Raw genomic sequence first — 144,179 nt, forward strand, 5'->3', positions numbered from 1 at the left:
TGATCACTAGGCTACACCCTCTCCTTAAGTGACCATAGATACACATATGTATTCTCCTCAGGGGTGGCCTTATAATAGGCAAACTGAGGTGGCGGCCTCAGGCAGCATTTCTGAGGGAGTGGCCTTTTGCTACTGGCCGGCCTACTTGTCTTCCGTCCCTTTCCCCAGCATCTCTCCTTCCATCCCCTCCCCTCCTCCCCAGGCCAACATCTCTCCCTCCTTTCCCCAAGTCTACTTTTATTTGCTTGCAAAAATCGCCAACAGCAGCTGTGATTCACATATGCTGTCTGGCCGCTGGCATCTTCTCTCTACTGTGGCTCGCCTACTCTGATGTAACTTCTTGCTCCTCAGGGGCAGGCCGAAGTACAGAGAAGACGCCAAGGCCAGCAGCCAGCAGCCAGGCAACGGCTGTGAATTGTGCCGCCAAAAGCAAATAAAGGTAGACAAGGGGAAGGGGGTTGAGGAAGGAAGGGGGAGATGGGAGTGGGGACAGAGTGTGAGTGAGTGATGCCACAGCTGGACAACAGGAGGCAGAAGGGAGAGATGCTGAACTCAGGGGGGGATAGAAGGGAGGGAGAAATGTCATACTCAGGGGAGGGTGGAACGGAGTGAGGGAGAGATCAGATTCGGGGTAGGGAGTGTTGGGAGAAAGATATGTCAGATTCAAGGAAGGGACATGAGAGGGAGAGATGGACCACTGTAAAGCGCTCTGAAAGCTATCTTAAGGGTGGTATATCAAACACCTATTGAAGTTGAAACTTGAAATAAGGAAAGATGGGGAGGACAAAGGAGGGTGGAAAAGGGAGAGATGAACTCGGGGAAGGGAAGAAGAGGGAGATAAACACATGGACTTACGGGACAGCAGGGGGGGGCAGAAGAGGAACAGACAAACTCAGGGGACAGCAGAAAGGGATCAGAAGGGGGAAAAGGAGAGATAGACAGGGAGGGCAAAGGGGCCAAAGGAGGAGAGGGAGAAATACCAGACTCAAGGGAGGGCAGATCAGAGGTGGAAGTGGCCAGAGAAATGCAATACTCGGGGGGAGGAAAGGAGAGGGAGAGAGATCAGGCTTCAAGCATTTTAGGAGGTGGGAGAGAGGGAGGAGATGCTGGGTTATACAAGGGTGGATTGAAGGATTGGGAGGGGAGAATTTAGGAGTGATGGATCCATGTAAGAGAGACAACAAAAGAACAGAAGGAACGGTCCTCACACGTCACACAAACAGAAATAAAAGTCACAGTGAAGATGACAACAAAATCAGTGCAGTAAGTGATGCTGCTGTTAAAACTTTAATAAAATAAGGCATGATTTGATACGGACCTTTCTGTTCCCCAAGAACCAGAGACCTTCACTATAGTTTGACTAGTGACTTTATTTACACAAGCAGTTTTTATTTATTTGGAGACTGGCAGCGTTTATTGTGTACATTTGTTGCTCCCAGATGCAGCAATTGAGTCCTGATGCAGGCCAGTTGGCCAAAACACAGGCCCGTGCCAAGTTGTTTCTTATTTTATTGAAGTTTTAACAGCACACATTTTGTTGTCATCTTCACTGTGACTATTTCTCCATGTAGGAGAGGCCATGGGAAGGTTGTCAAGGAGATGAGTGAGAAGAAAATAGTGAATACAGAAGGTAAAAATGTGGTAATGGGGAGCAGACGAAAGATAAAAGGGAACAACAGGAGGCTGGAAACAGGAGAGGAAATGTGAGAGCTAGGGGACGAGAGGAGATAGAAAGTTGATAAGTAGATGAAAATTTAAAAGGAGTAGAGCAAGAGGGTGAAATCTGAGTGGATAGAGAGACAGAAAAGAAAAAAAAAGAGGAGAGAGGTTTGAGAGAAAGAGCAATATGTCAGAGACAGGTGTAGTGAAGGAATGAGCATAAAAACAAGCAAAAAAACTCTGCACATAAAAAGTAACCAAAACAAAACAGAAATAGTACAGAGAAGGCAAAACCACAAGTCCAGTCACAAAAGGTTTATTAAAGAAATTACCTGACTCTGCCAAGTTTCAGCACTCATGCCTTCATCAGGGGTCTGCAAATATACATAAAACAGTACAAAGTTTAAAACAGACATATGAAATTAAAAAATAAAAATAAATTTAAAAATGTGTTAAAACATCACCAATTCATTACCAAAGACACAATTCTTCATTAACATATGAAAAGAACAAATAAACAGAATAAAAATATTTATAAAAATCAATGCCACTGCAGTATACAAATAATAATTTTAAAAAACACATAGGATGCTATTCAACATATATCAATGTATAATGATGAACTGTCAATAAATCATATTAACTGGATGATATAAAGGAAATCCAAGTGTATAAAACATAAAAAATGACCAGAGCAAAAAGTCAAAAATGGTCTAAGAACACGACCAAGGCTGTTGCCAAAAAAAAAAAGAGCAACTATATGGATCTAAAAAATCTTTAAAAAAATGCCATAAAAACTGCTAAAAATCAGAAAATAGAAAACATTGCTTCCATCTTAAATGATGGCTAATTAGTGTACCAAAAGAGCAACACTACTGCTTCAAAATACTATAGTATCCTAAATGAGGCAATATAGAAAAACTTTCCAAAGAGAGAATGTCAAATTAATTAATCAAGTAAAGCATCATGCCAATAATGCAATATTTAAAAAAGATGATGCCTCATTCCCTCCATAGCGATATTAAAAGCAAGCATAGCCATGTAATTAACAACATTTACACCAACTGCACATAATGTACTGCTAAACTTAAAAAGTGCATATCAGCTCAAACACATCTACTATAATAAAACTCACCCTCAATGTTCTGAAGACAATGTTCTGAAATCACTCAAGCACTCCCTGAAGGGTTCGTGGATTCATGGTGGTGAAGCCACTCCACTGACCCATGCCCTGCCCACGCGTCAAACGTCAGAACGTTGTCTTCAGAACAGTAAACTAAAGGAAGGGAATGGGGATCGCAACCAAGCCTAGGAAACGCAGCCTACCAACCTCCCAACCCACCCGCGGAAAAAATCTGGAGGGAAACCAACTCCAAACCCCCCCCCCAAGCCACCCACCAAAGCTGCAGTTGAAAAGAAGCCCCGCCCACAGAATGCAGGAGGTGCAACACCCCCCAACACCTCCCCCAACAAAACACCCCCCCAAGCCACTCACCGTCGCGTTGCTTTGCCGTCGGGGGACCCGAAACCCCGCCAGCAGAAGTCTTGTGTTGTCTGCTGAGTCTCACTCCAGCGATCTTCAGCGTTGCTAGCCTGTGCAGGCAGGGCTTCTGTGCGTCTGACGTCCTGCACGTCCAGGACGTCAGACGCACAGAACCCCGCCTTGCAAAGGCTAGCAAGCAACGCCGAAGATCGCTGGAGTCAGCCGAACTGCAAATGCTGCTAGAGGAGGAAACCCCCGCCGGCAAGGGGGTGCTCATAGAAAGCTACCAAAACTTGAGCTGTGTCGCTGACTATTGTGAGAACAACTATGTGCAGGTAGGGAGGAAATGAGGGGTGGTAGGGAGTGCTGGTGGTTTAGAGAAGGCGGAGGTGCTAGGCCCGGTACAGCACGGGGTGGTGGTTGTGTAGGCAATCCTGCCTAGCCCCGTTGGCATGGGCTGTAAGCCGGGGGCTGCTCGGAGAGGGTGTGTCTCTTATATCCTGACTCAGAGCGCCTATAGAGCTCCCTAAGGTCAGCTGAGTGCTATGTTTTTAATTAAGGGTTGGGGAACGTGCAGTGATCTGTCTGCAGCTATCATTTTTCTTCATTTTGCCTTTAATAGTTTTAGATTTCCGGATTGTTCCTCTTTTTTTGTGTGTGTGTCAAGGAGGAAGCTCTTGACATGAGTCCTTGGCAGCTCTGAAGGCTGTGATGTAATCCTTTTTCTTCCTGATCTTGGGTGCATTACAATTTTTTTGGGTAGATATTCTTTATTTATATATCTACTATAATAAAACTCACACTCTCTCGCACACACACACACTCTCACACTGTGTCTCACATACGTACTTGCACACACTCTCATTCTCACACATACACTCTGACAGACACACTCACACCCAGACTCACTCTCTCTCTCTCACACACACACACTCACACTTTCACTCTCTCGCTCACACACAGACACTCTCACATACACTCTCCCAAACATACACATTCCGAGGAAAACCTTGCATTTGTGTCAGAAACGGGCCTTTTTTACTAGTATATGATAAATGCCACAAATATCAAAGGCACTAGACATAATACAATATACTACTAATTAAAACTCAATGCGCTCTCCCTTAAAGAACCAAACATGAATGGGAGCAATACAAAACACATAGGTGGAAGTGATTAAAAATAACTGTATAACTTAGTATACCCGCATAATATATTAAGAGAGCCGCCTTCAAGAAACATATAGTTCTAAAAATTGAATAATAAAAGCAAAGCGCATCATGCATCACAGCGATACAAAAAGAAAATGCTAAATGAGCATACATTAAAAGTGGAACTGCGATTCTTAAAGGACAATCACTTCAAATCAATAGAAGCACTGCTAGCAGTAAAACATCTTACACATAAAAGGCAAATTGTCCTAAAAAACAAAACAAAAAAAAACACTCAAGATGTTAGTAAGCTTAGTAACATGGAAGAATTGCAGCCTCCTCTTGGGAGGCTGCTGGGAAGGATGCTGGATTATAACTTGAAGTTACAACCTTTGAGATAAGACTCATTTCCTCGACTTGTGGACCCTGAAGCAGCGTCGCTCATATCAGTGGAAGCGAAACATTGCTAACATTGGCCCTGAGGAAAGCTTGGAGCAGCATTATGCAAAGTTAAGTTTTTTTCATTCTTAAGCTTTGGATTGAGTATGTGGTTGAATATATGTGAATACAACATAGTATCTGCCTTCTGAAGTTATTAGGGAGTGACTTTGCATGTTTTTCAATATTTTTTTGAAGCACAACTTTGGACAACAAAGGGAGGTTTTTTTCAGCTGATGATGAGGAACTGATCCTATGGACCACTTGATTGGTCATTTTGATTGCTAAGCAGCTCTTTAGACTTGTTAGTTGTGAGCTCCTTGAGGCTTTTTCCTTCCTTCAGTCGTGAAGTGCTTTATTCATACGCATACTTGTTCATACGTATAGTGGGTCATTTTTGATCCTATTAACTACACATCCACTTTGTTGTTGATATAGAGAATTGCAGTTATGCCAGTAGTGTCACAATAGGATTTGAACAAATCCACTCAAGGTGAGTATGTAAACACGAGTCATACATATTAAAATGGAGTGGAGGAGTGGCCTAGTGGTTAGGGTGGTGGACTTTGGTCCTGGGGAACTCAGGAACTGAGTTCAATTCCCACTTCAGGCACAGGCAGCTCCTTGTGACTCTGGGCAAATCACTTAACCCTCCATTGCCCCATGTAAGCCGCATTGAGCCTGCCATGAGTGGGAAAGTGCAGGGTACAAATGTAACAAAATAAATACATAAAATAGAAAGCATGATGCTGGCAGATGTCACATTAACAAAAACATATGTAAATAAACCCAGCATCATCTCTTTTAAATATTGCATTATTGACACAATGCTTTTACTTGGTTAATTAGCTTAACATTCTCTCTTTGGAAAGCTTTTCTATATTGCCACTTTTATGAGGACTTCTGGCTTTTCGCCTTCTCTGGACTATCTCTGCTTTGTTTTGGTTACTGTAGTGAAGGAATGAAACAAGACAGGAACGGAGAGTAAAAATAACAAATGGACAGCGGCCACTGGAAACAGAATTAGCAGAAGACAGGAAAGCAGAAAAGATAAACTGGGACCAATGTGATTGAAAAATAAAATGCCCAGACACACTAAGGTAACAAAAAAAGTGATTTTGAATATATAAATTAGAATATATGTGTGTCGCAAATGTCTTTATATTGAGTTCATTACAAAAGGAAATGCATTTGCTCTTGTTTCTCCACTGTTGCAGTATATGCTGAGCTTTACTTCTTGGTGTTCCTAGTTCAATTTTTGTCTTCATATTTCTACCTTTATGTTTCAACAATTTTTTATTCTTGATGAGGTCACATGGTATACATTTCCATCTCAGTCAATATAAATCGTATAACAGCGAAGTCTAGTACACATTACTAAACCTGAAACGTCCATCATCAATGTTTTCCAAACTTTTCTCCCCATCCTTTCCTTCTTGTCTTCTCCTATATTTATAATGTGTACATGTATAATTACTGTGCAGTTGCATAACTATTAACAATAAACTTTTATATGAAACTCCAATATTTATAACTCGTGTTTTACTCAGTGTATTATCCCAACAGTATTTACTGGTGGGTCCTCTTAATGTGCTCCTTCAAAGGATTGTTCTCCTATCTAATACACATGTCCCTCTATTATGCATTGAACATTACCCTTCCTATTCCTATACCCCCCTCCCCCCAAATATTTCTACCTTTAATTGGGGACTCCTTGTTCTGTATTTGTTAAGGGTCTGACTGTGTTTTGTGTGTGACCAAGTTGTGATATTTGTTTGCTATTGTTTCTGTGTTGAGATCTGTAGCAGATCCACTTCTTCTGTTTTACTTGGAGTAGGTATTTTGGTGTTTTAAGATTTAGTATAATATTTGTAGTGCTGCCTATTCATAGTTTACTCCTTGGAGAATTCTGCACCACTGCACAATGTAGAATTTGTGCAGAATTCTGTACAGGGAACAGAAGGCAGAAAATTTGTCAGGTTTCTGATCCCCCTCCCCTTGAGGCATACACCCACAGACTGCTCATATAAATCCTCCTCCCCACCTGGTTTACCCTGTCCTCCCAGATCATATGGCATAAGGAAGAAACAATTGGCTGCACATCAGACCACTTCCTACTACTACTACTACTACTTATCATTTCGATAGCGCTACTAGACGTACGCAGCGCTGTACACTTGAACATGAAGAGACAGTCCCTGCTTGACAGAGCTTGCAATCTAATTAGGACAGACAAACAGGACAAACAAGAGATAAGGGAATATTAAAGTGAGGATGATAAAATAAGGGTTCTGAACAAGTGAATAAGGGTTAGGAGTTAAAAGCAGCATGTACTATTCCTCCTCTGCTAGCCTGGGCCCAACTGCTATACAGAGTTCCACATGGTTCAAATAAGTAGTGGCCCCTCAACCCCCTCCCACCTTGACAAAGGAGGAGGTACGGAGTCTTAGTCCCTGCTTCTACTGGACGCCATCAAAATGGCTGTGCCCTGCCCGGTGCATCATGGGATGCACTTCTCCCTTCTATGGTAATACATCAACAACAGAGAAAGCTACAAATAATTACATTTTTAAACTTTGCTGTAAATTGCAGTGACATTAAAAAAGGAAAACACCTTGTTGCTCAAGATACAAAATGCAAGTTATATTCACACATCTCCACGTTTTATAGTTGTGGGGTGAAAAGAGTATTTTAAGCAACTGAAACTTGGTAGAGGATACTTTACTTCCCAACATCTGAATTTCTGTAAGTGAAGGATGGGCCAAACAGTTTGATCAGAAATTTGCTTGTAAAAGTACTGCTCACGTGTACTTAGAAAACAGAGAAAAGAAGCTGTTGAAACAGAGATCTACTTATAGTTTTAAAATATGCAAGATAACATGATTTCAATTTTTACTTTTAGCTAATCTTTTCTACTGGGCATGGTTATTTGAACTCTCAAAGTGCTCCAGTTGGAGCACACTAATGTAGGAAAATTCTCATGCTTTTCCACCCCTGATACCATCAGAAAAAAAGGCTGCCATGGAGGCATCATCTCTACAAAAAGGTCATCAGGCTTGAGGAAGGACGAGTGAAGTCTGGCAGCATGCCAATGGTATAGCGTCAATCATCCTATTCCTGAGAGATGGATGTTGTGTTTGGACTCATGGGACAGGAGCTATAAAAAAATGGATCATGTAAACTGGTCTAATAAAGCAGTAATAAAAACTGTGCATTAAAATTTTACACATCATCTTTACTGCATTAAAAAAGAAAATTACTACTGACGCAATAAGCTAATTATATTCAATTTGCTCAGCATTAAAAAGTGCCCTGCACAACCAAGTGCACTTAAAGCAGTAATAAATTTTAAAAAGTACACACATTTTACTGCCATTCTTAAGTGTTGTGGTTAGAGATAGAAGTTAAGTTTAACTTACACCTCTAACCACTGAAATAATTGAATTAGAAATATAATTGGAGGCTTTTCGATTCAGACCTTTATCTCTGAGCTAGATGGGCTGTGTCCTGGCCCAAGTTACAGAGCAACCATTACTTAGGGGGAATAAAATGACAAGTTGGCCTGGGGTCTAATATGTACTTCTCCCCTCCATCCAGTGCTCTAATTTCTGCTCTCCCCACCCCCCAAACATTTATGGTTCAACATTTTTTATTGATGACACTACATAAGATACACATTCACTTTCTGAACATACAGAAACTCATATTTGAAAATGCACTATGGTTATCCAGATTACTCCAGTCCGTCATCAACTTTTTTTCAGTTAATCCCCACCCCACCCTCCCTTTTTATGTTCCCATCTGTTGGTTATCAAAATAGAAGAAGAAGATATATTCAAATACTTGCAATATTAAGAACAGAACAATATCATCCACATTTTCTCTGCCACGACCAATAAAATTACTTTACGTTCCCTTTTATCCCCACCCTTCTCCCCTCCCCTTTGATCCCCCTTATTTTCCTTTGTATCCATCAAACAAAAACAACCTTATATGAACTATTTATACTTCTCCAAACTAGGTGCCTTTAGATTCAGAATCAACTCCCCAAACATTTAATACTGTAACCTCCTCCCTATTCTGTGCTCTAAACCCTCTTGCTCCCCCCCCATGCTAATATCTTTCCCTCAAGTGCTCTCACCTTTTTCTAACCCTATACTTCCCCCCCCCCCCTACCTTTCACTCGCAGAAGAATTTGATGCAACCCAAAATTAACTTTTTGCCTGCAGAAAAACAAAAAGCCAACTCCAGGAACCACTGAAACAGAATTTAGAAGCAGGCATGTGGACTGCTTGAAGAGTAAGCTTGAGTGAATGTGGCACTTGAAAAAGCCAGCTCCACAGAAGAATCAGATTTTGCAATGGGTGAGGAGAGAGAGAGAGGAAATGGTATAGTGCTAATTCAGCACTTGCACCTTCTCCTTTGTTATCATTGTTATACTGTCCAATTACAGAGAAGTCATTCACAAAGTTGAAGTCATTGTGGTTGTTCTATTTTTTGTCTGATAGGAAACTCTGAATATCTTCAAGAACTGATGCAAGAATGTCATACGTACGGAAACTCTTCAGTCTTAAGGCCAGACAAGCAGACTATCAATCCAGTGGACCGTCACACCAATGTAAACTTTTTCATGGGATGTCCAGCAGTCATTGTGATAGACATATGTCTGCTCACCAAGAACTGCAACCAGCTTCAATGTGACCAAATTCATCACTGTTCTGTTTGGCTGGAGACTAGTAACCAGTTCAACAAGCAAAGGCAACTCTACTGTTCTCATAGGCTGTATTTCCTGAATACCAAAATTTAAAATGAGATGATCCACTGTTTGTGTGATGAGGTTTGCAATTGCTAAATCCTGTTCCAGGTTTTGCTGTTTCATTTGGTTTACTGAGGAATCAACATTTAGGTCTCTCTGCCACTTTTACTTTTTACTTTTAACTGCAAGCATCAGAAGTAACTAGGTAAAAACAAAAGTAACAAGTTTTCCTGTACTTCTTTACAAGTAAAACAAAACTTTACTAAAGTACAGTAACTAGTTACATTTTCTTGGCTATTATACAACATTGATTGGGGGGGGGGGGGGAGTGGAAGGGAAAAGCCAGACTATGCCACTCTTCCTGCTTACTCCTTCTCAGAGGAAGGGGTGCCTTCTATGTGAGCCAGCTCTCATGAAGGGACCCCACTGAAATTGCTCCCATGTATCGCCATCCTTGCCCAAGACCACTGAGCAGAGGGACTATGCCCTAGGACAAAAGAATCTTGCCCCTACCTACTTTACTTATTGTTCTGTACAATGGCTTCTCTTGTCAACCTCACAGGCCATTTTTAAAATGTCAGTAAATCAGCTATCTTGCTGACTTCAACTGAACCACTACCATTTAACAAAAGGCTATCAAGCAAAAAGGCAGAACCATGCTTAGGAAAGGTAAATTATAGGGGGGGCATATAGGGAGGGCCTGTAGAGTGAGTAGCGGTGGAGTTAGTGGCTAGGTGGAGTGGTGTGTACAACAAATGTGATTTCCAGGTGCATTGATCCCAGCACTGGGATTCCTGGACTGCAGTCTGGAAACTCTTTCTGCAATTTGGTGAAAGACTAACCTTTTTAATAAACCAAAACTTCAGGTCGGCAAGTCTCTCCTCGTACGGGTTGCAACGCAAATCCCATACCATTTTCGTAGTTTTTCTTCGCACCGCTTCCAGTCTTTTTACATCTTTAGCCGGATACAGCCTCCAAAACTGAACACAATACTCCAAGTGGGGCCTCACCAATGACTTGTAGAGGGGCATCAAAACCTCCTTTCTTCTGCTGGTTATACTCCTCTCTATGCAGCCTAGAATCCTTCTAGCCACGGTCATCGTCTTGTCACATTGTTTCTTCACCTTCATATCATCTGACACCAACACCCCAAGGTCTCTCTCCTGGGTCGAGCTTGCTAATCTCTCCCCTGCTGTTCGGTATCTCTCTTTTGGGTTTCTACACCCCAACTGCAGCACTCTGCACTTCTTGGCATTAAATTTTAACTACAATTTACCATAGGGTACTCCAATAGATACTTCTGATAAGCATAAACACTTTTATTGTTACCTATATATGTACATATATTATCAGCAAAATCCCTCAGTTTTCATGGGACTCACTTCCGCAACCCTTTCACAGCATCATCCACAACGTCAAAGCGTACTCATACATTACCAACCACATATTATATCACACTAAGATTACATTGCAATATCTTCCCTTGAATTTTGATGATATTTCAAAATGTTCCTTCCACACACTTGAATCAGCAAGTTCCAAGGTAGATAACACAAGCCGCTTTTACATTGCAGCCCACGTTGTTGTAATCCCAGAGTCACTGTTGTTCCTAATAAATAGGACTCCAAATGTATAGCATGATGAGAAGCCTCACTTGTATCTCCCACAACTGAGTATCATACTTGACTGCTTGCGTAGCAACACTGCGCGGCAGCTAGAAGGCTTCCATGAACAACCGTTAACAAGGTCAATTTAATGACATAACTTTAGTTCCTCACTGCGAGACCGCATTTCGTGGTTTACTTCATCAGGATGAACCACTCCCTGTGACCTGTAACAATTCAATAACCCATGCCCATACCAAATCATCTCAATATCTCAAAAACCTGTCTGAAAATAGTGTGATCTGACTGTTTCATTCTGCTCTGCTGTTTCATTTGATTTGATTTGATGTGATTTGATTGTTGTTTCTAACTGGTTTATTGATATCTGTAAATCTGAAAAGGAGATTTCAGATTTTAAAACTGCTAGCAAGTATTAGAACTTTTTTCCTTTCCTGGAGATAGGTTTTAAAACAAACACATTCCACAGGTTTTAAACTTTAAGCCCCCCCCCCCCCCACCCTGCCCCTCAACCCACCCACCCCAAGACTGACACTTCCTAAATAAATTTCCTAACTATTCTACTTATTACAAATTAACTCCACCCAAATTACAACTGCCTCTGGTTGCCTATGTATGGCTGAGGAGTAAAGTTAATCTTGCACAGTATTAACCCCATCATAGCATACCTGTTCATTCCCATTCCAACAAACAGGATGACTTTTATTCTCTGTAATAATTGTGGTGTTTCAGTTTCAAGGCCAATTATCTGGAGACTTAAGGCTTGTCCTGTCTGTCATCAGCTTGCTAGTTTAAAACAGGAGCTCAGTAAGGTAAAACAGGAATTAGATGCACTTAAAGCAGCTTCTAAGAATACACAAAACCATGCAGCACAGAATCGAGCCAAATTCACACCACTGCCTCCAAGGATAAAACCACCTAGGAATAGATGGTTCACAGTAGGCTCAGGCAGACTTCGCTGTGTGCACCAGAGGCATCCGCCCTCATAAGTGTTGCCCCTACAGAATTCTTTTGCTCCATTACAGCATGGTGATGATCCTGAAAATAGAACTGAGGCAGAAGAGAAAGAAATGAAGTTGGAACAAAAGGATATGAAGGTACCCAAAGAGAAAAGACAACCCCAAATCACAAATGTTGAAGCACATACCAGGAAATGTACATGGAAAGCGATGGCCACAAATGCTCGCAGTCTAAGCAATAAAGTTCATGACCTTCAAGACCTCATTTTGGAGGCAGACTTAGACATTGTTGCAATCACGGAGACGTGGCTAAATGGTTCCCATGAATGGGATGCAAACATACCAGGCTATAATCTATTTAGGAAGGATAGAGAGGGTCGTAAGGGTGGAGGAGTAGCTCTATATGTGAGAAATGATATCACAGCAACCGAAATGACAGGGACCTGGGGAAAGGAAGAAGCAATATGGATCACCTTAAAAAGAGAGGATAGAACCTCTATACACGTGGGTGTTGTCTACAAACCTCCGAAACAATTGGAGGAATTAGATAAAGACCTGATCGCAGATATTCAAAAGTTGGGAAACAAGAGAGAGGTGCTGTTGCTGGGAGATTTCAATCTGCCAGATGTAGATTGGAAGGTTCCATCTGCGGAATCGGAAAGAAGTAGAGAGATCGTGGATGCTTTACAAAGCGGTTTGCTCAGACAAATGGTGATGGAACCCACGAGGGAGGGAGCGACACTGGATCTGGTGCTCACAAATATGACTGGATAGCGTGTCAAATATCCGAGTGGGTGCCCACCTGGGCAGCAGTGACCATCAAACAGTTTGGTTTGATATTACAGCTAAAGTGGAGAGCGGCCACTCAAAACTCAAAGTTCTGGATTTCAAGCGTGCTGACTTTAGTAAAATGGGGGAATACCTGAGGAAGGAGATGATGGGCTGGGAGGAAATACGAGAAGTGGAAGGACAGTGGTCCAGGCTGAAAGAAGCTATAAATAGGGCCACGAACCTTTATGTAAGGAAAGTAAATAAAAGCAAGAGAAAAAGGAAACCGATATGGTTCTCCAAGCAAGTGGCTGAGAAAATAAAGGCTAAAGAGTTGGCGTTCCAGAAATACACAAAAACTCAAGAAAAGGAACACGAGGAGGAATACAGGATGAACCTGAAAGAAGCCAAGAGAGAGATATGTCTGGCAAAAGCACAAGCGGAAGAACAAATGGCTAGAAATGTAAGGAGGGGTGACAAAAATTTCTTCAGGTATATAAGTGAAAGGAGAATGGCTAAAAAGGGAATTGTGAGACTAAAAGATACTGCGACCCGCTATGTGGATAATGATGAAGAAAAAGCAAATTTGCTAAATAGATACTTTTGTTCTGTTTTCACAGAAGAAAATCCTGGAGAAGGACCACGATGGACTGTAAAAAGTACAAATGAGATTGAAGTGGACAGAGCACCGTTCACGGAAGAGAGTGTGTATGAACAGCTTGAAAAGCTAAAGGTGGACAAAGCCATGGGACCGGATGGGATCCACCCCAGGATATTGAGGGAGCTCAGAGAGGTTCTGACAAGTCCTCTTAAAGATTTGTTTAATATATCCTTGCAGACGGGAGAGGTTCCGAGGGATTGGAGAACGGCGGAGGTGGTCCCTCTTCACAAGAGTGGTGATAGGGAAGAAGCTGGAAATTACAGGCCGGTAAGCCTCACTTCGATTATTGGAAAAGTAATGGAAGCGATGCTGAAGGAAAGGATAGTGAATTTCCTGGAAGCCAATAAGTTGCAAGATCCGAGACAACATGGTTTTACCAAAGGGAAATCGTGCCAAACAAATCTCATTGAGTTCTTTGATTGGGTGACAGGAGAATTGAATCAGGAACAAGCTATGGACGTAATCTACTTAGATTTCAGCAAAGCTTTTGACACGGTTCCCCACAGGAGGCTCTTAAATAAACTGGATGGGCTGAAGATAGGACCCGAAGTGGTGAACTGGATTAGGAACTGGTTGACGGACAGAAGCCAGAGGGTGGTGGTGAATGGAATTTGCTCGGAGGAGGGAAAGGTGAGTAGTGGTGTGCCTCAAGGATCGGTGCTGGGACCGATTCTGTTTAATATATTTGTGAGTGACATTGCCGAAGGGTTAGAAGGTAAAGTTTGCCTATTTGCGGATGATACTAAGATCTGTAACAGAGTGGACACCCGGGAGGGAGTGGAAAACATGAAAAAGGATCTGAAAAACCTAGAAGAATGGTCTAAGGTTTGGCAATTAAAATTCAATGCGAAGAAATGCAAAGTGATGCACTTAGGGAATAGAAATCCTCGGGAGATGTATGTGTTAGGCGGGGAGAATCTGATAGGTACAGACGGGGAGAGGGATCTTGGGGTGATAGTATCTGAGGATCTGAAGGCGACAAAACAGTGTGACAAGGCGGTTGCCGTAGCTAGAAGGTTGTTAGGCTGTATAGAGAGAGGTGTGACCAGCAGAAGAAAGGAGGTGTTGATGCCCCTGTATAACTCGTTGGTGAGGCCCCACCTAGAGTATTGTGTTCAGTTTTGGAGGCCATACCTTGCGAAGGATGTAAAAAGAATTGAAGCGGTGCAAAGAAAAGCTACGAGAATGATAAGGGATTTGCATTACAAGACGTATGAGCAGAGACTTGATGACCTGAACATGTATACTCTGGAAGAAAGAAGAAACAGGGGTGATATGATACAGACGTTCAAATATTTGAAAAGTATTAATCCGCAAACGAACCTTTTCCGGAGGTGCGAAGGCGGTAGAACGAGAGGACATGAAATGAGATTGAAGGGGGGCAGACTCAAGAAAAATGTCAGGAAGTATTTTTTCACAGAGAGAGTAGTGGATGCTTGGAATGCCCTCCCGCGGGAGGTGGTGGAAATGAAAACGGTAACAGAATTCAAACACGCGTGGGATAAACATAAAGGAATCCTGTTCAGAAGGAATGGATCCTAAGGAGCTTAGCCGAGATTGGGTGGCAGAGCTGGTGGTGGGAGGCGGGGATAGTGCTGGGCAGACTTACATGGTCTGTGCCCTGAAAAGGACAGGTACAAATCAAAGTAAGGTATACACAAAAAGTAGCACATATGAGTTTATCTTGTAGGGCAGACTGGATGGACCATGCAGGTCTTTTTCTGCCGTCATTTACTATGTTACTATGAATTTTAACCTTATAACATTATTATTAATACGCTTAATGGCTGCTTACCACCAGGACTGCTGTCTAGGCAGGGAATCCAGAGTTCCGCCCCCAAACTTCACAACCGTATCTTCCTCTTCTGGGGATTAAATACCCCCATTTGAAATGCCCCTCAGTAACAATTACCAAGGATTAGAAGCATTCTACTTCCAGATTAAGACCCTTGGGGGCCACCGTATTCCATGCAAAAAAAAAAGTTGACCATTGAGAATTTCCTAAAGGCCTTGGACTATCCACATGTGGATAAAAAGACAACTACAGTGTCTGAACAGGTTGACATCTGGAATACACACTTAGCCAAGACCTTAGAGAAAATGGCATCACTAAAGAAGGTCTTATGCCCCACTCACAAATGCTCACCTTAGTTTTTTCCAGAACTTCGGATCCTTAAACGTGAAGGACGGAAACTGGAAAAGAGATGATGTAAATCTCACCTGGATGAAGACAGGCTAAACTGTAGGAAGCATATGACAAAGTACCGCCAAGCCTTAACAGCAACCAAAAAAAACAGTATTTCCCTCAATGCATTGCACAGGCTGCCAATTCAACCAAGCAGTTGTTTACTATAGTAAACAGCCTACTGCAACCCCCACAACTGACCCAGTCTGCCCAGTCTAAACTGAACTGCAATGATTTTGCTGCATACTTTGCCAACAAAATTTAAAGTCTCTGCCAGGATTCACAGGCAATCCCACCCAGTCTCCAATCAGTTAACCAGGAGTGCACAAACTCACCCCCTCCTGACAGAGACAGATGGGACACTTTTTACCCAATGACAGAGGAGAGCCTTGACAAAATCCTAAGAGACCTTCTACCAACTACCTGCTCCCTTGACCCCTGCCCATCAAAAATAGTGCAGCAGGCAAGTATAGGCCTCATAGAAGGTACCACAAAAATTGTGAATGCCTCTCTTTCTAATGGGCAACTACCAACAGCATTAAAAGGGGGCAGTGGTTCACACTTTGCTAAAGAAAAACAACCTTGACCAAGACAAACTTGAACGTCATCAGCTAGTATCCAACATCCCATTTCTAGGGAAACTCATAAAACAGTCTGTGTTCAATTTAATGATTCATTAGAAGAGAGAAACTGGTTAGATCCATGTCAATCTGGATTCAGACCCGGTTATGGAACAGAAATGGTCCTCGTATCCCTACTAGTTGATCTTCACAGAAACCGAGACAGGGGATTCGCTTTGGTGTTAGTACTGCTAAATTTCTCAGCAGCTTTTGACACTATGGATCATGATATCATGCTAGCACGACTGACAGAAACAGGTATCAATGGAACAGTACTTGCCTGGTTCAGATCCTATCTATCAGACAGGCAACAATTCGTAATGTTTGGCAGCAACTCATTGCCACCATGGGCACTGACCTGCGGGCTACCACATGGATCGATACTGTCACCTATTCTGTTCAATATCTACCTCAAGCCACTAGCTGAGCTAATTTGGTCACTGGACACTCAGTTCTACAGCTATGCAGATGATGTGCAGCTACTCATACCCATTAAACATGACTTACCTACAGCCATCAATAAACTGATTACCTAATATCAATTCAAGAATGGGCTAAACACAACAACCTTTGCCTGAACCCAAGTAAAACTGAGCTTCTCTGAGTCCCTAGCACAAGTGGATACATACCCAACATCAAAATCTCTTTTGGGAAGTATGAACTCCCTCTCAAATCACAAGTGAGGAACCTTGGAATACAGTTAAGATTAAACACTTACTCCGATTCCCCAAATCCAAGCAACCTTCAAGAGCTGCTTCTACTATTTGCGACAGCTACACTGCCTCTCTCCTTACTTCAAGAAGGTAAATCTTATCCCAGTTGTGCATGCCATGAGAACATCAAGACTGGATTACTGCATGCACTATACAACGGTCTGACTACAAAGGGCCTGCACCAGCTCCAATTGATTCAGAATACTGCAGCAAGACTCAAAGAATGTTGCAAGCGATGTGACCACATCACACCATTTTTACAAAAACTTCATTGGCTACCAATACAATACAGGGTAAAATTTTAAACTCTGTCTGATCTTCAAGGCCCTTAAAGGAAATGAGTACTTGAAGAATAGGATGATCCTCTACACACTGCCAAGGACACCAAGGTCCTCTCAAGGACCACACCCTCTCCAAAAGACATTACATGATGTGATACCCGCAAGGGAGCCTTCTCCTGAGTTGCCCCCAAATTCTGGAATGCATTACCTGAAAGGCACCGCTTAACACAAGACTAATTATATCTAATTCAGGAAGCAGGTGAAAGCTTGGCTTTTCAACCAGGCCTTTAATGGAAGAAGTAACTAACTTGTTAGTCTCACACACAAGGAGTGACACAGGCTACACATACTGCAGCAGGACGTTTATCCACTTCTACCCTAGCTGAGATAATATTTAACCATCTCTCTGACCTCATGTGCACCTTTCATTAAATTAGTCATCTTATTTTCTAACTCCTCCTACTCTCTTACCTATCTATATGTTCCATCTTTGCTTATACCCTATATTGTCAATTAAAATGTTTTATTACATATTGTGTTGACATTGTACTTTGAGGCATATTTTCAAAGCACTTAGCCTCCCAAAGTTCCATAGAAACCTATGGAACTTAGCCTCCCAAAGTGCTTTGAAAATATGCCTCATAGTATACCATGCAATACTTTGTATTATTTGAATATTTTTACTGCTGTAACTGCCTATTACTCATGTTTGATTTATTCTTAATGTACATTGCCTTGAATGAATTTCTTCAAAATGGTGGTAAATAAATCTTAATAAATAAATAACTGCAGAAAACTTCTGCAAACCTGGGTAGCTATGGAAACTACTGGAGATTAAAAACAAACAGAGAACAAGACAAATTAGTAGCATCATCTGGTTGGGGGCCATAACCCAATCATCTGTGTTCATAGGAGCCAATGGAATGCACTCCTACCTGGATAAAATCAAGCAGTTTGTTCAATACTGAGAGTGCTCAAGCACTACAGCGCTGGTATCTATGTCTGGGCAAGTCTTGCAAAATAAGGAAATTGTTATGTAATCTGCAGAGGATCAAAGCAGCATTAACAATAGACAAGTTCCACTCACCCTTCCCTCTTCATATAGTTCCAATCCCTTCTCAGACCCATAAACAGGGCCGGTCTTAGGCCGAGGCGACCGATGCGACCGCATAGGGCCTCACGCTCAAAGGGGCTCCGTGGCACGCCTCAACTCCGCCTCCTCCCATCCTGCTCCGGAGCATATAGGACTCCCCAGCCCAACTGTGATCTTCCCCTGGCTGCTGCCACCCCCCAAGCGCAGCGCTGCTGCCCAGGCAACTCTCCGACGGTCCCACCTTCCTTCCCGCCCTCAGATCCCTGACCGGCAGCCCTCCTCCTCTCCGTTCCTTCCTCCTCCCCCCCGCCCCCGTGTGAGTGTGTTTAACCCTTTTACTTTCTGTGGCAGCGACGTCAGTGACAAAGAAGGCACTGCGGTCTCGCCTCTAGGCTCCAGCTTCTCTCTTCCCTCTTCACACAGTCCCGCCTTCTGCGATGATGCATTTCCTGTTTCTGCGAGGGCGGGACACTGTGTGAAGGGGAATGGGAGAAGCTGAAGGTGAGCCTGCAGTTCCTTCTTCATCATTGACGTTGCTGCCATGGAGAGTAAAAGGGTTAAACGCGTGGGATGGGGCAGGAAGGAACAGAGAGGAGGGCTGTCGGGGATCTGAGGGAGGGCAGGGAGAATTGCTGGACATGGATGGGAGGGGAGGGCAGGGGTACAGAACAGCGCTGGACATGGAGAGGAGAGGAGGGGAGGGCAGGGGGAGAGAAGAGATCGCTGGACATGGAGAGAAGGGGAGGGCAGGGGGAGAGAAGAGATCGCTGGACAGGAGAGGAGGGGAGGGCAGGGGAGAGAGGAGAATTGCTGGAGATGGATGGAGGGCATGGGAGAATGGAGAGTTGCTGGACATGGATGGATGGAGTGGAGGACAGGGGAGAGAGGAGAATTGCTGGACATTAATGGAGGGGGCAGGGGAGAGAGAAAATTTGCTGGAGATGGATGGAGGAGAGGGCAGGGGAGAATGGAGAGTTCCTGGACATGGATGGATGGAGCGGAGTACAGGGGAGAGAGAAGAATTGCTGGACATTAATGGAGGGGGCAGGGGAGAGAGAAAATTTGCTGGAGATGGATGGAGGAGAGGGCAGGGGAGAATGGAGAGTTCCTGGACATGGATGGAGGGAGCAGGGGAGAGAGGAAATTTGCTGGAGATGGATGGAGGAGAGGGCAGGGGAGAATGGAGAGTTCCTGGACATGGATGGATGGAGCGGAGGACAGGAGAGAGAGGAGAATTGCTGGACATTAATGGAGGGGGCAGGGGAGAGAGAAAATGTGCTGGATGGAGGAGAGGGCAGGGGAGAATGGAGAGTTCCTGGACATGGATGAAGGGAAGGGCAGGGGAGAGAGGAGAATTGCTGGACATGGATGGATGGATGGAGGGGATAGGGAAGAGAGGAAATTTGCTGGATATGGATGGATGGAGGAGAGGGCAAGGGAGAATGGAGAGTTATTGGACATGGATGGATGGAGGGGAGAGAAGTCAGGAATGAGATGCACATGGATAGAGGGGAGGGAAGAGAGGAGAAATGTTGGACATGGATGGCATGGAGGGCAGGGAAGAGAGGAGAAATGTTGGACAAGGATGAAGGGAAGGAAAGAAACGGAAGGAGATGCACATGGATGGAGTGGAAGGGAGAGATGAGAAATGCTGGACATGGATGGAGGGGAGGGGACTGAGGAGAAATGCTGGACATGGATGGAGGGAAAATTGCTGAATTTAAGGGCTGGATCAGAACACTTTGAGGGCAGATGTTGAAACTGGAGAAAGGATAGGGGCAGGGCTACAGATGGTAGACAGGACGCATAAGGACACAGGAGGATGGTGGACATGGTGAGAGAAAAAATATCAAATGGAAAGAAGACACTGCATAAAACAGAAGACACTGAAACCAAAGCTAATAGAAAAACTAAATGCTCAGACAGCAAAGGTAGAAAACATTTTTTTTCAGAATTTATGAATTGGAATATGTCAGCTTTTGGGAATGTGCATCTGTGATATTTTGCATGTAAGTTTCAATTTTTCTAGTATTGCTGCATGCTGAGTCTGACTTCTTGAGGTAACTTTCCAGTTCAGCATTTTGCTTTCATATCTGTTGTGTCATGTGTTTTTCATGTGTGATCAAGGTGCAGTATTCTGCTAGTGTGTAGTATTTGCAGCCCTTTTGGGTTTTTTTTTTTTTGATTAGGTAGTGTGTATTGGTGTTTTAGAGCCCAGTGTAATTATAGTGCTGCCTTTCCACGCATAAGGTTGTAGCTCATCCTGTCCTTGGAATTAGTGCTGTTATGGTTTGGTAAGGTTATGACTGTGTTTGCACAAGTTTGTGTATAGTGTTTTGCAGTGGAGAGATTGTGTTGGCCTTACTGAGGTGGCACCAAAACATCAGAAAGGGTGTAGAGCCTAAATCATGACACACTACCTTTTGAAGGATCTACATATGGTTGTTAATAAAAGCTCATTTGTTGCTTGTATCATATATTTTAAAACAATTTTAATACCTTGGGGTGGAGCCCCACCAAGTTGGTCTGCACAGGGCCCCACACTTGCTAAGACCAGCCCAACCCATGAAGCCATATCTTCCCTCCCTCCCTACCTTTACTCAGACTATGTCTTAAAACTCATTTCTCCAAAGCTGAAGCTCAGGCAAATGGAAGGTCCTGGATCTCGAGTATAGCAACAAGTTGTAATTGCAAGGACTAATGAACCATTGAAAGCTAGTTCTGTGGATGCTGAGCCTCCCCCCCCCCCCCCCCCCCCGAAAATATTGCTCCCATTTACCGCCAGAGAAGGGTAAGTTGTATTGTATTTGGCACCCCCAATTTTTTTTTTTTTTAAGATGTTGTTTCCCTACAAAATTCACACACACTCTGGAAGTCTGAATGGTGGTTTCTCTTTTGATCTGGAATGAGGCCTCCTTTGTTCTAGAATAAGGACTTTGAGCACTTAGACCTAATTATCTTTCCAAATCTAAGATCAAGATACTCGAAAATCAGGTACAGGTATATAATCTAAACTTTTACACAAGATAATGGAGGATAAAAATGATCTGCCCAAGGTCCTAGGAGTATTGCGTGAAGCAGTATATTGGTTCATAAAGCGAATTTTTGCTCTTCCTGTTTCAGAATGTTTCAGTTTTTTTCTAGTAACCAATTGGGTTTCGCCTGGCGGCTGATTGCCTGATCTTGCCCAATCAGAAAGTTCTTCCAAGGAGCGAGCGACTGATCTTCCTTTGAATGTTTAACTGATTTGTCCAATTTGCGCTCGCTCAGCTGAAGAACCGGAAATAAATTGTATTGTTAAGGGGTGTTGTCAAATAGAACTCCCAACTAAAATTTGGTTGAAAGGCATAGATTAAGGTGTAAAGAATTAAAAGATAAAATAAGGTTGTAGAAGAGGTAATTAAATAAAGTGTTTTGTATTATGAGAATAAGTGAATGCAAAGTTTATCGTTTCTTTAACGTTTTCAAAGTGTTGAGGTGAGAAAACTTTATTTGACGTTTATGCAGTTTGTTTTTTTTAATTAAAACCTAGCGAACGTTTGGTGTTTGAAACCTACTCTAAGTTCTGGGGAATACAATGTAAGCTGGGCGGTTGTACAGCCCAGTTTGAAATTGGGGGACGGGGGACACTCGGTGTTACCTAGCAGGTTGGGGCGGCAAGTGCTGTTGTGCTATGGTACGTAGCTCAATTTGCCAGTGTAGCTAGCACAGCTTGCTCTACCTAACAAAAAATGCAGAATGTTACCAATCCTCCATATCCTGGCCTCCCGCTGTACAACCAGAAAAAGATGTGATGCTGAATGGTGGTAGAATGGAAGAGAAATCAAAAGAAAACAATGCTTCACATGTGCAATCGCTGTGTTTATTTGGATTTTGTCAGTTTGTACTGACATGGCAGTGGGGATGCTATAACTATTACACGGAGTACAATGATATGGAGGTTACTGGATCGTTGGTAAAGCGAACGGTATACTGTGAACCAATGAGGATAACTGAAACAAGCATGACCATTGCCCATTTGTGAAGGTAAAGCAGAATGGATGAAACTTGGTGCTACCTTGGAACAACAGTTGTAGAGCAGAATTCAAAATTCCTTAGGTTCACTTGCCTTATTCAGAAGTGTAAACTGTAGATGGTTCATCTTACACCCCTTATTTACTGCGTTCATAATTCAGTTGTGCAGGTGAATGTGCTGCTGAAGCAGGACAGATAAACAAAAAGATACAATTTTTGCAGTGCCTAACCAATCTAATTCCCCCTTTTTATAAAGCTAGTGTGGCTTTGTAAAAAGTGGTGGGGGGGATACAAGAGCATATACAAGTTTTTCTGTTACTTGACTATTCAACTGAATTAACAAAGGTGCTACAGCCAGCTCAGGGTTGTTTGCTGATGTATTTATTACAATTTCTACATGCTATCTAGTTATGCTTTATAAGCTATTTCCATAGCGTCCCACAGATCAATCCAGAGACTTGTGGGTTATGTCCCTCCACCAGCAGATGGAGATAGAGAACTTCAGAGATAGCTGTATGTCTTGTGCAGCCACCTCTTCAGAATCCTCTCTAGTTAGCAGGTAGAGGGTCATAACTAACATAGTAACATAGTAGATGACGGCAGAAAAAGACCTGCACGGTCCATCCAGTCTGCCCAAGAAGATAAATTCATATGTGCTACTTTTTTATTTGTACTGTCCTCTTCAGGGCACAGACCGTATAAGTCTGGCCAGCCCTATCCCCGCCTCCCACCACCAGCTCTGGCACAGACTGTATAAGTCTGCCCAGCACTATCCTCGCCTCCCAACTACCAGTCCCGCCAACCACCAGCTCTACCACCCATTCTAGGCTAAGCTCCTGAGGATCCCTTCCTTCTGCACAGGATTCCTTTATGTTTATCCCACGCATGTTTGAATTCCGTTACCGTTTTCATCTCCACCACCTCCCGCGGGAGGGCATTCCAAGCATCCACCACCCTCTCCGTGAAAAAATACTTCCTGACATTCTTCTTGAGTCTGCCCCCCTTCAATCTCATTTCATGCCCTCTTGTTCTACCGCCTTCCCATCTCCGGAAAAGGTTTGTTTGTGGATTAATACCTTTCAAATATTTGAACGTCTGTATCATATCACCCTTGTTCCTCCTTTCCTCCAGGGTATACATGTTCAGGTCTGCAAGTCTCTCCTCATACATCTTGTAACGCAAATCCCATACCATCCTCGTAGCTTTTCTTTGCACCGCTTCAATTCTTTTTACATCCTTAGCAATATACGGCCTCCAAAACTGAACACAATACTCCAGGTGGCGCCTCACCAACGACTTGTACAGGAGCATCAATACCTCTTTTCTTCTGCTGGTCACACCTCTCTCTATACAGCCTAGTAACCTTCTAGCTACAGCCACCGCCTTGTCACACTGTTTCATCGCCTTCAGATCCTCAGATACTATCACCCCAAGATCCTTCTCCCCATCCGTACCTAGCAGACTCTCACCGCCTAACACATACGCCTCTCTTGGATTTCTACTCCCTAAGTGCATTACTTTGCATTTCTTCGCATTGAATTTTAATTGCCAAACCTTAGACCATTCTTCTAGGTTTTTCAGATCCTTTTTCATGTTTTCCACTCCCTCCGGGGTGTCCACTGTGTTACAAATCTTAGTATCATCCGCAAATAGGCAAACTTTACCTTCTAACCCTTCGGCAATGTCACTCACAAATATATTGAACAGAATCGGCCCAGCACCGATCCCTGAGGCACTCCACTACTCACCTTTCCCTCCTCCGAGCGAACTCCATTCACCACCACCCTCTAGCGCCTGTCCGTCAACCAGTTCCTAATCCAGTTCACCACTTTGGGTCCTCTCTTCAGCCCATCCAGTTTATTTACAAGCCTCCTGTGGGGAACTGTGTCAAAAGCCTTGCTGAAATCTAAGTAGATTACATCTATAGCACGTCGATGATTCAATTCTCCAGTTACCCAATCAAAGAATTCAATGAGATTCGTTTGGCACGATTTCCCTCTGGTAAAACCATGTTGTCTCGGATCTTGCAACTTGTTGGCTTCTAGGAAATTCACTATCCTTTCCTTCAGCATCGCTTCCATTACTTTTCCAATAATCGAAGTGAGGCTTACCGGTCTGTAGTTTCCAGCTTCTTCCCTATCACCACTTTTGTGAAGAGGGACCACCTCCGCCGTTCTCCAATCCCTCGGAACCTCTCCCATTTCTAAGGATTTATTAAACAAATATTTAAGAGGACCCGCCAGAACCTCTCTGAGCTCCCTCAATATCCTGGGGTGGATCCCATCCGGTCCCATGGCTTTGTCCACCTTTAGTTTTTCTAGTTGTTGATACATACTCTCTTCCATGAATGGTGCTATATCCACTCCATTCTCAAATGAACTTTTGCCAGTCCATCGTGGTCCTTCTCCAGGATTTTCTTCAGTAAAAACAGAACAAAAGTATCTATTTAGCAAATTTGCCTTTTCTTCATCATTATCTACATAGCGGTTTGCAGTATCTTTTAGTCTCACAATTCCCTTTTTAGTCATTCTCCTTTCACTAATATACCTGAAGAAATTTTTGTCACCCCTCCTTACCTTTCTAACCATTTGTTCTTCTGTTTGCGCTTTCGCCAGACGTACCTCTCTCTTGGCTTCTTTAAGTTTCCTCCGGTATTCCTCCCCGTGTTCCTCGTCTTGAGTTTTTCTGTATTTCTGGAACGCCAACTCTTTAGCCTTTATTTTCTCAGCCACTTGCTTGGAGAACCATAGCGGTTTCCTTTTTCTCTTGCTTTTATTTACTTTCCTTATATAAAGGTTTGTGGCCCTATTTATAGCATCTCTGTACTGATCCGGCTCCTAGCCCTTGCCAAGGGCCTTGTTGAGCCTGGATCACGGTTGAGGTCCTGACTTGTGGAATTTTTTGGGAGGGTATACCTGGTGGTGCCAGGTCCTACCCCCCCAACAGCTCCTTCGTGTTCCCGAGATTCTGTACCCTGATTGTCTGGCCGTGGCTGTTCTCTCCTGCTTCCTACTAAAAGAAGGGGGGGGGGGGGGAAGGTGGCACAACGTAAGGTAAGAGCTGCAAGTGCAGCATTGACAAAATAATTTCAAGGGAAGGGACCTGGACAGAGGAGCGCCTCACAGAGCGGGAGGCTCTGTCGAGAGGGGGCCACGCTGCGTTTGCTTGGAGCTTCTGATGTTGGCATCTAAATTTGCAAAGCGCTGCTCGTGGTGTAGAAACCGGAGAGTGGCGGCTGGCGGTTGCGATATATGCATGCGGCAAAGCATGCCAGAGGCAAGACTGTCGGGAACAGGGAGCCCCATTTTGTGTCTCATCGCAGAGGAGCTGCTTCGTGTTTTGGCGGGAACCTCAGGCCTGGTGCTGACATTCCCTGATGTGGGCACTATTTTTTCCACCTTGCTGCATCCTGCACCACTCGTGGCTGCAGGAAAATCTCACTCTGACCAGGTTTGGGTAAGACCAGGTTCTGAGGGCACTGAGATCCATTCGCAGTCTCAGGAGAGAGAGAGAGCGTCTCTTTTTCACCAGAATTTGTGCTACTCATGCATACGGCATTGTTATTAAAGCAGGCTGGGGGAACTCAGGGCCAGGATACCTTCTCTCCTCCATGATCTTGCTCTTTGCAGCCACTACTGCCTAAGCGTCCCAGGTTGATGCCTTTGATTTAGATGCAGGCTCCACTGAGTCGGACCCCGACGATGCCCTCCTTTCAGGGTACTCCCCTGGAGTCCTGGACCTCCTGGAGGAGGGAGAGGTGCTGACGCAAGAGGGGGATGAACCCACAGCATCATGTTTGTTTAGAAAGGAAGAGCTTCCGGCCTTGATCATTAGGGCACTCGAAATCCTAAATATTTCTTCTCTGAAAGCCACTTTCGGGGCTCTGATAGCTCCCTCTATTTTGTCTGGGACAAAAAGTCCCACCAAATCTTTTCACATACATGAGGCGATGAGGGTCCTGATATCAGCTCAATGGAAGACGCCGGACATTGGTCTATGGGTGGCGCAGGCGATGGCACGCCTCTGTTCCCTGCCAGCATCGGATTTGGAGTCCCTTAAGCTCTCTACAGTGGACTCCTTAATCACGGCAGTCACAAAGAAGACCACCTTGCCGGTTGAGGGCAGCATGGCCCTCAACGACCCTCAGGACTGTAAGCTGGAGGTGTCTATTAAGCTTTCTTTCAAGGTGGCTGCACTTAGTCTGCAGGCAACCATGTGTGGCTCTTATGTGGCCTGAGATGCCTTTCATGGGTACAAAAAGCCTCCTCTGTGGAGGATCTCATTCAGGATCTACCGGCCCTGGAGTGTGGCCTAGGCTATTTGGCGGACTTACTTTATGTCCTGTTGTGGGCGTCAGCCAAGTAAGTCTTTCTGGCCATCACGGTATGTTGCTGGATTTGACTCTAACATTGGGTTGTGGATGTGGCCTCTAAGTCGCAACTGGCAAAGTTGCCTTTCAGAGGGAAACTTCTGTTCAGGGAGGATATAGAGAAGATCGTTAAAGCGTTGGGTTACTCTAAAGGTCAGCGCTTACCCGAAGATAGATTGAAGGTGGGATCCTGCTCGGGAGCACCCTACTCTCGCTTCCGAGAGGCTAGGCACTACTGCTCAGGATGGACACAGACATTTCAGCAGAAATCGTAGTCCTTTCGGGGTGAACATCGTTCCTCGGCTTCTGCCTTTAGAACGCAGCCTCCTGAGAGAGGCCTGCAACAGCCTCCTGAGAGAGGCCTGCAATGATGGGACCCTGGCCCATGCCCTACTGGTTGTTGGGGGATAGCTGTCCTGCTTTCTGGGGGAGTGGGCAAGGGTAACTTCCGACGAATAGGTCTTGGAGGTCATCCGAGATGGATACAAGTTCAAGTTCACCTGGCCCTTGTCAGACTTCTTCCTGGAATCTCCTTGCAAAGTTGAGGCCAAGAGAGCGGCAGTGCAAGAGACTCTTGCCACTTTATAGGTCTCGGTGTGTTATGTCCCGTCCCACCGGAGGAGGTTAGTCTCGTTCGGTACGCCATTTGCTTTGTGGTACCCAAGAAGGGCGGATCTTTCCGTCCTGTGTTGGACCTCAAAACTGTAAACAAGGCCTTACAGGCTCAGCACTTCAGAATGGAAACCTTGTGCTCAGTCATTGCAGCAGTGCAACCAGGAGAATTCTTGACAGCCCTCGACCTAAAAGTGGCATATCTGCATATCCCCCTCGACCTAAAAGGGGCATATCTGCACATCCTCATTTGGCCTCCTCAGCATGTCCTGTGGTTTGCGATGCTCGGTCAGCACTTCCAGTTTCAGACAATGCCCTTCAGGCTCGCAACAGCACCACGGACCTTTTCAAACATCATGGTGGTCGTCGCAACAGACAGGGTGATCACTCACTCTTCTGCGGTCTCTGGGCTGGGTTTTCCAAAGTGCCATCTCTCACAGGCACAGTTACTGGAGTACCTGGGTATGATCTTCAGCTAGCGGGCCGGGACAGAATCCCTGCTGGCAGCGAGCAGACTACGGCTCCAGGATCAATTGGAGAGCCTCCTGTGGAAACCTGCACCCCGAGCCTGGGATTACGTGCAAGTATTGGGATCCATAACAGCCACATTGGATGGTGTTGTGGGCCAGGAGTCACATGCGCCTGCTCCAGTTCTCGCTGCTCAGCCTGTGATCGCTGTTCTCGGGAGACCATCAAATCAGGGTGCCGTGGACACCAAAAGTGCAATTGGTGATGCAGTGGTGGATGTCTCTGGCGAATTTGCAATAGGGTTTTCCCTGGGCATCACTGGACTGGGTGGTAGTTACCATGGATGCCTGCCTGTCCGGTTGGAGAGCTCTCTGCCTCAGTCGGATGGCCAGGTGACCTGGTCCTTTGTGGAAGCGCCCTGGTCCACCAACTGGCTGGAACACCAGATGATTATTCGCTTAGTGCTACGGGAATTTCTGAGCATCCTACAGAGGTGTTCTGTGTGGGTCCTCTCGAACAATCCTACAGCGGTTGCTTACGTGAACAAGCAAGAAGGCACAAAAAGTGTGTCCCTGGCAAAGGAGGCGGAGCTCCTAAGCAGTTGGGTGGAAATGCACCTGGCCCTTCTATCCACGGCACACGTTGTGGGGTCGACAAATGTGCAAGCAGACTTTCTCAACCAGAACATTCTGAACCCGGGCGAATGGGAACTTTCGTGGCAACCTTTTGAACTGATCACGGACCACTAGGGGAAGCCAGAGATGGATCTCATGGCCAGCAGGGCCAACGCAAAAGCCCCCCACTTCAGCAGAGGATGAGAGTTTGGTTCAGAGGGAATCAATGCCCTGCTCCAGCAGTGACCCTTGGACCTTCTTTATGTTTTTGTACCATGGCCCACGGTGGGACGGGTAGTGGGCCATATTGCGAGTGGGCCAGTGATACTAGTAGCACCGGATTGGCCCAGACACCTGTAGTATGCAGACCTCGTCCAACTACTGACGGATCAGCCATTGCGCCTGGGCAGCCAGTATGGTCCCCTGATTCAGGGTCCTGTTCGAATGGAGGATTCCTCTCCTTTTGGTCTTACGGCCTGGCAATTGAGGAAGAATGGTTATCCGGACTCGGTTATTGCTACAAAGCTGCAGGCCAGGAAGCTTTCCACTTCCACTGCGTATGCTAGGGTCTGGTTTACATTTGAAGCATGGTGTTCGTCGGGTGTACCTGCAGTCTCAGCTTTGGTGCCCGTTATTCTAGCTTTCTTGCAGGAAGGTCTGGAGTAGTGTCTTTCCTTGATCACCTTAAAGGTTCAGATGGCAGCTCTGACCTGTTTTCAGGGGCCGCCTTAAGGGCTTCTCATCAGCCGCACTTCCTCAGAGGGGTGAACCATTTGCGGCTGCCGGTGTTCCCGACTTGGAACCAGAACCTTGTGTTGCAGGTGATGCAGCGGCCTTCTTTTGAGCCTTTAGACCGCTTATCTTTGAAGGATCTCATTTTGAAGACAGTCTTTTTGGTGGCAGTCGCATGTCAGAACTGTGCAAGGAACCCTTTCTGCATTTTAAGGAAGCAGGAGTTTGCATCTAGATGGTGCCATCCTTTTTGCCCAAAGTGGTATCCCATTTTCATTTGAACCAGACTCTGGGGTTACCGGCATTTTGATGGGAGGATTACCCCTCTACGTTTTGGGCGATGTGGTGCCTGGACGTTTGTCGCATCATCCTACATAGCCAAAATAAGGTGCAGTGTCGAGTCCAAGTCCTTGCTCTAATAAAGAGTTTTTTTGTTTTTGGAAGAGTTGTGTTGGCTAAACTATATTTTTCGTTGCTGTTTGACTGTAGTGTTTTATGTCCCTCGACTTTTGTTTTTTGCTCACATGAAAAAAAAAAGCATAAAATGGCTATAAACATGCAAACACCATTATTATATGCATGAAGCACACTTTTTTTCAAAGTGATTTCATAAATGTTCCCTTCGCAGACAGACCCCAATGTACCACTAAGGATCAGGTTCTGACATTTTTGCAAAATAGTGATGCCAGAGCAGGAGTGAGTGGGGATTTTTCATGCCCTATACAGGGAGTATGTAATTTAGGGTAAACTGGGGGCTTGGCAGGTAATTGGGAAGTAACTAGAACTGGAGCCTTCTCTGTCATTGCACCAGTGGAATGTAACAAGCTACCTTTACGATTGAAGACTGAATCTAGACTTTTTCACTTTAAATGGTCTTTGAGGGACTGTTTGTTTTGCGTGGCATTTTTTTGTGCTGTCTTGAATCTCTCATGAAATGTTTGGACTCACCTTAAGCTGATTTACTGCTGCTGCTTTTGGTTTTCACTGTTTTGAAGTTGTTCTTGTTTGTATTTTTATTATGTGGGTTGTTGTTTTTTTTTTTACTATTTCCACCTTGGATAAAGGCGGTATATAAATAAAATTCTATTCTGTTTTAAGAGGGTGGGAATAAACACATTGTAGGGTGGTAGTCTGTGGAGGAGACCACAGTTTTTTTGACCTTGAGCTCCACACCACTGCTGAGGAGGAGAGGGTAGGGAAACCACTGGCTCACCAGGCATTTAAAGCCCCCCACCACCACCAGAAGCGGGCCATTGGGTCATCAGGACCTCAAGGTAGGGACCTATAAATACTGAAAGGTGCCTTATGAAAGGGTGCATTTAAAATATATATTTATTGTGAGCTAATAATTCATTTGCATCTGTTGCTAAATTTGCATCCATTGCAAAAATGGCCACTAAATCATGAATGTTTTATGGCCAAGTACATCTGCCCAAATATTTAAAATGCCACCAAAGGATCCTGAGTTAAGAAATCATAATAAAGTGTTGTGTTATGTTTATCTTAAAAGTATTCATTCTGGTTTGTGTAGGATGGGCACTTTTCTAGCACTGGATATCTAGTTCAGGGTTTCATGTTGTGAAGAATGTGGTTGTAATGTAGTTCCAATCCTATCTAGTCACAGGAGGCAATGGGCACTATTTAATGAATCTTTACAAATTAGTGCAGGAGGCAAGGTTCTGGTTGTCACGATGGTGACTGTTTCCTTGTCTGTGCTCACCTTGCCCTCTGATGGCCAGAACCAGTGGCTGCTATGGACTGTCACACGTTCCAGACTTCAGCTCAGTCCGGTCCGGATCTTCCGGGCTGCCAGACTTACTTCTCTTTTTTGTGCCTGCATAGCACCCGTAGCTGCCTTGTGATTCTTGCAGTTGAACTTCAGCTGCTGATGGGCTTTATTAACCACCTGGAAACTTCTATGTTTGCCTTTGCAACGTCTAAGGTATGCTGGTGTGCTCTGGGCACTTCTACTACTATTTAGCATTTCTATAGCGCTACAAGGCATACGCAGCACTGCACTTCTGCCTAGTCCAGTTTCTAGTCTAACATAATAACATAGTAGATGACGGCAGAAAAAGACCTGCACGGTCCATCCTGTCTGCCCAACAAGATAACTCATATTTGCTGCTTTTTGTGTATACCCTACTTTGATTTGTACCTGTGCTCTTCAGGGCACAGACTGTATAAGTCTGCCCAGCACTATCCTCACCTCCCAACCACCAGCCCTGCCTCCCAACCACCGGCTCTGGCACAGACCGTACAAGTCTGCCCAGCACTATCCCCGCCTCCCAACCACCAGCCCCGCCTCCCGATCTTGACTAAGCTCCTGAGGATCCATTCCTTCGGCACAGGATTCCTTTTTGCTTATCCCACGCATGTTTGAATTCCGTTACCGTTTTCATTTCCACCTTGTCTGGTTCTAGTTAGTTTGTGTGTAGTTTAGCTTTGGTTTTATTACTTAGTTCCTAGTCTTGTTTCTGGTCTGTATTCCTTGTCTAGTTCTTGGTTGTCTGTGTTTATTTCTTAGTGGCTGCTTGGCAGCTTTCAGTCCTGACTCTTTCCTGTCTGTGTTTCTTTCTTAGTGGCTGCTTGGCAGCTTTTAGTCCTTGTTCTTGAGCTTGTCTGCTTTCTACCTAGTGTGGTATTGTTTGTCTGAGAGTCCTAGTCTAGTATTCTGCTTAGCCTCCCTTGTGTATTCTAGACCCTGTGTGTATCCTGTTGGTATCCAGTTCCTGCCCTGTAAGTCCTGCCGGCCACCTGCACCCAGGGGCTCAACTCCTGGGGAACGGCGGTCAAGCGCAGGTGACGTCTAGTTGTTCCAGCTTGTTTGCCTCAGCTGCAACTCCAGTCTAGGGTTCCAGTCCTGTTCTGCCTTGTCTCTGGTTTGGGGGTGGTTTTGCCTGCCACTGCCGCTCCACAGCAGTAGTCCAAGGGCTCACAAACCCAGTGTTTCCGTGAGAAGCCTAACACTGGTGTGGATTAGGAATTAGTTATTCAATAGAAAACAGAGGGTAGGGTTAAATGGTCATTTCTCTCAATGGAGGAGGGTGAACAGTGGAGTGCTACAGTGATCTGTACTGGGACCTGTGCTATTTAACATATTTATAAATGATGTGGAAATCGGAACAACGAGTGAGATGATGAAATTTGCAGATAACACAAAACAATGGAGGAGGGTGAACAGTGGTGTGCCGCAGGGATCTGTACTGGGGCTGGTGCTATTTAACATATTTATAAACGATATGGAAATCAGGACAACAAGTGAGGTGGTCAGATTTGCAGATGATACAAAACTATTCAATGTTGTTAAAACACGTGTGGACTGAAATATTGCAGGAAGACCTTAGGAAATTGGAAGACTGGGCATCCAAATGGCAGATGAAATTTAATTTGGACAAACACAAGGTGTTGCACATTGGAAAGAATAATCCGGATCATAGTTACCTGATGCTAGGGTCCACTTTGGGAGTAGGCACCCAAGAAAAAGATCTAGGTGTCGTCGTAGATGATACACTGAAATCTTCTGCTCGGTGTGCAGCGGTGGCCAAAAAAGCAAACAGGATGCTAGGAATTATTATGAAAAGGGATGGTGAATAAGACAGAAAATACTATAATGCCTTTGAATCGCTCCACCGTGCGTTCAGTTCTAGTCGTCATATCTCAAAAGGGATATAGCGAAATTAGAAAAGGTTCAAAGAAGAGCGACCAGAATGATAAAGGGGTTGGAACTTCTTTTGTATAAGGAAAACCTAAAGAGTTTAGGGCTCTTCAGCTTGGAAAAGAGACGGATGAGGGGAGATATGATTGAGGTCTACAAAATCCTGAGTGGTGTAGAACGAGTAGAGGTAAATCGATTTTTTGCTTGTTCCAAAAGTACAAAGACTAGGAGACACTCGAAGTTATATGGAAATACTGTTTAAACAAATAGGAAATATTTTTTCACTCAACGAATAGTTAAGCTGTGTTACACTTTGTCAGAGGATGTGGTAACAGAGGTTAGTGTATCTGGGTTTTAAAAAAGTTTGGACAAATTCCTGGAGGAAAAGTCCATAGTGTGCTATTGAGACACATGGGAAGCAAATGCTTGCCCTGAGATTTGTAGTATGGAGTGCTGCCCCGATTTAGGTTTCTGCCAGGTACTTGTGACTTGGCTTGGCCACTGTTTGGAAAACAGGATACTGGGCTAGATGGACCATTGGTCTTACCCAGTATGGCTACTCCTTATGTTCTTATGCAGGAAGATCTTTGGAAATTGGAAGATTGGGCATCCAAATGGCAGATAAAATTTAATGTAGACAAATGCAAGGTGATGCACGTTGGAAAGAATAATCCCAATCATAGTTACCTGATGCTAGTGTCCACCTTGGGGATCAGCACCCATGAAAAGATCTAGGTATCGTTGTAGATAATATACTGAAATCTTCTGCTCAGTGTAAGGTGGTGGCCAAAAAAGCAAACAGGATGCTAGGAATTATTAGGAAAGGGATGGTTTATAAGACCGAAAATACTAATGCCACTGTATCGCTCTATGGTGTGACCGCACTTTGTATTCTGTTCAGTTCTGGTCGCCGTATCTCAAAAAAGATATAGTGGAATTAGAAAAGGTTCAAAGAAGAGCGACCAACATGATAAAGGGAATGGAACTCCTCTTGTATGAGGAAAGGCTAAAGAGGTTAGGGCTGTTCAGCTTGGAAAAGAGACAGATGAGGGGAGATATAATCGAGGTCTACAAAATCCTGAGTGATGTAGAATGAATAGAAGTAAATCGATTTTTTTTACTCTTTCCAAACGTACAAAGACTAGGGGGCACTCAAAGAAGTTACATGGAAATACATTTAAAACAAATAGGAGGAAATAAGCTCTGGAACTCTTTGCTGAAGGTAGTAACAGCGGTTAGCATATCTAGGTTTAAAAAAGGTTTGGACAAGTTCCTGGAGGAAAAGTCCATAGTCTACTACTGAGGCAGACATGGGGAAGCAGCTGCTTGCCCTGGGATTTGTAGCATGGAATATTGCCACGATTTGGGTTTCTGACAGGTACTTGTTTGTGTCCTTGCTTGGCCACTGTTGGAAATAGGATACTGGGCTAGATGCACCATTGGTCTGACCCAGTATGGCTACTCTTATTATCTTATGTAGTGCTAAGTAGGCCCTCATTTTACAAGTATTATTACCGTTTGATACGTGAATACTACTACTACTACTTAACATTTCTAGAGCGCTACTAGGGTTACGCAGCGCTGTACAATTTAACAAAGAGAGACAGTCCCTGCTCAAAGAGCTTACAATCTAATAGACAAGTGAACGGTCGGTCCGATAGGGGCAGTCAAATTGGGGCAGTCTGGATTCACTGAACGGTAAGGGTTAGGTGCCGAACGCAGCATTGAAGAGGTGGGCTTTAAGCAAAGACTTGAAGACGGGCAGGGAGGGGGCTTGGCGTAAGGGTTCAGGAAGGTTGTTCCAAGCATAGGGTGAGGCGAGGCAGAATGAGCGGAGCCTGGAGTTGGCGGTGGTGGAGAAGGGTACTGAGAGGAGGGATTTATCCTGTGAACGGAGGTTACGGGCGGGAACGTAAGGGGAGATGAGGGTAGAGAGGTAGTGAGGGGCAGCAGACTGAGTGCATTTGTAGGTTTGATACGTGAATAAACCAGCATTTACATGTTTTTCTTGCATAAGCATATGAGTCCTCATTTTACAAGCCTGAGATATGCATTTATCAAACCCAAATGTGTGCAAATGGAAAGGGGGTATGGTCTGTGTGTGCCTTGGGCATGACAAGGGTATGATGAGTTCATAGATATTTCTTCCTCATTTCAGAAGGGGACTAACTACTAGATTCTGTATAGGTTGCCCAAAGTTGGGTATACAATTTTGAGCACGGATCACAGATCCATGTGTTAGCTAATTAGGTGATAATTATTCAAGTTAAGCATGTAACTTGAATAATTAGGTGATAATTATACAAGTTCTTGGTTATTTTACTATTGTGATGCTGTTAACAAAATCGTAAGTTTTATGTTAAAATGTACCTCCTGTACACCGCCTTGGGTTAATCTCTTCATAAAGGCGGATAATAAATCCCAATAAATAAATAAAGTTAAGCATGTAAAAAAATGGCTTATTTATAACAGTGGTTTCAGCTCCTGTCACAAGTGAATGGTGTAGAGTCATTTCTGTTTGGTTAAGTTCTTCCATGAACAACTGACATCACCATATTAGTTAATTCTTTTATTTCTAAAGAAAATATAAATGGTTCTAGACACAAATACCCCCAATAAAGAAGTTATAAGAATTTATTGCATTGTTTCTTCCTGCAGTAAGTGACTTGGCCTGACCATCTAGAATTGAAGTTCATACAACAGTGGGAAATATTAACCTATTGAAAAGAGAAAATGGCGTCAGGTATTGTACATTAATTTTTGAGTCCTGTACTGCTGATTGCAGAAACCTTTATAACCTATAAGTTTCTCAATTTATTTGAACAAATGATAAACCATTCATTTCATAGGTTATTCATCTATCAGTGCAATAACTCCACTGAGGGCCTTTTTTTACCAAACAACGCTACGATTCCCATGTGGCAATACAGACGAAGCCCATTCAAAGTGAATGGGCTTTGTTGGCATTGTCATGCCAGGATCGCTAGCACTGTTTGGTAAAAGAGGATCTAAGTTAAATCTGGACCTTCATATTATTTTGCTGACCAGAGAAAATTTTTGAAACAGTTAATAGTGAAGCTCTTCTATGAATAAGTATACAACACATCTAGATTAAAATAAATTTCTTAAATAATTTTAATATGAAAAAAAAAATCATTGTGTCAGGTAACTGTAAAAGTAATTATAAATATTGTGTTGTTTGTATTATTGTGAACCACTTTGCTGTAGTTATGAAAGGTGCTATAGCAAAAGTTAAAATTATACAACAGCAATGGGCCAGATATTTAGTACATAAGTAATGCCACACTGGGAAAAGACCAAGGGTCCATCGAGCCCAGCATCCTGTCCATGACATTTAAAAGCAATTATCCAGGCAGCAGCATTTGCTAGCCAGATAAGTGCCATTGACCAGAGGTAGTCAGTGATTTTCAGAGTCATTATCTGGATAATGCCCTGAAAATCACTGAAGACCACCCCAGAGCTATCTGGATAGCACCTGGGTGGAGCAGTAGATTATATGGATAATGGTGATATTTCAAATAGCATGGCCTATTCTTACAAAGGATGCTATAGACCAGGGATAGCGTGTTAAATTAGACACAGAAATGAATTGGTAAGAATTGTGTAAGATGCCTTTCTGGTACATTTTAATAGTGGCTCCAGAGGAATGATAAGTGAAGGGGAAGGCGCTTCTTCCTTTCAGGGTTCATGTGCAGAATCCTTTAACTCCAGGACCCTATATTCTCTGTGGATGCTCTCTCTCCTCACACAATCATCATTCACCCAAATGAAATGAACTCCAGTCCTGGTTTTGTCTGGTTAAAATAGTCTTTGTCATCTAATACTAGGCTTCGTCTTGACATGTCACATTCCACATCTTTCTTTTATGTTGCACCTGTCTTGTGGAATGCACTGCCAATAGCACTAAGACTGAAATCTTCTACAAAAAGTTTTAATGCTTCCTTTGCTGTTTTCAAGGGCTTTTCTTTAAACTAGCTAGTCTGTTCAGTTGTTCTGTTCTAATAATTATACAGAATAATATCCATCCTGCTTCCTCATATGTTCAGTTTGACAATTGTTTATTTGGTAAATGCTGTTGTTCTATTTGTACCCTCCCTATAATGTTCTTATATGCTATTGTTGTCCTCCATTTTAAAATGTTCTTTTCTGTTGCTGTAAACTTTCTAAGGATTATATACTACAAAGGATTGCATGAATGGTGGACTATTAGTTCTCCAAGGACAAGCAGGCCTATAATTCTCACAGATGGGTAATGCAGGTCCATGTTGCCAGTCCGGAGCTTGTAACAAGTTTTTAAAAATAGGTCTTTGAGTACGAACCACGACCCACTGCACATGCACGGGTGCCTTCCTGCCTGCTGTATGATGTGGGACCAGCAATCCTTTTTTTTCTGTGGTGAGGACAGGACGTGTCGTTATCCACTCCTCACAGCTGGTTCGGTTTGTCTTTTTGTGCCTTCCCTTTGTTTTTTCTTTTAATACCTCTTTTGGGGTTTACCTTATTTTCTCATAAGTACATATAAGTACATAAGTAATGCCATACTGGGAAAAGACCAAAGGCCTATCAAGCCCAGCATCCTGTCCCTGACAGCGGCCAATCCAGGTCAAGGGCACCTGGCAGCTTCTCCACTGTATATTATTTTAGCCTTTTTAGCCTTTTTTTTCTAAGTGTTCTTTGTTTTTACTGCACTTGCTAGGCCGCATTTAGGCCTGAGCTCCAGTCAGGTGTTTTCCTTTTCTCTTTTTTGGTGCTCTTCCTTTTGTTTAGTACCATTGAGTCATTTGATTTGGCCACAGCTGTTTTTTCTTTCATGTCGTCAAAGGTTCCCAGTGGATTTAAGTGCTGAACTCGGTGCAACAGGACCATCTCTGGCAAGGACACACATTCTTGGGGCAAGATGCATCAACCAAACGTAAAAGAATCTAAAACGTAAAAGTGCTTACTGAATTTGAAAAAACGAAGAATGCACTAAAGGCACACCTCAGAAATGTTCAGTGTGGATTTCAAAACTCAGATGCATCAAAGTTTCGCTAATCTGGTGCAATCCCCTGTAGCGGAGTAGGAAACGCATGCGCACAGAAAGCACACGTTATCGGCGTGGCTAATGTGCGTAAGAATTTTAAAAAAAACAAGCACATCCTTTATGGACGTCCTTGCCCCCGCCCGCCCGCCTGAGGTAGCCGCTGCTCCCCACTTCCCAAAAATCAAAACTTTTAAGCTGCCCCGGCCCCCCTCCCTTCCTCTCTTTCTCCCCAGCTCCACCTCCTGCCATCCTCCGCCCTGCCGCCTCTCTCCCCTCCACCGGGGCCCCCCCTCCATCTTACCGGGCCCGCTCAGTGCCTCTCACCTCTGTGTGAAGGCGCTGCAAGGGCAAGAAGGACAGCTGATTGCCTCTTTGCCGAGTCTTCGGGCGTCTCTCCTGTCCTCCTCGGCCCGCCCTCATCTGACGTAAGTAAACTACGTAGGTTACTTGCATCAGACAAGGGCGGGCCCAGGAGGAAAGGAGAGACGCCCGAAGACTCGGCGAAGAGGCGATCAGCTGTTCTTGCCCGTGCAGCGCCTTCATACAGAGGTGAGAGGCGCTGCGCAGGCCCGGTAAGACGGAGGGGGGAGCAGCGGCAACGACCTCAGGGGGGTCGACGGGGGCGGAGGATGGTGGGAGGTGGAGCTGGGGAGAGAGGAAGGGAGGGGGGCCGGGGCTGCTAAAGTTTTGATTTTTATGCAGGGGGAAGCGGGGAGCAGCGGCGACCTTAGGCGGGGCGGGGGGGGCAAGGCCGTCCATAAAGGACGCTCCTGACGAGCGCCTTTGCCCCCTCCCGATCCTTCTTTTTCCCTTTTTTTTAATGCAGGGGAAGTGGGGAGCAGCGGTGACCTCGGGCGTTAATAAAGGACGCTCCTGATGAGCGTTTTTGCCCCCTTCTTGATTTTTTTGTTTTGTTTTGACATTTAAGCATTTTGACATTTAAGCTAACGAGAGGTACAGACCTCTCGTTAGCTTTCCGGTCGTTTTCCAGCGTTAGGGCAAGAGGAAAACTTTAGTGCATCTCATTTCAATAGGGTTTCTACACAATTTGCTCATCTGCATGCTATTTTCGTTTTCTGCTACCATCATCGGAAATTGGGCTTTAATGCATGCCAGGGTAGGAAAACTGTTCGTTAAAGCCTTGTTTAGTTTAGTGCATCTTGCCCTTGGTGTCTACAGTGTTTGGGGCCTGATCATACCCCTGCAAACTGTATTCTCTGTCTTTGTATGAAGAAAACACAGTTGGCCAGAGATGCTCAGAGAGAGAAGATTTTTTGAGCCGGGTCTGAAACCACAGCATCTGTGTCTTTGTCGTTGACATTGACATCGGGTGTTGCATCAGGTGGGTTGGTCAATATGGTCGTGAGACCCTTGCACACTGGGAATGACTGCATGGCCGGCTGCTATGCAGGCTCCCCCGGGACTGATTGACGTCAACCCGACCCCAAGGCAACAAGAAGACTCAATGTCATTCTCTTGGGAATGGGGAGCATTGATGCCAGGCATTGGAAGATGCATAGGCATCTATCCCCCTCGATGCATGGTCGTGGGAGCTCTGGGGCACTGAGGACGTCACCTTCCCCGAGAAGCGCCAGGAGGACCACTCCCCCTCTATATAGAAGGTGCTGATGCATGAGTCTTTACACAGCCAGGACCAGGAACCTGCTTCGGAGCCCATCTGTGAAGAAAGTTACGGACACAGGCAGGCAGATGCATAGAACGTTGGAGGTGAGAATTATTATATAGGATGCGTCATAATGGGTCTAGTGACATCAGCTAGGGCTTTGGAGCCCATCTGTGAAGAAAGTTACGGACACAGGCAGGCAGACGCATAGAATGTTGGAGGTGAGAATTATTATATAGGATTGTTTTAAGGGTGCCTTTGTTATCAGAACTGTGTTTTATACCTTCATTCTCCTGCACTGTTGCCTGTGATTTAATCTAATCAATTTGGTTCCTTTGTATCTGGTGACTAATAGACTGTGTGCCTTTAAAGGGCGGAGCATCTCTGTAGAGCCTTGGTATATCCTGAAAAAAAGAACACTTTTGCTTTGGATTGCTGCCTGCAAGAGACTTTATAGCCCCTCCCACCCCTGCGTTAACCCTCCATATATAGGCAAACCAGGATCTAAGTATCCTCAGTAAACCCTATATTAGTCAATCCTACTCATTCATATCCTTTACACAGTTCACCTTTTCACACTTTTGAAACACATTAACATGACCTTCATTCAATGCAATACATGTTTTGCTTTAGTCCCAATGCAAATTATCTGGAACCCTAGAGCTTGCCGCATCTGTCTCTGAATATCAGCTATGAAAAATGAAATCAACAACCTGAAGACAGAATTGGCTACAATTAAGGAAGTATCCAAGATCATGGGCTTAGACTGGGAAGAGCGAGGGGGCATTGCCCCCCACAAACAACGATGACTGGAACGGCGACTTTTACCCGAAGTCGCAGCGATGAATGGGCGGGCAGCGCTGCAATAGTAAAAGCTACAAGGAGGCAGGTTCGACTCCGTCCTTCACTTCCCTGCCCTCTGCGTCCCGCCTTCCTCTGATGTCATTTCCTTTCGGGCGGGCAGGACGCTGAGAGGGCAGGGAAGCGAAGGACGGAGTCGAACCTGCCTCCTTGTTGGTTTTACTACCACCGCCTGCCCACCCGTTCGTCGCTGCAACTTCGGGAGTGGAATAGAAGTGAGCCAGCCTATCTTGTCCAGTGTAAGTAAGGAAGACATTTCCACTCCCCCGCGCAGCCGTCGCCGTTCACTTAACACAACAAGCAAACATGTGAACTGCTTTAGATTGTAAGCTCCTTTGAGCAGGGACTGTCCTTCTATGTTAAATTGTACAGCGCTGCGTAACCCTAGTAGTGCTTTAGAAATGTCAAGTAGTAGTAGTAGCTGCTGCATCCACGTTGTCGTTCTTTACAGATGGCTGTTTATTCCTGGATGTCAGTTGACAGGTTGAAATTGAATGTCTCAAAATTGGGGCTTCTGTATTCTTCGGTTGTGTTTCCTTTGAATTTGCCATTGGGAATGATATAATGAGAAGTGAAATATCTAGGTATGATTGTGGATTCTACTTTATCTTTTCAATCACATGTGAAGGGTCTGGTGAAAAAGATCTGTTTGAAATTGAAGGTCCTGCACAGATTAAAAGGGTTGCTGATTGATAAGAATTTTAGAACGGTATTGCAGTCTTTGTTAATTCCATTATTTGATTACTGCAATGTTTTGTTCTTGGATTTACCAGCTTATGTTTTGAAACCGCTACAAACATGAAAAGCAAAAATATAGCTAAACTATAGAAGCGATGGAAATGATCAAATACACATTCAGATCTGTAAGATAATTATCATTATTTTGAACATGACTGTAATCTAATATCTTTTCCTGATTGCTTTTCTCCAGTAAAACATTCATAGTTACTGTTGCAGATGGAGATGGATTTCCATGATCTTTTACAGTAAAAGTTTGTGTATAGCGTTTTGCAGTGGAGAGATTGTGTGTTGGAAGAGGGAGTGCTGGGTAAGGAGGAAAGAAGGAAGGGAGAAAGAGCTGGCTTGATATCTCATACATATTCATTATGGTTATTCCCAAAAAAAGCCAGCTCTTTTTCCCTTCCTTCCTCCATATTAGCGTATTCATTTGAAAAAAAAAAATATATATATATGCAAATGAATATGCTAATATGCTCCGCCCCATCCTTTGCCCCCCCCCCCAAATGAAACAGTCAAACTATGCCTATGTCCAAGATTACCCAATTCCCAGCCAATTTGCCACCAGCACTGCCACAGAGAATAAGGCAGCAGAGGAATAGATGGGTCGCAGTAGGCTCGGATAGATTATGACAGAGGCATTCACCATCCCAACCTTTGCCCTTATATAATTGCTTTGCTGCATTGCGGCATTATGGTGCTCAGAAAAGAAGCACTGATATGGTGCCTGAGGCAAGGAATGTAGCACAATCTAAGAGGCATCCTGAAAACAATGACAGATTGGTGCAAACCAGAAACTTTTTACTGCTAGGAGACTCCATTATCAGAGGCATTAACTTAGCAACACAGTTCAAAGAACCCAACCTAGTGAAATGCCTTCCAGGATCCCCAGCCACAAGAAGTACCAACCAAATATTGAATGTGATCTGAGAGGAGAGTCAGGATTCTAATAGTGATGTTGTAATCCATCTAGGGAGAAATTACCAGGCCAACAATAGCAAGTTTAGAGCACAGATAGCGTTCCAGAAGCTTTGGGAGGGACTGAAGTCTTTGGTTCGGAGTGCAGCTTTTTCTGAAGTAATTCCTACATGTGGGAAAGGAGAGGAAAGACTATGTAAAACAAAGGAATTCAATAAGTGATTCGAAGCTTGGTGTTAGAGGAAGGAAAAATGACAGGCTGTACTATAATGGGCTACATCTTTCTATGGCAGGAAAAAGGATCCTTGGGGACAAGTTCAGACAGTGTTTCTAGACATTTAAGCTAAAGGGTAGGGGTGTCAAAAGAAAACAAGGGAATTCAGAAAGTCATCCCCAGAAACAAACATGATGGCAGAGGCAAAGGACATGTAAATGTAGAAAGCCATCCAAACTCATATAGCGCATGGAAAGCAATGAGCACAAATGCTCGTAGTCAAAGTAAAAAGGTTCAATATTTGCAAGCCCTGATGTTTGAGGAAAACTTGTTTTTATTACAGAGACATGGTTCAATGGTTCCCATGAATGGGATGCGACCATACCGGGGTATAATCTTTTTAGGAAGGATAGGGAGGGCTGAAGAGGTGAAAGAGTAGCTGCGGAAAGGAAGAGGCTATATGGATCATTCTGAAAAGAAAAGATTGAACCTGTATTCACACAGGTGTTTTCTACAGGCTTCCAGCACAAATGGAAAAACTGAACATGGATTTGATAGAAGATATTCATAAGCTTGGTATGAAAGGGGAGGCATTATTGTTGGGAGATTTGAACTTGCCTGATATGGATTGGAACATCCCGTCATCAGAATCAGAAAGAAGTAGAGAGATTGTGGATGCCTGTGAAAGTGCCTTGCTCAGACAAATGGTGATGGAACCCATGAGGGAAGGGTCGATGCTGGGTCTAGTGCTAACAAATGGAAAAAGTGTTTCTAATGTCCATGTGGGTCTCACCTATGTAATAGTGATCATTATACGATATGGTTTGATATAAGAGCAAAAGCGGATTGAGAGTTCCCGATTTGAAAAAATACAGTCAAGCCTTTCTGTTGCGCCACCTTCGGGATTAGGTCTTGAGTACTGGCACTTTCACAGATGTTGTTCTTGAGAGAGCTTTTTTTCCTCCTTGGCATTTTAATTATCTTCTTCACGCCTACTTAGGCCAGCTGCCTCATGAGATATGTTGCAGTTTACTATTTCACCCCCTGTAGGCTTTATAAGGAGAGTTACTTCCTCATTGGCATCAGGCTCCTACTAGTGTGTAATGATTCCTACCAGGGCTAGAGACGGCCATTTTCTGGCGGTGGAAGGCATTCGGTATTTCTCTTCTGGAACATAAGAGGATGGCATGTTTTTCACTTTGTCCGACTTGCAGCAGTAATGTGGTTTCCAACTGGCAGATCAGTTTGCTTATCTTCAGTTATCGCATTATTTTTCTTTCTTACCTCGAGATAGTTTATCACTTGGGTTTGGGGTATACTATTTTTTAAATTTCTAGGATGATAGCCATATAGTTATGTGATTCTGATTTATAGATGACTTTTTTTTTTTGTTTTGTCAGGTGGTACTATACTTTTGAATTAATTTCTTTGCTGCATTATTCCAGCTGTCATCCTAGAAGTTTAAGAAATAGTATATCTGTGGGCCAATTTCTGAGAGCAAGGAGATTACCGTATTTTTCGGACTATAAGACGCACTTTTTTCCCCCAAAATTTGGGAGGAAAATGGGGGGTGCGTATTATAGTCCGAAGGTAGCGTTTTAGGATCGCCGTCCCGTACTTACACAATGCCATGTTCCGTGGTGGTCTAGTGACGTCAGGGCAGGAAAGAGCCCCCTCTTTCCTGCCCATCGCGCTGCTCTCCGTGCTCCTCACTGCTTTCTGACGGTCTCGGCGATATTCAAAATGGCCGCCGAGATTCTCGGCGGCCATTTTGAATCTCGCCGAGACCGTCAGAAAGCAGTGAGGAGCACGGAGAGCAGCGCGATGGGCAGGAAAGAGGGGGCTCTTTCCTGCCCCGACGTCACTAGACCACCACGGAACATGGCATCGTGTAAGTACGGGACGGCGGTCCAAAACTCGGACAAGACGCACCGGAGCACCTAGGTTTTAGAGGAGGGAAAAAGGAAAAATTTTTTTTTCCTATTTCCCTCCTCTAAAACCTAGGTGCGTCTTATGGTCCGGTGCGTCTTATAGTCCGAAAAATACGGTATGTTCTAATATAGAAGATTTTCGAAGTCATACTTCTTCTATTGAAGAGTGATTTCGGCAACATAACCTCAAAAGGTTATTCGTAAAGCTTATAAAAGAGCACGATATGTCCATAGCGAGTGGTTATTACAGGATGCTAAATCTCAATATGATGATAGTTTGGTATGTGTATTCTCTTACTCAGTTCAAGCTACTAATTTGAGTAGGATTATTCTGAAATATTGGGATATACTTAGGATTTAGTCAGTGTTTGAGCAGACTCTTAAGCTTGTTTATAGAAGGGGGAGGAATTTGGCTGAGGTTCTATCAGTGGTTAATCAGGATGTTAAATCTCAATATGATGATAGTTTGGTATGTGTATTCTCTTACTCAGTTCAAGCTACTAATTTGAGTAGGATTATTCTGAAATATTGGGATATACTTAGGATTTAGTCAGTGTTTGAGCAGACTCTTAAGCTTGTTTATAGAAGGGGGAGGAATTTGGCTGAGGTTCTATCAGTGGTTAATCAGGATGTTAAATCTCAATATGATGATAGTTTGGTATGTGTATTCTCTTACTCAGTTCAAGCTACTAATTTGAGTAGGATTATTCTGAAATATTGGGATATACTTAGGATTTAGTCAGTGTTTGAGCAGACTCTTAAGCTTGTTTATAGAAGGGGGAGGAATTTGGCTGAGGTTCTATCAGTGGTTAATCAGGATGTTAAATCTCAATATGATGATAGTTTGGTATGTGTATTCTCTTACTCAGTTCAAGCTACTAATTTGAGTAGGATTATTCTGAAATATTGGGATATACTTAGGATTTAGTCAGTGTTTGAGCAGACTCTTAAGCTTGTTTATAGAAGGGGGAGGAATTTGGCTGAGGTTCTATCAGTGGTTAATCAGGATGTTAAATCTCAATATGATGATAGTTTGGTATGTGTATTCTCTTACTCAGTTCAAGCTACTAATTTGAGTAGGATTATTCTGAAATATTGGGATATACTTAGGATTTAGTCAGTGTTTGAGCAGACTCTTAAGCTTGTTTATAGAAGGGGGAGGAATTTGGCTGAGGTTCTATCAGTGGTTAATCAGGATGTTAAATCTCAATATGATGATAGTTTGGTATGTGTATTCTCTTACTCAGTTCAAGCTACTAATTTGAGTAGGATTATTCTGAAATATTGGGATATACTTAGGATTTAGTCAGTGTTTGAGCAGACTCTTAAGCTTGTTTATAGAAGGGGGAGGAATTTGGCTGAGGTTCTATCAGTGGTTAATCAATGGCTAAGAGTACTCAGCATAGAAAAGGGGACAGTTCCGTGTAATCATTGTACATACTGCAGCTATGCCCTTTGCACTGATAGAGTGTTACTAGTAAGATATTTTTATTGCAGGAGAGATATGACTGTAACACCAGTGGCGTACCAAGGGTGGGGCGGTGGGGGGCGGTCTGCCCTGGGTGCATGCTGCTGGAGGGGTTCAGAGAGCAGCCAAGAATACGCCTGGGGGGTGTCATTGCACCAGGGGGGTTGTCGTGCTGCACCCTGGGGGGACGGATGCCGCTGCACCCAGGAGGGGGGTGTGCAGCGGCGATCCACCCCAAGTGGCAGCTGACCTAGGATCGTCACTGTGTAACACTACATCTGTTTATGCTATCACCTGCCCTTGTAATATGTGGTACGTTGGGCACACATCCAAGATAATCAAAGTTAGGATAGGAGAGCATTTGAGTAATATTCGAGTACAGAAACAAGAAGCTCCATTGGTAGCTCATTGGTCACAAATCAACATTCTGCTGAGAATTTACGATGTGTGGTGTTAAAACAGGTGCACTGCTATAGGGGTGGTAATCTTTCTTTCTAGAAGTTTAATAAGTTTTGAACAAAGTGATTTATTTCTGGAAATTCTCCATCCCAAGGTTTAAATAAAGAGATTGATTGGTATGAAATGTGATTGATGTCAGTCGTATAGATTGTAAGCATGGACTATAGTCTGAACTGCACATGTGTCTGTTAACTGTTTTAAGCAGCGCATATGCTGAAGTTTTTTTTCAGGGGGAGTTCCCGCTGGTGAGTCTGCCATTACCTGTTGTGATTAATATTGAATGTTTTGAGATTTAGGTAAGATATTTAGGTATGATATATACATGATTTAATTGGTTTTGATATTAGATATAAAGTAGGTTTGAAGGGATATTGGTGAATTGGATTTCGTTTTTGTGCAGGTTAATGGGTCCTGAAGGCACTTTTATGCGAAACACAGACCTGTGTCGAGCTGTGGACTGAATAAAGTTGTAACGGCTGGGAATGGATATTACATTGCTGTTATTGAATTGAAAGTGTAGCCATTTTGGTTTGAAGGATTCTATTCAGATTTTTTTAACAAATCAATGTGCACGAAGATGATGGACTAATTTTATTATACAGCACAAGTTGGAACTGTGCAGCAGTCCCTTGGACAGAGTTTTGAGAGATTGCTTTAAAAATTGAAAATCTTGTCCGTTTTTGAAGATGTTGAATTACATCGCTGGGCTTTTATGGTTGAGGTTATATGTGTTTATTCAGCTGTCTATATGGACTACTGGTTGTTTAGTAGATTAGGGTAATTTTAACTAATTAGTTTATATTTATAGTGAAATGTTTGATATTTATCTAACAGTGTTCTCTTTGATTATTTATTTAAAATTCAATGCCAAGAAGTGCAGAGTGATGTATTTGGTGTGCAGAAATCCAAAAGAAATGTACCAAATAGGAGGGGAGAGATTGGTAAGCTCAGCTCAGGAGAGGGACCTGGGGGTGATGGTGTTCAAGGATCTCAAGGTGATGAAACAATGTGACAAGGCGGTGGCTGTGGCCAGAAGGATGCTAGGCTGCATAGAGAGGGGTATAACCAGCAGAAGAAAGGTGTTAATACCCATGTACAAGTTGTTGGTGAGGCCCCATTTGGAGTACTGGAGACAGGAACACCAAGGCTGAAGAAAATGCAGGATGCTGAGCCGGAAATAACTAAAGCTGAATCAGTTGTGAAGACAATGGGCATTGGGTCCAGATGCCTTAAATGGTTGGGAGGGCCTGATGTCAGCAGGAAGCACCCATCCTGACTGCCATCATGGGAGATTGAGTGCCACTGGTTCGCATGCACGCTCTGGACCACTGGCAGGCACTCCACAGGACCGTAGGTCAAGTCAGGGCCTGGAGGTAAGATGCGGTGTGGGCGGGGGGCATGGCCTGGGGCTGTGAACCTAAATCCTTCATCTTCTTTACTTCTGTAAGTTCCTTGAACAAACTGAAGTCACCTGAGCAGAGAAATTACCCCCCTCCCCCCCCACTCCAAATTCCCCTTCTATCTTCTGTAAGAGTGTCATTCAAAATTGCTTTTTTAATTTATAAATCCTTATGGTTTAAATTGTAAGGCCTGACTGAGCTGTTAACATCAAGGAATACCCAGAAGTTAAAACTTAACTATCCAGCAGTGAAGGGTGTTAGGTATAAAACATGTTTAGAATCATTGTTTCCTTTTTATGTTGCCATCTTACTATCTTTATTGCAAAGCTTTAAAAACGTATTTGTTCTCCCAGACATAACTTTGGTTGAGAAATGTAATTTCATCTTTAAAATGATGTACTATGGGAATGACACGATATAGAAGGTGAAATATTTGTTAGATAAAACTGTTTAAAGTAGATACGTAAGGGGGAAGTACAATGATACAAGGTTAAAATGCTGAAGCATAAACAGAGGGCGGGTGTAGGGGGGGATAAAATGGTAAAAGTTTGATGACTGTTAGTAGCAAATTGCTTCACTTGTTTATTTACTCAAGATTGAACTTCTGTATATTCAGAATGTGGAATGTGATGTTAAATTTGTAGTGTCATCAATAAAAGTGTTGAAACTAAAATGATGTACTATGGTATCTTTCCTCAACTGAATAGCCTATCTTGGTGTTATCCTCTTAGAATTGGAATATAAGCCTGTATGTAGTAAAGAGGCATATTTTCAAAGCACTCAGACTTACAAAGTTCCATAGGTTACTATGGTATAGTATTTCTATTTTAGACTTTTATACTGCCTTCCTTTCTGAAAAGGCGACTCAATGAAGTTTACCATTTAAAAAAATATAATCAGTCTAATATACTGTACCTTAATTTACCCTCATAAAGTAAAAATACATGAAAACAGAAAAATAGAAGAATAAATTTCCCTCTTAAGAGGTGCAGACAATATTCTGGACTTCTTGGCAACTCTTCAAACTACAATAAATACTCATGAGAAATAAAGTATATCAAAATAATCACTGTACTTGAAAACAGAAACATCACTGGAATTAGTGTAAACAGAAAACAATATTAAGAGGAAAAGCCTTGCAACCTTTTTAGGCACAAAACTGTGCTCAGATTATCATTGGCTGAAAACAACTCCTAAAAATATTTAATATTTAAATCATTATTAATATGTCTAATCAAACTCAATAATAAAATTTAACTTTCAGTGTTCTAACACCTTTCTCGGTCTGTATGTACTTTATCCCCAAGTTATGTAACAGTCTAGAATGTTATGTTACTGCTGTTCTTGGTCCTTGTTAGACCAGTCTACACCAGTTTTGTTCTCTCTGCATCTCTGGTAGGAGATGCAGAGAGAACAAAACTGCTCACCTTTCCTGCATATGCTGGTGGAGAGAGGAACCAATCATTAGTGCTCTGTCTTGAGTGGAGGAGTTGCCTAGTGGTTAGTACAGTGGACTTTGATCCTGGGGAACTGAGTTTGATCCCACTGCAGCTCCTTGTGACTCTGACCAAGTCACTTAAACCTCCATTGACCCAGGTACAAAATAAGTACCTGTATATAATATGTAAATTGCTTTGAATGTAGTTGCAAAGAAAAAAAAACAAAGAAGGACGGTATATCAAGTCCCATTCCCTTTCCCTGTAGCACTTGGATTGGTGCAGCAAGGAAGAAATAAGTAGACTCTAGCAGTAGAGGCTTTTGCTGATCTATTTGTGCCATCAAGCTGGAATTTGTAGGATGGCAGCCTGACCAAGCTGTTCCTCCCTCCCCTTGAGAAACTGTGGGTGACTTGTTTTGAGGCCAGGCAGGGACCCCTAGTGTTCCCAAAGCAACAGACACAGTGGGATGCTGTTGGAGGCCCCAGTCTCTGGTCAATGAAAGAGTCAGTAAAAGAATGTTGCAAAGGTATTGAAATGTGGTGAGGCGCTTTAGTGAAAACACCACTTTAATATGGCAGGGAATTATGGAGGATTTGTGGCAGTAACACTGTAAAAAGCTTGGGGAAAAGTGCCCTGGGAGCATGCCAAGCAGCAGAAATTCTACTGGAGCACGGTAAGGAGCAGCAAACATTGCAAGGAGCTGCTGTAGCACAGCAAGATGGGCAAAAACACAAGGTGGTGCAGCCACTATGGAAGGTAAGGAAGGTAATGAACAGCAGCAGAAGTCAATAGTAGGGAGGCTGCAGACAGGGCTTAAAGCCAATGCAACATTGTCCTGGAGGTATAAATATCCTGTGGTACTGTGGCCAGGTAAAGGAATAGCAACAGCATGGTCTGGCTTCCTTCTGTCTTCTCCCCCCGCCTTTCAGTGAGCGCTGCCTAAGTCGAAGAGGGGCAGGGCTCCCTTTGGTAGTTGCTAAGGGTTTGTATTTTTTGTTTGCCTAAAGAAGCCTCAAAAAGCTTCAGTAACTAAGTGGATCAAGAAAATGATGGCAGCTTATACTGCTAGTGGCCATAGGATCCTCCAAAAGCTGACAGCACACTCCTCTAGAGCCCACGCTTATTCCTGGCCAGAATACAGGTCTGTTCACCAATTTACTGCTAACACTCACCATAATATTTGGATTGTGCCAAAATGAGCTTCCTTCTAGAGTTAATAACATGTATAGGCAATTTATCAAGGTGTGCTTGAAAATTCCTTTTTAATCAAGCCTGTGGCACCCAAAACTATGGGAAATATCTTTCTGCCACATTTTCTTGGTACTTCTGACTATATTTCCAACTACATTTTCTTGGTACTTGAGGATCTCCTCTGTCTCCACACAATTCACAAAGTAATCTCTTGGCACTGACACCTGTTATCGATGCAGTTATTGTGTCAGGGTTTCTTGCATCTTGCTTTTTATCAGTTGAAATGAGAATGTCTCAAGTGATCATAACTTCTTCATTCTCCAAAAGTCTATTTGGATCACTATCCCAATGCTTTTCCAATACAACAAAGTTGTAATATTTACAGGAGTAGATAGCCAGCGGCAGAGAATTTTCTTTTAGCCGCCATTGGTGTTATTCTCAGATATTCAATGCCGGGCCATATCCGGGCACCATCATTGAATTTCCGGGTTTATGTGGCTGTCTCTCTCTTATGCGGTTAAGTGTGATATTCAACACTTAACTGCCTAAGCAACACCACATGAAGATAGGACTGTGTTTTATTCAGTTCGATTTGGCTGCTTAACTTAGGCAGTTAAGTGATAATTCTGCCCCTAGACCAACTGCCCAGTGGTCTGTGGTGATATTCAGTGGCACTAACCAGTTAAGAAGCCATTTCTGGCTGGTTAAATCACTTTGAATATTGACCCCACAAAGTTTCCAGTGGATGAGATATGCTGCATTATTTTGCCTTTCTGCACAGAAATTTTTTGCTATCAGAACTTTGCAGCCAGACATGAGATAAGTAACTGTTTCCGGCTCTTTCTTACAGAATGTGTAGATGTCTGTTGTATCAGTTCTAGGTTACTGTGAACCATGTCATCCATAATCCACTGCCTGGGTGCAACTACCAATCTCTGATCCTTAGGTTTCAGTTCATCTTTTCTTAACCATTCGTGTATCCGGTTTTGATCAACAAATTTATTTATTTATTTTGTTACATTTGTATCCCACATTTTCCCAACTATTTGCAGGCTCAATGTGGCTTACATAGTACCATAAAGGCGTTCGCCAAGTCCAGTAGAGAAACAAATACAAGGTGATGTTGTGGTCGGATAAAGGTTCATGTGTTTCAGGTACAATGGGGATCGAAGAGAGGAAGGGTTATATGGTGCCCATTATGATTTTTGGTTTTGCTGTGTTGCAGAGTGTAGTCATTTGTGTTGGGTCGGTGTCGTATGCCTTTTTGAACAGGTTGGTTTTTATTAATTTCCTGAAGTTTAGATGATCTTAGGTTGTTTTCACAGCTTTTGGCAGTGCGTTCCATAGTTGTGTGCAGGGGCGTATCTGCGTGGGGCCACAGGGGCCTGGGCCCCCGCAGATTTCGCCCTGGACCCCCCTACCGCCGTTAACCCTCCCCCGCCTACCGCAGTCACCTACCCCCGAGGTCCGCTCCTGCAGGTTTTTTAAAATATTACTTCAGCTGGCGGGGACCCCAACCCCCGCCAGCCCAGCCGAGGTCTTTAACTTCTTCATCCTCGTGCTGTTCCTACAATGCATCCTTCCAGTTGGACGGAGTTTGACGTCGCAGCACGTTGTACGTGCAGGACGTCAATGTGCTGCGACGTCAAACTCCGTCCAACTGGAAGGATGCATTGCAGGAACAGCACGAGGATGAAGAAGTTAAAGACCTCGGCTGGGCTGGCGGGGGTTGGGGTCCCCCGCCAGCTGAATTAATATTTTTAAAAAACGGCAGGAGCGGACCTCGGGGGGTAGGTGACCGCGGTAGGCGTGGAAAGGGTTGGCGGTAGGCGGGGGAGGGTTAACGGCGGTGGGGGGGGGGTTATAATGTGCCCCCTCACTCTAGCCCCTGCCCCCCCTACCGCTGAACCTCAGATACGCCCCTGGTTGTGTGCTTATGTAGGAGAAGCTGGATGGATAGGTTGCTTTGTATTTGAGTGCTTTGCAGTTTGGGTAGTGGAGGTTTAGGTATGTTTGAGATGATCTGGTTATGTTTCTATGAGGTAGGTCTATAAGGTCTGTCATGTATCCTGGGACTTCACCTTAGTTAATACATAAATAATATGCAAATGAATTCTAAAGCAACATATAATCTAATACCTATAAATCAAATAAGCAAGACAATATCATAAAATAGTAAAAAGAATTCTTGAAAGAGGAAAGTATGCATATTAGTAAAACTTTTCATCAAAACTTTTAATTTTTTTTTTTAAACCTGAGCTTCCTCACAGAAGCTCTGATCACTGTGCATATGATGCTGGAGAAGAGGACCAAGCTGGCTGTTGCAGTGCTTGTTGGCCATGGGGGATGGGAGAAGAGGAAGGCAGACACTAAATTAAAGGCAGCACCAGACCGGTGTGCGTGGACCATGGAGGCAGGTATGAGCGACTCTGAGCAGAGAGACTGCAGAGATAAGCTGAAAAGCTTAGTGGCGGAGGTTTCTGGTGCCTGACTTCCAACTAACATCTCACAAGAAGCACTTACTGTCCACACTGCTAAGGCGCTAATATGAGAGCTGTGCAGGCTAACCTGATTGGTGATCACTCATAGCTATACCTGTCTGCAGCTGCAGAATTACCGTTATTTCATTTCCCGTTCACAAGGCACTACTGCATAACACTTAACCGTTACCATGGTATTACCATGTAATTTTTTTAATTGTTCTTCATTACTGTGATAATTACCATGGTTTCTGTGGTATCAGCTTGGTAGCTGTTACCGTGTCACTCTACTGCCCACCCACAATATAGCACCCTCAACACAGAATATAGAAGAATGATATTCATTTAATCTTATGTGATGGAAAGAAGATACATCAAGTAGCAGTTTATCTGCGGAGTGTAGGGCACATTCAGGGCGATAAATCTTTAATGAGTTTAATCGTTCAATGCCTTGTCAATCAAAGTTTATACTTTAAATTTTATTCTCCACTGGATAGGCAACCAATGCAACTCTTTTAAGATGGAAGTAACATGAGTAAATTGAGGTACATTAGGTAAGAGTGGAGGAGTGGACTAATGGCTAGTGCATCCTGTTAACCTGGATTCGATTCCCACTGCAGCTCCTTGCGCAAGTTACTTAACCCTCCATTGTCCCAGGTACAGAAACTTAGATTGTAAACCCTCTAGGGACATAGAAAGTACCTGTATATAATGTGTACAGTGCTGCGTACATCTAGCAGCACTATAGAAATGATTAGTAGTAGTCATGTAGCAGCATTCCGCGCAATCTGTTGTACATGTAATCTGCTCTCGGGTAAACCTAAATACAATGTGTTATAGTAGTCTAATAAGAATATAAGCCTTGCCATCAAGATCCAACAGTGGCCAATCCAGGTCACAAGTACTTGGCAATGTAGGAAAAGAGTAAAACTAATTTTATGCTCCTTATCCTAGAAAAAAAGCTGTGGAGTTTCCCAAGTCCATCTTAATAATGGCTTGTGGATTTTTCTTTCAAGAATTTATCCAAACATTTTTCAAACCCTCCTAAGCTAACAACATTCTCTGGCAACAAATTCCAGAGTTTAAGTACAAGTTGAGGGCCAAATTCTATAAGTAGCACCTAAAAATTGGTGCTGAAAATTTTAACACACTTAGAGCGATTCTAGAAGGGGTATGCGTCCTTTATAGGATCACACTTAGCACATAACTGCGCCTAACTACAGGCACCTTCAGTTAGGTCTGCTATGAGCAGGCCTGGTTGTAGGCACCTACAGTTAGGCGCAATTTTATATGTACATGCATAAAATTTAGGAACTCCCGCAGAATGCCTGTATCTATTCCCCCAAATGGTTTTGCATGTTGGGATTTACGTGCAGATTATAGAATATGATGATATGAGTATAAATCCTAATTAGAGACAGTGCTGATAATTGGTTATCACCAATTATCAGTGATGATTGGCTCATTCAATTAAGTTACGCATATTAAATTGGATGCGTGCCCACTTTAACACGTGGAACTCTAGGCGCCATATATAGAATTTGTTTGTGAGTGAAGAAATATTTTCTTCAATTTGTTCTAAATTTACTGCTTAGTAGCTTCATTGCATGCCTGCTAGTCCTTGTATTTTTGGAAAAGGTAAACAAGTGACTCACGTCTACCATTTTCACTCCACTCAGTATTTAATAATCTATCGTATATCCCCCTCAGCCATTTCTTCTCCAAGCTGAAGAGCCCTAGCCTCATAAACCTTTTCTCTTAGGGACGTCCCATCCCCTTTATCATTTTCATCACCCTTCTCTGTATCAGTTCTGAAATTCAATTGTGAAAGAAAGTCTAATCCTTCTAGTCTCCTTCCTTCCCCCTCCACCCTAGGTCCAAAATCTCTCCCTCTCTCTTCCCTCCCACTGTTGTGGTCCCCACAGGTGAAACTCAGCATGGCCTGGTGGCTTCAGTTGAGCAATCTTTGCAAGAGGAATTTCTTTGCTACCCCAACCTGGATTGTGGTATCTATGAATTGTGGTGCCTATGGATGCAAACTTTATCAGGGAGTGGAACTCAATGTCTCCAGCTGTGGTCCAGGTTGGAGGTCAATTTGGCCAATCAATCATCTGGAACTCAGAGTGGTTTGCCGGCTTTTTCTTACTTCAAGGCAGTCCAGTAAGGATTCTATCAGGCAATATTGCAGTAGTGCCTTACATAAATAGGCAAGGGGGCTCTCAGTGCCAAGCTAGTGGAGGAGTGGCCTAGTGGTTAGGGTAGTGGACTTTGGTCCTGGGGAACTGAGTTTGATTCCCACTTCAGGCACAGGCAGCTCCTTATGACTCTGGGCAAGTCACTTAACCCTCCATTGCCCCATGTAAGCCGCATTGAGCCTGCCATGAGAGGGAAAGCGCGGGGTACAAATGTAACAAAAAAAAAAAGCTGTCTCTAGAGGCTCACCTGTTGTTTCAATGGGTGGAGAGACATATTCCTTTGATCTCAGTGGCTCACATTGCAGGGATCTTGAATATTCAAGTGGATTATCTGAACAGGAACTCCCCAGACCCAGGAGAGTGAGAACTGTTGAATGAAGTTTTTTCTCAGTTCATGAGAAAATGGGGAACTCTGGTTCTGGATCAATGGCCTCCAGCAGCAATGCAAAGGTTCAGCAGGAGAAGAGTTTAGTTTGGAACTGGATTTGCTGCTTCAGCAGGAGAAGAGTTTAGTTCAGAACTGGATTTGCTGCTTCAGCTGTGACTAATTACACAATAAGAAGGTAGTGGCGTCCAATACATTAATAATTCAAACTAACCTCACACTCTATCATAGACAAACAATATAAGAGGAAAAACAGAAGGAGGAAAAAGCCTCAGTGAACCCAGACCACATAAGAATTTTATAGGTCTTAAATGGGTTTAAAATCAATCGGCATAAAAATCTCCTGTGTATTCTTCTTTTTAATTTATTCAGAAACTTAATGAACTTTATTCAAAATATTTTTATCAGTACTTAGCTTTCTGCAAAGCCCTTAGAACACCGCTCCTATTTCTGACAGTGGCCAGCATTTTGCTTACTGCTACAGGGACATGCGGTATAAAACATCCATGGGCCAATCTATAAAGAATAACACAGAATTAATCCAAAAGATAAACATATTCACTCGCATAACTTGGTTATTCCTCTTACTTTGCTGATTCTGAGGGTGTTGTTAATTCTCCTGCTCTTGTTGATCTCACAAATGCCCGGTTGACGTTTGAACTTTTATATTCTACGTTATGTCAACAGGAGACCAATCATGAGTAAAACGTGAGAGGGTTTCTCCATCTATCTCTTGGTTGGAAGGAAATTCAAAAATATATATGTGCCATGTACCTGAGACATCAAGTATGGAGTCAAGCCTTCTCCCCTCAGACAAACTTAATACTTTCCGTCTGACTTCTACACCTTGGACGCGCCTACACTTTGGGCATGCCTACTCTGACGTCAGACGCCTTCACTTTAACACCAGGAACTTCTCCCTACTTCATTGCCTCAGCTACAACCTTTTTGGTGTCTGGTGTGTTTATCTTGTTGCTGTTCTGCCTGATCTGGTAACAAGAGGACCTTACAAGACTGGGCGTGTAAATGGCAGATGACGTTTAATGTGAGCAAGTGCAAAGTGATGCATGTGGGAAAGAGGAACCCGAACCATAGCTACATAATGCAAGGTTCCACGTTAGGATGATACATTGAAATGCTCTGCTCAGTGTGCTGCGGTGGCCAAGAAAGCAAATAGAATGTTAGGTATTATTAGGAAAGGAATGGAAAACAAAAGTGAGGACATTATAATGCCTTTGTATCGGTCCATGGTGCGACCACACCTCGAATATTGTGTTCAATTCTGGTCACCGCATCTCAAAAAAGATATAGTGAAATTAGAAAAGGTACAGAGAAAGGCGACGAAAATGATAAAGGGGATAGGACGACTTCCCTATGAGGAAAGGCTGAAGCGTCTCCAGCTCTTCAGCTTGGAGAAGAGACGGCTGAAGGGAAATATGATAGAGGTCTATAAAATAATGAGTGGAGTGGAACGGGTAGACGTGAATCATTTGTTTACTCTTTTTCCAAAAATACTAGGACTAGGGGGCATGCGATGAATCTACAAAGTAGTAAATTTAATACGAATCGGCTTCCCTCAATGTGGTAACAACCCACCTGTCTCTGGATTCATCTGCTGCAACTAAAGGAAAGAAAATTATCAGGTAAGGCATAATTTTTCATTATATAATACTGAGATACACGATCATTATTTTTCAAGGAGTGAATCAGATGGAGCACAGTAATCTGAATGAAGTGCAACCACTTCAGTAATTGTTTTGGGGATCCTAAGTAGATGATGATACAATAATCCAGCATACTTAGGATCAATGATTGTACTATCAAATAAAAATGGTCTTGATCAAAGTACTTGTGAACCCACCAAAGATTGTGCATAATGAAAAAGGCTGTTTGCGTAAGTGTATTTACATAGGATTCAAATGATAACTTAAGAGTCCAGTAAAATGCCTAGCACTTGTAAAGATGGAGAAAAATGATAAAGGACCTGTTTAATCCTAACATTTTTTTTTCCTTTTCCAATGTAGAATGACTAATCAATAAGAATGTGGGTTTTTTTCTGTATTCATCGTAAGCTTATGCTTTTTCATCCAGAAATCTAGAGTATCGATGATGATATGAAGTAACTGAGTAAGATGCAACCACTGATGTAATGGGAACCATAACTATGATGTCATCAGCATAACAGAAGTAAACCCCTAACCTCTCCAATGCATAGCCCAAAGAATGCATATAGGCTATAGACATTAAACAGGAGAGGGTACAGTGGGAATCCCTGTGGAATTCCACTGGGATTACTCCACTTTTCTGACAAATTACTATCTAACTTTATTATATCGAGATTTCAAAAAACAAAACAGAAAACCAGTTGAGTACCTTCCTAGGAACTCCTAGACTTTCCAAAGACTGAAGAATTTTGAGGTCCACTAAGTCAAAAGCACTGGATAGGTCAAACTGCAGCACCAGAGCTTTCCTGCCTTCATTCAGTAGTTTACAAGCATGATCTGTCAATGAATCTCGGTGCTGAAGTTTGACCTAAATCCAGATTGTGAAGAGTGGAGAATACTATGCCAATCAAAATAATCAGACAACTGGTGGGCCACTTCCATCTGCTTGCAGAAAAGTGGTATAGAGGCTATTGGCCTATACATTGAAATTAAGTTACTAGGATCTTTGCTATTCTTCATAATAGGAGTAATAATGTCTCCCAAGTCCAGGGGAAACTCCCCTAAATCTAATGCGCTATGTAACCAGTCCAATAACATACATTTAAAATTACTTTTAAATGTATGTTATTGGACTTCAATTACTTGAAGCAGATTTCATAATATAAGGAGGGAAAGTATCCAGAATATATTAAGAAGTGTACTTTTTATATAAAGTGTCCACAACGGACCATGATAAAAACTCATTCATAGTAACATAGTGGAAGTTAGGAAATCAGGATCATTTTGGCCTACACAGTTTTCTCATTCCTCTAAGGATATGTAACGTATCTGAAAGGTGCAAAGAAAAGCTATGAGGATGGTAGGGGATTTGCGTTACAAGACGTATGAGGAGAGACTTGCGGACCTGAACATGTATACCCTGGAGGAAAGGAGGAACAGGGGTGATATGATACAGACGTTCAAATATTTGAAAGGTATTAATCCGCAAACAAACCTTTTCCGGAGATGGGAAGGCGGTAGAACGAGAGGGCATGAAATGAGATTGAAGGGGGGCAGACTCAAGATGTCAGGAAGTATTTTTTCACAGAGAGAGTGGTGGATGCTTGGAATGCCCTCCTGCGGGAGGTGGTGGAAATGAAAACGGTAACGGAATTCAAACATGCGTGGGATAAACATAAAGGAATCCTGTGCAGAAGGAAGGGATCCTCAGGAGCTTAGCCTAGAATGGGTGGCAGAGCTGGTGGTTGGGAGGCGGGGCTAGTGCTGGGCAGACATATACGGTCTGTGCTGGGGCTGGTGGTTGGGAGGCGGGGATAGTGCTGGACAGACTTATACGGTCTGTGCCAGAGCCGGTGGTGGGAGGCAGGGATAGTGCTGGGCAAACTTATAGGGTCCGTGCCAGAGCTGGTGGTTGGGAGGCGGGGATAGGGCTGGCCAGACTTATATGGTCTGTGCACTGAAGAGGACAGTACAAATAAAAAAGTAGCACATATGAATTTATCTTCTTGGGCAGACTGGATGGACCGTGCAGGTCTTTTTCTGCCGTCATCATCTACTATGTGTGCCCAAGTCTGCCTGCTCTTCATATTAGGTAACCTCTAGGGATAGGCAGCCAGAAAACATTTGTGTCCTTTTTTTCCAGGTTTTTTTTCATTCTGGAATCAAGGTTGTTATACTCTTTTTTTTTTTTTTTTTTTTTTTTTAAAGAGGGTACACTATGTGCATCGTGGCACACTCTTCTTAGAGTGCGTACTTTTTCCTTATACAGCGCACTTGCATGAACCATTGTGCAAAAATGAGCATGTAATGGGGGATTGGGAGCACAGTAAAGCACATAAGCATTGCCATGCTGGGAAAAGACCAAAGGTCCATCAAGCCCAGCACTCTGTCTCCGACAGCGGCCAATCCAGGCCCCAAGAACCTGGCAAAAACCCAGAATTTAATAACGATCAATGGACTTTTCCTTCAGGAATCTGTCCAGACCCCCTTTAAACTCAGCAAGGCCAGCTGCCGTCACTACCTTCTCCGGCAAAGAGTTCCAGAGTGTAACCACACACTGAGTAAAGAAAAACTTTCTCCAATTTGTTTTAAACCTACCACATTCTAATTTCATCTTGTGTCCCCTAGTTCTATTATTGTTAGAAAGCGTAAACAAACGCTTCACATCTGTCCGCTCTACCCCATTATTTTGTAGACCTCTATCATATCACCCCTCAGCCGCCTTTTCTCTAGGCTAAAGAGTCCTAGCCGTCTTAACCTCTCCTCATAAGGTAGTCGTCCCATCCCTTTTATCATTTTCGTCGCCCTTCTCTGCACCTTCTCCAATTCCTTTATATCTTTTTTGAGATGAGGCGACCAGAACTGAACACAGTACTCCAGGTGCGGTCGCACCATGGAGCGATATAACGGCATTATAACATCCTCATGCTTGTTTTCCATCCCTTTTCTAATAATACTCAACATTCTGTTCGCCTTCTTAGCCGCCGCAGCACATTGAGCGGAACCTTGCATGACATAGCCGTAATTCGGGTTCCTCCTTCCCACGTGCATCACTTTGCACTTGTCAACGTAGAACTTCATCTGCCATTTGGACGCCCAATCCCCCAGTCTCACGAGGTCCTCTTGTAATCTTTCACACTCCTCCCGCGACGAGACGACCCTGGATTAACATTGTGACATCTGCGAATTTAATTACCTCACTAGTTACTCCCATCTCAAGGTCATTTGTAAATATGTTAAAAAGCAGCGGTCCCAGCACAGACCCCTGAGGGACCCCACTAACTACCCTTCTCCATTGAGAATACTGACCATTGAACCCTACTCTCTGCTTCCTGTCTTTTAACCAGCTCTTAATCCATAATAATATACTGCCTCTGATCCCATGACTCTCCAGTTTCCTTTGGAGTCTTTCATGAGGCACTTTGTCAAACGCCTTCTGAAAATCTAGATATACAATATCCACCAGCTCCCCTTTGTCCACATGCTTGTTCACCCCCTCGAAAAAATGCAGTAGATTTGTGAGGCAAGACTTCCCTTCACTAAATCCGTGCTGACTTTGTCTCAGCAGCCCATGCTTTTGTTCGTGCTCCATAATTTTATTCTTAATAATAGCCTCCACCATTTTTCCCGGCACCGACGTCAGACTCACCGGTCTATAATTTCCCGGATCTCCTCTGGAACCCTTTTAAAAAATCGGCGTTACATTGGCCACCCTCCAATCTTCCGGTACCACACCTGATTTTAGGGATAAATTGCATATTACTAACAGCAGCTCCACAAGTTCATTTTTCAGCTCTATTAATACTCTGGGATGAATACCATCCGGACCTGGCGATTTACTACTTTTTAGTTTGCAGAACTGCCCCATTACATCCTCCAAGTTTACAGAGAAATCATTTAGTCTTTCCGACTCGTCCGCTTCAAATACCTTTTCCGGCACCGGTATCCCTCCCAAATCCTCCTTGGTGAAGACCGAAGCAAAGAATTCATTTAATTTCTCCGCTACAGCTTTGTCTTCCCTGATCGCCCCTTTACACCACCGTCGTCCAGCGGCCCTACCGATTCTTTAGCCGGCTTTCTGCTTTTAATATACCTAAAAATATTTTTGCTGTGTGTTTTCGCTTCTATCGCTAACTTTTTTTCAAAGTCCTCCTTAGCCCTCCTTATCTCCTTTTTGCATTTGGCTTGACATTCCTTATGCTTTATCTTATTGTCTTCCGTCGGTTCCCTTCTCCATTTTCTGAAGGATTGTTTTTTAGCTCTAATAGCTTCCTTTACCTTACCGTTTAGCCACGCCGGCTGATGTTTGGGTTTTTTTCCTCTTTTTCTAATACGCGGAATATATTTGTCCTGTACTTCTAGGATGGTGTTTTTGAACAGCATCCACGCCTGATTCAAGTTTTTTACCCTTTCAGCTGCTCCCCTCAGTCTTTTTTTCACCGTTCTCCTCATTTTATCGTAGTCTCCTTTTTTAAAGTTAAACGCTAGTGAATTTGATTTCCTGAGTTCACTTACTTCGTAGCCAATATCAAAACCGATCATATTATGATCACTGTTATCAAGCGGCCCTCGCACCGTTACCCCCCGAACCAGATCATGAGCCCCACTAATGATTAAGTCTTGTATTTTCCCTTCTCTCATCGGCTCCTGAACCAGCTGTTCCATGAAGCTGTCCTTGATTTCATCAAGAAATTTCACCTCCCTTGCGTGTACCGATGTTTCATTCACCCAATCTATATCCGGATAATTGAAGTCACCCATTAATATTACATTGCCCTTTTTATTCGCTTCCCTAATTTCCCTTGTCATTGCCGCATCCGTCTGCTCGTCTTGGCCAGGCGGACGGTAGTACACTCCTATCATGGAATTTTAATCCACAAGGATTCCAGTCGGGGTTTTGTCTCCTGCAATATTTGCAGCCTATCTGAGTCAAGGTTCTCATTTACATACAGCACTACCCCTCCTCCAATCCTATCCACCCTATCGCTGCAATATAATTTGTAGCCCTGTATGACTGTGTCCCATTGGTTATCTTCCTTCCACCAGGTCTCAGAGATGCCTATGATATCCAGTTTTTCATTGTGCGCAATGTACTCCAGCTCTCCCATCTTATGCCTCAGGCTCCTGGCATTTGCGTATAGACATTTCAATGTATGCTTGTTGTTCTGATTATTATTACGTTTAATACTTGGCATTATTAATATGTTGTCTTCCATCTGGTCATTATTAATTTTATTTAAGTCTATCTGATCCTCTATGATTTCTTTGTTGTCCTTACTCACAAGTAACCCTTTTTTCCCTATCTGGGTGATATCCTCAAAAGATATCTTCCAAACCATGCGCTTTTGAGCAACTGTCGGCCTTCCCCCCCGTTTCTAGTTTAAAAGCTGCTCTTATTTCCTTTTTAAAAGTTGACGCCAGCAGCCTGGTCCCACCCTGGTTAAGGTGAAGCCCATCAGATCGGAATAGGCTCTCCCTTCCCCAGAATGCTGACCAGTTCCTGACAAATCCAAAACCCTCCTCCCCACACCATCGTCTCATCCACGCGTTGAGACTCCGGATCTCTGCCTGTCGCTTGGGCCCTGTGCGTGGAACAGGTAGTATTTCAGAAAATGCTACCCTAGAGGATCTGGCTTTGAGCTTCCTTCCTAAAAGCCTAAATTTAGCTTCCAGAACGTCTCTCCCACATTTTCCTACTTCGTTGGTACCCACGTGTACCAAGACGGCCGGTTCCTAATCTTATCTAGGTGCCGCGTAAGGTCCGTGTAAGGTGAGTGTGCAATGGTAATTGGAGTTTGGGGAGGCAGAGCAAGGTGTGAGTGCACCATGAAGAGTGGGAGGGTGAGAGGACAGAGCAGGGACAGAGTGTGCCATGAGGATGGGGGGGGGGGGGTAGAGAATGCTGAGATTGTGCAATGGGGGTGGGAACAGCAAGCTGAAGGTGTGCCACTACTATGTGGGCGATCAAATCTGAGGATGTGCCATGTGAGAGGTTGGGGTATTGCATGCGGGAGAAGATTTTGGGGGCAGACAATTATGGGGAGAGAGGGAACTAAGGAGGCTGGAGCCTAAGAAAAGGCAGGAAGGGATTTCAGGCATTATGATGGAATTCTGTAAAGTTTATTTGTTTATGTTTGTTAAAACTTATTATACTGCTCTTTCTGGACAAGCAGGTCAAAGCGGTTTACAAAAGAAAACTAAGTTACATAAATTAAAACACATAAAGGAACTCCATTAATGATAGAAAAGGAACGCACAATCCAAGGGCATACACAAAATTAAATAATAACAGCCAGACCCTACTACTACTTAACATTTCTAAAGCGCTACTAGGGTTACGCAGCGCTGTACAGTTTAACATAGAAGGATGGTCCCTGCTCAAGACCCTGAACACAGGAGAATCACTGTTGTTCCATGCCAAAAGCTTGGGAAAAATAAAGACAAGCAGAGACTTAAAGGTTTTAAACAAAGGCTCAGACCATATAAACGGCAGGTGATCGTTCCAGAGTTTCAGGCCCAAGAAGTAAAAAGCAGTATGTCAAGTGGATTCTAAATGAGCCATTTTGGGAGCAGGGAGAACTAACCAGTGGGAATCCAAGGAATGTAATTGCCTAGGAGTGTATGGAATAATCAAGGTGGAAAGAAAAGCAGGAGAACCAGTGTGTTAAGCTCGGTGAACCAAACAAAGAATCTTGAAAAATACTCTGTAGAGAAAAGGCAACCAGTGAAGATGCAAAAATGGGGTGACATGATCAGAACTTTAGCCAAGCAAAGGAAATGAGCAGCAGAATTGCAGTGTTTGGAGTCGCTTCAATTGGACAAGCCAGCGAAGATAGAATTACAGTAATCCATCTTTAAAAAATAATGAAGGCATGTACTAGACAGTGTAAAGAGGCAAATCAAAATAAGAACCGACAGCATAAAGTTTCCAGAGAGGAGAGTGAAGCCTGACTTCACAACAGAAGAAATACGTTGGGCAAACAAAAGTTGCAAATCAAGTATAACACCAAGATAGCGGAAGGATTTGGCTGACTACAGGAGATGATCAAAAAGCAAAAGAGGAATTGAAGGGGCTGGAAGAGATATAATCCTGGTCACCCAACAGGCTATGGTCTCGACTGGGTTTAGAATCAATTTCTGAGCAAAAAGCCAAGACTGAATGTAGTGTTTAGCAAAGAATTTTGCAGAATTTGAAAATTATTGTGTGCAGAATTCCCCCAGGAGTAAAGGAACAACAAGAACTCTGCTGCCTCAACCACAAACCGATTGTACAGCCTTGCTAAAACTAGTAAAAGGCCCACTTTCCTTTCCCCCAACTAAGGCAAACAGGCTTCAGTATAGCTCTGTAAATCAACGAGATTGTAATCCATAGGCTGTAAACATCAAAATCCTAAGAAGGCAGTGCATATTTCCAGCTGACCTTTGAAATGCTGTGTAAATTATGTGCAGGTTCATTTCATTGCTAAATTGCAGACGCTCGTTACTAGTACGGTGTTTCTTAGCGTAAGCCTCGAGTCTTTGTATTAAGGTAAAAGGCATTTTACCCTTTTATGTAAAAAAAAAAAAATCCCAATTTGCTTTGCAAATTATTTATAAGTACAATTCATAGTAAATCCAATATTTGGGATTTGAAAGATTGCTTATCAAAGTGTGTTTGAATAACGAAACTTAATGAAGCTAAGCAATCTCAAACTGGCTTTGAAGTCTTCAAGGGAGAAAAGGAGGCAAGAGACGGGATAGAAAGTCCAGTGGCGAGAAGGCGGAAGAGCTGCGAATTGCTGACAATGGCGAGAGGCTGTTGTGCAATCAGAAACCTCACTCTCCGCAGACTCTCTGGATTCGCAGCTCTTTTTTATTTTTAAACAGGAAGTGTACAGTTGCCTCCCGTTAATGCTTCTCACAAGAAAGTTGAATATAGCTGATTGAAACCTGATGTTGTAAAACGCCAGTCAGATCTAGAGTTAACAGTTGAGAAAGCAGGTTTGGCTCAGGTAAGAAAAGGTCTCTGTGCTTTTCCTTCGTCCTTGTCACTGGAACCAGACTGCGCCCAACTCTAAAATAAGGTTGTATTCATCGCCTTTGAATCGATGGAGTTTCCTTACCTCGGAACGTTACGTTTCGGAATATAGGCTCAGTCGGCAACACTGGTGAATCTGGCAGATTAGCATTTTCTAATGTTCTTAAATGGGAATTCACGACATGCTGATACTGCTTGGCTGCTTCTGGATGAAAAAGAGCAAGCATTCTAATCGTCAGAATGCACTCTGTTTTATTTCTTGGTTTTGAAGGAGGCTGCCTGCAGACAGCCTTTGTTTGTGTGGGCTCTCCGACAGCCTATGGTTATCTTATTATATTGCGACAGCCTGTAGATGCACTGTCTTTAAAGGAATGGATGCTTTCTGAAATACGGAATTTCAGAAAGGCCAGAGAACAGATATTAATTCTTTATTAACCAGCGAAGATTAATGATTACACTGTATATGGAATATATGCTCGATCGGATAAATATGGGTGTTGTCAATTATAGTAACTGAGAATTTTGAGAACCCCATTTTTAATGATGTTTCTCGTATTGTTTATCTTTCTAGCATCTGATGCGTTTTAAAATATTAATTTAACGTTGTCTTTTACTATGTGTGTTCAGATTGAATTTTGTTATTGTGGTTTTATTTTTTTCTCAGTTATGAGCCAATATGCTTTGCTTTTTAAAAATCTGAAGAATGTGATAAGTGTAGTATTAAACTAATTATTGACCCTAAATATAGGTATAAATGTTAAACTAATAGGTAGTTATAATTTCTAAACTATATAAATGATTGGTTATTAGTTACATTATCTATAACATAAGTGGAAGAAATTTTAAAAAGAACATCAAAATAGCCATACTGGGTCAGACCAATGGTCCTGCTTCCAGCAGTGGCCAATCCAGGTCACAAGTGCCTGACAGAAACCCAATTAGTAGCAACATTCCATGCTGCCAATCTGTGGGCAAGCAGTGGCTTCCCCCATGACCATCTCAATAACAAGACTATGGACTTTTCCTCCAGGAACTTGTCCAAACCTTTTCTCCAGTTCTACTAAGTGATACAAAAATATGCAGGGCTAGATATTCAAAAGGGTTTTTTTAGTCGTGGCTGCTAGAAGTATAAACCCCTATCTGTGAATTTTCAGTAGAACTATACGGATAGTGCCACTGAAAATCTGCCTTGCTCCGGCCAGATCCTCTGCTGCTGCGGCCTTTGCCTCGGCCAATCCTTGTTCTGCCCTGAACTTTGGAATTTTCTTTTTGTTGTTCATATTAAAGTTGAGGCTGGCTGAGGCAGGAGAACAGAGACTGGTCGAGGCAGGAGCAGCAGAAGATCTGAGGATGCGGCCAACTGGGTAAATATAATTTCTGTAGCACCATCAATGTAATAGTATTGCAAATATGCAAGTCAAGCAGAAAGATGTGAATTAAGAACAAACAGTATATTTATAGGACGCAAATGGCAAAGACAAAACCAACGCTAAATAACACATACCCTAAAGGTCTTGTGATCTAAGAGAGATTAGTTATTACACTACAGAATGGATTAAACATTTCCAGGATGATGGCATTAGGCCGTACACATCCAGAGCATTTTCTCTTACTGTTCACTAGCTAGTTTGAAATGTTATATTTACAGGTGTGTAGTACTGAATTTTATTGTAGGTTTAGGTAATACAGCTCTGTGTACTCTTGAAATGCGCAAGTAACCTTAAACCAATTTGCATCATTTTCTAAGCCTTTGCCATATTTTGCTTCTTGTTCTTTACTTGCTAGGGCCAGCCAGGAGCAATTCTAACAATGTGGGCTCTTTGGTAGGCCCAGCAGTGTTTTAACTGCAGCTGGGGAAAAAGCACAATTAACTTTTACAAAAGTTCTTTGCTTCTTAAGGTATATAGTACTTTGTCATATTATAACTACTGATACTTGATATAGGCTATGTTGATATGCTTTAAATAATTATTACCATTTCCTGGTTTCAGTCGTGATTAGATCAATTTACTACATTAAAAAAATATTTGATTTTAAGAGCTGATGCTGTAAAACCAAACTACTGTGCAAAATGTGCCAGGCTCATTGTGCCTTCAAATTGTTGAGTTAGTACAACTTGTGTTAGGACACAATTACATTTTTTAGCATTCATTGCATGAAATGGTGAGGTAAGTGAAATACTGTATAGGTCTGGAACGATTCATTTTTAAATAAATGTATTATATAACTGTTTCGTCTATATACTGCTAAAAATATTCTTACCTGACATCCCCTCTTCAAAACTTTGAACTGAATTGGTCAATGCTGTGAGGAGGCTGATCTCTTCGGACCTAGCCATTGGAAGATTTGCCTGTTCATAGGCAGATATTGAAAGTAATGATGTCTGTCTCTTTCCCTTCTTGACTCCCATACTAACTATTAGTTTTTGAGTATAGATGTTTCTATGTTATTGGTTTGGGTGTTGGTGGTCGATTGGTGATGGAGTGTGAAAGAGGGCATGCAGTAGAAGTAAGCATTAGACATTGACTGAGTGTGAGAGGATGGAAGACTGGGAGGGAGCCACACAAGCCTTCTGCAGTTTATTTATTTATTGCATTTATATCCCACATTTTCCCTCCTCTTTGCAGGCTCAATGTGGCTTACAATACATCATGAGTGGTGGAAATATATTAGAAAATAGACATTTAGTGTTACAGAAGGATCTTGGGTAACATAATGAAAAAGAAAAACATGATAGTAGTATAACAAGTAGATACTATAAGACAATTCTGAATATATGTGGAGGAGTTGTGTATATTCACATTGGATTATCTTTGTGGTATCCCTTGCTAAAGAGATAGGTCTTCAGTAGTTTGCGGAAGTTCGTTAGTTCAATTGAAAGGAAGTTCTGGAATAAGGGGGCACAAGATGAAAGGGAACAGACTCAGAAGTGACCTGAGTTGAATCTCAGTTCCCCTAGACAAAAGTTTGTATCTGGAATGTGAAGATTTTGCTAAAAAAAATGAGATTCTCATGAAGAGGGTGATGGAGTACTATGACATGGCCAAACAAAATTCTACTTCTTGAAGGATACAGTATAGAAGGAGCCTCCATCAGCATCTTGAACCTTGAAGTTTTCAGAAGGATAGCCAACCAAATCAAGAACACACTCCATGACTGTAAGTGCAAAATGATGGACAAGATCCACATTGTGCAAAATTAGAGAGGGCCTTCTGACTGCAGCACAATAGCGAGTGCACTGGGATCAGAGCACTTTAATGTTCTTCTAGGGAGCCTTTGGTACTGCTGCAGCTAGAGAAGGAGAAGGTGAGTTGTTATCTACACACTTAAGCTTGGGTCTGTTGTGGGCTAGCTACAGTAAGGGTTGAGAAGGTAACTTTCCAGGATTCCACATCATCTGCTTTTTGGTTTCATATAGATTTACTATGTTTTCTTTTTTTCTTTACAGATATATCCAAAATGTCACACAGGACTGCTGTTCCTGTTATCTGGGCTGCATCCTAGGATGACTTCAGAGAGAAGTCTTTGTCTATTCAGTTGGTACTAGAATTTAAAATGAAGGAAGTGAGCATGGTGTTAAACCTGCAAGAAAAAGAGAAGCAGATGCACCAGAAAGCCCTGGATGTCTGTTTGTCTCAGTAGAAGAGAAAGAAAAGCGGTGAGCCAGATCTCCCTTTTTTGGAGTTGGAGGAGCAGGAACTGGACTTCAAACAGACTAGGAGATGGACCAAGTATAGCTGGAGCAGCAGTCACAATAAGAACATTCAGCTGAGGAGTCAGACTGTCAACTGGTGCGGATATCCAGTCAGGACCATCCCAGTTCTTTCCATACAAAAGACTAGGGGTGTGCACAGCTTCAAAATGTTCTTTGTGTGCCTTTTGCATGTGTCTTTATGTGCGCTAGAATTTTAAGCATGCAAATTGATTGTATGCACGTTAATTTATAGGTATACATGCAATTTGTATGCACCAGATATGCACACCCCTACCAAGGACTCCATCTGCTTGTGGTACCTCTCCTGCTATGCTGCCCTTTCTTATCACCGTGTCTCCGTGCATCAGAAAGGACAATTATTGAAGAGCAAGACCACTTCAGGAAAGGATAACCATCCAGTACAACTCTAAAGCCCTCAACCAAAATGACAGTGCAAAGAAGGGAGGTAAGGGAGCTTCACAGTAGCACTGAGGAGATCTGACTAGGCATCTGTCAAATTGGAAATAGTATCATAGCTCTGGTAGGAAACATCAAAAGTACAGTGAGAGAGCTTGTGAACATCCAATATAAAGACATTATTATTGTTTGAGGCCCTGCCAGAGCCTTACTCCATCCACAGAGTTCTACTAAACCCAGAGAGGGCCAGTACTATATGTTGAAGTGCAAAAGTCCTGTGAAGTTCCCCAGCAAAGGTACTGTCATTCACATATGTACTTTTAACCTCTGTGTGAAATATGTGATGTGTCTTGTCCTGATCTACTTGAATCACTTTTGCTGTGTAAGACTGGCTTGTAAGACTACAGTCTTGCCCTATACTGTTTGATAGTGTAATAGTTGACACCTTTGCCTTTTTCTATTCTTTTAGAAGACGTAGTAATGACTGTGAAATAGATGGCTGTATGAGTAAATTATTTTAATAACTTTTGTGCATGTAATAGTTTTTGTCTCTTGAATAAAATTTATTTGGGTGAAATCTGAGCATGTTTTCTTTTATTTGAGTAGTTGGGCTTTGCTCTTCACAAACCCTTGCAAATGATTTAGACTTGGTTCCTAAGATCAGGCTTCCCCTTACTTTACATTGGCTTATAGAAAGTCTATACCCACTTGAATGCTTTTCAGATTTTGTGATGTCAGTGCATCTGTAAGGGTGTTACCTGTGTCACCTTTTAGTGTGCCCAAAACCTAACTTAGGCCATGACCATGTTCTGAACAAGACTGTCATAGATTCTTCAGGATTTCCTGATGCTTTGCATGCTGAAAACTGTGTTTCTGCCCAAGGACATCTTGTTTGTGTGACGACACAGAATGAACATAAGAATAGCCATACCGGGTCAGACCAATGGTCCATGTAACCCAGTATCCTGTTTCCAACAGTGGCCAATCCAGCTCACAACTACCTGGCACAAACCCAAATAGTAGCAACATTCCATACTATCAATCCTAGGGCATAGCAGACTATGGACTTTTCTTCCAGGAACTTGGCCAAACTTTTTTAAAACCCAGATATGCTAACTGCTGTTACTACATCCTCCGTCAAAGAGTTCTAGAGCTTAACTATTCGTTGAGTGAAAAATATTTCCTCCTATTTGTTTTAAAAGTATTTCTATGTAACTTCCATTGGGTGTCTTCTAGTCTCTGTACTTTTTGAAAGAGTAAAACATTGATTCACTTCTACTTGTTCTACACCATTCAGGATTTTGTAGACCTCAATCATATCTCCCCCTTAGCCGTAACCTCTTTAGCCTTTCCTCATATGAGAGGAGTTCCATCCCCTTTATCATTTTGGTTGCTCTTCTTTGAACCTTTTCTAATTCCACTATATCTTTTTTGAGATACGGCGACCAGAACTAAACACAATATTCAAGGTGAGGTTACACTATGGAGCAATACAGAGGCATTATAGTATTCTCAGTCTTATTTACCAACCCTTTCCTAATAATTTCTAATATCCTGTTTCAGTGTATTGTCTACAGTGATACCTAGATATTTTTCTTGGGTGCTGACCCCCAAGGTGGACCCTAACATCATGTAACTATGATTCGGATTATTCTTCCCAATGTGCATCGCTTTGCATTTATCCACATTAAATTTCATCTGCCATTTGGATGCCCAGTCTTCCAATTTCCTAAGGTCTTTCTATAATATTTCATAGCTTTCATGTGTTTTAACAACCTTGAATAGTTTTGTGTCATCTGCAAATTTAATCAACTTGCTCACCGTTCTGATTTCCAGATCATTTATACATATGTTAAATAGCAGCAGTCCCAGTACAGATCACTGTGATACTCCATTATTCACCCTCCTCCATTGAGAGAAATGGCCATTTAATCCTACTCTCTGTTTTCTGTCCAATAATCAATTCTTAATCTACAACAAAACATTGCCTCCTATCCTATGACTCTAATTTTCTCAGGAGTCTCTCATGAGGAACTTTGTGAAAAGCTTTCTGAAAATCTAGATACACTACGTCAACTGGCTCATCTTTATCCACATCTTCATTTATGCCTTCAAAGAATTCAAACAAATTGGTGAGGCAAGACTTCCCATGGCTGTAACCATGCTGACTTTGGCCCATTAAACCATGTTTATTTATGTGTTCCATAATTTTATTCTTTATAATGGTTTCCACTATTATACCCGGCACTGACATTAGTCTTACCGGTCTCTAATTTCCTGGATCACTCCTGGAACCTTTTTTAAAAATCGGCGTCACATTGGCCACCCTCCAATCTTCAGGTAGTATGGACGACTTTAATGACAGGTTACAGATTACTCGCATCTGATCAGAAATTTCATGAGTTCTTTCAGTGCCTTGAATGCATGCCACCCGGTCCGGGTGATTTGCTGCTCTTTAATTTGTCGGTTTGGCTCAGTATGTCTTCCAGGTTCACCAAGATTTCTTTTAGTTCCTGCACATCACCCATGAAAACCATTTCTGGTACAGGTACAGTGGGGGAAATAAGTATTTGATCCCTTGCTGATTTTGTAAGTTTGCCCACTGACAAAGACATGAGCAGCCCATAATTGAAGGGTAGGTTATTGGTAACAGTGAGAGATAGCACATCACAAATTAAATCCGGAAAATCACATTGTGGAAAGTATATGAATTTATTTGCATTCTGCAGAGGGAAATAAGTATTTAATCCCTCTGGCAAACAAGACCTAATACTTGGTGGCAAAACCCTTGTTGGCAAGCACAGCGGTCAGACGTCTTCTGTAGTTGATGATGAGGTTTGCACACATGTCAGGAGGAATTTTGGTCCACTCCTCTTTGCAGATCATCTCTAAATCATTAAGAGTTCTGGGCTGTCGCTTGGCAACTCGCAGCTTCAGCTCCCTCCAGAAGTTTTCAATGGGATTAAGGTCTGGTGACTGGCTAGGCCACTCCATGACCCTAATGTGCTTCTTCCTGAGCCACTCCTTTGTTGCCTTGGCTGTATGTTTTGGGTCATTGTCGTGCTGGAAGACCCAGCCACGACCCATTTTTAAGGCCCTGGCGGAGGGAAGGAGGTTGTCACTCAGAATTGTACGGTACATGGCCCCATCCATTCTCCCATTGATGCGGTGAAGTAGTCCTGTGCCCTTAGCAGAGAAACACCCCCAAAACATAACATTTCCACCTCCATGCTTGACAGTGGGGACGGTGTTCTTTGGGTCATAGGCAGCATTTCTCTTCCTCCAAACACGGCGAGTTGAGTTCATGCCAAAGAGCTCAATTTTTGTCTCATCTGACCACAGCACCTTCTCCCAATCACTCTCGGCATCATCCAGGTGTTCACTGGCAAACTTCAGACGGGCCGTCACATGTGCCTTCCGGAGCAGGGGGACCTTGCGGGCACTGCAGGATTGCAATCCGTTATGTCGTAATGTGTTACCAATGGTTTTCGTGGTGACAGTGGTCCCAGCTGCCTTGAGATCATTGACAAGTTCCCCCTTTGTAGTTGTAGGCTGATTTCTAACCTTCCTCATGATCAAGGATACCCCACGAGGTGAGATTTTGCGTGGAGCCCCAGATCTTTGTCGATTGACAGTCATTTTGTACTTCTTCCATTTTCTTACTATGGCACCAACAGTTGTCTCCTTCTCGCCCAGCGTCTTACTGATGGTTTTGTAGCCCATTCCAGCCTTGTGCAGGTGTATGATCTTGTCCCTGACATCCTTAGACAGCTCCTTGCTCTTGGCCATTTTGTAGAGGTTAGAGTCTGACTGATTCACTGAGTCTGTGGACAGGTGTCTTTCATACAGGTGACCATTGCCGACAGCTGTCTGTCATGCAGGTAACGAGTTGATTTGGAGCATCTACCTGGTCTGTAGGGGCCAGATCTCTTACTGGTTGGTGGGGGATCAAATACTTATTTCCCTCTGCAGAATGCAAATAAATTCATATACTTTCCACAATGTGATTTTCCGGATTTAATTTGTGATGTGCTATCTCTCACTGTTACCAATAACCTACCCTTCAATTATGGGCTGCTCATGTCTTTGTCAGTGGGCAAACTTACAAAATCAGCAAGGGATCAAATACTTATTTCCCCCACTGTAGATCTCTTACATCTTCTTCCTTAAAGACTGAAGCAAAGAATTCATTCAGTTTCTCTGTCTTTGTCTATCGATCACTTTTGTGCACATGGGGATGAGTGACTTTCTTAGCTAAATATAGTTTGGACAACCCTGAGATGCAATATAGTAACTAGACTAGTTCTGACCAGTTTGTGCAATGGGAGACCATCTTGCCTGAGTTGTGCCTGTCATCACCTGCCAATGTATCCCCAGCTCAGTCAGAGCTTTGTGAGCTTCCGCCTTACAGCCAGTTACCGAAGAGATCTGGTGGTAGCTGTAGCTACTCTGATGCACAGGACATGTGCCCAAGATCAGAGAATACCTAAGTTTCCAACTGCTCTGTGTTATCTGATTCCAAGTTTTAGCCGAAGATTTACTGCTGTGCTGGCTCCCCCAGACTCCTAAAAGAGACTGACGTTCTCAGCAGGGTAGAGAATGTTATCCAGATTGCCCAACTACCATTCAGCCTTTGCTGGACAAGGCTTGCTGTCCAAAGTCAGCTGGAGCCGAAGAAGGAAAAGCCATCTGCCCCAGAGTTGTTCTGCAGTGCCAGAGTGCTCGGCATACCAACACTGAGGTGTGGTAGGTGCATTCCTGTGATGCGGAAGAGATTAATGTTCATTTCTTTGTTTTGTGAAAGTGGGTCAGGCTTACTTGGTGCATGGTCCCCAAAGTTTCACTTTCACTTGTGTAGGAACTAAGTTACTAAGTAATAATTCTAGTTGTGTTGATAAAGCATATTTTTTAAAATTTCTGTTTACTACCGAGATTGTTTTGTTTGCTGGAATATATATTTCCAGCTGGGTGCTTCTTCTTTCTATAGTTCAGATGAGATATGCCAATATGCAGATCCAGATAGAAGCAAATCGTTTCTTCTAGGCGTAGCCATTGTGGTAATTATTCTAATCGGAGTGATTACATCATGTTACTGCTCCTGCACATCAGACTTGTATGCATTTAAATGGTGAATTTTTTTCTCACTTGTCAGCACATACCATGTGTGACACTTTTCAGGCACCCCCTCCCCCCCCCCCCCCAAAAAAAAGAAACTGGAATGTAACAACTGTATAAACTGCTCCCTGTCCCCACCCTCACCCCCTGAGTAAGTAGTCAGTAGAAACATCTTTGGCAGAAAGTCTTTTGGGATGGGTCTCAAACCTTTGGTCTAATACTCACAAATTTGAGTATGCATTCTGCACAAAACTATTCAAGCCCTATTAGGTTTCATGTGGAACATTGGTAGCATTCCTCAAGTGGTGCTACAGAGTATTGATTGCACTATGGTCAGGGTTCTGACTGGGCCGCTTGAAAACATGTTCTTTTGTTGCTCCACAGTAGCTTTGGCTGAATTCTTTGAATCTTTTGACATCATGAAAGCTGAATGTTCAACTTTTTTCTAGAGGGACGTTCTCCTCTAGAACTTTTCTGTCCTTCTATATTCATTGTCTTTTCTATCCTGAGTACTCCAGTCCCTACCAATGAGAAACTTCTCCATAAACATGATACTGCCTCTACCATGCTACATAGTGTAGGTATAAGGAGCTTGGTGCCACAATTTAGAAGCACTCATGCTGAATGCAGATTTTTCAGGCACCATATATAGAATCTAGTCCATGGTGCTTAAATTTAGACTCCCTGTTATAGAATTGCAATAAAAATACATGGTTGAATCTTTGCTTTGATATGCACTACCCAGCAGAGGGAAACAACAGGAACTGCTACATTTATCCTATCGTAAGGAGAATCAGGACAGTTTAACAAAGGTAGGACCACATTCATTCACTGTATGCTTTTGAAGGTGATTTGTTACACCAGAAATTAAAGTATTGTTTCTATTTCACATTCTAGGAGCTTCTGGAATATATTTTTCATTTGGCTGTTACGAGATAGAATATATAGATATATGAAACAAATGCTTTTAATGTATTTTGGAAGGGAATGTAGACTTTCTCCGAGGACAAGCAGGCTGCTTGTTCTCACTGATGGGTGACGTCCACGGCAGCCCCTCCAATCAGAAACTTCACTAGCAAAGGCCTTTGCTAGCTCTCGCGCGCCCATGCGCACCGCGCATGCGCGGCCGTCTTCCCGCCCAAACCGGCTCGTGTTCGTCAGTCTTCTTTTGTCCGCGCTCGGGACGGTCGTGTTTTGCCGCCGTTTCGTGCCCCTCAAGTTGACCCTCGCGCGTCTTCGTGATTTTCGTAAAAAAAAAAAAAAGTGACCTTTTGGTCTTTGTCCCTTCCCGTGTGTCCAGTTTGTTTCCCCGGCGTAAGTTTCCTTTCGCTTTCGGGGTAGGCCTTTTTCGTGGCCTCAGTACGGGTTTTTTCTCTCTCCCTTATTTTTGGTGCCCTTCGTCGCCATCACGAATTTTGATTTCGCCGGCGTGATTTTTCCGCCCATGTCATCGAAGTCTCCCAGCGGCTTCAAGAAGTGCACCCAGTGCGCCCGGGTAATCTCGCTCACTGATAGGCACGCTTCGTGTCTTCAGTGTCTGGGGTCTGGGCACCGCCCGCAGGCCTGTAGTCTTTGTGCTCTTTTACAGAAGAGGACTCAGGTAGCGAGATTGGCCCAGTGGAACGTGTTGTTCTCGGGCTCTTTGTCGACAACAGCACCGGAGGCATCGAGTGCATCGACGTCGACAGCATTGAAGTCTTCGGCCTCGGCATCGAGGTTTCGACCCTCTGCATCGTCGGTACCGAGACATCGGAAGGCGGCGTCAGTGGTACCGGGACCTCCGCTGTTGCTGATGTCGTCGGACGGTGGTGCTTCGACTGGAGTGCAGGTGAGGGCTGTCCATTCCCCTGCTGGTGGCGGTGAGCCTTCGGGTGGGTCTCCTCCTGCCCTGAGGGCTCCTGCGGTACAGCCCCCCCGAGACTGACCTTCTTCGGCCTCGGCCCCGAGGAAGCGACGGCTGGATTCTATGTCCTCCTCATCGGTACCGGGAAGCTCCGGTGACATGCTTCGTTGGAAGAAATCAAAGAAGCATCGACACCGGTCTCCTTCCCGCATCGGTACTGAGAGCTCTGGGACGCCAAGGGAGTCGGCACCCAGTAGGCATCGGCACCGGGAGGATCGCTCACCCTCTGTTCAGGAGGTGTCGATGCGCTCCACCTTGGACAGCCCGGAACCGCCTCCATGCCCAGAACAGACTCTGACCTCGACGCCTGCATCGGCTTCCATGTCTTTCTCCACAGCTGCTCTGCACGAGAGTATCCGGGCCATTCTCCCAGAGATCCTGGGAGACCTGTTGCGCCCTTCCCCTCCGGTACCGGGGCTGCTTGCGCCACCGGTACCGTCGAGTAAGGCGCCGGCTGGCCCTTCGCCCGGGGTGAGGTCTCCGACATCGGTACCGGGCTGCGGCTGCCTCCCAGGAAGACTCCCCGACGATGTCGGTGGAGGGAGCTTCGCCGGTGCTGGCGAGGGAGTCTATCTCTCGACGCTCCCACCGTGGCCGTGTTTCCACGGAGTCGAGTCGGGCACGGCTTCAGACACAGGTTCGTGAACTTGTGTCTGATACCGATGGTGAGGCCTCGTGGGAGGAGGAGGACATCAGATATTTCTCTGACGAGGAGTCTGATGGCCTTCCTTCTGATCCCACTCCCTCCCCTGAAAGGCAGCTTTCTCCTCCCGAGAGTCTGTCTTTCGCGGCCTTTGTCCAGGAGATGTCTATGGCCATCCCCTTCCCGGTGGTTGTGGAGGATGAGCCCAGGGCTGAAATGTTTGAGCTCTTGGACTATCCTTCTCCACCTAAGGAAGCGTCCACAGTACCCATGCATCATGTCCTAAAAAAGACATTGCTGGTGAACTGGACCAAGCCTCTAACTAATCCCCACATTCCCAAGAAGATCGAATCCCAGTATCGGATCCATGGGGACCCAGAGCTGATGCGCACTCAGTTGCCTCACGACTCTGGTGTGGTGGATCTGGCCCTAAAGAAGGCTAAGAGTTCTAGGGAGCATGCTTCGGCGCCCCCGGGCAAGAACTCTAGAACCTTAGACTCCTTTGGGAGGAATGCCTACCATTCTTCTATGCTCGTGGCCAAGATTCAGTCCTACCAGCTCTACACGAGCATCCATATGCGGAACAATGTGCGGCAGTTGGCGGGCTTGGTGGACAAGCTCCCTCCTGAGCAAGCCAAGCCGTTTCAGGAGGTGGTCAGGCAGCTGAAGGCGTGCAGAAAATTCCTAGCCAGAGGGGTATATGATACCTTTGATATTGCGTCCAGGGCCGCTGCTCAAGGTGTGGTGATGCGCAGACTCTCATGGCTGCGTGCCTCCGACCTGGAGAATAGGATCCAGCAGCGGATTGCGGACTTGCCTTGCCGAGCGGACAACATTTTTGGAGAGAAAGTCGAACAGGTGGTAGAACAGCTCCACCAGCGGGATACCGCTTTCGACAAGTTCTCCCGCCGGCAGCCTTCAGCATCTACCTCCTCAGGTAGACGTTTTTATGGGGGAAGGAGGGCTGTTCCCTACTCTTCTGGTAAGCGTAGGTACAATCCTCCTTCTCGACAGCCTGCGGCCCAGGCTAAGCCCCAGCGCGCTCGCTCTCATCAGCAGCGTGCGCCTCAGCAAGGCCCCACGGCTCCCCAGCAAAAGCAGGGGGCGAGCTTTTGACTGGCTCCAGCAGAGCATAGCCGACATCAGCGTGTCCGTGCCGGGCCATCTGCCTGTCGGGGGGAGGTTAAAAGTTTTTCACCAAAGGTGGCCTCTTATAACCTCCGACCGTTGGGTTCTTCAAATAGTCCGGCAAGGATACACCCTCAATTTGGCCTCAAAGCCTCCAAATTGCCCACCAGGAGCTCAGTCCTACAGCTTCCAGCACAAGCAGGTACTTGCAGAGGAACTCTCCGCCCTTCTCAGCGCCAATGCGGTTGAGCCCGTGCCATCCGGGCAAGAAGGGCTAGGATTCTATTCCAGGTACTTCCTTGTGGAAAAGAAAACAGGGGGGATGCGTCCCATCCTAGATCTCAGGGCACTGAACAAATATCTAGTCAAGGAAAAATTCAGGACGCTTTACCTGGGCACCCTTCTTCCCATGATTCAGGAAAACGATTGGCTATGCTCTCTGGACTTGAAGGACGCCTACACACACATCCCGATATTGCCAGCTCACAGGCAGTATCTGCGATTTCAGCTGGGCACACGTCACTTCCAGTACTGTGTGCTACCCTTTGGGCTCGCCTCTGCGCCCAGGGTGTTCACGAAGTGCCTGGCTGTAGTAGCAGCAGCGCTTCGCAGGCTGGGAGTGCATGTGTTCCCTTATCTCAACGATTGGCTGGTGAAGAACACATCCGAGGCAGGAGCTCTACAGTCCATGCAGATGACTATTCGACTCCTGGAGCTACTGGGGTTTGTGATAAATTATCCAAAGTCCCATCTTCTCCCAGTACAGAGACTCGAATTCATAGGAGCTCTGCTGGATTCTAGGACGGCTCGTGCCTATCTTCCGGAGACAAGGGCCAACAATCTGTTGTCCCTCGTCTCCCGGGTGTGAGCGTCTCAGCAGATCATAGCTCGGCAGATGTTGAGATTGCTTGGCCACATGGCCTCCACATTTCATGTGACTCCCATGGCTCGTCTTCACATGCGATCTGCTCAATGGACCCTAGCTTCCCAGTGGTTTCAGGCTGCTGGGGATCTAGAGGACGTGATCCACCTGTCCACGAGTTTTCTCAAATCCCTGCATTGGTGGACGATTTGGTCCAATTTGACTCTGGGACGGCTTTTCCAAATTCCTCAGCCACAAAAAGTGCTGACTACGGATGCGTTTCTCCTGGGGTGGGGAGCTCATGTCGATGGGCTTCACACCCAGGGAAACTGGTCCCTTCAGGAACGCGATCTGCAGATCAGTCTCCTGGAGTTACGAGCGGTCTGGAACGCTCTGAAGGCTTTCAGAGATCGGCTATCCCACCAAATTATCCAAATTCAGACAGACAACCAGGTTGCCATGTATTACATCAACAAGCAGGGGGGCACCGGATCTCGCCCCCTGTGTCAGGAGGCCGTCAGCATGTGGCTGTGGGCTCGCCGTCACGGCATGTTGCTCCAAGCCACATATCTGGCAGGAGTAAACAACAGTCTGGCCGACAGGTTGAGCAAGATTATGCAACCTCACGAGTGGTCGCTCAATTCCAGAGTAGTGTGCCAGATCTTCCAGGTGTGGGGCACCCCCTTGGTAGATCTCGAGCCAACCACAAGGTCCCTCAGTTCTGTTCCAGACTTCAGGCCCACGGCAGACTGGCATCGGATGCCTTCCTCCTGGATTGGGGGGACGGCCTGCTGTATGCTTATCCTCCCATACCTCTGGTGGGGAAGACTTTGTTGAAACTCAAGCAAGACCGAGGCACCATGATTCTGATTGCTCCTTTTTGGCCGCGTCAGATCTGGTTCCCTCTTCTTCTGGAGTTGTCCTCCAAAGAACCGTGGAGATTGGAGTGTTTTCCGACCCTCGTCACACAGGACGAAGGGGCGCTTCTGCATCCCAACCTCCGGTCTCTGGCTCTCACGGCCTGGATGTTGAGAGTGTACTTTGCCTCTTTGGGTCTGTCGGAGGGTGTCTCCCGTGTCTTGCTTGCTTCCAGAAAAGATTCCACTAAGAGGAGTTACTTCTTTTTATGGAGGAGGTTTGCCGTCTGGTGTGACAGCAAGGCCTTAGATCCTCGCTCCTGTCCTACACAGACCCTGCTTGAATACCTTCTGCACTTGTCTGAGTCTGGTCTTAAGACCAACTCTGTAAGGGTTCACCTTAGCGCAATCAGTGCATACCATTACTGTGTGGAAGGTAAGCCGATCTCAGGACAGCTTTTAGTTGTTCGCTTCATGAGAGGTTTGCTTTTGTCAAAGCCCCCCGTCAAACCTCCTACAGTGTCATGGGATCTCAATGTCGTTCTCACCCAGTTGATGAAACCTCCTTTTGAGCCACTGAACTCTTGCCATCTGAAGTACTTGACCTGGAAGGTCATTTTTTTGGTGGCTGTTACTTCAGCTCGTAGAATAAGTGAACTTCAGGCCCTGGTAGCCCAGGCCCCTTACACCAAATTTCATCATAACAGAGTAGTCCTCCGCACTCACCCTAAGTTCTTGCCGATGGTAGTGTCGGAGTTCCATCTGAACCAGTCAATTGTCTTGCCAACATTTTTTCCCCGTCCTCATTCCTGCCCTGCTGAACGTCAGCTGCACACATTGGACTGCAAAAGAGCATTGGCCTTCTATCTGGAGCGGACACAGCCCAACAGACAGTCCGCCCAATTGTTTGTTTCTTTTGATCCCAACAGGAGGGGAGTGGCTGTGGGGAAACGCACCATATCCAATTGGCTAGCAGATTGCATTTCCTTCACTTATGCCCAGGCTGGGCTGGCTCTTGAGGGTCATGTCACGGCTCACAATGTCAGAGCCATGGCTGCGTCAGTGGCCCACTTGAAGTCAGCCACTATTGAAGAGATCTGCAAAGCTGCGACGTGGTCATCTGTCCACACATTCACATCTCATTACTGCCTGCAGCAGGATACCCGACGCGACAGTTGGTTCGGGCTGTCAGTGCTTCAGAATCTGTTCGGGGTTTAGAATCCAACTCCACCCCCCTAGGCCCATGTTTTATTCTGTTCCAGGCTACACTCTCTGTTAGTTGGATAAGTTGTTAGGTCAATCTCAGTTATGTCCTCGCTGTTGCGAGGCCCAATTGACCATGTTTGTTGTTTTGAGTGAGCCTGGGGGCTAGGGATACCCCATCAGTGAGAACAAGCAGCCTGCTTGTCCTCGGAGAAAGCGAATGCTACATACCTGTAGAAGGTATTCTCCGAGGACAGCAGGCTGATTGTTCTCACAAACCCGCCCGCCTCCCCTTTGGAGTTGTGTCTTCCCTTGTCTTTGTCTTGCTACATATGGGACTGACGAACATGAGCCGGTTCGGGCGGGAAGATGGCCGCGCCTGCGCAGTGTGCATGGGCGCGCGAGAGCTAGCAAAGGCCTTTGCTAGTGAAGTTTCCGATTGGAGGGGCTGCCGTGGAGGTCACCCATCAGTGAGAACAATCAGCCTGCTGTCCTCAGAGAATACCTTCTACAGGTATGTAGCATTTGCTTTAGTGCAGTGAGCTGAGAACCTGGGGAACAAGGTTCCATTCTCACTGTGACTCCTTGTGACCCTGGGTAAGTTACTTAACCCTCTATTGCCCTCGGGTACAAAAAAAAACAGATTGTGAGCCCACTAGGGACAAAGAAAGTACCTGTATATAATAAATGTAAACCGCGGTATATCAAATCCTTTTACCCTTTCTGTAGCCACTGAATCTTGCATTTAGATACTCAAGTCCTTCCTGAATGTGTGAGAGACCTAGGAGGAAAAGTAAGATGTCCTGTTGTCACTGGACTCCATACAAAAAGAAGAGAATCCTTGAGTACAAAACCCACCTTTTAATGAAAAGAAATCTGCCAGATGACCTCAACATATCTCCATGATATAGTTTGCTTTTCAAGTTTTTAGCTTTAAATGCAGTCTCTGATGTGCTTATCCTGTCTCTGATACTCTTTATTCTGCACAGCCCAGGTCTCCTCCTGTTTCCTAGATGGTATTCAAGACATTTGTATAGGAGGTTCTCCTTTTTTCCTGTCTTTTTCTGTTTGTCTCCTAGCTGCCTGCTGTGTGAGGAGCTGCAATTCTAGCATCCTTGGCCAAAACCTGAACGTTTAGGGTGTGGCCTCATACATTTGCAGAGCTTCCACAATTTAGGTGGCAGTCTGAAAACAGCAACAATTATGGTATTTTAATTGCGGCTTTTACAGGCTGTTGGAATACCTGATAAAATAACTATTATAACAGAAGATAATGACAAGGCCTATCTAGTCTGCCCAGTTTACTTTCTTTGCATGCTACAGGCAATTTTTACCATCTCTATTAACCATTAGAATGTGCATTTCTATATATGCATACACAACCAAGATCACTTTGAGTATATAATTTTGAGGACCCCAACTGGGATCTGGGCAGCCACTTAGAGGGGGCCCTTTTGGAAGAAAACAAAATGTGCAGATGTATAGAGCCAAGTTAAGGCAAGTTTATCACTAGCCTTAGGACTAATAGAAAGTTAAAAATATCACTTTATTTTTTTGTTTATTCATTGTTCTTGATATACCACATGAAAGCCAATGAGGATACTATGAGGCATATTTTCAAAGCACTTTGGGAGGCTAAGTTCCATAGGTTTCTATGGAACTTTGGGAGGCTAAGTGCTTTGAAAATGAGCCTCTATGCGATTTACACAATAAAATCAAAAGCTGAAGGGAGAGAACAGGGTAGAGGGGTACCAGGGAAAGAGAAACGGGTCAGAATGATACTTATCTATTTATTGACTGCTTTGGATCACCTCCAACCTCCGCTGTCGTTGAGTAGTGTTTTAAAGGTAGAAAGTGATGTTTGGGACCTGAGGTACAGAAGAAGAGGATTCCATAAAGTGGGACCAAGGTAGCTGAAGGCAAATGTCTAGAATAAGAATCCCAATGAAACGAAACAAGACAAAACAGAAAACTAGAGAAAACTTGGAACAGCAATCCAGCACAGAAGCAGGAACAGACGAAGCAAGAACAAGGCAAGAAGCAGGGCAGGAAACAAAAGCACCAACTTGAACACAATCACAGAAGCAGATACAATGACCCATCATTGAGGCAGCCCAGAGGCAAGGCATATAAACTTCCAGGACAGCCTATCAAAGACAAGACAGCACAAGACACAGAAGAATCCACATAAAACCAGAACTTTAAATATTAAGTATGAAAGTAAATGTCCAGAATCCATTTCCATCATTAAACTTGCACAAGTAATCCAATGAGTAGCAGACTTGAGTGAGAATCCATGAGCACCCACAGAAGATAACAGAATTTGCAAAACAAGGAAAAAAACTCTTCAAAGAGGGAAAAAGTGTCAAATGCACAAATACAGTGGGAAATATAAAGTATTCCTCCAGGTATCATACATCAATCAAAACTAGATTCATGAATGTTACAGAGAAGTGAAATGATACTAAAGGATGAGAGATTGATACTTGCAGCCCAGGACAGTGGATTATGGATAGGATAGTTTTTACAGCAAGCGTAGAAAAAAACTGTGAAAATTGATACATGTAGATTCTGCAAGGAAGAGCTAGAAATGGTTTTACATCTGGTAGTTGGTTAAGTTTTAAAGGAAGGTTTGTGTATAGAAAAGAACAATAAGATGGCCCATCTCATCCATTGGAAACTTTGTAAAAACATTATGACATTTCTGTACCTGAAAATCATTGGGATCACAGCCCTAAGAATTATGGAAATGAAGACGTTATCACCTGGGACATTCCAATTCCATTTGATTAAAAACTCACTACAAAACAATTGGGTATCATGTAAAGGATAAAAATACAAGAACATCATTGATAACAGAGGTCTTGTGCATCGCGAAACAGGAGAACATCTTCAAATCAAGAAAATGTGGCCGAAAGATATGTTGGATGCCACAAGCTTAAGCACATATTGATAAAGATGTAACGTGTGTATATAAGTTTTGAACTCCAGATGGAAGTTGTCTTTTGGCACAATACAAGTACAGTACTATGGTAAGTGTTAGTAAATCTTAGAGACTGAGGTCATATTCCAGGTACTCTGGCTTAGGAGTGACACTCGTTACTTTCATGGTGTGCACAAAGCAAACCCAATAAATATGCAAGCTGAGATTCAAATTATCAATGTAGAGTCTGTAGTTCACATACTTAATTAAAAAGGGGGAGGAAAAGACTTCAGAAGCTCAGCCAGCTTTTTCAATTTTTAAAAAAACTAAATCTTATTACTGAGCAACTCCGTTACGTCAGAAAAACCTCCCTACCTTTATTTATATTAGTGATAACTTTTAATTATCATGAATTTCTTAAATTTTTCTGAAACTTTATCCATATACTTAGTTTTTGTCAATTTTATCAATACATCTGGAAAAGCAACTTAACTGGCAATTGGGTCGCTCAACAAAGTGCTATCATTTCACTATTGCTTCTTCATTTTTACATGCCCTATTAAAAAATCACATAGGAGAGATCACATGTTGCGGTTTGAGTAGTGGTTGTGTTTCAGCGCTGCTCCAGGACCCCCGCTCCTTATCTCAATCAAAAACGCCGAACTTACCCCGCTTAAGATAGCAACACTCATCACCAAATCAACGTACTCATTGTATGGATCAGTTCTTACGCCCGATGCCTTCTGGAGCATCCCGTCGGGGAACAAAAGTTGAGAGAGAAAAACTGTCACCGCCAAAAACCAGCTCCAAGATGGCAGAGGTGAAAGGTGATGGTAGCGGAGAATTCAAAGATAAACAGTTGGCACAAATAACCGCTGCAGTGGGAGCAGCATTAACTCCACGATTCGACATGCTAGCGGGTCAGCTGGAAAAATTAGAAACATCTTTGGCGGATACGGTGAAAAGACTGGGTGATACAGAAAACCAGATATCGGCGCTGGAAGATGCGAGGGCCCGGAATGAGCCGGAGGTTTTGCGCCTATAAGATCAGATAAAGGCTCAACAAGAAAAGCTAGAAGATGTAATCTGAGAATCGTAGGACTGCCAGAAAAATTGCCTGAAAAGACACTAGGACATTTTTTGGAACAGTGGCTATGCAAAGAATTTGCCCTATCCGACAGTTATGGGGCGCTGTGCATTGAGCGTGCTCACAGGATAGGACGGCAACAACAAGATAAGCAAAGACCACGGATTGTCATTATAAAGGTACACAACTACCTTCATAAAGAAGAAATTATGAGGGGCTTTAGACTGAAACGTGACTCTTCGACATAAGAAGGAGCCCAAATAAGGATCTTTCAAGATTATTCAGCTGGAGTACAGGACAAGAGGCGTCTCTTTCATCCAATATGTTCTGCAATGGTGGAGAAGAAAATTAGATTTATGCTACTATACCTGGCAATTCTAAAGATTCAGCATGAGGGACAATGGCGCTCTTTTGACTCAGTACTTGAAGCGCAAACATTTGTTAACACAGAATTGCAACTAACTGGAGCTTGAAAGCGCGGGAGCAGAGTCCGCTATTTCAACTAGGATAGAGTTAAAAGGAGATATGGAAGTATACTATGCGCATTGGAAGAGATAATGTGCCAACGGTAAAAGAAATGTTTGCAGAAAAGGTTATTTACACAAAGCTTTAGACAGTCATTACAAAGAAGTGATTGCAGAAATGACTTTATGACTGTTTAGCACTAAAACTACACGGAAGCGAATGTTTAAGGGGTGAAATGTTGATGTTGTTGGGGGGAACAAATTTATGGAGCATTCTGAGAGGTGAGAGGGTGTGGAGGTCCTAGCATAACCCGGGCCTGGATGACGAGCACAGGCTCTTCAGAAGACAGGGCAAGTCCCAGTGTATTTCAGGGAACAAAAGTTAGGAGGGTGGAGGGGATGGTTAGGGATTGGGGGAGATTGGGAAGGTTGTGGGAGGGGTTTAGGGGAAGTGTAATGTGGGGGGGGGGGGGGGAGAACAAGAACTGTGAAAATAATCTTAATGCAGGGGATAGGAAATGGTGGACTTATGTAATTAAAAATGTCACAGAACTGGGTGCCACACAGGGTATAGTAGGGAAGTCAGGGCCTTTGGGAAAGGGCTGGGGCCCAGAGGCTACAAATTATATTAATCTTGTTGTTGTGAGAGGGAATTGTAACACCACACTGTAGAATAATTACGTGGAACGTGGGAGGGATCTCTTCCCCGGTCAAAAGGAAAAAATGTTTTAGCACACTCAAAGCGGATATTCTCTGCAAGAAACCCGGTTAACAGATCAAGAGCATGATAAACTTAAACAGGACTGGGTGGGTCAGGTGGCCTATGCCTCCCCAGACGGGCGGAAAGGGGGGGGGGGGGTAGCGATATTATTTCATAAACAACTAGCCTATTCTATTGAAAGGGTCTTAAAAAACCCTAAAGGACGATATATAATGATTAAACTGTGGCTACAGGGCAGAGAGCTGTATTTACTTAATATTTATGCGCCCACTCCATTTGATAGTCAATTTTTCTCTGGGCTAATGAGGAAGTTGCTTCCATTCCAGGGGAAAAGTTTGATTGTAGTAGGAGACATGAATACCTTGATGGACCCAAATATAGACTGCACAGGAGTTTGGAGAGGAGGGCTTGAGGGGCGAAAAGAAAGAGGGATGTTGCAGGAGTTCAGGGACTATCTCTCTGTGGTAGATGTATGGATGCTTTTACACCCAGAAACACGAGAGTTCACACACAGATCTAGGGCACATGGAACGTGGGCACGTCTTGATTATACGTTGGTGACCATAGACCTTTTTCCAGGGATAAAGGACTCAAAAATAGAAGAGAGAGTGATTTCAGATCCTGCACCAGTCTGGTTTGAGCTGGAGGCCCCAGGTTGCTTCCAACCGGTTAGGAGCTGGAGATTCCCCAGCTACCTCTCAAAAGTTAAGGATTTTCACAAGTTTGTACATACAAAATGGGCAGACTATGTATTAAATAATAGGGAACACAAGTCTAATCCTCAAGTTTTTTGGTGTGCCGGCAAGGCAGTAATGAGAGGAGAGTTGATTGCTTATGTAGCAGCGCAGCGAAGGAAAACTGCACTCACTCATTCATTTAAATAGACAATTGCAGAGAGCCAGGCACAGATACACAGCAATGCCCACTGAATCACACAAAGATAATTACTTGTCAGTGCAAGCGACAGTTAATACTCTACTACAAGAACAAATGCAACGGAATCTGACATACCAAAAATACCGTTTTGATAGGTTTGGTAATAGGTCAGGAGGACTACTGGCTAGGATGGTAAAAAAGAGAGGAGGCAATAGAACAATACCAGTGTTGAAAGATAAGAAGGGGATAATAACAAATAGGCCAGATAAGATACTTGGGTTATTGCATGATCATTTTCAACAATTATACACACAAGATAAACAGGCAAGCCCAGAGGTGGTGAGAAATTTTCTGATTAGAGCGCAAATGCCTTGTTTGAGCGAAGAGGCAGTGTCCTGGCTTGATTCACCGTTGCAGCCGAAGGAGATGCAGGGTGCAATTAGAGAGCTAAAGGTCTTTTCGGCTTCAGGGATAGACGACTTTTCAGGAGAATTCTATAAAATATTGAAACATTCTCTGATTGGTCTGTTGTTTGAATATCACCAATCAGTTACGGGAGAAGAGCTTTCCAATATTTCAAAATACAGCACATATCTCTCTCTTGCTGAAACTAGGGAAGGCCCCAGAAGAGCCAGAGTCCTACTGTCCAATATCTTTAATTAATGTGGACATCAAACTGTTGGCTAAGATTCTGGCCACTAGATTAATGAAATATCTGCCGAACATCGGAGGACCGACTCAGGTGGGATTTATACCCAAACGTCACTCCGTCTTATACGCAAGATTTTTGTTAGCGATGGCTCAATGTAATGACCAACAACTCCCGGGGATAGTTGTCAGTTTAGATGCTGCCAAAGCATTTGATAAGGTCGGGTGGGGGGTTTCTGTTCCAGGTTCTCAAACGGGTGAGCTTACCAGGTAGATTTATACAAGCAGTGGAAACCTTATATAGTGGAATGGAGGCACATGTAGCGGCTAATGGAGGGATTTCAGAGAGTTTCCGAGTACATCGAGGAACGAGGCAGGGATGCCCTCTCTCCCCCCTGTTGTTCGATCTGGCCTTGGAATCTCTGCTTAGACTGTTAAACAATAGCCCTGAGATTAAAGGAGTAACAGTGGGGAATCAGGAGGTCAAAGCTCTTGCATACGCAGATGACATTCTGCTAATTTTATTAGAACCACAACAGTCTCTTGAGGCAGCACTAAACTTGATACAGGAATATAGGTCTCTGTCGGGTTTTACCCTTAACCTCAGCAAATCGTGTGCGATGGCAATAGATGAGAAGACAGAGTCTTCATGGAGGGGGGAGTTTCCGCTTTGATGGGCAGGCTTGAAGATGAAATATTTAGGGATATTTCTTATCAAAAACAAGACATCTTTGTATAAGGATAATATTGACCCACTGTTAGACATTACTAGAAGTAAATTAGTCATGTGGTGGGCACTTCCACTTACGGTTTGGGGGCGTATAACGTTATTCAATATGATGGTGGCCCCAAAATGGATGTACGTATTTCAGCAGCTTCCCCTTTTTCTGAAAAGTGGAGAGGAAAGGGTCTTGAAGAGGCTCGTGCAAGATTTTTTGTGGCAGGGGAAGAAACCACGGCTATTATATGATATGGTCGCTGCCCCACGTGATGGGGGGGGCATGGGCCTCTTAAATATTAGGTTTTTAACAATTGCCTGCGCAATGTGACATATCAATGATTGGTACCGGGGGTCCTTGGATTTTTCGTTAACATCGGTAGAGACCTCTTTGTTCCCAGAGATACATTTTAGCCACCTCTTGCACTCGGAGGGACCTTTACCACATAAGTCCTTCATAATACATCCATTGTTACAGTCTCTTAGGGCCACATGGAGATGGGTGTGCAGGAGGCACCATTTTTCGGCTACCTCTTCTCCATGGCTATCCATATCCATAATCCTGCCTTTCCTCCAGGCCAGGGCACTAGTATATTTAGTATGTGGGCTAAGAAAGGAATAGTGTATTTAGCGCAGGTAGTAACAGAGGAAGGACATATACGCACTAATGCTGAGTTGCAGGCTCAATATGGGATTTCACCGGGCCATGGATTCGCATATTTCCAATTGAAACATTACATTGCTACACTGACATGGACAGATCTGACAGAGGATGTGGTGGAAGTGTTATCTGAGACCTTCTCCCTGGGGGCCCAATTGTCCATCCCATTGAAATTCCACCACCAGCAGTTGAAGGACATGGTGGCAGAGGTGGATTATGTGCGTCTGGCTCTCGCTTGGTTGGAAGACCTTGCCTGTGAGGTTACAGCTGATTTGTGTAGATCATACATAAAGTCTTTATACACACAGAGGCTTTCAATACCGCAGAGGGAGAGGCTCTATAAATGGCTTCTGAGAACACACATATCCCCACGTAGAGCATTGCAAGCAGGGTTCATGAATTGTGGAAACTGTCCGAAATGTGGAAGCAACCTGGCCACGCTAGGACATATGTTATGGGGTTGCAGGTTCATACAAAGATTTTGGAAGAATGTACTAAAGGGTGAGGAGCAGATGTGGAATTGCACTCTAATCTATGATCCTCTGCTACTCTTTAATAATTTTAAATACTCAACGGACCCCCCCCCCCCCCCCAGAGGGATTTAAAGGGTTTATAAAGACAGCCATATATTTTGAAATGAACTGTATTTTACAATCATGGAGATCCAAGGAGGGACCTCTGTTACAAGTGTGGAGGACACAGTTAATAAAACAAATGCATATCGATAGATGTGGAATTACAGATTTAGAGGGTGTTCCGGGTCTTAAGTTTCGGGCAAAGTGGGAACCCCTGTGGACTACCCTATCCTCTAAAGGAAGAAGTTTCTTGTTGAATTTTTACTAGCATGACTAAAGTGTGGAAATTAGGGAGGGGGAAGGGGAGGCACGATAGGGTGATGGTTTGGATAATCATATGGAATACTGGGCAGGGATTGGGATAAAAGGGTTCACTGATGATAATATTTTATGTTTTGATGTTAATCTGGTTTTGACATGTACAGCAATGTGTATACAACTGGTATTTTGAGGTTGACAGATGTAATGAAGTTCTAAACTCATCAATAAAAACTAATTGAACATAAAAAATCACATAAGACTCAGTGCAAAGTTTAACTTGGTTTGAACAAATTGGCATTTAAATTCAAAGCAAGGAACTAGCAACAAGAATAGTTTTTTTTACTCCTATAGACAATAAGAAATGCATGCTTAAATACTGAATTAACTGTAACAGTTCCTTTGTGGTGTATGTAGTAATATGCCCGTGTTTGAAAGTATATGTAGGAAGAAAAACATCAGGCCAGTGAGGATAAGGATGAATGAACATAGATCTTGTATCATACATCAAAAAAATGAAGTACCAATGGTAACACATTGAGGCATATTTTCAAAGCACTTAGACTTACAAAGTTCCAAAGGTCACTATGGAACTTTGTAAGCCTAAGTGCTTTGAAAATCAGAACCATTGTGTAAATTTGTCACATAAATTTGAGGATCTTAAATGCTTTGTTATAGATCAAAGTTTGGAGGATATAAGGGGTGGCAATATGGGAAAATGATTGCAAATGGAGCAAAGATGGATTTATAGATTGCAAAGGATTTATAGGCTGCAAAGGACTCAAGTACAAATCAACTTACACATCCAGCTTCTACATAAGTACACAATTGTGGAATGCAGTACCAAAAGCCGTGAAAACAACGTATGACCACCTTAACTTCTGGAAATCACTAAAGACCAACCTGTTCGACAAGGCATACCCTACCGACCCAACCTAAGTGCCTGAACCATGCAACACAACGAAACCAAAGCCCGTAATGAACCCTATATAACTCCCCTTCTCTGTGATTCTCTAATATGTCTGTAAGACATGAATCTTATTCGACCATAACATCACTTTGTATTTGTTTCATCACCGGAGTTGGCTAACGCCTCCTTGGTACTATGTAAACCACATTGAGCCTGCAAATAGGTGGGAAAATGTGGGATACAAATGTAATAAATAAATAAACCCCTAAAGGGTTGAATATCAATATAGATTGGAAAGCTTCTCTTTAATTCTTTCCTAGTGTGGTGAGTTCCTTTGATTTGTGGTTGAGCAGTGGTTTCATGCTTCTCATCCTTTGAAGTTCACTCCATCCGTCTATTCTACCCGCTGCCACTCAGAGTTGCAGTCATTTACCGCCCCCCCTGATAAGTTCCTCCCCTCCTTCCTTACCGACTTCGATGCATGGCTCTCCGTTTTTCTTGAACCCTCATCTCCGTCCCTCATTCTTGGAGACTTTAACATACACGCTGACAACCCGTCCGACTCTTACGCTTCTCAGTTCCTCACTCTGACATCCTCCTTCAACCTCCAGCTGAGTTCCACCACCCCTACTCACCAAACTGGCCATTGTCTTGACCTCATCCTCTCCTCTACCTGCTCACCCTCCAACTTCTGCGCCTCAGCTCTTCCTCTCTCAGATCATCACCTGATCACCTTCACACTTCATTACCCTCCCCCTCAGTCCCGCCCTACACTAACCACTACTTTCAGGAATCTCCAGGCCGTTGACCCTCCCACCTTATCCTCTAGCATCTCTAATCTCCTCCCCTCCATCATGTCCTCCGAGTCTTTCGACAAGGCTGTCTCCGCTTACAATGCCACTCTCTCATCTGCTCTGGACACCCTTGCACCATCCATCTCCCGTTCCACAAGGCGTACTAATCCCCAGCCCTGGCTGACCCCTTGCGTCCGATACCTTTGCTCCTGTGCCCGATCTGCTGAACGCCTCTGGAGGAAATCTCGCACCCATACCAACTTCATTCATTACAGATTCATGCTATCCTCCTCCCAGTCCTCCCTATTCCTTGCCTAACAGGACTATTAAACCCAATTAACTAATTCCCTCAGCTCCAGCCCTCGTCGTCTCTTCGCCACCCTTAACTCCCTCCTCAAAGGGCCCTCTGCTCCCACCCCCCCTCACTCTCTCCTCAATCATTGTCTGACTACTTCCGCAATAAGGTACAGAAGATCAACCTAGAATTCACTACCAAACCACCTCCTCCTCCTCACCCTTTAACCCACTCCCTCAACCAACCAACCCAGGCCTCCTTCTCCTATTTTCCTAATATCACTGAAGAGGAAACCTCCCACCTTCTTTCCTCCTCGAAATGCACCACCTGTTCCTCTGACCCCATCCCCACCAACTTACTTAACACCATCTCTCCTACTGTCACCCCTCCATCTGTCATATCCTCAACCTCTCTCTCTCCACTGCAACTGTCCCCGACACCTTCAAGCATGCTGTAGTCACACCACTCCTCAAAAAAACCATCACTTGACCCTACCTGTCCCTCCAACTACCGCCCCATCTCCCTCCTACCCTTCCTCTCCAAGATACTTGCCGCTGCCTTGATTTTCTCTCCTCTCATGCCATCCTCGATCTACTTCAATCCGGTTTTCGCCCTCTACACTCGACAGAAACGGCACTCACTAAAGTCTGTAATGACCTGTTCCTTGCCAAATCCAAAGGTCACTACTCAATCCTCATCCTCCTTGACCTATCCGCCGCTTTTGACACTGTCAATTATAATCTACTTCTTGCCGCACTGTCCTCATTTGGGTTCAAGGGCTCTGTCCTCTCCTGGTTCTCCTCTTATCTCTCCCACCGTACCTTCAGAGTACACTCTCATGGATCTTCCTCCACCCCCATCCCACTCTCTGTTGGAGTTCCTCAGGGATCTGTCCTTGGACCCCTTCTTTTTTCACTCTACACCTCTTTCCTGGGCTCGCTGATCTTATCTCATGGTTTCCGATATCATCTCTATGCTTACAACACCCAGCTTTATCTCTCCACACCAGACCACTGCAGAAACCCAGGCCAAAGTATCGGCCTGCTTATCCGACATTGCTGCCTGGATGTCCAACCGCCACCTGAAGCTGAACATGGCCAAGACAGAGCTTATTGTCTTTCCATCCAAACCCACTTCTCCTCTCCCTCCACTCTCTATCTCAGTCGATGGCACGCTCATCCTCCCCGTCTCATCTGCACGCAACCTCGGAGTCATCTTCGACTCCTCCCTCTCCTTCTCTGCCCATATCCAACAGATAGCCAAGACCTGTCGCTTCTTCCTCTATAACATTAGCAAAATTCGCCCTTTCCTCTCTGAGCACACCACCCAAACTCTCGTCCACTCTCTCATTATCTCTCGCCTTGACTACTGCAACCTATTCCTCGCTGTCCTCCCAGTTAGCCATCTATCCCCCCTTCAGTCCGTTCAGAACTCGGCTGCAAGTCTTATCTTCCACCTAGAACGATATACTCATATCACCCCTCTCCTCAAGTCACTTCACTGGCTTCCGATCAGGTACCGCATACAGTTCAAGCTTCTCCTACTAACCTACAAATGCACTCGATCTGCAGCCCCTCCTTACCTCTCTACCCTCATCTCCCCTTACGTCCCTACCCGTAACCTCCGCTCTCAAGACAAATCCCTCCTCTCAGTACCCTTCTCCACCACCGCCAACTCCAGGCTCTGCCCTTTCTGCCTCGCCTCACCCCATGCTTGGAATAAACTCCCTGAGCCCATACGCCAGGCCCCCTCCCTGCCCATCTTCAAATCCTTGCTCAAAGCCCACCTCTTCAATGTCGCCTTTTTGGGTATTTATGTTTATTTATAGACCCCTGACGCAGGCCTTTACGGCCGAAACACGATTCGTGTCGGGTCGTTGTTTTATTGATTTGAAATAAAGAACTTGTTTAAGGAGACACCACTTGTGAGAGGACTTTTTTGGATCCACTGTTTCCTTTGCCTTCGGCACCTAACCACTACACCTCTATTCAGGAAATCTTGACTGCCCCAACTTGACATTTCGTCCTTTAGATTGTAAGCTCCTTCGAGCAGGGACTGTCCTTCTTTGTTAAACTGTACAGTGCTGCGTAACCCTAGTAGCGCTCTAGAAATGTTAAGTAGTAGTAGTAGCTGAACAGAGGATAAAAAGCAAGCTAAGAGAGAATGAGAGAATACTAGGGAAAGTGGTACTTATCCAATAAACAACTTTTTTTTTTCTTTTTTGCATCTGGGGTGTTTTATCGATGTTTGGTTAACTTTGGGTAGAAGAGAATATAAAGAAATATGATTTTAGGTGTTAACTGTGCTTAATAGCTGGGCTTGTGACGTGAGTCTTTTGGATTGGGGGGCACTGTTGGTGTCAGGTCGCCCAGGGGTTCTGGTCACATCTGGAAGCTTCTTGGATCATCAAAAGGCTGAAAGCTGGAGGCCAGGGCCATCCAGCTGGCACTGGAAGTGTTCCTCTGATTGTAAGAGGAAAAGTAGTGGGGGTTCTTTCCATAAGAACGTAAGCATTGCCATACTGGGACTGACCAAAGGTCCATCAAGCCCAGTATCCTGTCTCCACCAGTGGCCAATCCAGGTCACAAGTACCAAATAAGATACCAATGAGTAAAACAGATTTTATGCTATTTATCCTAGAAATAAACAGTGGATTTTCCCAAATCCATCTTAATAATGACTTATGGTCTTTTCATTTAGGAAATTACCCAAACCTCTTTTTAAATCCTGCTAAGCTAACTGATTTTACCACATTCTCTGGTAATGAATTCCAGAGTTTAATTATACGTTGCGTGAAGAAATATTTTCTCTGATTTGTTTTAAATTTACTACTTAGTAACTTCATTGTGTGCCCACTAGTCCATGTAATTTTGGAAAGAGTAAGCACACGATTCACATCTCCCCATTCCAACAATGCCATGGTGGTGGCTTATATTGACAAGCAATCGTAACTGAGTGTAGCTATGGCTCAGGAAATCAGTCAGCACTGTCAGTGGGCAGAGACCAACCTGAAGATGATCCCCCTCAGCTCAAATAGCTGGAGTGTAGATTGTAGAATGTGCAAGCAGACTTCCTCAACAAGAATGCCCTGATTTGGGGTTGAGTGGGAACTGGGCCCTTGGGCCTTCCAGTCTCTGGTGCATCATTGAGGTCATGCAATATATCAGAATACTAAGGCAGTCTATTAATTCAGTTGAAGAAAAGAAAGCAGCTTTGTGGACATCGATTCACTAATGCAGCCTTGGTCTTGGGAGAGTCCTTTGTACATTTTTCCTCCCTAGCCACCAGTTTGTCAAGTTCTACATAAGATAGAGAATCATCCTTATCCGGTTAATTTCATTGCACCAGACTGGCCTCACAGACCATGGTATGCAGATTTAGTCCAACTACATCAGGATTGTGGGCTTCACCAGAGCCCAGAGTTCATGGAGGACCGAGGTACCTTTTTGCTTATACCTGCCCTTGAAAGAATCTGCTGAAGAAATCTAGGTTATTCAGTGGTGGTAATTGCAACATTGCTTAAGGCACATAGGGCCTTGACATCCCTAAAATATGTTTGTCTGGCATCGCTTTGAGTCATAATATATTGCTCATGAGCTCCCAATAAAAAGGATTAGCCCTGAGCTCTCTCAAGATGCAGGTAGAAGTACTGACCAGCTACAGGGAGCAGGTTAAGGTTGTGTCTCCTTGGCGCCCACAGATATTTCTCATTTCTTATGGGATGTATGACATATTCAGGTCCTTCTCTATTTGTGGGATCTCTGTTTGGTTTTGAATGATCTAGTGGGCCTGCCATTTGAGCTGTTGAAACAAGCAGAAGGTGACCTTTTTGGTGGCTATTTGCTAATCCAGATATATATCATAGTTGTTGTCTCTTTCATGCAGGAATCCATATTTGTTCAGGGCTATGGACTTGGGTTCATTGTGTACAGTTCCAGCGTTTTTTATCTAAGGTTGGTTGGTTTACATGAAATGGAGAAACATCTGCCTTCCTTCTCTCTGCATCAGAAAGCTGGTGTTCAAGGGGCTCTTTGTAAATTGCACATTCATAGAGTACTTTATTATTTGAAGGTCAAGTACTATTTTCAAAAGTTGGATTGCCTTTTCAATTTGTTTAATGGCCATGTAAGGGCAAGGTGACTCAAGTTTTCTTTGTCTATATGGATTGAGAAGACAATTGGGTGTGCATATATGTTGAGTAGGACAGCAGTTAGACTGGGGCTTTGAGCTCACCCTACTAGGGCTTGTGCAGTACCCTGGGTGGAGTCTGGGTTGGTCACTGTAGAAAATATTTGCAGGGCAGCAATGTGGTTTCTCTGCATTCATTTTTGAAGCACTACAGATTGCATATACATGCCAAAGAGGACAGCGTCTTCAGAAGGGCTATTCTGGAGGGAGCCTTGTCATTTCCTCACCTGAAATCTAGAAGCTTTGGTACATCCCATTGGTCTGGACTGGTCTAGAAGAAATAATGGAAAGGAAATTAGCAGATAAGAACAAGTTTTTCCTTTTGTTTATGCAGAATTTCAATTTTTTGATCATCTTGTCATTGTAACTCAATTTTAAGTAGAGGAGTGTGGTAGCCATGTTAGTCCACTCTTAAGGTTATCAATAGAAATCAAACAAAATAAAACATGGAAAAGAAAATAAGATGATACCTTTTTTATTGGACATAACTTAATACATTTCTTGATTAGCTTTCGAAGGTTGCCCTTCTTCCTCAGATCGGAAATAAGCAAATGTGCTAGCTGACAGTGTATATAAGTGAAAACATTCAAGCATTAGTATGACAGGGTGGGAGGAGGGGGGTGGGTAGGAAGTATGCATGGGGACATCAAAGCATATCATTGATATTCTAACAGGATGGGTGTGGATAGGTGAGGGGAGGGTGATAAACAGAGACATACAGCTTTATGGTTTATAATGGGCTAGGAACCCCAGATCCTTGTTAAGTCCTTTCTGTTGGGTGTTAAAATATTCAATCATTCTGACTTCAAAGGTCTTACGTTCATGTATGGTTTTAAAGTTACCTTTCAGGATTCTCACTGTGAAGTCACTGGTACAGTGTCCTGGTCCTGTAAAATGTTGACCAACAGGCGTGGGAACCCTGCTGGCACCAGTATTGTTCATATGATGTCTATGTAAATTGAATCTTGTCTTAAGCATCTGGCCTGTTTCTCCAATATAGCATCCTTCGTTACATTTTTTACACTGAATGATATATACCACATTGGAAGATGAGCAAGTGAAAGATCCCTTTATGTTGAATATCTTTCCTTTGTGGATGACTTTGGGGTCCTGTGAAATATTTTGGCATAGTTTGCAACTGGATAAATTACAAGGAAGTGTGCCCTTCTGTTCCTTTTCAGTCTGTGATGGAAGTTTACTTCTGATTAGCTTGTGTTTTAAATTGGGTGGCTGTCGGAAGGCCAGTACTGGTTGGGGATGGGAATATCTCTTTCAGTAATTCATCCTCCTGGAGTATAGGTTGTAGATCTCTTGTGATTTTCCTCAGTTTTTCCAGCTCTGGATTGTATGTCACTACAAGCGGGATTCTGTCTGTGGTTTTTTTCTTTTTGTACTGTAGCAGATTCTCCCTGGGTGTTTTGAGGGAGGAGGCAATATTCTTGGAGATTATTTTAGGGTTGTAGCCCTTCTGTTTGAAGGATTCAGTCAGACTTTTAAGGTGTCTGTCTCTGTCCCCTGGGTCAGAGCAGATACGGTGGTATCTTGTGGCTTGGCTGTAAATGATGGATCTTTTTGTATGTGATTTGCTCCTGGTCCAGTATTTCAGCTGGTTCCCATTTGAGCTTTGTGGGTGACTTGACCCTGCAGTCATATCTAGAGATCTTGAGATCCCTTTGTGTAGTGCCCTGCAAATTTACGTTTTCCTTCCCTTCACCTCTCCCGCTTCTTGTGGAGCTCTCCTTTTCCAGCATAATAACCTTTAAAAAAAAAAGAGAAGGAAAGAGGTATTCTGTCCCATGTGCTCTAGAAAATGAGTCCTGAATCTTTCTCATAAGACTTGTGAACAATGTGAGCTTGGGGGTAACCAGCCGGCAGTGGTAAGTCCAACTAAAGTTTGACTCCGAACCGCTTAGAGGGCTGCAAGTTCTACTTGGTGCAGGGGAGGGATCCAGACTCACCACTTGGGACACATGCTGCACTGGTGACAGGGTGAATGATGACTCTGGGTGAATGGCGACTCTTGTGGAGGCAGTTAAGTGGTGGTCCCACTGTGGGACCCGCCGTCTGGCATCTGGGCGTTGCATTGTATGCAAGCCAGGAATCTCGCAGGACGTGAAAAGGGGAGAAGGACGGTGATAGGAGTGTACTACCGTCCGCCTGGCCAGGATGAGCGGACGGATGCAGCAATGTCAAAGGAAATTAGGGAAGCGAATAAATTGGGCAATGTAATATTAATGGGTGATTTCAATTATCCACATATAGACTGGGTTAATGTAACATCGGTACATGCTAGGGAGGTGAAATTTCTTGATGAAATCAAGGACAGCTTCATGGAACAGCTGGTTCAGGAGCCCATATCCCACGCATGTTTGAATTCCGTTACCGTTTTCATCTCCACCACCTCCCGCGGGAGGGCATTCCAAGCATCCACCACCCTCTCCGTGAAAAAATACTTCCTGACATCTTTTTTGAGTCTGCCCCCCTTCAATCTCATTTCATGTCCTCTCGTTCTACCGCCTTCCCATCTCCGGAAAAGATTTTTTTGCGGATTAATACCTTTCAAGTATTTGAACGTCTGTATCATATCACCCCTGTTCCTCCTTTCCTCCAGGGTATACATGTTCAGGTCAGCAAGTCTTTGTTCATACGTCTTGGAACGCAAATCCCATACCATTCTCGTAGCTTTTCTTTGCACCACTTCCATTTTTTTAACATCCTTCGCAAGGTACGGCCTCCAAAACTGAACTCAATACTCCAGGTGGGGCCTCACCAACGACTTGTACAGGGGCATCAACACTTCCTTTCTTCTGCTGATCACACCTCTCTCTATGCAGCCTAGCAACCTTCTCGCTATGGCCACTGCCTTGTCACACTGTTTCGTCGCCTTCAGATCCTCGGATACTATCACCCCAAGATCCCTCTCCCCCTCAGTACCTATCAGACTCTCACCGCCTAACACATAAGTCTCTCGTGGGTTTCTACTCCCTAAATGCATCACTTTGCATTTCTTCGCATTGAATTTTAATTGCCAAACCTTAGACCATTCTTCTAGCTTCCTCAGATCCCTTTTCATGCTTTCCACTCCCTCCCGGGTGTCCACTCTGTTGCAAATCTTAGTATCATCCGCAAATAGGCAAACTTTACCTTCTAACCCTTCGGCAATGTCACTCACAAATATATTGAACAGAATCGGCCCCAGCACCGATCCCTGAGGCACTCCACTACTCACCTTTCCCTCCTTTGAGCGAACTCCATTTACCACCACCCTCTGTCGTCTGTCCGTCAACCAGTTCCTAATCCAGTTCACCACTTCGGGACCTATCTTCAGCCCATCTAGTTTATTTAAGAGCCTCCTGTGGGGAACCGTGTCAAAAGCTTTACTAAAATCTAAGTAGATTACGTCTATAGCACGTCGATGATTCAATTCTCCAGTTACCCAATCAAAGAATTCAATGAGATTCGTTTGGCACGATTTCCCTCTGGTAAAACAATGTTGTCTTGGATCTTGTAGCTTGTTGGCTTCTAGGAAAGTCTCCAGATGATTGGCCTTGAAACTAAAGTACCACAATTATTGCAGAGAATAAAAGTAATCCTGATTGGTTGAATTGGGTATGAACAGGTGTACTTAGTTGGGGTTAACAGTCTGTAAGACTGCCTGTGTATGATTGAGTAAAGTTAATGAGGTTTGGTTTGTCTATAAATGAGTGGAAAACCCTGGGGTGGGTGGGATTATAAGTCCCAAAGTGTCAGCTAACTACTGTTGTTAAGGCAATTCTCTGGATGGGACCAGAATTGGTACAGTCTGGTCAAAGAATTTTCAAATGATTTAACTTCCAAAATTGCCCTAGAATATAAAAAAAAAAAACTTTCCTTGTTGTAATTTAATTCCAGATATTCCCAATAATTATATCAGTTTCAACAATGTAAAATGCACTTTAGAGGCTATTATCAAGAATAAAATTACAGAGCACATACAAAAACATGGGCTGATGAGACAAAGTCAGCACGGATTTAGTGAAGGGAAGTCTTGCCTTACCAATCTACTGCATTTTTTTGATGGGCTGAACAAACATGTGGACAGTGGGGAGCCAGTGGATATTGTGTATCTGGATTTTCAAAAGGCGTTTGACAAAGTGCCTCATGAAAGACTCCTGAGGAAACTGGAGAATCATGGGATTGGAGGTAGGGTATTACTATGGATTAAGAGCTGGTTGAAAGATAGGAAGCAAAGAGTAGGGTTGAATGGTCAGTATTCTCAGTGGAGAAGGGTAGTTAGTGGGGTCCTGCAGGGATCTGTGTTGGGACCGCTGCTTTTTAACATATTTATAAATACCTCACTAGTTACTCCCATCTTTAGGTCAATTAAATTTGCAGATGACACAAAATTATTCAAGGTCGTCAAGTCACAGGAGGAGTGTGAAAGATTACAGGAGGACCTCGCGAGACTGAAGGATTGGGCGTGCAAGTGGCAGATGAAGTTCAGTGTTGACAAGTGCAAAGTGATGCATGTGGGTAAGAGGAACCCGAATTACAGCTATGTCATGCAAGGTTCCGCGTTAGGAGTTACGGACCTAGAAAGGGATCTGGGAGTCATCGTGGAAAAGACGTTAAAAACTTCTGCTCAGTGTGCTGTGGCGACTAAGAAAGCACACAGAATGTTGAGTATTATTAGGAAAGGGACGGAAAACAAACACGAGGCTGTTATAATGCCGTTGTATCGCTCCATGGTGCGACAGCACCTCGAGTATTGTGTCCAATTCTGGTCGCTGCATCTCAAAAAAGATATAAAGGAATTAGAAAAGGTGCAGAGAAGGGCGATGAAAATGATAAAGGGAATGGAACGACTTCCCTATGAGGAAAGGCTGAGAAGGTTAGGGCTCTTCAGCTTGGAGAAAAGGCGGCTGAGGGGTGATATGATAGAAGTCTACAAGATAATGAGCGGAGTAGAGCGGACAGATGTGAAGCGTTTGTTTACACTTTCAAACAACAACAAAACCAGGGGAACCCAAGATGAAGCTAGAATATGGTAGATTTAAAACAAATAGGAGAAAGTTTTTCTTTACTCAGCGAATTTGATGCAGCATTCAAAAATGCGGGGGACTTTGGGCTGTCCGTCAGGGCCGGTGCGCAGTTTAATGCAGGAGAGCTCAGGAATGGGCTTCATTTTCTCAGGGCCAACTGGCAGTGAGGAGCAGCCTCTGGCTGATCACGCACAGAGCACAGCCTCTATTTTACAGCTTCAGGGCCCGGCAGGGCATTCAGCTGCATCGGTATCTTTGTTTTCTCCAGAGTTTATGTTGCTCTTTCACCAGGCCTATTTACTGAAGCAGGGACAGTCAGAGTTGCTGCAAGATGCTTCAGTTTCTTGCGCCGCTGCCCCTCCGGCTCCTAAGAGATCTCATTTAGACCTTCAGGAGCAGTGGTGTAGCCAGACCTGACATTTTGGATGGGCCCAGAGTTAATATGGGTGGGCACTATGTATACAGATATGAGTAGTATTCTCCAAGGACAAGCAGGCTGCTTGTTCTCACATCTGGGTTGACATCCACGGCGGCCCAGGAACCGGAAATTTTCCCTTAGCAAAATTTTAAAAGTTTTGCTAGCCTTCTGGTGCACAAATTGCGCACACTGTGCATGCGCGGCTGTCTTCCCGCTTGTCACGTGAGCGTTCCCGCTCAGTTTTTTCTCTTTCCGCGACAGAGAGTGACTGTGTTTTGCGGTCTCTCTCTCAGGCCCAGGAGAAGAGTCTTGCCATCTGAACCCTCGGAGGTTTTCTTTTTCTTTAACCAACTTAAAAAAAAAAAAAAAAGAAGTTCCATATATTTTTTAGTTTTTTCTTTGCCCTTTACGTTTCCTTTCGGTTTTGTCGCGGTCTTTTTAGCCGCACGTACGGGTTTTCCCTTTTTTGTGCTCCTCTTTTAGGCACAATTGCGGATTTTGACTTCGCCGCCGCTATTTTTCTGTCGATTTCATCAAGGACTCCCAGCAGCTTCAAGAAGTGTACTTAGTGCAGCCGGTCTATCTCGGGCACTGACCCCCACACGTGGTGTCTTCAGTGCCTTGGGCCCGACCATCGCCCAGACGCTTGTAAGTTGTGTCTTACTACTACTACTACTATTTAGCATTTCTAAAGCGCTACAAGGCATACGCAGTGCTGCACAAACATAGAAGAAAGATAGTCCCTGCTCAGGGAGCTTACAATCTAATAGACAAAAAATAAATAAAGTAAGCAAATCAAATCAATTAATGTGAACGGGAAGGAAGCGAGGAGGGTAGGTGGAGGCGAGTGGTTACAAGTGGTTACGAGTCAAAAGCAATGTTAAAGAGGTGGGCTTTCACTCTAGATTTAAAGGTGGCCAAGGATGGGGCAAGACGTAGGGGCTCAGGAAGTTTATTCCAGGCGTAGGGTGCAGCGAGACAGAAGGCGCGAAGTCTGGAGTTGGCAGTAGTGGAGAAGGGAACAGATAAGAAGGATTTATCCATGGAGCGGAGTGCACGGGAAGGGGTGTAGGGAAGGACGAGTGTGGAGAGATACTGGGGAGCAGCAGAGTGAGTACATTTATAGGTTAGTAGAAGAAGTTTGAACAGGATGCGAAAACGGATAGATAGCCAGTGAAGGGTCTTGAGGAGAGGGGTAGTATGAGTAAAGCGACCCTGGCGGAAGATGAGACGGGCAGCAGAGTTTTGAACCGACTGGAGAGGGGAGAGGTGACTAAGTGGGAGGCCAGCAAGAAGCAGATTGCAGTAGTCTAAACGAGAGGTGACAAGGGTGTGGATGAGGGTTTTGGTAGAGTGCTCGGAAAGAAAGGGGCGGATTTTACGAATGTTGTAAAGAAAGAAACGACAGGTCTTGGCAATCTGCTGGATATGAGCAGAGAAGGAGAGAGCTTGAAAAAGCGGACACAGGCATTGAGAAAAGCTCTTCAAGACCGTTTTTTTGGAGCTTCGACTGGTTCCTTGGCGTCAGCGTCGACATTGGCACCGGGGATTGCATCGACTTCAGGAGCGCAGGTAATGGCTATCCGGAGACCAACACACGCTGGGAGCAGTGAGGTGTCAAGTGGGTCTCCACCTGTCTCGAAGCCTCCTGCTTTGCAGGCCCCACGGGACCGACCAGTCTCAGACCCGACCCCAAGGTGTCTGGACGATGTGCATCACGCGAAGGCGAAGAAGCACCGTCATCAGTCTCCTTCCAAGCACGGTAACGGAAGCTTCGGGGCGTCGAGAGATTCGGCACCCGTGAAGCATCGGTGCCGAGAGGATCACTCACCCTCAGTTCAGCAGGTACCAACGCGTCGGTCTTCGGGCAGCCCGGTACTGCCTCCTCAGCTTCAACAAGTTCTAACACCGGCTCCCATACTGACCCCGCAGCCTTGCTCGACGGCGACTCTGGACGAGTTTATCCGAGCCCTGCTTCCAGGTCTCCTGGAGGGCTTGCTGCACCAGTCTGCTCCGGTGACGGAGGTACTTGCGCTTTCCGCACCGTCGGTGGAAGCGGCAGCTGGCTCTATGCCCGTGGTGAGGTCCTTAACGCCAGTGCCGCCTGCGGCGTCGGCTGCCACCCAGGTTGATTCCCCGTTGACATCAATGGAGGGAGCTTCATCGCCGCCGGCAGGGGAGTCGACTTCTCAGCATCGCCATCGAGGACGCGGTTCCTCGGCGTCGAGACGGGCCCGGCTCAGGACTCTTGTCCGACACTGATCAGGATGCCTCGTGGGATGAAGAGGAAGACCCCAGGTATTTCTCATCTGAGGAGTCTTGTGGTCTTCCTTCTGATCCAACTCCTTCACCTGAGAGGAACCTTTCTCCACCAGAGAGTCTCTCCTTCTCGTCATTTGTCCGGGAAATGTCTGTGGCTATTCCCTTTCCAGTGGTTTCTGAGGATGAGCCCAGGGCTGAGATGCTCGAGGTCCTGGACTATCCTTCACCACCTAAGGAGTCATCCACGATTCCTTTGCATAATGTGCTCAAAGAGACCTTTATGCGGAACTGGATGAAACCATTAACTAATCCCACCATTCCCAAGAAAGTTGAGTCCCAATATTGGATTCATGGAGAACCTGAGTTGATGAAGTCTCAGTTACCTCACGACTCTATGGTTGTGGATTCCGCTCTCAAGAGAGCCAGGAGTTCTAGAGACTTTGCCTTGGCGCCCCCGGGAAGAGAATCTAGAACCCTGGACTCTTGTGGGAGAAAGGCGTATCAGGCCGCTATGCTCGCCTCCAAAATTCAGTCCTACCAGCTCTACACGAGCATTCACTTGCGGAACACGGTGCAGCAACTGGAGGACTTGGTTGATAAGCTCCCTCCGGAGCAGGCCAAGCCTTTTCAGGAGGTGGTTAGGCAACAGAAGGCGTGTCATAAATTCCTATCCAAGAGTGCTTACAATACTTTTGATGTTACATCTAGAATCACTGCCCAGGGTATAGTGATGCGCAGACTCTCATGGCTGTGTGCCTCTGACCTGGACAATTAAGTCCAGCAGCAGATTGCAGATGTCCTTTGCCGGGGGGGTATAACATTTTTGGTGAGAAGGTCGAGCAAGCGGTTGATCAAATCACGCAGCGGGAAACCGCTATGGGCAATCTCTCCCGCCGGGCGCTTTCTGCTTCTACCTCATCAGGTAAATGTTTTTCCAGGGAAGGAAGAGTGCTCCCTATGCTTTTAATAAGTGTAGGTACACTCTGCCTTCTCGACAGTCTTCTCAGGCTCATCCCCAGCGCGCTCGTTCTCATCAACAGCGTGCGCCAAAGGCAGGCCACTGTAGCTCCCCAGCAAAAGCAAGGGATGGGCTTTTAACTGGCTCCAGCAGAGCATAGCTGCAATAAAAGTGTCCATGCCAGACAACTTGCCAGTCGGAGGGAGGTTAAAATTTTTTCACCAAAGGTGGCCTCTCATAACCTCTGACTGGTGGATTCTTCAAATAGTCCTGTTAGGATACTCCTTCAATTTGAAATCCAGACCTCCAAATTGCCCACTGGGACCTCAATCCTTCAGCTTCCAGCACAGGCAGGTACTTGCAGAGGAACTCTCTGCCCTTCTCAAGGCCAATGCGGTCGAACCCGTTCCACCAGGGCAAGAAGGGCTGGGATTCTATTCCAGGTACTTCCTTGTGCAAAGAAAACAGGGGGATTCGTCCCATCCTAGACCTAAGTGCCCTGAACAAATTTCTAGTCCTAGAAAAGTTCTGGATGGTTTCCCTGGGCAACCTTCCCATGATTCAGGAAAATGATTGGCTATGCTTTCTGGACTTAAAGGAGTCTTATACACACATCCCGGTACTTTCAGCTCACAGGAAGTATCTTTGTTTTCGCCTGGGAACGCAGCACTTCCAGTACTGTGTCCTGCCCTTTGGTCTGGCGTCTGCGCCCAGGGTCTTCACAAAGTGCCTGGCGGTAGTTGCAGTGTCTCTACGCAGACTGGGAGTGCATGTGTTCCCTTATCTCGACGATTGGCTGGTGAAGAACACCTCAGAGGCAAGGGCTCTACAGTCCATACAGAGGACTATTCAACTGCTGGAGCTACTCGAGTTTGTTATAAATTACCCCAAGTCCCATCTCTTCCCTGTTCAGAATCTGGAATTTATAGGAGCTCTGTTGGACTCACAGACGGCTCGCGCCTATCTTCCCGATGCAAGAGCACACAATCTTCTGTCTCTAGTTTCCATGGCCAGAGCATCTCAATGGATCACAGCTCGGCAGATGTTGAGACTTCTAGGCCATATGGTCTCCACAGTTCATATGACTCCCATGGCGCGTCTTCACATGAGATCAGTTCAATGGACCCTAGCTTCCCAGTGGCCTAGTGGTTAGGGTGGTGGACTTTGGTCCTGGGGAACTGAGGAACTGAGTTCAATTCCCACTTCAGGCACAGGCAGCTCCTTGTGACTCTGGGCAAGTCACTTAACCCTCCATTGCCCCATGTAAGCCGCATTGAGCCTGCCATGAGTGGGAAAGTGCAGGGTACAAATGTAACAAAAATAAAATAAAAAATAAATAAGCTGCGGGGAGTCTAGAGGATGTAATCCATCTGTCCACCGATTTTCACAATTCCTTCAGTGGTGGACAATTCGATCCATTTTGACCTTGAGACGTCCCTTCAAATTCCTCTGCCACAAAAGTGCTGACAACGGATGCATCCCTCCTGGGGTCGAGAGCTCATGTCGATGGGCTTCACGCTCAGGGTGTTTGGTCCCTTCAAGAAAAAGGTCTTCAGATCAACCTCCTGGAGTTGCGAGCGGTCTGGAATGCTCTAAAGGCTTTCAGAGATCGGCTGTCCAATCAAATCATCCTTATTCAGACAGACAATCAGGTTGCGATGTACTACATCAACAAGCAGGGGGCACCGGATTTCGCCCTCTGTGTCAGGAAGCCGTCAGGATGTGGCTTTGGGCTCACCACCACGGAATGTTTCTCCAGGCCACATACCTGGCAGGCATAAACAACAGTCTGGTCGACAGGTTGAGCAGGATAATGCAACCTCACGAGTGGTCACTGAACATGGGCATTGTCCGCAAGATCTTCTGAGCGTGGGACGCCCCCTCGATGGATCTTTTTGCCACTCAGGCCAATCACAAGGTCCCTCAATTCTGTTCCAGACTACAGGCCCATGACAGGCTAGCTTTGGATGCTTTTCTCCTTCATTGGGGGACAGGCCTTCTGTATGCGTATCCTCCCATACCTCTGGTGGGGAAGACTTTACTCAAACTCAAACAGGACCGCGGAACCGTGATTCTGATTGCTCCCTTCTGGCTGCGTCAGATTTGGTTCCCTCTTCTTCTGGAGTTATTCTCCAAAGAACCGTGGAGATTGGAGTGTTTTTCAACCCTCATCACTCAGAACGAGGTGGCGCTTCTGCATCCCAACCTCCAGTCTCTGGCTCTCACAGCCTGGATGTTGAAAGCATAGAATTCGCTTCCTTGGGTCTTTCTGAAAGTGTCTCCCGAGTTTTGCTTGCTTTCAGGAAAGATTGCATTTCCTTCACTTATGCCCAAGCTGGGCTGACTCTAAGGGTCATGTCACGGCTCATAGTGTTAGAGCTATGGCTACGTCAGTGGCGCACTTGAAGTCAGCCACTATAGAAGAGATTTGCAAGGCTGTGACGTGGTCATCAATCCACACATTCACATCTCATTACTGCCTTCAGCAAGATACCCGACGTGACAGTCGGTTTGGGCAGGTCGGTGCTACAGAATCTGTTCGGGGTTTAGAATCCAGCTCCACCCCCCTAGGACCATTTTCATTCTGTTCCAGGCTGCACTCTCAGTTAGATGTTCTGGTTTTAGGTCAATCTTTTTTACATCCTCGCCGTTGCGGGGCCCAATTGACCTCTCTTTGTTGTTTTGAGTGAACCTGGGTGCTAGGGATACCCCAAGTGTGAGAACAAGCAGCCTGCTTGTCCTCGGAGAAAGCCAAAGGATACATACCTGTAGCAGGTGTTCTCCCAAGGACAGCAGGAGTGGCCTAGTGGTTAGGGTGGTGGACTTTGGTCCTGGGGAACTGAGGAACTGAGTTCGATTCCACTTCAGGCACAGGTAGCTCCTTGTGACTCTGGGCAAGTCACTTAACCCTCCATTGCCCCATGTAAGCCGCATGAGCCTGCCATGAGTGGGAAAGCGCGGGGTACAAATGTAACAAAAAAAAAACCCCGCCCACCTCCTCTTTGGAGTTGTTGTTGTTGCTTTTTGATTTAAATGAGCGGGAACTCTCACGCGGCAAGCAGGAAGACGGCTGCGCACCAGAAGGCTCTAGCAAAAGTTTTTTTAATTTTGCTAAGGGAAAATTTCCGGTTCCTGGGCCGCCGTGGACGTCGACCCAAGTGTGAGAACAATCAGCCCACTGTCCTCAGAGAACACCTGCTACAGGTACGTATCCTTTGCTTTTCATGAGGATATTACAAAATAATGCCTTAGAATGCACTTGATGAAGGATTTCTAAGTAAATAATTTGCCCAACAGTTGTCCTGTGTCAACATAAACCTTGTACATACTTTATGGAACACCACCATTTTAAAATGTATTTATTCTTTAATTTATTTAGGGCTGTACTTTGATTAAAATCACGTGATTAAATTCTTTTTTCCCCTCACTACAGCTCCTTGTGACTCTGGGCAATGGAAAGTTAAGTGACTTGCCCACTTCTTGGTAAACAGAGACTTGGCCTTATGGCTTCCAAGCCCACAATTGTTAGATGGCTGAAGGAGACTATCGCGTCAGCTTATTTGTATGCAGGGAAGCAGGCTACTCAGGCCTTTCGGGCTCATTCTATGAGGGGTACAGCAACATCCTGGGCACAGACTACCTTACTGTCTCCAGCGGATATTTGCAAGGCAGTGATGTGGTGGACATTGTGATGCACTTGGAAGACAGTTTTGGGGCTTCAGTCCTCAAGGCAGTGGTGCCAGGATCCCACTCACTCTAGGGATTATTTTTGAACATCCCACATATTCTGGAATACTAGGAAGCTATGTAATGGAAGGAGAAATTAGGTCTTACCTGATAATTTTCTTTCTATTAGTCCTTCCCACGATTCCAGAGGTCTACCCGAGGATTCTGAGATGTTTAGTCCGTGCGAAGTAATGGGTCAAATAATGACTGTCACCTTGCTTGGTGCTTCCTTCTTATCTCATGTTCTCTACAAGTTGTTCAGATGAGAGGTCCACACATATTTGCTTGTCTGGTTAATGTTAGATTAGCGAGTTAAGGTTGTTGTGTTTATTCTGAGTTTCTCCTTACTGCTTGTCTATATAAATACTGAGAAGCTGGACTGGATGCCAAGAAAGAGATGTCTTATCTTAGTTTTCAGTTCTTTGTCTCCACCTGCTGGTTGATGGACACAGCTATCCCACAGGTTCTGGAATAGTGGGAAGGTCTAATGGAAAGAACATTATTAGGTAAGACCTCATTTCTCCTTTACATGCACAGAGAGAGAAAGTAACAACAGCCACTCTTTCACTAATGGGGTGAGTAGCCCTGAAGGTGCTGCACAAAAGAAAATGTATTCGGAGCAAAATGGAAAAGGGAAGGGTCTGGTTCTGAATTAATTTATAGTTGCAGTGGTAGATGGGGCATGAGTGTGGTTTATAGGCCTTCCACTTATTTGGCAGAGGCATACTAGAGTTTTCCACAGAGCACCAGCCCCTTTTACCAGTGATGCCACTTGGAAAAATTAGTTTCTCTAGCTCCATCTGCTGGTAGGTGGGGAATTCAGCCTACTAGTCAGGATGATATAGCTAGATTAAAGGAAAAGGAAATTAACAGGTATGACTGAATTTCACCTTAGGAGGCATCAGCACTGAAAATCCACAGAACTAAATGAAAGATATGTCAAGCCAGGGAAATGGTGACACTACTAGAAGAAGTGGTGTTTCTCCAATAAACTTGGCAATTCTATAAAAAATTACATGCCATTTCTGAGCACAAAATCCACACCAGGCCATCCAAAAGCTGGGAACACAGTCAGAGGGGCATAATCGAAAGGGACGCCCAGGTTTTTGCTGAGGATGTCCTCGCAAAACGTCCCAGTGGAGGGGCGGGGGAAACCTGTATTATCAAAACAAGATGGACGTCCATATTTTGTTTCGATATTACGGTCTGGGACGCCCAAATCTTGACATTTAGGTCGTCTTTAGAGATGGTCATTCATAGACTTGGTCGTTTCTGATTTTCAGCGATAATGGAACCAAGGACACCCATCTCAGAAACGACCAAATGCAAGACCTTTGGTCATGGGAGGAGCCAGCATTCGTAGTGCATTGGTCCCCCTGACATGCCAGGACACCGACTGGGCACCCTAGGGGGCACTGCAGTGGACTTCATAAATTGCTCCCAGGTACATAGCTCCCTTACCTTGTGTGCTGAGCCCCCCAAAACCCACTCCCCACAACTGCACACCACTACCATAATCCTTACAGGTGAAGGGGGTACCTAGATGTGGGTACAGTGGGTTTGTGGTGGGTTTTGGAGGGCTCACATTTACCACCACAAGTGTAACAGGTGGGGGGATGGGCCTGGGTCCGCCTGCCTGAAATGCTCTGCACCCACTAAAACTGCTCCAGGGACCTGCATACTGCTGTGATGGACCTGAGTATGACATTTGAGCCTGGCACAAAATATTTTTAAAGATGTTTTTTGAGGGTGGGAGGGGGTTAGTGACCACTGGGGGAGTAAAGGGAGGTGATCCCCGATTCTCTCTGGTGGTCATCTGGTCAGTTCAGGCACATTTTTGTGGCTTGGTCGTAAGAAAACAGGACCACGTTAAGTCGTCCAAGTGCTCGTCAGGGACGCCCTTTTTTTTTTTTCTATTATGGGTCAAGGACGTTCATGTGTTAGGCATGCCCAAGTCCCGCCTTTGCTAAACCTCCGACATGCCCCTGTGAACTTTGGTCATCCCCGCGACGGAAAGCAGTTGGGGACGCCCAAAATCAGCTTTCGATTATGCCGATTTGGGCGACCCTGTAAGAAGGACGCCCATCTTCCGATTTGTGTCGAAAGATGGGCGTCCTTCTCTTTCGAAAATGAGCCTGTCAGTGGCATTCTGCAATGAGAAAACAGGCATGCATATCTGCAGCATGTCATATACATGCCTTGAAAGGAGGTGAGTTTGGGTGTGCACTGGACGGGACCAACAACTGAGCACTTGGGACCTATTACACAAATGTTGGTGCACAGATGATATATAATAAAGATGCGCCCAAATGTATATCTCCTATAAATAGTAACTAAATGACAGAGAAGATATTTTCTTGACCTGGAGCTTTGATTGGTGCACTAAGCTACTGGATGACATCTCTGTGTGAGGCCGGGCCTAGCCACCTCTCTGCCCTGATCTAGTCCTCTACAGTTCTAAGAACTCCCACTCCTCTCCATATTGCCCCTTTCTATTAAGCATCCTCCCAACCCTCTAAACACCTGTGCCCCCTCCCCTTTCTCAGGCCCTCTCTCAGCTCCTCTGCCCCATCTGGCTGTGCAACAGCGAGTGTGTGTGTTTCAATGGGTACATCTACCACTATCTGTCTGTAATATATGTAGTCCCGTACCACAATTGGCAGTGGTGACTGGGTGTTATTGGTGGTGGGCATAAACGAGTGGAAGCAGGGAGCTGTGTATGTGGGCCCTTGCTTGTAGCAGAGAGAGGCAACAGGAGGAAGATCCCTATGCAGAGGGTATTGTAACAGGATGTTATTCTGGAGGCACTGGACTCTTAAAAGCTTCACATAGAAAAAAAAAAGCCTTTTTAGAGTGTCTTTCCAGTAGTAGTAAGTGACTTTGCTGCTGCCAAGTTTGAACTTGTTATTCATTCACTGTGAGTGACAAAGGAGGAGGAAAGTAAGGACCCTTGCAAGAAAAGAGCTTCCTCCTCATGGAGTCCTTCATTTTACCCAAGAGTGATGTCCTTTCCAGTAGCATATGGGGTCCAAGTAACCACTTTGGAGAGGGCAGGCATACTGAATGTTAGGGTTGGCTCATGGCCCATCTCCTTTATAGGTTTGGAATATGGGGTGTGTACCACTGCGAACAGTTAAGAGGGAGTTGAAAAACATGAACTAGCAATAAAAACACATGATGACAATTATTTGTAATTTTACTAACTGCCCATAGAGCATTAACATGGCAACCTGTCCAATTACATTCCTTCCACTTGCACCCCATAGTCATTCTCCCTTTGTTTGTGCTCTTATGTGGGCTGTATGTACAGAGTGTAAATTATAGTGGGGCCAGAGAATACTGTGTAGCATGATAGGGGATTGCAGCTGTGCCTTACATGGAATGTGTTCTGTACAGCTTCTCACATGTGATGTTTCTATGACCATATGTTCACTGCATCTCTAGTGTACTGATAGCTCCTTCCTCCAACCCAAACCACCCCTCAGGCATGTTTTGCTACTCATTGCATGTTTGCCCTTTTGGTTGTGGACCTTTTTCCCACTCACACTATGTCTGTGTTCAACTCCAAATCTAAACCATATCTGTCCAACTCTGCCCCTCTGTTGGCACTTACCACCTCTATAGGGAATGCAGTCTCTTCCAGGCTCTTTTCATCTTTAGAAGGACCCTCCTTCTGCCAGGCACAGGGAACAGTTTGTGTTTCTTTCCCAGGAACAGCCTGACCAGGAGAAGAATGTGTGCCCTAAAATTCAGTAGCCTTGTGGGGACAGACATTTTTGTTGTACCCCTGCATCTGTGATGTCTGTGCAAGTCGCATATATGCACATACCAATCACTGTATGCTTCACTGCATTTGAGTGCTTACATTTATTACAGCATACCCAACTATTCTATAATATGCACACATTTTGTCACTGTCATTGCTGCTTCATTAATGTAAGCATTGTTTATAGACCTGCCGTTTTACATTTTTTTACATCTGGGTGTTTTATCAGTGTTTACTGATTAAAACCTAATATCAGAATCCCTAGTTATTACACTTGATGGATTCTGCTGATTATTATGTGATTTCTGCTCTTGTCTGTTGTCAATGTTAATCTTGCATCACAACACAGGGAACAAGTTTTTTCCCCCTAAGGCACCATGCAGTTTGGAGAAAGAAGAAGCATAGTCATGTTAATGTTTTGTCTTTTTTTTTTTTTTTTTGCTGATTCTATGTCACAATCTGATATCAACATGCCTCTCTTTTTTAAGTTGAAATCAAAGCAAAATATTTCAATGTATTTGCCTTGAAAACATTTTTTTATGTAATCGTTACTAGACAGATAACATAGTAACATAGTAGATGACGGCAGAAAAAGACCTGCACAGTCCATCCAGTCTGCCCAACAAGATAAACTCATATGTGCAACTTTTTGTGTATACCCTACTTTGATTTGTACCTGTCCTCTTCAGGGCATAGACCGTATAACGTGGAGGGGCATAATCGAACGTCGGCGATCTATTCTGCCGTCGGTGCAACAGCTGGCCGGAACCGTATTATCAAAAAAGATGGCCGGCCATCTTTTTTTTTCGATAATACGGTTTAGGCCAGCGAAATGCCTTGGAGTTTGCCGGGTTGACATCGCCGGGTGTGTTTTTCCGCGATAATGGAAAAAACTGCCAGTGATCTCAAACCTGGCGAAATCCAAGGCATTTGGTCGTGGGAGGAGCCAGCATTTGTAGTGCACTGGTCCCCCTCACATGCCAGGACACCAACTGGGCACCCTAGGGGGCACTGCAGTGGACTTCACAAATTGCTCCCAGGTACATAGCTCCCTTACCTTGTGTGCTGAGCACCCCAACCCCCCCCCCCCAAAAGCCACTGCCCACAACTCTACACCACTACCATAGCCCTTAGGGATGAAGGGGGGCACCTGCATGTGGGTACAGTGGGTTTTGGGGGGGGGTTTGGAGGGCTCACATTTACCACCACAAGTGTAACAGGTAGGGGGAGAATGGGCCTGGGTCCGCCTGCCTGAAGTGCACTGCACCCACCAAACACTGTTCTAGGGACCTGCATACTGCTGTCAGGGTGCTGGGTATGACATGTGAGGCTAGCATACAGGCTGGCAAAAAAGGTGTTTCTTTGTATTTTTTTGTGGGAGGGGTTTGGTGACCACTGGGGGAATACAGGGAGGTCATTCCCTATTCCCTCCGGTGGTCATCTGGTCAGTTGGGGCATCTTTTTGAGGCTTGGTCGTGAAAATAAGTGGACCAAGTAAATCCGGCAAAATGCTGATTATCGCCGGGTTTTACTTTTCCATTATCCGCGAAAGCCAGCCATCTGGTAGCCATGCCCATGCCCGCCCATGTCCCGCCTTCGCTTTGCCGGCAACACGCCCCCTTGAACTTTCGCCGGTGATGCGAAGGGAAAGCGGCGATGCTGTTAAAAAGCAGCTTTCGATTAACGCTTTTCGCACGCTTGTTTTCCGGCGATCTCCCAATTTGTGTCGGAAGATCGCCGGCAAACAGTTTCGATTATAAGCTGGATAGTAACATAGTAGATGACGGCAGAAAAAGACCTGCATGGTCCATCCAGTCTGCCCAACAAGATAAACTCATATGTGCTACTTTTTGTGTATACCTTACCTTGATTTGTATCTGTCATTTTCAGGGCACAGGCCGTATAAGTCTGCCCAGCACTATCCCTGCCCCCCAACCACCAGCTCCACTTCCCACCATCGGCTGTGGTACAGACCGTATAAGTCTGCCCAGCACTATCCCCGCCTCCCACCACCGGCTATGCCACCCAATCTCAGCTAAGCTTCTGAGGATCCATTCCATGCTTACATCATTCCATGCTTACATCATGCAAATGAAAAAAATAGAACGTCCCGTGTTAGGCCATTTTTGCAGTGTTAGATGCACATTAGAACCTAACCCAGCTTAGTAAATCCCTGTTTTATGAAAGATGCAAAACTTGCTCTGCTATGAAATTCCATATTAAGCTTTTGGAACAGACGCAGCTTTTTTTTTTTAAGGTTCTTCAAGTTTATGCAAATCTTGTCAAATCAGTTCTCAAGCTATGAGAAGTTGTATTAAGTCTGCCCAGCACTATCCCCGCCTCGGATATCTAATAGAAGTGCCAAACCTTAATTCTATTTGGTTTTTGAGGATTCTGCGAATTGCTCTTCATTAAATGCCAAGGAGCTAACTTGACACCTGTGAGAAAAGTCCAGAAAAGAATCTATTTAGAAATGAAACATAGGTGCACAATGTTTTTGCTTCAAAGATGCAAATATGTGCGTGTACACCCATATATTGTGACCCACCCCAGCTTCACCCAGAGATACCTACATGCAGATCACATGAAAGTAGGTGCCCGTTTGCTGAGTACCTATTACAGTAACTAATTTTTATGTGTGTATACCTGTGTGCTATTTAATAAGGTCATTTTCTGCATGTAAAATAATGCTCTATCCATGGAAAAACTTTATAAAATCCCCCGAGTTAGTCTCAGTAACATTTACTGCTACTTACAGCATTATTTGGTTTTATTTAGTCTTACAAATAGAAACTGTGGCATTAATTTGTCTCAAGTTTTAAGTGTTGGTTTATTTCATGGAAGCATGATCTATTAAGTTACTACTTTTTTTTTTCCAGGTATGTTTACCCTTGCAGAACTGACATCACTGAATGATGTTCAACCAAAATATCGAATCTTGAAACCATGGTGGGATGTGTTTATGGATTATCTGGCGGCTGTTATGCTTATGACAGCCATCTTTGCTGGCACAATGCAGCTAACCAAAGATCAAGTGGTTTGCTTGCCTAAGGTGCATTCAGCTGAAAGACTAAATGACTTGGGTAATATAGAAGGAAATGATAAGCACATAGATTCACAGTTTAAAGCACCCACCAACACAGACAAAGAAAACTGGGAGACAAGACCAGTTTTCTTGGAAGGTACTGCTGCTGGAACACCAGATTCATCTCTTAGTACAGCAACCTACTCGGAATTGTATTCTACTATATCTACACATCAGAAGATAATGAGACAGCATGTGAGTAATGGAGGACGAAAAACAAATTTGGATTACCAACAATACATATTTATTAATCAGATGTGTTATCATGTGGCTCTTCCTTGGTATTCTAAATATTTTCCCTACCTTGCTCTCATACACACTATTATTTTAATGGTCAGTAGCAACTTTTGGTTTAAATATCCAAAAACATCCTCAAAAATAGAGCATTTTACTTCTATATTAGGAAAGTGTTTTGAATCTCCCTGGACCACAAAAGCATTGTCTGAAACAGCATGTGAAGATTCTGAAGAAAATAAACAACGAATAATTGGTGCTCAATCTGTGGGTAAACACTTTTCCACAAGCAGTGATGAGGGAAGCCCTAATTCCGGTACACAAATGAGCAAAACAGGGTTTAAATTTTCAGCAGAAAAAACAGTCATTGAAGCTCCTGCTGTTACTATTTTGGATAAGAAAGATGGAGAGCAGGCTAAAGCCCTTTTTGAGAAAGTTCGGAAATTTCGCACTCATGTGGAAGACAGCGATTTCATTTATAGATTGTATGTTGCCCAAACAGTTGTTAAAACTGCTAAATTTATTTTCATCCTCTGCTACACTCTTACTTTTGTAACTTCCATCCGTTTTGAACACATTTGCATTCCAAAAGTAGAACATCTGATTGGATATGAATCGTTTGAATGCACACATAATATGGCTTACATGTTGAAGAAACTGCTGATCAGCTATATTGCTCTCATTTGTGTATATGGTCTTGTCTGTCTCTATACACTCTTTTGGTTATTCAGAAGACCCTTAAAGGAATATTCTTTTGAAAAAGTTAGAGAAGAGAGTAGCTTCAGTGATATCCCTGATGTGAAAAATGATTTTGCATTTCTTTTGCATATGGTAGATCAGTATGACCAATTGTATTCTAAACGGTTTGGTGTCTTTTTATCAGAAGTAAGCGAAAACAAACTTCGGGAAATCAGTTTAAACCATGAGTGGACATTTGAAAAACTCAGACAACATGTTATCAGAAATGCCCAAGATAAGCAAGAACTTTATCTCTTTATGCTATCGGGTGTCCCTGATGCAGTATTTGATCTGACTGACTTAGAAATGCTAAAACTTGAACTCATTCCTGAAGCTAGAATCCCACCAAAAGTTTCCCAAATGACAAATCTTCAAGAACTCCATCTCTACCATTGTCCTGCAAAAATTGAACAAACTGCCTTTAGCTTTTTGCGTGACCACTTAAAAAGTCTTCATGTGAAATTCACAGATGTGTCAGAAATTCCTCCTTGGATATATTTGCTAAAAAACCTTCGTGAATTGTATTTGATTGGGAGTTTGAGCTCAGAAAACAACAAAATGATTGGACTTGAATCTCTTAGAGAACTAAGGCATCTGAAGCTATTATACATAAAAAGCAACTTGACCAAAATTCCATCTACAATCACTGAGGTAGCACCACATCTAAACAAATTGGTAATTCATAATGATGGCACAAAGCTTATGGTACTTAACAGCCTTAAGAAAATGGTAAATGTTACTGAGCTGGAACTACAGAACTGTGATTTAGAGAGAATACCACATGCAATTTTCAGTCTCACTAATTTGCAGGAACTGGATTTAAAATCAAATAACATATGCGCAATAGAAGAAATAATTAGTTTCCAGCACTTAAAAAGATTAACTTGTTTAAAGCTATGGTACAATAAAATAGTTAATATTCCTTCCTCTGTAAGTCAAATAAAAAATCTGGAGTCACTTTATTTCTCACATAACAAACTTGAATCCCTACCATTTGCCCTGTTCAATTTACAGAAACTCCGATATTTGGATGTGAGCCATAACACCATTTCTATGATTCCTGTGGAAATAGGATTCCTTCAGAACCTACAGTATTTCCTTATTACAGGAAATAGGGTAGAAATTTTGCCAAAACAGTTATTTAAATGTGTAAAGTTAAGAACATTGTGTCTGGGGCACAACAATATTGCTTCAATCCCTGAAAAAATTGGCCAGCTATTACAGCTTACTCATCTGGAGCTCAAAGGAAACTGTTTAGACCATCTCTCACCTCAGCTAATACAATGCCGATTTCTTAGGAAGAGTGGGCTCATTGTGGAAGATCATCTTTTTGATGCTTTACCCCCAGAAGTGAAGGAAGCACTGAATCAAGACAATAACACTACCTATGTCAGTGGCATATAAACTGAGATTTGAAAATGTAATGGATTTCTAGATTTCCCAACTGCAAATGCAAAAGTATTAGCTCTTACAGATGGACATGTAATAGAAGAAAAGTAAATTTATAAAAAGGAAAAAAATAGATATAACAGCTTAGTACTTAAAATTTAATTTTCAGTTATTTTGAAAGAAAAACTATTATTGTTTATCCTAAAGATTTTTCTTTTTAAGAATAATTAACCTGAATGATGTATCTACTGAATGTTTACAAATTATTTGTCTGCTAAGTAAATGATTTATTTAATGAAGTTTTGTCACTTAAGGAACTGCGTTTTAAATTCTTGACTTACACTTCACATGCCCAGTGAAAATGAAAAATTCTGATAGTCTGTAAAGGCAATAGGTGTGTTGAATTAAAGTTATCTTTAATTACATTGGTTCTGCAATGGCAGAGCACTTAATAACATAAAAAAAGCATACTTCTAGTCAAAATATTCAAACCAGAAAAAGGCAGCAGTTATATTGGATTTAATATAAGCACTGATGTAGACACTGTATAGTGCTAACTAAAAGCCAAGATGAAAGTGGATCATCACAGATAGCTAGTTTTCACAGACAATATTTAGCTGGTATGGTATCTCTTACGGTAGAGTTTACTAGGACGCTAGCAAGACTGGTTGCGTTAGTGATAACACTTTGAATGGACTGTGTCGGCAATGCAGCGCAGAAGCCGCTAGCATGGCTTAGTAAATAAACCCCCTAAATCCTCAAATCACTTTTTTTTTTTTTTAATTTGAGTGGAAAAAAACTCCCCATTTACATGAAAATAGGAATCCCAGACTACAGCACGAAATGATTCAGTAGTACAGCTTGTCTCAGGAGAACCTTGTGACAGCTTGGCAGGAATCCTTCTCAGTAATTGGGTCTTTACAAAGCTGCGTTAGCATTTTAGCTCACAGTAAAAATGAGCTGGCGGACAACGCTGAGACGCCCATTATATTTCTATGGGCATCTCAGCGTTTACTGGAAGCTGATTTTTACCATGAGCTAAAAAACCACTAGTGTGGCTTGTAGAGCTATAAACACTAGTGTGGCTTTGTAAAAGGCCCTTCTACATTTTTTTATTTGAAAGGGAAGGTGGTTTCATGATCAAAAGATGCCATCATGCAAGCTCTGTAAACAGCCTGAAGCTGGCATGTCTATGATGAACTTTGTGGAGAGCAGCACTTCAAATATTCTATGTATACCAAATGGTCATTATTATTGATAGCTAGCCCTCAGCATGTTAATCAAGATGAATGGTTTCTCTCACAATGTTCTTGATCACGTGTGAAAAATACATGTAAGACAGTAGGTACCAGGGGCATAGCCACGGGTGGGCCTGGACGGGCCCAGGCCAGCCACCTTTGCTCCAGGCCCGCCCGCCCTAACTAGCCCCAACCCATCAACATCCCTCGCTGCTTTGGGTCTGGTCTGGGAGTGTTTGCTTGTCTGAAATTCTTCTCCCCCACTGCTGCCTCGGTCCCTGCAGCATTCATTTTTTCCCCCATCGTCGGCAGTGCTACGATTCACACAGGCCGCTCCACTCCCCCCTGCCACGTCCATCCAGCCCTACAAAAACAGGAAATGCATCATAGAGGGCCGGATGGACACGGCAGGGGGGAGCGGAGCGGCCTGTGTGAATCACAGCGCTGCCAACGACGGGCAAAAAAAAGAATGCTGCAGGGACCGAGCAGTGGAAGACGCTGAAGCAGAAGTTCCTCGAGGTAGGAGCAGGAGGACAAGCTGATGTGATAAATGTTTGGGAAGGGAGAGGGGAGATTCAGATAAAGGATCACAAAGGTAAAGAACTGCATGGAGGGGAGGGGGGCTGAAAGAGGTGCTACACATGGGGGAGGGAAGAGAGAGGGTTAATATTTTGAGGTGAGGGAGGAAGAGATGCTGCTTAGGGTGTAGGTAAGAAAAGAATTATTTGGGATGGGAGGGAGAGTTGCTGCACGGGGGTAAGGAGTGAGGGAGAAAGTTGGACATGAGATGGGAGGGAGAGATGCTACATGGGTTGGGGGAGGCAAATGTTGGAGGTGGGGTGGAAGGAAGAGATGCTGCACAGGGGGGTAGTGGTGAGAGAGGGAGAAATGTTGGACATGAGGATGGAGGGGGAGGGAGAGATGCATGGGGAGAGAGGGAGAAAAGCTGGATGTGGAGTGGGAGGGAGGGAGGGAGAGATGCAGAAGAGAGAGGGAGAGAGAAATGTTGGACATAGAAGTAGGAGAGAGGGAGAGATGCTGTATGGGGAAGAAGAAGGAAGAACAAGAGAGATGTTGGACCAAGGGCACAAGGAAGGGAGACAGTGAGAGTGATGTGGACAGTAGGAGAGAGGGAGGAAGAAGAGAGGTTGAACATGGGGGTGGATGAGAGGGAGGGAGAGATATGCACTGGAGGGGGAAGAGAAAAAGAGAGAGATTGTGGATCTGGGGGCAGAAAGGAGTGAGGGAGATATGCTGGACAGTAGATGGAGGTAAAAGAGGAAGAAATGCTGGACCAAAGGGAAAGGGGCCGAAGATGCTGGGGATGTGTAGAGGGGACAGGGAGATATCAGGCTACAAGGGTAGGGAGGGGAGAAGGAGGGAGCAAGCACTGGGCTAGAAGGTTTGAGGGAGAAAGATGTTGCAAATGGTGAAACTATTTGGCAGAGGCCAAGGGGGGGGTGACAAAGAACAAATTAGAGGAGGATAGTGATTATAGGGGGGGGGGGGTTAGAAATATGTATGGAGAGTTGATTAAAGATGAAAGGGAAAATGGAAGGCTGGGGGAAGGAGTGAGAGAGGAATTGGGATGCTAGTGGGTGAGAGAAGGATATAGAAATTAATAGGTAGCTGAAAAGTAAAAGGAGAAGGATGAGAAAGGGTGAGAGGCAATAAAGAAACAAAAGAGAGGAAAAAGCTAAAAAGGAAATATCACTATGTCAAAGGAAGGTGTAGTGAAGGAACGGAATAAGACAGGAGAGGAGAAAAAAAACAAATGGACAGCAGCCGCTTGAAGGAAAATTAACAGAAGACAGACAGGAAAAGAGATACTGGAACCAACATAATGGAAAAGTACAATCTCCAGACAACAAAGGTACAAAAAAGTATTTTATTTTGAATCTATTAAATGTAGTATGTTAGCTTTGGGAAATGTGCATAGTGCATATATGTTTTTTGTTTCTCCAGTGTTGCAGTACATGCCAAGTGTAACTTCTTGGGGTTCCCAGTTCTGTTTATGTGATCCCTTTGTATTTGGTGAGGGTCTGTTGGTATGATAATAATGGCAGGTGGGGAGATTGAAGGGCAGGCAGGGATTGGGAGTGCCCCAGCATGTCTAACTCCAGCTCTGACCCTTGCTATAGCTGGAGGTGATATCCAAGCATGGCCAGCTGAGGCCCTCCTTCAAAGGCAGTCAGAATTCCCTTCTACAAAGCTGTACAGAGTGCAGCTCCATCCTTGAGTCATTGACAACTACGCATGCCTAGGGTGCTGACATTGGTGGCTCAGGAATGTTGCTACTGCCTGCCAAACTTGATAACATGGAATTCTGGCCACCTTCAGAGGAAGTCTTCCGCCAGCAGAGCTTGGGGATCCTCATGAGCTAAAGTACTTATATTTTGAGTTGTGAGGTGCTGGGGGAGGGGTGAAATGTGGGGGTGATGTGGGAGTAGGGCAGGGGCAGAAAAAATGTTGTGCCCATCCAATTTGGGCTCAGGCCCACCCAAAATTGGCTGTCTGGCTACGCCACTGGTAGGTACAGAAATTCCTGAGCGATGAAGAGTTTTCAATCTTTGAACATTAAAGTTCAGATTAGAAATTAGTAATGCTTTCCTTTCACACCAATAGCTTTATCACGTTATGCCTCAAAAAAAGAATCTAAATTAACAACTTTAGATAAACCTTTTGATTTAAAGCCGTACTTCAAAAAACTGTGTAGTTTGTTTGGATACTCCCAACAGGAGGGAATCTTTCTTCAGTATGAATTCAACAATTGCTTCTTTTAAACTTAGTGCCAAATTAAGAAGGTATTTAATCCTGCTGAATCATAAACTGCCTTGAATTTTGATGACATATAGTTTTCTCTTTAATAAAATAAGTCATAACAATAAATAAGTAGGAATCCTGACTAGAGCTTAATTTGATTTATCTGTAATATAAATGTCTAATAACCTTGATAAACTATATTATTTTGATCCTGTTTGTTGAATAATCTTTTATCCCTTTACTCAAAATATGAAAATAACTCCCAAATTCATATCTGAATTTGACAACTGCATTTAAGGTTTTTAATTGATATGTATTCTATACTCTGTATTAAGAATAACACAGCTAGTACATATTACCTCAGGTTTCAGTTTTATATTCTATAACTGTCAACCTAAAATAAATGTTTCATAGCATATGTGTTACATAGGAAGAAATTATAACATAAAATGATAGAACAAAATTAAAAGTCACAAACCATTCAAAATTTTTTTTCTTTCTTTCTCATTTTTTAGCAATACATTTCTATGTGTTTTCAACATTATTAAAATAGAGTGAGACTACAAGTCATGTGGTAAGCAGCTTGACCCCACTGATGCTGTGTTTCGACAAGTTTTGTGTGTTTTTTTTTTAATCTTCCAGTTGAATTGTTGTTACTTATTGACACAATGTAAATGCCCTATTGATCCAAATATGGAAACTTAGGGGCCCTTTTACAAAGCTGTGGGAGGGCTAACGCACGGGTAGCACGCATCAAATCGGCACTACCGCCAGGGTAGCACGTGCACCCAGCAGTAATTCTGAGTTTGGTGCGGACCAAATCCCACTCCCACATGGTTACCGTGCGAGTAGTGTGTGAGCCCTTACCCCTAAGTCAATGGTTGGCAGTAAGGGCTCAAGCTGTAAATAGGCACAAACTAGTTTTAATTTTTGCACACACACCCATTTCCTGGCCCATTAAAAATTGCCTTTTCCCAGCCGCGGTAAAAAGTGGCTCAGCACACGCCTAAAAGATACATCCACGCTACTACAGGCCACTTTTTACTGCGGCTTTGTAAAAGGAGTATTTTACTCATGGCTTAGCTGGGCTGGAGGTGGTAGCAAAGAAACAAGTGACACTCAACCAGATCTGGCAGTGGAGAAGGCAGCAAAGCCTCACAGCCTAGTGGGGAGGAGATGATGACCTCATAGCCCAGCAATGGGATGGGCCTGTAACCTGGCAAGAAATCGAAGCCATGAGAAGACCAGATACCTAGAATCAGAGAGAAGACTAGCTGCTGTGAGCACAGGAGACAGTGGAGTGACTTAAGTGGATGAAACTATTACTAGCAGTGGGAGTTGCCATTCAGAGTAGAGGATCCAGGTGCTTGCTTGTGAGGGCCTATACTGGGCAAGAACGTGAATGGAGAGATTAGGTCCAGGGCAGGATCAGGAACCAAATGTGGAGTAAGTAGAAAATAACTTGCACTGAAGCAATGGGGTGGCAGTAGACATAGGACAAGCCTAACTGACAACTGTTGAACCAACAAGGATGGCTCTGACTTGTCTTCTTTATATACTGTAATTGATAAGAGATACCTCTCACTGGTCCAATGGCCTCTGGAGGTGGGCAAACACCACCATGACCCCCTCCACACACTCCCTTCCCCTCTACCCCTGCCCATATTTCCAGCAAACATGGGACTAGAGATAAACAGCTGAGGCAGTGCCCATCAGCTCTAGGGTTCGTATTACAGACCCTGGGGTGCTAACCAATTTTCATCTAAAGCAACACTATAAAGAACTGTAGCACCCCCAGGGTTACTATATCTGTTATCTCCCCGCCCCCACCCCATACAATATTTAACATTGGTATTGTCCTGAGCATAACTAAAACTCCCCCTAACCGGAGGATAACTCTACAAAAGTATATTTCTACTGCCCAGGGTTCCAGAATATCCACATTCATCAGAAAAAGCTAGGCAAAGTTCTGAAACGGAACACAGCATAGTACAACACCATCAGTCAAGTAAAAGCCAGATGTGTCTTCTCGGCCTTACGGGGGTTGCATAGAGGTACTTGGCTGAGAGGCAGCTTTTGCAGAAGGAGCAGCTTTGGAGTACTGTTTGGCCTTAGACACCTTGTGCCATATGGATGCTTCCTGAGGAGTGCTCCATCATTGTGGTAAAGCCATCACCTCTTTGGGTAAATTCTCCACTTGCAGCTGTCGTAGAGCTTGTCATGTATCATCCGATGTTTGCATTCGCTTTGTGACTCCATTGACACTAAAAATCATGCCGAAAAGGAAGCATCATTTATACTTAATATTAGCCTCCCACAGAAATTTAGTCATCCCAACGAATTCCCTCTGCTTCCTCAGGGTGATGGTGCAGATATCCTGGAAATATCTATTTTTCAGGGCTTTCCACTGGATTGGGCTCTGTATCCTGCTCAGCTTCAGGATTTTTTCCTTGAGTGGGTAGTCGGAGAAGCACACAACTATGTCTCAGGGCACAATGTCACGCTTGGGACCCACCGATATATGCGCCCAGTCAATTTTTATATCCAGCCCCTCATGGGCTCCAGGTTTGTGCAGTCTGAAGTAAATGCCCAACAATGTCCTGCACTACTTTAGTGTTATCTGCATATATGGCCTCTTCTGAGGTTATACTTTCAGGACCTGTTTTGAAGATCTTCTAAAAGCTCCCACAGCATCTTAGTGTAGGCCTGAATGTCCACCTGCTCCTCACATTGTGCAACTCTCTCCTCCAGCTCCAGTTGTTTCGTCGATCTATCTCTTAATGCCCTCCAAGGTCCCCTTCAGGTCTTGTATTAATTGAAAATCAGCACGCAGCTCTAACATCCATTTATTTTTAATTCGTGATCTCTCACCACTCCCACCGCATCATCCGATTCAGACCCCATTTCTCCATCCACTTCCAAGTCTGTGGATGCAATCTTGGATCCGCTGAAGTTGGAACACAGCGGGTTTGACAGTGTCTGTTTTCTGTCATGAAGCCATGTATCTCCTTTTCTCGTGCCACAAAAAAATCCAATGAGAGGTGGATGCAGAGAGGAGATATAGCTCAAATTGTTGGCAACCCAGATGGAGCTTCAGCCCTGGGTTGCCATCTCTAGCACTGATGTCATTTCTCTTCTCAAAGCTTATTTTATTTTGTTGCATGCACCCTAGAAGTCATGTGCTCCCACAGCATCTTAGTGTCATGCACCCTGCTGCTCTCTGCTTTTGCATCTTGTTTGTGGGTACACAACAATTTGCTGCTTCAGCCTCAGAATATCACAGAAAGTCTGCATTACTCAAAGTATTTTTTTCATGGAATCTGCAGTTCTACACCACATAATGTCAATCTGTGTATAACTGAAGGATAGATTTCAGAAAGGTGATGCTGATACAAAACTTAAGTTTCTTCAATTCAACACAGAAGTCAAAAGGAGAATTGACAAATGTTATAGGTGACTCTCAGAAAGAGATCAAGACGTGACATCATTCAGCACAAGCAGTGAGTAAATTAACATAGCACAAATGTATAGCACATCTACTGAATCCCCTGCTATAAATGTCACCACACGCCACTGAGAGCCAGTCACATATGAGCTGTGAGACCATGTAGCTCATATTGCAAGACTGGCTCCGCTCCTCATTAATCTAATGCTTGTATTCCGCAACTGCCTTTTTAGTGCGCTAGCGTTTTTAGCACGTGCTAAAAATTAGTGTGCACTAACGTTAGAGACACCCATATATTCCAGTGGGTGTCTCTAGCGTTAGCACGCGCTAAAAATGTTAACGCACCTTAGTAAACAGGGCCCCAAGTTTTAAGAAACCTAGGGGCCCTTTTACTTTTACATGTGTCCTACACATCAATTTGGAGTTACCTTATAGCCTGGGTGGTAATCTTGTTTTTTTACATGCATTCGCTATGCATGCCAGAAAAATTTTTTTTATTTTCCTGTGCACGGTGGAAACTGGGCAGTAATTGTCATTCTACATGCATAGACAATTACCGTGTGAGATCTTACTGCTAAGTCAATGGGTGGCGGTAAGGTCTCAGACCCAAAATGGATGCGTGCCAATTTTTATTTTGCCGCATATCCATTTTTGCCAAAAAAATTAAAAAGATCTTTTTTTTACAGGCGCACTGAAAAATAGATCTGTGCACACCCAAAACGCGCCTACACTAGTGCAGCCCATTTTTAGTGCATCTTAGTAAAAAGACCCCACAGATAAGTATCCTCTCTTAAGAGCAACAATCTCATCATATTTTTTAAATGAACAAATGAAACCCCACCATTCGTGAAAGGAAACGTGTTATTTTTCCAGTTTAGTATTATAATATGAACTGCAACAGCAATCATCATATTAAACAATTTAGCATTTTTGGGTCTAATTGATAAACCAGGTGTTGATGATCAAAATATAATAACCTTGTATGTAAGATTATCTGTAATGGAAAATACAGATTTAATCCTGTCTCAAATTTGAGACCCATAAGATTTCAGATTGATGCAAAAATACAACATATGTGAAATGTACCAGGTTCTTTTTGACAAGACCAACATAGCTTTGAAGGTTTTCTTGAAAGATTAGCAAGTTTTACTGGGGTCCAGTAAGATTTATGTATAGTAAAATATGATGAGTGAAGTAATGCAGCAGAAAGAGTAGGTCTTATAGTTTTAGTCCAAAACAAATTCCAATTTGTAGATGCTAAGGAGATATTGTTCATGTTCCCAATCCAAAGAAAGCTTATCGCAATGATGATTCTTAAATGATTGAAAAATTTTATATACTTTGGAGGCAGATTTGGGAGCTTTAAGTAGAATATGGCAGAAAGCTGAAAATGTGTATACAGTACAATTCCTTTGTTGAGAAGTAGGATATAAATGTTCTATAACCTTAGATAGTTTAAGCCAGTAATCTAGATAATTTGAAGACAAAGCAAATTGTTGACTCAGTATATGAAAAGAAACTGGGGGCCTTTTTTACTAAGCCGTGTAGGCGCCTACGTTTATCCACGCCTAGCCTAACTGAGATAATATTTAACCATCTCTTTGACCTCATGTGGAACTTTCTTCAAATCAGTCACCTTACTTTCAAATTCTTCCTACTTTCTTATTCATCTATATGTTACAACTTTGCCTTACCCTTCACTACCAATTATAATATTCTATTATGTATTGTGTTGTCATTGCAAGTAGTATACCATGCCATATTTTGTATTGTTACTGGAATATTTTTACTGCTGTAATTGCCTATTGCTCATGTTTGATCTATTCTTACTGTACACCGCCTTGAGTGAATTCCTTCAAAAAGGTGGTAAATAACTTTTAATAAATAAATACGTGCGCTGAACACGCGCCAAATTGGAGTTACTGCCCGGTTACCATGTGGTCCTTGTGGTAATTTCAATTTTGGCACGCATAATGGACACGCATAGGTCATTACCACCTAGATTCTTTACCGCTAGGTCTATGGCTGGCGGTAAGGTCTCAGACCAAAATGGACGTTCAGCAATTTTGATTTTGCTGCACGTCCATTTTCAGCAAAAAAAGGCCTTTTTTACAGGCGTGCTAAAAAGTGGATCAGCGCACGCCCAAAACGTGCACCTACACTACCGCAAGCCATTTTCAGCGCACCTTTGTAAAAGGATCTCTATGTTACCATTACATACTAATTGCGATAGAGATCAAATGTTAGCTGCACACCATATTTTATGTATCTTAAGAGGAATATCACATTTAAAAGATGCATTAACCCACATAAAAGTATCCATAAAATCTGACCAACTAATTTTTGATAGTTTCAGTATCTGATTAATGGTACATGAAGTTGATTTTAATACAAACAAATCATCAGTATATTTAAATTTATTCATAGAAGGGAGAAGATATAAAGTTACAGGCTTAACCTTTTGTCTTTCAAACAATACCTATCTAAGAACATCTTGTTTAGAACAGATGAATACCAATACTTGGCCTGCGAAATTTCGAAAGTTAAATGATAATTTTTAAAGTTCAGGAGATCACAAGGTAATTTTACTTTTTTAAAGAACAATATGGGGAGTAGAAGAATCCATATGAATTTGGAGGTTAATTTATCTAGTTTCTTATCAAATGATTCCTTAAATGAGATAGGAATCATACTAAATAAATAATTTATTTTAGGTGCGAAAAACATTTTTAAAGCTTCAATCCTACCTACCATGAAAGAAAAAGAGGGTATCATGAATTCAGTAGGTCGTTATTTGGATTATTTTATCTTCATTAATTTTAAAAGTATTTTCAATCAAATTACTATATAGAACACCTAAGTATTTAAGATGGGAAGACTCCCAGATAAAGGGATATTGGAAAACTAAATAAGCAAACACAAATGTAGATAAAAGCATGATGGGAGATTTTGACCAGTTTACTTCATACCAGAAATTCTGGAGAATGAATCAATGCTCTTGAGTAAGGGGTTGCTAGTGTTTTTAGTGCACGCTAATGATTAGCGCATGCTAAATGCTAGCCCATATAAATATATGGGCATCTCTAATGTTTAGCACGTGATTATTTATTTATTTATTACATTTGTACCCCGCGCTTTCCCACACATGGCAGGCTCAATGCAGCTCCCAGAAAACAACAAGGCAAACGATCTGCAAAATCCAACGTGGAAAACAAACCAGCAGATCAGTATAATATCCAAAAAGACTTTATTGAGGATACCGTGTATGAAACAAATGCCCGACACAGGCCGTGTTTTGCCCAACAATAGGGCTGCGTCAGGGGCTATAATAAATAACAAACATATAAAATTAGAAACATATGAAATTATAAAACATAAAATTACAATATATATATATATATATATATATATATATAAAACATGAATTATTCTGTACGTGTACCAGCCATCCACAATTTGGGGGGATAAAAGAAACCAAGTACAGATACAATTAATAGTTTCTCATGAGAGATCAGTACAGTTACATAAAGAGATGTTCACTGTGACTGCATCTCTAAAATACTGTTCCGATACGGCTGCTTATATTGTTTGTTTCAGACAATGATTTACATGACTTTTTCTGCAAATTATCCTTCTCATAGATTATTATCTGGTTCTCCCCATCTGCTTTCCTTAACATGTTAAACCACATTCTTCCTGTTGTTTATACTAGTTTCTTTCCCAAGCCTGCTTGCCCTTAAGGGTATCATAATAGATCATAGAGTCATGCAGGCTCATCAATCTCTGATAGATTCCACACAGGCTTATCAATCTCTGGCCTTTTGACCTATTCCATAGTGCATTACTGTGCTCATAATTCTACAGTCTACCCTCTCTCTCCTGTCCCCTCCATCCACCGTCTGCCCTCTCTCTCTCTCCCTTCCATCCACCATCTACCCTCTCTCTCCCTCTGCCCCCTCTCTCCCTTCTAGCATCTGCCCTGTCTCTCTCCCCCTTCCAACCACTGTCTGCTCTCTCTCTCCCTTCCATCCCATGTCTGCCCTTTCTCTCTCTCCCTTCCATCCACTGTCTGCCCTTTCTCTCTGCTTCCATCCACCATTTGCCCTCCCTTTCCCATCCATCCATCCATTCAGGGTCTACGCTCCCTCTCCCATCCAGGATCTGTCCTCTCTTTCTCTGCCTCTGCCCCCTCTTTTTAGCCCCCAGTTCCAGCTCCATTATCCCACCGGTCCCCAGTTTCAGCCTCAGCCCACTTCTCCCACCTGCCTCCCTTTTCAGCCACCCAGTTCCAGCCCCATTATCCCACCAGTCCCCATTTTCAGCTTAGTTTCAGCCCCAGCCCTTTCCTCCCACCAGTCCCTGAGCTTCAGCCCCAGCCACCGTCTCCCTGTCCTCTTTTTAGCCCCTATTCCCGTTTTAGCCCCTGCCCCTTTTCAGCCCTCACTTGGATTCCAGGGCTCTGTCCTTTCCTGGTTCTCTTCCTACCTCTCCCTCCGCACCTTTCACTCTGGTGGATCCTCTTCTACTTCTATCCCTCTGCCTGTCGGCGTACCTCAGGGTTCTGTTATTGGTCCCCTCCTCTTTTCTATCTACACTTCTTCCCTTGGTTCATTAATCTTATCCCATGGCTTTTCCTACCATCTCTATGCTGATGACTCCCAAAACTACCTTTCTACCCCTGATATCTCACCTTGCATCCAAACCAAAGTTTCAGTGTGCTTGTCTGACATTGCTGTCTGGATGTCTCAATGCCACCTGAAATTAAATATGACCAAAACCGAGCTTCTAATTCCCCGCTCCCCCCGTTTTCTATTTCTGTTGATGGCTCTCTCATTCTCCCTGTCTCCTCAGCTCGAAACCTTGGGGTTATCTTTGACTCTTCTCTCTCCTTCTCTGCTCATATCCAGCAGATCGCCAAGACCTGTCGTTTCTTTCTTTACAACATCCATAAAATCCGCCCCTTTCTTTCTGAGCACTCTACCAAAACCCTCATCCACACCCTTGTCACCGCTCATTTGGACTACTGCAATCTGCTTCTTGCTGGCCTCCTACTTAGTCACCTCTCCCCTTTCCAGTCGGTTCAAAACTCTGCTGCCCATCTCGTCTTCCGCCAGGGTCACTTTACTCATACTAACCCTCTCCTCAAGTCGCTTCACTGGCTCCCTATCCGTTTTCGCATCCTGTTCAAACTTCTTCTACTAACCTATAAATGTACTCACTCTGCTGCTCCCCAGTATCTCTCCACACTCGTCTTTCCCTACACCCCTTCCCGTGCACTCCGTTCCCTGGATAAATCCTTCTTATCTGTTCCCTTCTCCGCTACTGCCAACTCCCGACTTCGCTCCTTCTGTCTTGCTGCGCCCTATTCCTGGAATAGACTTCCTGAGCCCCTACGTCTTGTCCCATCCTTGACCATCTTTAAATCTAGATTGAAAACCCACCTCTTTAACATTGCTTTTGACTCGTAACCACTTGTATCCACTCGCCTCCACCTACCCTCCTCTTTCCTCTACACATTAATTGATTTGTTTGCTTTATTTTTTGTCTACTAGATTGTAAGCTCTTTGAGCATGGACTTTCTTTCTTTTATGTTTGTGCAGCGCTGCGTACGCTTTGTAGCGCTATAGAAATGCTAAATAGTAGTAGTAGTAGTAGTAGTAGCCCCCAGTTCCAGAACTAGTCCCCTTATCCCACCTACCCTCCTTTTCAGCCCCCAGTTCCAGTCCCCTTCATCCACCTGCCTTGCATTATGCCCCCCCTTTTCAGCCCCAGCTCCATTCTCTCATCTGCCCCCCCTTTCCAGCCCCAGACCCATACTTCCACCTGCCCCTGCCCCATGCATGACCCCATTCTCCCTCCTGCCCCTGCCTTAGTCATGGCCCCAATTCCAGCTCCAGCCCCCTTCTCCCATCTGAGCCCTCCCCCTTGACCCAGTCACCACCTGTTTACCCTCGGCTCCCTCGACAGCCCCCTTCTCTCTGCCACCCGGCCCCCTGCAAAGCATTTTAAAAACATCTGAATTGGCAGCACAGCACCAGCGTGCAGCGCCTCGCATCCGCCTGTGAAATAAGCAGATTGCCTCGGCCCTCCTCTGATGTAACTTCCTTTTTCCACAAGGGCGGGACACAGTGAGGGAAGCCCCAAGGCGATTTGCTTCTTTCACAGGTGGATGCAAGGCACTGCACGCTGGCACTGTGTTGCTGAATCAGATGTTTTTAAAATGCATTGCAGGGGGCTGAATGGCAGAGAGAAGGGGGCTGTCAAGGGAGCTGAGGGTAGGCAGGTGGAGACTGGGGACTGCGGCGCCAGCAGCATGAATAAAAAAATGGGATGGGAGCAGAGCACCCCCCTTTATGCTTACACCCGGGGCAGACCGCCCCCACTGCCCCGCCCATGGTACACCACTGGAAGGTGGGGCAGACCAAAGGTCCTACAAGAGGTCTGAGGCCAGGAAGCAGGCCTGATTAAATTGGCCACACCAGCTTCCAAAGCACCTATTTAAGGCACATTGCCTTCCTACCTCTCTACTCAAGCAGCAAGACTTCCACGGGCAAGTGCAGAGCAAAGTGCAGCTGTACATGAGCCTGGAAGTGGTTGAGCCTGAGCTGAACTAGAGGGTTGATCAATGCATGGTGGCAGGTTTGAGTCCCAGCCACCCTGAGACACAGCTATTGATGTGAATATGCATCATAGGAAACGTAAATAAGGTTTGAACTGTTAGTTCTCTGAGTGTCATTTCTTAGTGATACAAAATACCAGTTTAAATGGAACTAGGAATCCAAAGATATATTGCAATTGCTTGGTCTGTTTTATCTTACACTTCATGGCTGCACTCTGTGACCTACTGCACACCATTGATTCTTGCATTGTTCATAACTTAAATGTGGTGGTGTGGACACACAATTGCTTACTGAGTTTGCACAAAAGCATTGCATTTATGAGATTCACAGGCATTCCCTATATGCTATCTTGAAATAGCTCATACACTTGAAGTCTTTGTGAATGAAGTGATACTACCCTCCCTGGTCAACAGGAAACTCTATGTGACATTGGTACCTTTTTGTTTCCGTTTCACCTTTTACTGATATTCTCATTCTTGGGAGTGTTTCAAGATGAGAACGTCTGCTTTGATATTGCAGGCTTTCAACTTGACATATGTATATCAGGGGCATAGCCAGACCTCAGCGGGAGGGGGGGTCCAGAGCCCGAGGTGAGGGGGCACAGTTTATCCCGCCTCCCCCCCGCCGCCTCCCCCTGCCACTTTTGACCCCCACCACCACCACCTTCGACCCCCTTCCGCCACCGACCCTCCCCTGTCGCTGCTGCCGCCAGGTAGCTTTGCTGGCAGGCTGGCAGGGTCCCCAACCCCCGCCAGCCGAACTCTTCTTCAGCGCCTTCGCTGATGTGTTTCTGGCAATCCTGACTCCTGATGTCCTGCATGCATGTCCTGCATGGGGCTACATACAAGACGTGCACGCAGGATGTCTGGAGTTAGGACTGACAGAAACAGATCAGTGAAGGCTCCGGAGACTGGCGCTGAAGAAGACTTCATCTGGCGGGGGTTGGGGATCCCCGCCAGCAAAGGTACCTGGTGGGGGAGGGGCGGCGGGGGGGGGGGAAGGGGGATTGAAAGTGGCGGGGGAGGGGCGGCGGTGGGGGGGGGGTCAAAAGTAGAGGGAGCCAGAGCTAAATCTGTGGGGGCCCGTGCCCCCACCTAGCTACACCCCTGATGTATATGTCTTCCAAGCCAATTCAGTTAACGTGACTATATTGAGCTGCGTAGTTCCTTTGTTTTAAATGTTTGTGATAAGCCAGAAACTCCGTTAGCACCACTGTCCACCCCCCAGCACTGAGGGCCAGATGCACTAAACTTAACGAGCCATTAACGAGCAAGTAGTAAACCCTGGCATACACTAAAGGGCATTTTCCTGTCATGGTAGCAGCTAACGAAAACGGAATGCAAATGATTATAATGAGCTGCGGTACAGTTGCAAGGCTATTATAATGAGATGCACTAACGTTTACCGATTCCCCTTACCGTGGAAAACCTAATGTGAGGTCTGCACCTCTCGTTAGGCTGGGGCTGCTGTGAACGGCAGTGGGAAAGCGCCTAACGTAAACAAAAAAAAAAAGAACAAGCTGCTTGTCCCAAGTGCTCATCAGGGACGTCCTACTAAAGTGCCTAACATGGATGTCCTTCAAGGACGTCCCTGACGTGCACTTGGCTTTCTTTCACTGTAAAAAAAAAAAAAAAAAAGGACGAGCTGTGCCCCCCCCCCCAAGGTCGCCGCCGCTCCCCCCTGCATTGAAATGGCAGCTTCCCGCAACCCCGGCCTCCGCCATCCTCCGTGCCCCGTGGCCCCGCCCCGCCGCTCCCCCTGTGGTCGTCTCTGCCACCGCTCCCCCTCCACCCGCCCCCCTCCGTCTGCCACCGGGCCAGGCCCTCACAGCGCCTCTCACCTCCGTGTGTGAAGGTACTGCAGCAGGCAACACCTGATCGCATCCCTTCAGACTTCCCTTCTTTCCTCCTTGGCCCGCCCTCGTCTGACGTAAGTTACTTGCTGATCTACAAGGCTTCGTTCTGAGTCTGACATCCTGCACATACAACGTGCAGGACGTCAGAAACAGAAGGAAGGAAGCCTTTTGCAGGAAAGGAAGCAGGCGACGGCAGGTTGGCGGCGGGAGGGGAGTCGACAAGGTCGTCAGCAGGGGGGGACAACGTTGGTGGCAGCAGCAATGGCGAGCGGGCGGGAGGGGGTGTCGGCAATGGCGGGGGGGGGGGCTAAAATGTGCCCCTTCACCTCAGGCTCTGGACCCTCCTCCCGCCGAAGTATGGCTACACCCCTGATCTATACATTAGTCCTCTTTCATTACTTATCCAGTCTTTGGGTATTAGTTCATATTCGTACGCGGATTACTTTCTCTTGATCCATTATGTGAAACCATTGGACATTGAGTTAACACAAATTCAAAATTGCCTTGATGAGGTGGCTAGTTGGCTTAAAAGACATCATTTAGTCTTAAATCCAGATAAGACTGTTACATCCTGGATAACAGGTCGTGAACTAGTTCCTTCTGTAATACCTACCCTGTTTAATAAACAGATACCAACGGTAAAATCTTTTAGATATTTAGGAGTCATTATTGACTCAGCTCTATCATTTAATGAGCAAATGTCTGAGTTAGTAAAGAAATCTTTTTATCATCTACGAAAACTGCGTTCAATTAGAAATTTGATCGATAAAGATTCGCTATGTACCCTAACATATGGCAAAATTAGGTTCTTACCTTGGTAATTTTCTTTCCTTTAGTCACAGCAGATGAATCCATTAACTGATGGGTTGTATCCACCTACCAGCAGGTGGTGATAGAGAACACTGAAAACCACAGTGACCCTTGGATGGCTAGCCCCTTCTGCCTTCAATATTTGACATTTCCAAAGCAGAGTGAATCATAAAGGTAGAATAACATAAACTTTCCTCACAGCGAACAAACGCCCCAGAACAGGAGCAATAACTACACAATGGAGGGACGATCTCAACCTCCTGTAATAGAACAGTATGTAGAACTTCTGTAAACTGGTTTTCAACTTCTCCCGATGAGATACATTTCTGCATTAAATATCTGAAAAAAAAAACAAAGTCAGACAGGGAGGGATCATGGATTTATCTGCTGTGACTAAAGGAAAGAAAATTACCAAGGTAAGAACATAATTTTCCCTTCCTTGCCATCAGCAGCAGATGAATCCATTAACTGATGGGATGTAAAAAAGCACTCCCTAAATAGGGTGGGAACAGGCCACTCTGCGAGCAAGCACCTGTGCTCCAAAATGCGCGTCCTGCTTCGCTGCAACATCCAGCCTGTAATGCTGGACAAATGAGAGCTGAGAAGCCCAAGTAGCCTCACGACAGATCTCTTGAAGAGAAAGTGCACCCGTTTCAGCCCACGAGGAGGAAATCGCTCTCATGGAATGCGCCTTAAATGTTTCAGGTGGAGACCGCCCTGAAAGCAGATACGCAGAAAAAATGACTTCCTTGAGCCAATGGGCTATAGTGGCCTTAGACGCCGGACGCCCGCGTCGAGGACCTGTCAACAATACAAAAAGGTGATCAGATATCCTGAAGTCATCTGACATCTGTAGATACTGCAACAGAGTCCTGCGTACATCCAAAAGATGCAATTGCCCAAAGGAATCCGGAAAATCTTCCCTAGAAAAGGAGGGAAGAAAAATGGGCTGGTTCAGATGAAACGCTTAAACCACTTTAGGCAGGAAGGAAGGCACTATACGTACTGTAACTCCGGACTCCGAGAATTGTAGAAAAGGGTTCCGACAGGAAGCACCTGAAGCTCAGACATGCGTCTAGCCGATGTCATGGCCACCAAAAAGACTGTCTTGAGAGTCACATCCTTCTCCGAAGCTCACTTGAGTGGCTCGAAAGGCGAACGCTGGAGAGCCTTCAACACCAGCCCCAGGTTCCAGGCTGGACAAGGCAACCGCATGGGAGGACAAAGCCAAAGTGCCCCTCTGAGAAATCGGACAATGTCCGGATGAGCAGCAAGGGATAAGCCTGAGACTTTCCCCTGAAAGCATGCCAATGCTGCCACTTGAACCTGCAGGGAATTGTAAGCCAGGCCTTTTTGTAAGCCATCCTGCAAAAAGTCCAGCACCGGCGAGACTGTAGCCCGCATGTGTGTGATCGCCTTTGAAACACACCACACCTCAAACTTGTGACAATCCAAGCATAAGCTGCGGAGGTAGACCACTTGCGGGCCTGCAAGAGAGTGGAGATGACCTTGTTAGAGTAGCCCTTATCTCTCAATTGCACCCTGTCAAGAGCCAGGCCCGCAAGACCAAATCGGCAGGGATCCTCCATAGTCACCGGACCTTGAACCAACAGGTTCGGCACCAGAGGCAAAAGAAATGGAGCCTCCACCATCATCCGACGGAGATCCGCATACCACGGACGCCTTAGCCAGTCCGGAGCGATGAGAATCACCAATCCCCGGTGCAGTCGATTCCACAGGAAGACTCGCCCTATCAAGGGCCAAGGAGGGAACACATATAGGAGTCCCGAGGGCCAGGGTTGAGCCAGAGCATCCAACCCCGCTGAGCAAGGATCTCTCCTTCTGCTGAAAAAGTGAGGGACTTTGGCGTTTGCTTCTCTGATCAGGTCCAGGACCCACTGATCCGAAGTAATCTTAGTCCACTCCTCGAGAAAGAGGGAAAGATGTCCTCCTACTGCTGGAATCGGGGAGTGGACCGGCGTCCCGTCATTGTGGAGGACACCCCTGAACTCCTGGCCGTGACCCGGCCGCTGCGGAGCGTTTGGCCGAGCGAAAGGAGTTCCTCTGCTGAAAATGGGCACGTTGAGAAAACCCAGCAGAGCGCCCCGGGTGATACCTGCGAGCTTCACGGAAGTGAGGTCTGGAAGAGGAGGGAAACACAGGACCCTTGGAAGAAGGCCTCGGCCTATCCTCAGGTAACCGCTGGGACCTAGAGTCCCCTAAGTCTTTAACAATCTTGTCCAATTCCTCTCCAAATAACAGGAGGCCCCAAAAGGGTAACCTCACCAGCCTTTGCTTAGAGGCCATGTCAGCTGCCCAGTGCCGCAGCCAAAGAAGGTGGCGGGCAGCAACTGCCACAAACATCTGCTTAGCTGAAGCTCTGACCAGATCATAAAGGGCATCAGCCAAAAATGACAGGGCCGACTCCATCCGCGGGGCAACCTCAGAGAGGGGCCCTGCACCATCCACAGGCTGATCCACCGCCTGTTGTAACCAGGAAAGACAGGCCCGGGCTGCATAGGAACTGCAAATAGACACCCTTAAGGCAAGGCCCGTTATTTCAAAGGACCGCTTCAGCGCGGATTCTAGCCACTGGTCCTGCATGTCTTTCAAAGCGACCCCTCCCTCTACTGGAAGGGTAGTCTTTTTAGTCACAGCCGTGACCAACGCATCCACTTTAGGCATCCCAAAAAGGGCCAAGTGATCCTCACTCAGAGGGTAAAGCTGACCCATAGCCTGGCCGCTGAAATAAGCTCCTGGATGGAGTCATGCACAGGAAAGGGCCGAGTAGGCTTCTTAGTGCTTGCCATCCTAAGACTGACAGAGGAGGCATCGCCCTCGGCAAAATCATCAATCAAGAAGGGCCTGCAAGGCGTCAGTAATGAGAGCTGGCAACTCGTCGCGGTGAAAAATCTGAACCGCATTGGGATCATCCAAATCCAGTGGCAAACAGGCACCCTCATCTGGATCATCCGTCCATGAGGGCCTGCCAGATCCCTCAGACTCCCCACAGCCTGACCACGGGGGGGGGGGGGGGGGGGGGGAGATGCACCACTCTCAGATGGGGAATTTACCTGTCTACGTTTAGCGTCCTTCCAACGCTCGGGGGACGAAATAACATCTGTAGCCATCCCCGGACCATCAAAACCTGGAGGGGATCCAGAATGCAACGCAGTGTCAGACACCTGCGGCAGAGCTCTTTTCAGCATGAAGGCCTTATGCATCAGTAGCACAAAGTCGGGGGAGAAAAACTCACTCTGGCCCTCCGCCCCCGAATTAGGAGAAACGGAGGTTGGAGCTCCTCTAGCAGCCTCAAAACGAGGCATCCTCCTGCCCTCAGACTCCTCCACAACCGCGAGGGTCGAGTCATGCGCCGCTTCCAAAATGGCGCCTGTTGCCAGCTCCATCGAGCGGGAAAAATCACCGCTCGCCATGCTCGTACTAGCGTCTAAGGAGCATGTACTGCAAAGCCCCGCTGCTGACTTGCGTTTACCACAGCGGGAGCAGCGCTTAACTCCTTCAGCAGCCATCGCCCGACTGGACTAAATATAGCAATAAGATAGCGACTTCACACCAAAACTTACCCCGCTCAAAAGCTGTCCGCAGGAACCTCCCCGGAGGAGCTGGGCACCACTCTTACCTCAGAAGACAGAGTCATCGAGCTCCGGTCAAGCTGCACTGAACCAGAATCTCTGGAGAAAGCCTCAGAAATAGCAACGCTGTACAAACGCACCTTTTTTTTACGCTGTGAGGAAAGTTGGAGGCAGGCAGCAACAGAGGGACTCCAGGAGGAGGGAGGAATGGGTAAGGCAGGGAAAGGGCAAACCTATATGCCTTTAAAGTGGGCACCACCAGCCACATCACCCCTGTTCAATTAGCAAAGCACAGGAGCCACCCTAGGCAGAAATCCAGGAGCTGAACAAGAGATTGTAGTAGATCGGGTATCTTTAAATAACAATAAAAATCAGACAAAAGATTGCCAATTAATACTGTCAAGTACTAAGCATGATGTACTTAGGAACAACAAACATAGTTTGAAATGTCTATATGCGAATGCCAGGAGCCTAAGAAATAAGATGGGGGAGTTAGAATATATTGCACTAAATGAAAAATTAGATATAATAGGCATCTCTGAGACCTGGTGGAAGGAGGATAACCAGTGGGACACTGTCATACCGGGGTACAAATTATATCGTAGTGATAGGGTGAATCGGATTGGTGGAGGGGTAGCATTGTATATTAACGAGAGCCTTGAATCAAATAGATTGAAAATTCTGCAGGAAGCAAAACACTCCTTGGAATCACTGTGGATTGAAATTCCATGTGCAAAGGGGAAAAGGATAGTGATAGGAGTGTACTACCGTCCGCCTGGCCAGGACGAACAGACAGATGCGGAAATGTTAAAGGAAATCAGGGACGCAAACAAACTGGGCAACACAATAATAATGGGGGATTTCAATTACCCGCATATAGACTGGGGTAATGTAACATCTGTACACGCAAGGGACATAAGATTTCTTGATGAAATCAAGGACAGCTTCATGGAACAGCTAGTTCAGGAGCTGACAAGAGAAGGAAAAATACTAGACTTAGTCCTTAGTGGTGCTCATGATCTAGTGCAGGGGGTAACGATACGAGGGCCGCTTGATAACAGTGATCATAATATGATCGGTTTTGATATTGGCATTGAAGGAAGTGAAACTAGGAAATCAAGTACGCTAGCGTTTAACTATAGAAAAGGTGATTACGACAAAATGAGAAAAATGGTGAAAAAAAGACTGAAAGGAGCAGCTCGCAGAGTAAAAAACTTGCATCAGGCGTGGATGCTGTTTAAAAACACCATCCTGGAGGTTCAGGACAAATATATTCCACGTATTAGAAAAAAGGGAAAAAAGACTAAACGTCAGCCGGCGTGGCTAAACAGTAAGATAAAGGAAATCATTAGAGCCAAAAAACAATCCTTCAGAAAGTGGAGAAGAGAACCAACTGAAAGTAACAGGATAGATCATAAGGAATGCCAAGCCAAATGCAAAGCGGAGATAAGGAGGGCAAAAAAGGACTTTGAGAAGAAATTAGCGTTGGAAGCAAAAATACATAGTAAAAACTTTTTTAGATACATTAAAAGCAGGAAACCGGCCAAAGAGTCGGTTGGGCCGCTGGACGAAAATGGTGTTAAAGGGGCGATCAAGGAGGACAAAGCCGTAGCGGAGAAATTAAATGAATTCTTTGCTTCGGTCTTCACCGAGGAGGATTTGGGGGGGACACCGGTGCCGGAAAGAATATTTGAAGCGGGGGAGTCGGAGAAACTAAACAAATTCTCTGTAACCTTGGAGGATGTAATGGGTCAGTTCAGCAAGCTGAAGAGTAGTAAATCACCGGGACCTGATGGTATTCATCCCAGAGTATTAATAGAACTAAAAAATGAACTTGCGGAGCTACTGTTAGAAATATGCAATCTGTCCCTAAAATCGAGTGTAATACCGGAAGACTGGAGGGTAGCCAATGTTACTCCGATTTTTAAGAAAGGTTCCAGAGGAGATCCGGGAAATTATAGACCGGTGAGTCTGACGTCGGTGCCGGGCAAGATGGTGGAGGCTATTATTAAGAATAAAATTGCAGAGCATATACAAAAACATGGACTGATGAGACAAAGTCAGCACGGATTTAGTGAAGGGAAGTCTTGCCTCACCAATCTAATGCATTTTTTTGAGGGGGTAAGCAAACATGTGGACAATGGGGAGCCGGTTGATATTGTATATCTGGATTTTCAGAAGGCGTTTGACAAAGTGCCGCACGAAAGACTCCTGAAGAAATTGCAGAGTCATGGAATCGGAGGTAGGGTATTATTATGGATTAAGAACTGGTTGAAAGATAGGAAGCAGAGAGTAGGATTGCGTGGCCAGTATTCTCAGTGGAGGAGGGTAGTTAGTGGGGTCCCGCAGGGGTCTGTGCTGGGTCCGTTGCTTTTTAATGTATTTATAAATGACCTAGAGATGGGAATAACTAGTGAGGTAATTAAATTCGCCGATGACACAAAATTATTCAGGGTCGTCAAGTCGCAGGAGGAATGTGAACGATTACAGGAGGACCTTGCGAGACTGGGAGAATGGGCATGCAAGTGGCAGATGAAGTTCAATGTTGACAAGTGCAAAGTGATGCATGTGGGTAAGAGGAACCCGAATTATAGCTACGTCTTGCAAGGTTCCGCGTTAGGAGTTACGGATCAAGAAAGGGATCTGGGTGTCGTCGTCGATGATACGCTGAAACCTTCTGCTCAGTGTGCTGCTGCGGCTAGGAAAGCGAATAGAATGTTGGGTGTTATTAAGAAGGGTATGGAGTCCAGGTGTGCGGATGTTATAATGCCGTTGTATCGCTCCATGGTGCGACCGCACCTGGAGTATTGTGTTCAGTACTGGTCTCCGTATCTCAAAAAAGATATAGTAGAATTGGAAAAGGTACAGCGAAGGGCGACGAAAATGATAGTGGGGATGGGACGACTTTCCTATGAAGAGAGGCTGAGAAGGCTAGGGCTTTTCAGCTTGGAGAAGAGACGGCTGAGGGGAGATATGATAGAAGTGTATAAAATAATGAGTGGAATGGATCGGGTGGATGTGAAGCGACTGTTCACGCTATCCAAAAATACTAGGACTAGAGGGCATGAGTTGAAGCTACAGTGTGGTAAATTTAAAACAAATCGGAGAAAATTTTTCTTCACCCAACGTGTAATTAGACTCTGGAATTCATTGCCGGAGAACGTGGTACGGGCGGTTAGCTTGACGGAGTTTAAAAAGGGGTTAGATAGATTCCTAAAGGACAAGTCCATAGACCGCTATTAAATGGACTGGAAAAATTCCTCATTTTTAGGTATAACTTGTCTGGAATGTTTTTACGTTTGGGGAGCGTGCCAGGTGCCCTTGACCTGGATTGGCCACTGTCGGTGACAGGATGCTGGGCTAGATGGACCTTTGGTCTTTCCCAGTATGGCACTACTTATGTACTTATGTACATCCACACTTTCTGGGAGATGGAAAAATACTGAAGGCAGAAGGGGCTAGCCATCCAAGGATCACTGTGGTTTTTCAGTGTTCTCTATCTCCACCTGCTGGTAGGTGGATACAACCCATCAGTTAATGGATTCATCTGCTGCTGATGACAAGGAAGCATATATTATGACACATCTGGATTATTGCAACATCATCTGTGCAGGCCTTACTAAGATCAATATAAAACGGTTACAAATGATACAAAATACAGCAGCCCATATTATTTGTAGGGCTTCAAAATATGATAGGGTTACACCTCTCTTATACCATCTTCACTGGCTCCCAGTTGAAGCCAGAATAAAATTTAAGATTCTCATTCTGACACATAAAGCCTTACATTTATTGACTCCATCATATTTAGCCAATCTCATTATACCATACTCTCCTATACGAACACTTCGATCACTTACAGATAGTAATTCCATCACCCCAAAAGGCCAGATGGGAGTCTACCAGAACCTCAGCTTTCTTTTTTTCTAGCCCCTTCACTTTGGAACTGTCTTCCAAAAACTATTAGAAGAGTCCTATATTCACTTCCGTAAATTCCTGAAAACATATTTGTTTCAGAATACGTTCGACTATAATCTGGGATGAAAGGGAAAAACAGACAGAATTAATATGTATTAACTAGTAATATGTATAATTATATTTTTGGCATGGATGGTTGTCTATTGTTCTACATACCTTTTAATATGGATGTTTTTTTTTGTTTTGCTGTGCTTTTCTATCAAATTAATGGATTTCCTGTATGTTTTTAATATAAATGTTCTTTTTTAAGATGTAAACCGTTCTGTTTTGCGAATGCAATAAGAAATGGTATAGTAAATAAATAAATGATAATATTAATGGGGGAAGGTCCAAAAAGAAACATTTGAACAATTAATTATTCTTGAGAAAAACCAAGCCTCCACATAACAATACATTGAACATAATTGAACATCTTGGCACAGATGCTCTGGAGACATATTTTCAGCATCTTCTGAAGACTGTTCTTGCCCAATTGTAAAATGCGATCTCATTCTAGTCCAGTATTGAATCTATTACAACTATGGCTAGTCAAATATATTTATTATGAATCATATAACAAACTATCCTCAATCCAATATGTTAAAAACCAAGGACACAACTCACACACTTCACTCAATAACTCATCCTCCCTACATTCTTGATATCCATATCATATATATGCACCATCTTTGATAAACCATAATTAAATGCAATATTTTCAAATGGCACGGTATGTGGATGAAGATTAAGTGTCTCTGTACTAATCTCAACAGCCTTGGCAGCGAGGTCAGTATGCATCCCCTGGAGGACATCTTCAATTTGTGGCAGCTCCTCCATCTGTATGAATACAATGTGTGGGGTGTGGGGTGGGGAGAGAGAGGGAGGTTGATTGGTATGTGGGTATGTAACACCTTTCCCACCTGGCTATTTCACATGACATCCCTGCTCTGGCCTCCACCATCTTCTAAAGAGTGTAGCATGCCATGTCTATGTCTCAATATATGTTCAGAGCTGGCAAATTACCCACTGTAGGAGGGAGACTTTTTGGCCCGTCCTGGTTTTGAACTTACATCAGGTTATCAATAGAAATCAAACAAAATAAAACATGGAAAAGAAAATAAGATGATACCTTTTTTATTGGACATAACTTAATACATTTCTTGATTAGCTTTCAAAGGTTGCCCTTCTTCGTCAGATCAGAAATAAGCAAATGTGGTAGCAGATAGTATATATAAGAGAAACATCAAAGCATTACTTTGACAGTCTGACAGAGTACTAGTCAGAAACTAAGAAATGAACTCATACATCAACTCTACAAGAAAAAGAGAATAATACAAACCCAAAGGGATGAAATCATGAGGAACATGGAGGAACTCCATTCACACCATAGGAACCAACTTAAAGAGGACCTACATAACATCCAAAGAGAAAAACAACACATGGCTATCCGTAAGAAAGAAATAAAGCTATCTTTTCTCCTGCAGAATCACAGAGAGAAAAACAGCCTATATTTGGATAACCACAGCTCTGCAGAAACAACATCCCCAGACACCTTGGAGACACTTGGATATACATCTGAGGCATGTGAAAATCAGAGCCCAAACAAACCAAGGAATATTGATCACACCTTTAGAGATGCAGCAGTGGCGTTCCTGGCCTGGATGGCACCCGGGGCGGAGCGCCGATGCGCGCGTCCCCCCCCCCCCCCCCCGCTAAATGACACTTTCCCCCCTCCGGCAAAATGATACTCCCCGGGTGCACGCCGCTGGGGGGGGGGGGTGCCGCGGCGCACGCCTGCTCCGCGTTCACTAAACTTTGCTTCGCTGCAGCTCCCTCTGCCCCGGAACAGGAAGTTCCGGGGCAGAAGAAGCTGCAGCGAACGAGCGACGAAGTTTAGCAAACTTGATGAAATCCAATTATATCCAGACCTAGAAGAATTCTTCAGAAAAATGCGTCTTAGAGCACATTTCCATAATAGAGGGACACCAAACAGACCGGAATGCAGTCTTAAACAAAAGAACACTTATTTCACCCCACAGGAGGGACAAAACTACAAGCTGTATAATTACATAGAAAGTTTTAGACATAGGGTTAAATCACAACTCTCCAACAAACAAAAAAGAATTCTGTACAATCTTACCCCACCAGAAAGAGCGGCCATAAGAACTCTACAAACTAATGAACGCATTATCATCAAACCCGCAGACAAAGGAGGCGCAGTGGTAATTATGGACACACAAAAATACATTGAACATAGTAACATAGTAGATGACGGCATAAAAAAACCTGCATGATCCATCCAGTCTGCCCAACAAGATAAACTCATATGTGTATACCTTACCTTGATTTGTACCTGCCTTTTTCAGGGCACAGACCGTACAAGTCTGCCCAGCAGTATTTCCCGCCTCCCAACCACCAGTCCCGCCTCCCATCACCGGCTCTGACACAGACCATATAAGTCTGCCCTCCACTATCCT

At 44.3% G+C, this 144,179-nt stretch overlaps 1 protein-coding gene across 8 annotated transcripts; it reads left to right on the forward strand.

Moving 5' to 3' along the window:
- The first annotated feature begins 21,036 nt into the window (after window positions 1-21,036).
- LRRC8D (leucine rich repeat containing 8 VRAC subunit D) lies at window positions 21,037-117,720 on the forward strand. 8 transcript variants are annotated; one of them, XM_030206373.1, is made up of 3 exons: window positions 21,037-21,180; window positions 35,515-35,599; window positions 114,855-117,720. In XM_030206373.1, the coding sequence occupies exons 2-3, from the start codon at window positions 35,590-35,592 to the stop codon at window positions 117,434-117,436; spliced, it is 2,592 nt and encodes an 863-aa protein (XP_030062233.1). In that variant the 5' UTR covers window positions 21,037-21,180; window positions 35,515-35,589; the 3' UTR covers window positions 117,437-117,720. The 8 variants fall into 8 exon arrangements, 6 of the variants coding, with proteins under 6 accessions (XP_030062233.1, XP_030062234.1, XP_030062231.1 ...); XM_030206374.1 differs by lacking the exon at window positions 21,037-21,180 and adding an exon at window positions 21,309-21,389; XM_030206371.1 differs by lacking the exon at window positions 21,037-21,180 and adding an exon at window positions 21,712-21,785.
- Window positions 117,721-144,179: the final 26,459 nt, after the last annotated feature.

The sequence above is a fragment of the Microcaecilia unicolor genome, chromosome 6, assembly GCF_901765095.1.
Source record: "Microcaecilia unicolor chromosome 6, aMicUni1.1, whole genome shotgun sequence".
Taxonomy (NCBI): domain Eukaryota; kingdom Metazoa; phylum Chordata; class Amphibia; order Gymnophiona; family Siphonopidae; genus Microcaecilia; species Microcaecilia unicolor.